This window comes from Pezoporus wallicus, unplaced genomic scaffold (assembly GCF_028554395.1).
Source record: "Pezoporus wallicus isolate ANWC-B61680 ecotype Strahan unplaced genomic scaffold, APGP_CSIRO_Pwel_v1 contig_6966, whole genome shotgun sequence".
Classification (NCBI taxonomy): Eukaryota; Metazoa; Chordata; class Aves; order Psittaciformes; family Psittacidae; genus Pezoporus; species Pezoporus wallicus.
The window spans coordinates 4,991,380-5,107,983 of NW_026639746.1; the positions used below are offsets into that span (position 1 = coordinate 4,991,380).

At 39.1% G+C, this 116,604-nt stretch overlaps 2 protein-coding genes across 3 annotated transcripts; one reads left to right on the forward strand and one right to left on the reverse strand.

Annotated features, from left to right (window-relative positions):
• Positions 1-3,217: 3,217 nt before the first annotated feature.
• AASS (aminoadipate-semialdehyde synthase) lies at positions 3,218-31,195 on the forward strand. Of its 2 annotated transcripts, none has more exons than XM_057415812.1 (24): positions 3,218-3,373; positions 5,624-5,844; positions 6,976-7,152; positions 7,792-7,876; positions 8,623-8,690; positions 8,799-8,945; positions 9,932-10,010; positions 10,116-10,243; positions 10,407-10,555; positions 11,730-11,852; positions 12,005-12,143; positions 12,667-12,726; positions 12,833-12,900; positions 15,371-15,492; positions 17,963-18,092; positions 18,960-19,070; positions 20,396-20,504; positions 20,902-21,042; positions 22,871-23,038; positions 25,267-25,362; positions 27,003-27,118; positions 27,277-27,365; positions 27,686-27,862; positions 29,369-31,195. In XM_057415812.1, the coding sequence occupies exons 2-24, from the start codon at positions 5,632-5,634 to the stop codon at positions 29,485-29,487; spliced, it is 2,814 nt and encodes a 937-aa protein (XP_057271795.1). In that variant the 5' UTR covers positions 3,218-3,373; positions 5,624-5,631; the 3' UTR covers positions 29,488-31,195. The 2 variants fall into 2 exon arrangements, with proteins under 2 accessions (XP_057271795.1, XP_057271796.1); XM_057415813.1 differs by having other exon boundaries at positions 12,005-12,116.
• A 4,110-nt stretch (positions 31,196-35,305) lies between these two features.
• On the reverse strand, positions 35,306-101,576 carry PTPRZ1 (protein tyrosine phosphatase receptor type Z1). The gene is made up of 29 exons (XM_057415799.1): positions 101,381-101,576; positions 99,387-99,538; positions 97,813-97,908; positions 97,483-97,549; positions 92,607-92,764; positions 91,885-92,035; positions 85,360-85,544; positions 84,507-84,633; positions 77,820-77,863; positions 70,762-74,326; positions 66,913-67,057; positions 59,863-59,954; positions 56,674-56,759; positions 54,378-54,398; positions 54,102-54,198; positions 53,255-53,337; positions 52,374-52,508; positions 50,952-51,086; positions 49,779-49,942; positions 48,988-49,071; positions 47,254-47,389; positions 46,117-46,263; positions 43,931-44,024; positions 43,540-43,613; positions 42,384-42,512; positions 39,231-39,377; positions 38,797-38,939; positions 38,024-38,159; positions 35,306-36,326 (listed from the first exon to the last, which is right to left on the reverse strand). Exons 1-29 carry the CDS (start codon positions 101,574-101,576, stop codon positions 36,186-36,188), a joined length of 6,930 nt encoding a protein of 2,309 aa, XP_057271782.1. The 3' UTR covers positions 35,306-36,185.
• Positions 101,577-116,604: the final 15,028 nt, after the last annotated feature.

The following is a 116,604-nucleotide window of genomic DNA, read 5'->3' on the forward strand; positions in this document are numbered from 1 at the left end:
TGACAGATCTTGGCAAAAGAAGTCAGCTCTTTCTGAACAGCATTAGGTTAAGGCACAGTGACTTCTCCTGGCACGCTCTGCTGAGTTGCCAGGATGGTTCCCACTCAGTTTCTGTAAATACCTTTCTCCATGCATTTCCTTGTAGCGCAAAGGTTGAGCTCAGGCCTGTGAACTGCAAGACAGAGCACGTTGTGGGTTTCATCCTTCATTTTTCTGAGCTCAGACTCCTATCTGCAAAAGTTAGAAGAGTATGGAGACATAATTCGGCACTAAACCTGTAAGAAACTACTATATGCAGTCTTGAGATCCTACTCAAAGAAAGAACTTCCCCAAAAGCTGAAAACCTAGAAAATAATAATAAACCCCCTCCCCTTCAAGTAGATTTGGGGAGGTCTACTTACTGCAATAAATTCATCATAGTTTGGTTCCCAATTCATTCAACAAACAAAGCAGCTCCTAAAACACTTCAATTAATTCAGTCAAAGGCTATGCAGATGCATACTGATGGATTCAGCCACACGCTTTCTACTACTTTAAAATATGAAGTAATCAATATGAGGAAGCAACAAAATTATGAAGGATCTTTTCCAATGTCATGGTTGAATTAAATTCTACAAACACCACATAATTACATGCTTTTGCAAGAAGGTCATATTTCAGATGAATTTTGTGAATGAGTGAAGACAAGAACAATCTACTTTGCATATACCAATAACTCAGTTCTTGACAAAGCCCATATTTGAATTTAATCATAAAATGGAAAAAAACTCCAAACCTCTAAAAAATCAGTAAATCAGTTCTTATGAATAGTTTAGAATCATTGAGTGCAAGGACTGAGGAATGGCATAATTCTTATAATTTTCTATTTAGTTTACACTTTCTCCAGTTTAACTGAATTTGCCCTTATGAAGCAGTTCTGGTAAATTTTATCAATAAAACAAAAAGAAATAAACAATTTCTGAATGGCATGGATGTATTTATACTCTACACACGTAACTTACACAAGTATGTGTACTTTATTAATTCCACAAAGTGTAAATTAGACACTGGGGCATATACGCACATATGTTTCCTGAAGTAAGTGTTTGGGGCCAAGCAAAAAGCTCGTTGTGTGTCACTGTTTCTTGGACCCAACGGGAATGTAAGGCTCTCCATGTTTCGTATTGCCTGACAGACAAATCTATCCCAGTCCTCTTGGGTTCTTAATATTCAGATGAAACTGAATCATACATTTTAATAATGTTCTATGTAGGAGCTATGTAGAAAGCCTTAGCTTCCTGCCCAAGCTGATCTCTGTTGGCTGGGTGAGAGGTATGGCTTCCACCTCTGATCCCAAGCAAAGGGCAGTTTGCAATCCATGGTATGTTCACAGACTGCATATTGACAACCTGTCTTCTGATCTAGAAAATCTTTTTTTTGTTGTTATTACAGCTTTTAGATTTACTTGACTGGCTAGAAACCAAGAGCAGTGACTGTCCTTGTTCTCATGGCAGAAGGGCTCCCAAACCCAGTGCTCTCCCCATCCTTCTAGCCAGCTCTTCCCCCCCACCTCGTTCCCATCTGTGGACCCATCACATACCTGCTACAATGGACATATTCCCAAGAAGAGCGGAAAGACGGACAGGAGCTTCTGCAAGGTGTGCTGTAGACCTTATACCTGAGAGAGATAAAAGAAGGGTCCAGGAGTTAACTAGAGGTAACTCTCTTCTCCATCAGGGAAAGGAAAAGGGTGAAGATCCTGCAGGAAGATGAGGCAGACTGTGGAAGGTCCTGGACACTGAGGGTGAGCAGGAAAGAGTGGGAGTTAGTGAGTGGAAAGACTCTGTACTTGTACAGTATCCCCAAACTCCACCTATTCTGTCCATTCTGCTGAGGATTTAAACCCTCAGAGTCTCTGCTGATCCATTTCAGGTCCTACTCCCTAATATTCACCTCCAAGAGGCTAAGACGATACAACCTAGATGTTCCCCTTAAGTCCTTACATCCTTTCACCCCCCAAATCTGTGCTGATCCATTCTGCATCTCATTCCATAATGCTCACATCCCCGTATAATTTGTATTACAGCAGCAAATCTGAAGTGCAGGTCAAGCCCCAGTTTTCTGAGGTTTTCCAGCATTCCTGTCCTGGTGAGTTAGGAAAATACTTGGGTCTAAATCAGGAAACCGAAGTTACAGTTATTATTGCCAGTTGAATTCTGCCTGCAAAACCAGCAGGAGAAGAAGAGGGAAAAGTTCAGGGTCATATCATGAAAAAAGAGCATGTTTTAAAGAAAAGTAAGAAAACTATAAGGAGAAAGTAGTCTAAGAAGAAGTACCTCTAAAGCTATGTAGTGACAACAGTCAAAATTTAACTGCCTCTTAACAAGAGGTCAAGTGCTAGTGCCTAGTACTGGCGCAGGCTGTGCCACGGCTCCAACTTCTCCCTCATCACAGCAAGATCTCGCTGTGGCAAAGTGGAACATGGATGAATTCTCCTCAGACCCTTTAGTCTTTGTGGCTTCTGTTGAGTGCAGCCACGATGTCCCATGTTCTCATGCTCTGTAGCAATGTCTTTATGCCTGCTAACAGAGACTGGCAACAGCAGCTACATCGCCCCCGTGGAGACTCCCCAGGGTATATTCTCCACAGTGCACAGCCTGCCTTTCTCTGACAGGAAAGCCCTTCTTCACCCTGCACACCCAGCACAGGACTCTGCATTTGTTTTTGTTTCTTACACCTCACAATTTGCATGATTTATACTACAACATCTTGTTATTATTTGTCATGATCCAACTTAGCAGTTGAGGCCCATCACAAAGGACCTAATTCAAAGACCGAGTTCCAGCTGAAAACTGGCAACAGCACATGTAACAAATCACAAACTATTTCTATTTGGCAGACAGAACAACTTTTACCATTTCCCGTACCGTGTTCAAGCCACCGGAAAGGCACAGCGTGCCTGAACGCAATGTACAAAAACAATCTGAGACGTTGCGTAGTAGGAAAAAGATGAGCACGCGGCCGTGGGGACACAGGGCTGTGACCGGTCAGCCGCCCACTGTGCTCGGCGTCGGCGGGGAGAGCCCGAGCGGGCTCAGCCGGAGGCAGCTGTACCCGCAGGGGCGTTGAGGGATCGCTGTGCTGGTGAGCGGACCCTGCCCCGGGCAGAAGCAAGGGGCGCCGCGCCTGAGGGAATGGGGGCGTTGAAGGGGCGTGACGACGTCCGCCGTGACGCAACCGGCAGGACCCCTCTTCATTGGTGGGCAGTGAAAGGTGTAGCCGCAGGGAGGCTCGCGGTTGGCTGCCGCCCTGGGCGTTGGCGGCGCGCCGGACGCTGGCCGACCTAGGGAGCTGTGCCTAGCGGCTGTGCCGGGGCTGCCCGGAACACCCTGAGGTAAGTACGGAGCTGCCCCGTCCCCCGGCGCACACGGCGGCTCCTGCGGCGCTCCCCGGCGCTCCCCGTGGCAGTGGTCGCAGCCTCGGCCCTCCGTGCGGGCAGCGCCGCTGGCAGAGCGGCCGCTCCTCCGCGGCCTCTCGCGGCCGGTGCCGCCCCCTTACCGCGGTTCTACCCCCGCCAGTCCGCCTGCCCTCTTGCTTGCCCGCTTGCCTGCCCGCGCCTCCCTGCCTCTCTTAACGGGGATTTTGTTCCCTTCTGCGCGTCGCTCTCCTGTCGGGAGGCTGGAGGGGCCCCGTGAGACCCCCGGCCGGAGGTTCAGGGGGCGAAACACACTGGCAGGGGCCCGCGCTGTAGTTTAGCTGTCGCTCAAGTAGTAAGTGGAGGCACAAGTTGCCCGTATAAGTACGTTCAGCTCACTCTAGAAATAGGATCATATTCAGATTATGTGCTGTAATCAAGCTTGTTGTTATTCTTTCATTTTACTTTTCCTTTGCTATATTCCTCAGCACTATTGAGTCTCAAAACTAAGCTCAAAGCAGAGTGGAGCAGCCCCCATATCATGGGTGATGAGGAACCAGTGCCACTCGGCTCCCTTGGTCAGCTGGGTTGTTGAGGAGGCCAGAGATCACCATCTCTGCAGGATTTGTATTCTAAACTTACTTTCACTTTTACAACGGGATATCAGTATCTTATCCAATGGGATATCTGTGGTTAAGCCTGAGCACACACAAAGAGTCATGTGTACACACTTCTGGCCTGCCAGAGGTCACACTGAGTGTTTGTTTACTGCCCTGGTTCCCCCTCACACGCTGTAAGTGCAGGGCAGCTTGTGCCCCTTTGAAAGCAGCATTGTTCTTGTAGGACTCTTCTGTGTGAGGGAAATTTTCTTTTCCTGCAGGTTTGGGTATGAGGTACAGTGCAGTGGTAGGAACTGCGCTAATCATTATTTTCTAGAGTGCAGTAATAGTGATGTGTGACAAGCCTTCCTCTGTTTTTGAGAGGTACCAACAGAGTCTCTGAGAACCCTCTTAGCCTGCTGAAGAGCAGTGTCATAAAATATCAACTCCAACTTTTGTACAGTAAATTCTGCTGGTAGGAAAATCTCACGATGGTGGGAAGACCACATTTGGAGTGAAGGCAGAGGACTGTGTGCTTCTATTCATGCCTTCCTTTGTGTGCTATTCTGTTTAAGCAAGCCTGGAGTTAAATAGGACCTCTTGACGCTTTAGGCATATAGAGGTTTTACAAGACTGGGGCATGAGGGCAAACAGGATTTTCCAAGTGATTCAAATGCAGAGATACATGTAACTATCAGTCAAAACTACTTTGAAAGCACCGTTCACGTTTTTGGAGCCTCTATCTTTGAGATCCACATCTTCTAATCATATAAATATCTCAAGTCCTTAGGCTCCTAGGTATTTGGTGCTGGACTGGTTCATACCATTCACAGCGGAGCTGAGCAGTGGCATATATGCTTCACTGTGAGTGAAGAAGAGGAGAGAGAAAATAAAGGGGTAATCCTCTGTAGTGAGAATCTGTCCTAATGAAGCCTTTCCACAATATTTTTATTAGGAAAAAAACCTGTAAGTCCTGGCCACACATATGCTGACTGCTAAGCAGTAGTTAAGGTCTTGTCCTACTGTTCTGTTTTTGGCTTGAGTCAGAATTAGTTATATAAAAATACTTTGCATTAGTCATACGTATAGGACTTTTTTTTTAATCAACTGCTTGTATTGTTGCCTGTGTTCTACCTTCTTTCTGTGAGTTTGTTACTTCTCACTGATCTTGATGCAAACTTTTGTAAGTGCTTCGTCTTTGGATGTTCATGCTGGCAAATGAATTTAATTGGCATTTTTAAGTTTCCAGCATTCTTTTTAAGCTGTGTAAGTAAAAACTTGGTACACTGAACATGTTAAAAGCCTTCCCTTACAATAGCACAAATAATTTGTTTCTGTAAGGACACCCCATCAAGCTGAGGTGCAACGAAGTACACTGAAAGTAAATTCTCAGAATCAGAGAATCACAGAATGAGTGGAGGTTGCAAGGGAACACTGGAGGTCAGCTAGAACAACCTCCCTGCTCAAGAAGGGAAATTTATGTCTCACAAAAGTAGGGTGCACCTAGAGTATAAAGTATCTGGTTTGTGTTTTACAGCAGATGTTAAAGGAGACCAGACCTTTTGAACAGTGTTTGAAACATACGTGTATATATATGCATATTTTACTATGTTGTCTTTGCTGCCATCAGGCTTTACCATGCTGCGAGCCTTTAGTCACACAAATGGTAGGTGTGCGTTCCATAATGCTAAGTGTTGGCATCGTCATAAGTCTGTGCTGGCAATCAGGAGGGAAGATGTTAATGCCTGGGAAAGAAGAGCACCTCTAGCACCAAAGCATGTTAAGGAATTAACACAGATGGGTTACAAGGTCTTAGTGCAGCCATCAAACCGGAGAGCCATCCATGAAAAGGTAAGGTCCCATTTTGATTTATGTAAGCAAACCCTTAGTTCAGTTATTAACCATAGCACAGGAAAAAATATATTCAAGGGATATACATGAGAAAACATATTAATTTTGGTGTTGCATGGGGAGTCATTGTGGAGAGAAAAAGGAGTAGTTTGTTTAGCCTTTTAATGTAATGTTGGCATACTGGTGGGCTTCTGGAGTTGTTTTTATTGATTTCTTTTCATCTGTCTCTGAAACTTGATAATCCATTTAACATTGGTGTTTATTTCTTCTATTTGTATGGAGGCAACATTCAAAAAAATTAATCATATTTAAAATAAGGTGGAAGGATGAATCTGATGAATACCATTCCCACTTCAGTCCTATTCCTCATGTAAAATGAGGAGAGAGTTTTGTTTTGGGTTGTTTTTTTCTTTTATGCTGTGAGCTTTGGGACTGAGAGCTTTTACAGTTCCAGTAAGCAACAGTAGTACTCTGCTGTAAGGTATCTGAACCAACAGATAAAAATGGACACATAAGTAGGGAATTAGTGAGCACTTGCATGTATCACCTTTTAATTAAGTCACAGGGCTGTTTTTCACCAAAGCATATATCACTCTGGGTACACAAGTATGATATTGAAAGATGGAATTTTAATATGTTTCTGAAACAAGGGATAACAAGACTAGATTTTGATATGGAAAAACACTCTTTTGGATGTTGCTCTTCAGCTTGGACTTAATCTTATACAATTTTATAAAATCACATGCCATCAGTCTTCAGATTAATATGTCAGATTTATCTAAACTTATTTCCATATATTTCAACATGTTACAAAGGGTTGTTCATTATCACAGCACTTTATAAAATACTTTAAATGTAGTGAAATACCCTTTTTTTAGTCTGTGAATTTATGATGAAGGATTTTACTAAAACATAATTATGTTTTTGCCTTGTATAATAGGATATTAGCATGCAAGTTCAGTTTGATATTCAATATCCCTTTGATAAAGAGGTTTCTGAAGTATCACATGTAGTAACTTGTTTCTGCTTTGGAGAATTATCTGTTTTTCTTCTGTTCTAGTTGCTTATATGCTGAGATCTGAATATGGAAAAACCCAGAAAAAATTACTTTGATTTTTTTCTCTTTCATAGGATTACATCAAAGCAGGTGGCATTATTCAAGAAGATATTTCTGAGGCTTCTCTGATAGTAGGTGTGAAAAGACCTCCAGAGGACAAATTAATCCCTAAAAAGAACTATGCCTTCTTCTCTCACACTATTAAAGCCCAAGAGGCAAACATGCCCCTTTTGGATGAGATTCTAAGACAGGTAAATTGTGTCATAGAGAAGACAATTGACTGTTAGCATGGGTTGGAAACTGAACTTAATGCTGAAGTATGATCAAAAGCTTGCTGCCTAGCGTGGTTACTTTCAGTGTGCATATTTGTAGTTAGCTAACAAGGACAGTTTTCAGTATCTTTTCCTGAAGTTGAGTATTTCTTCCTCAGAGGATCTTGTGCTTGTGGTGCTACTCTGTTGATGTGCGAGGCAGATGTGCTGCAAGCATGGTGTATTCATGAGAGGTTTGTGCTGTGTGAGCATGAAGGCTTATTGGAAAGTTATTAATCAAGAGCATGTGTTGGCTGTTACAGAGGGAGGCAACCAGTTCGCTCAGAAATGAGCAGCCTCTTGGCAGAGTCTCCAGCGGCTGGAATGGCACATTGGGAAACTGTGCCAAGAGTGCGCAGGCAGTGCAGAGGCTCTTTAAAACAAGAATTCAGTGTAACCTTTAGGTTTTTATTTTTTTACCTAAATCTTGTTATGAATCATTTGCCTGCTCATATATGCCCATCAGCCTCTATCACAAAGGATGACAAAGGCATATCAAAAGGTAATTCCTAGGAGAGTAACATGCCACTGACTGCATTCACTGAAAATTTTAATACTCAGTTTGCTGTATATTTTCAGGAAATTCGACTGTTTGACTATGAAAAAATGGTGGATCGTAAAGGAATGCGAATTGTGGCCTTTGGAAAGTGGGCTGGTGTAGCAGGTATAGTGCATAAAGTAAAGGCAGGCTTGCAACAAGTAACTTCTTGTAATACTTCTGGTTGTCTGTGTTTCCTGAAAGTTGAGGCTTGCAATGCATTTTTAACTGCATTTTTAACTCTTGCTTTTAAGAGCTTTCTTCCATTCTGTTTTGTGCTCCCTACTTTTGATTAGACTACATGTCAAACAGTCTGTGGATTCCTGGCAAATCTACTATTTTATGTTGTCTTGAATTCCTATTTGTCTGTTCAACTAATCTGAGGCTGACTAAAAATCTAGAGATGAGCTGAATAGGCTTTTGAGAGAAAGGGCTGCTGTCAGTCCTGCGAGTTTGAACAACATCTGTTTGTCCCTCTCTCATTCATTTATACTGATTTTTGTGAGGCATGGTTCTCATTCCTTTCACTGAACTTCAACGCTGTTTCTTCAGGAGACTCTCTTTATTATCTCCTTCTTTGGAATCTGGTGTTGTGGATACATCTCATGAAAGGATATCCGAATATTAAATGGTGCTGAAATGCCTAATGTGGGCCAAGAGCAGGTTTAAGGTCATAGCCTGCTATTGAATTTCTCCTTCCCTGGTTTTATGTAGACTTTCTTTAGAAGTGAAATATTAATAATAAAATATGGGAAAAAATATCCAGGGTGAGTTTAGACTTCAGTCAGTCTCTGCAGTTTCTAACTGTGTATATTCATAATTAACACTGATAGTCTGATTTTCTGATTTTTTTTTTTTTTTTTAAACAATAGGAATGATCAACATTCTTCATGGATTGGGATTACGATTTTTAGCCTTGGGACATCACACTCCCTTCATGGTAAGACTGTATGTGTATGTATTTTTCTCTAGCAAAATGACACTAGGGCATCTGCACCTGTATTTGAATATAGCAAATATCTTGATTGTTCTATGCATTTGGTTTCAGCACATTGGGATGGCACATAACTACAGGAATAGCAGTCAGGCTGTGCAGGCAGTACGGGATGCCGGGTATGAAATTTCACTCGGATTGATGCCAAAGTCAGTTGGACCCTTAACATTTGTGTTTACAGGCACTGGTAATGTTTCTAAGGTAAGAATTCTGTCTTCAAGATTAAATACTTTATTATTTTTAATATAAATTCTTGGCATTTGATACATACCAGGATAAATGAGTTGATAGGTTCATTTTGTTTGCTTGGACTTCAGGTTTTCCTTTGCCAGTAAGAAGTTTCAAGTACCCTAAACTAATGCCTTTAAGATGAGATCATGCCCGACAAGGGTGACCACACTAATTTTTTACCATGAAAAATGGGTTAAGTCTTACTGCTTCTCTGTCTCACCTGCATGATTTTTATCTCCCTCTCTGCACTTGATTCACTCTGGGCTCAGAAGGTATGTTGAATCACCCCGTTAAAGTATAGGGGGAAGAATTATTTTTTCTAATACTTGCTGGGTTTTATCTGTTTTTGTACCACTGACTTGGCTTACAGGTCCTGGACTTTAGACATATATTCTATAACATAGGGAAAACGCCTTACTCCTGGTTTTGGCAACAAAGATCAGTTAACTAGCTCAGGCTATAAGGTCACTGCCAGTGTAACTGTGTTTATTGAGCAAAAGGCTGGCATGTCTGAAGAGCCCGTGTTCTATAATCACAGCTATTGGGAAAGTCATCTCAAAGTTCTTTGCCTTTAGAACAGCCTGGTCGGTGAGGAGGGGCTTCAGGGGCCTTCCTTAAAGAGAAACTGCTCCTCAGAGTGGCAGCAAAACCACCTGTTGTGGCTGAGCTGGGGCCTCCCAGCTCCACCGTCAAAAATATAAACCAGGCTTTGGACTGTGGGCCACACAAACTGCAGTAATGGGGAATGATGTAAATTCCTTGTACACAGAGCCCAGGCAGCTTTGTTTTGGATAAGCAGGGCTATGTGTGAAACAGTCTGTACATCTCTGAAGGCCTTGTCTGGCAGGACTCTGTTGTGCGTGGCATTTTTGTATCTGTTTTCCCACACAAAATGAGCAGTGTTACACTATATTTGTATGCTCTGATCTTTCTGAATCCTACTTCTTGGTTTACAGGGTGCTCAGGAAATGTTCAGTGCCCTCCCATGTGAGTTTGTGGAACCACATGAGTTAAAGGAAGTTTCCAGATCTGGAGGTATGCTGCAACAATAAAGTTTTTGAAAACACTGCAACCCTTTTTGTCCAAATATAACAACAATTTTATTTCTTCCTTTTTTTTTTTTTTTTTTTTTAACCTCAGACCTCAGAAAAGTCTATGGGACAGTGTTAAGTCGTCACCATCATCTTGTGAGGAAACAGGATGGACTGTATGATCCTGTAGACTACGAAAAACATCCAGAACTTTACACTTCTCGCTTTAACAGTGATGTAAGCATCTCTTCTTTTATGAAATGTTTTCCACAGATTGTTGGTAGTTACTACACCTTTGCATATCCATTGATGAGAAAGTGTTCATTTAAATCACTAGACCAGGTGCTTTCAACTTAAAATACTAGATAAGAACATCTGGCATCTGTAACTCTCTTTGCAGATTGCACCCTACACAACTTGTTTAATTAATGGCATATACTGGGAGCAACATACTCCTCGCTTGTTAAGTCGACAGGATGCTCAGAAGCTGCTGGTGCCAGTTAAATCTACTTCTGCTGCCATCGAGGGCTGTCCTGAGTTACCACACAAGTAAGACACCTCAGTTCATTTGTAACAATTCTGCAGCATCCTAATTAAGTCAGAATGCCAGGCAGTTTCACCACAGTATCTACCAAGTGATTCTATTTCTTATGTTCCTCTTGCATGTTGCAGAGTACCGCATTGAACCTACTTTTGTTCTTCTGTGCTTTGCAGTCTTGTTTTCACAGATTGAAGGTTTTGGAAACATCACAGTATAAATGGTTGACAGGTATTGTCTGTCTTTCTGCAAAGGTAGTTCTGCCAATGATCGTTGTGCCAAATCCAGAGCAAACTGTGATATCTGGGAAATGTACCTAACGCACCATTACTGCTAGAAGTTTCTGTGCCTGAGCAGAGTTCATTGTTTAAGTTCTTCCTACCCTGTCATTTGGCTTATACAGCTTCAATAACTGTTCCTTCACATCTCTGATTTCTGCAGCTGGTGGTGGAAATGCTTCACAACCTTGAATAGCTTTAAGGATGGAATGTGGGATGCAAATCCAGGGTTAGTCTCCTTTCAGCGGGGGTGGGAGCCACCCTTTCCCTAGTAGTCCTGTGTAATAGTTCTTTGGGACACTGGCCTGGTGATGGATTTGGGGAGGATATAGCAAAGGATATGCTGGTGAGGAAGAGGTCTTTGTCTTTTCTCTGTCCACTCTTGACACCTTTCTTTCTCTCCTATGAAAAAGACTTTTAACTGTTAACCTTGAGTGGAGCCAGAGGTTGTGCCTTAGGCTAATGAATACTCCACCTGTGCCAGCTCTCTGTGAACTGAAAGGAGGTAGCCACTTTAGGTTTCCCTTTGTGATGGTGAAGTTGTTCTAGTGCAGGACTGCACAGTGATAGCTTGGGGGAATTGGTAGTTGTGTAACAAACGGGAGGTGTTGACAGCACATGGATAATGAGAAAAAATGATGGATGAGTGGATTGTCCTGGTCTTTGACAAGTTACGCATGAAATATGGAACCTTTTGTTGTGAATGGAAATCTCATGACCTGTCTGGATGTCATTGTTCATATTACACTGACTTCTAAATTGGTTAAGATGAATGAAACTACAAGTATAATATATTTTCTCACATTTCTTTTAAATTTCTTTTTCACTTGTGATCTTTTAAACCTATATTTCTTAGTAATTTGGATAATACTCTATTCCTTTGTCTTTTTTTGTTTAATTGCTTTAGGCTTCTGGCAATATGTGACATTTCAGCAGACACTGGAGGATCTATAGAATTTATGACTGAATGTACAACAATTGACAGTCCATTTTGTATGTATGATGCTGACCAGCATATTATTCATGACAGGTGGGAGAGCCTTTAGTTTTTATTGCTTTCCTCTGTAATTTCTACGATGAAACATTATATTGAAAAATCATGTGTTTAAAGCACTTGTGAAAGGTGATGCCTTTCAGGTACCAAGGCGAAGTAGTTTAGGAGAGCCATGTTCTCTCTTTCAGTGTGGAAGGCTCTGGGATTCTGATGTGTTCCATTGACAATCTGCCAGCTCAGCTTCCTGTAGAAGCAACAGAGTACTTTGGCGATATGCTTTTCCCATATATTGAAGAGATGGTAAGGTCTAATGTATCCATCGAGAAAGTAAAAGGCTCAGACTTTGGTCTGCTTGTTTGTTGCTTTTCTGGTCTCCTGTATACATTCAAAATAAATCTGCTGTAGAACATAACTGACTTTGTACTTTTAAAAAAAAAAAGAAAAGAAAAACAAAAAAAAAAAGGCTTCCTAAGTCTTGAGCAATACTTTGAAAAAGCAACTTGTGAATGAGACATTAGTGATCTGGATGTCTTAGGGATTTGTCAAGAACACTTTGTGTAGGCAGGAAACAAGCTCTGTCAGGTAGTTCATTGTTCCTGGACTATGCAGTAGATGTCTAAATCTGATTTTCTTGAGGCAAATAACAGTTGCTCACAATCAGACTGCTGTTTGAATTTCTGTATTTTCATAGAAGTTAAATGACACTGATCAGGGCCACAAGAGTTTCAGATCTACAAAATACTGGTATTGCTGACTGCATTTAAATGTTGCTTAAAATCTTGATGTTTTACTCTGAAAAAAGATTTATGGCAAATGAAATGACCAGATTTGAAATAACTTATCTCCATAGCTGTTATCGGAAGGCTCAGAACCTCTTGAGAGACAGAATTACTCAACTGTTGTTCGAGATGTAAGTTTTGTGATTTGTCACTCTGCTTGTCTTCCTCTGCTATAAATCATACAGGTACAAAAAGCCTCAGGTTTTGTTTTTGTTTTTTTTTTTCATGTATTTCTAGGCAGTGATTGCATCCAATGGCTCACTGACAGCTAAATATGAATATATCCAGAAACTGAGGGAGAGCAGGTAATGTACAGCTTCTTAAAGATTATTTGGTTCAGGATGTTAAAAAAATGTTGTCTGCATTCCACCTCCCCTTTTAAATTTATTTACTCCTGTGTTTTTATGGAATACTGCTATATTGCACTGTCTAGTGCTTATGTCTAAATGTCTCCTAGCTTGGTATTTCCTTCTTTCTTCATGTGCATTGCTTAAATCATTAACATATGCTGTTAGTAACATATTGAAGTTGAGGAAGTGGTCATTTTTCTTATGTTATGAAGACTGGCAGAAAACAGACACATGCCAGTATTATTCTGTTACTCCTTGCCCTTTTAAAATGGGTATAACGTGCAGTCCTTTGAAAGGAAAAGGCTCCGTACTATACCTTGAATCCTAGTATGACTCAAGTGCTGTGCTGTATAGCATTGTTCTGTGACTGGATGTATCCAGGAACCTCTGTGAGACTTTCAGGCTTCGTTATATTCCTGTAGGTAAAGCTTTAGTCAGTGGCATGGTCAGTGCCAGCTGCACTGTACATCACGTAAAAGTTGAGATTGGTCAGACCACAAGCACTGCATACACTATACACTAAAAGCATAGTGTGTTGACTTTTGCATGCCAAATGTCTCCAGTTTCCTTTGGGAACTTTGGGAGTTGTGGTTATGAACTTGTGCACAACGAGTATTCACCCAAAGTAACATGCTCTTTGCCTCTCAAAGACTTCAGCTCACAGTAATTTTTGTCATGTGCTGTTTGACAGACCACTTCAAGAGGCTGTCTCAGTAACAGCAGTAACAAATTTTCTGAGGAATACCTCACACAGCACAATGATCTGGGTTGTGGGTTTTTTTTGGTTGGTTGTTTTCCTTTTTTTTTTTTTCTTTCTCCATAAGTGCCTGTATGACCTACCCTGAGAATCTGGAGATGTCATTCCCAAGGGGGTTTTGTGGGTAAATGTTTGATACTTCTGCGGACCTGTGTGTTGCATGTGATGTTCAGTGGTGTTGCTCAGTTACCTGTCAGAAAAGCAAAACCTGCTAATGATACCCTCCTTTACTGCAGACTTTGGAGATAATGCAAATGAAAGCAAGGATTTTACTGCCTAAGATGTGATGGTTTAGCTAGAGATAGGCTTTTGTTTAGAGCCTGTAGGAATCATGCTTTTGTTATTGCTATAACAAAGTATTATCCTGTGTCTAATTTAGATTCTGAGGGCTCTATTTAACCTAATTGCTTATACCCTTTGGAAGTCTTGGGATATTTTAGAGATAGGATAGCCAGACTGGAGGAACTGAACTGTCCTGAATGCCATTAGAATACAGGAGCAGTTTGTTTTACTAAACTTATCTCTGTCTTTTCACCTTTACTTGCTTCATACCTTCTACGGGTTCCTCATCCACAGCTGCAATGACATATCCCATTAACAGTGTGGACCTCTAGGTATTACTGTTATTTGTTCATAGATTAACATAACTGAATTATTGAGACTTGTATGTAGAGGGTAGGCGTAATATGAAATGTTCTTTTCTGGGACTGTGCAGATTCTGTTCCCACTCTTGATGGGTCATTTGGCAGCCTGTCCTAGAGCAGACATGCTATGTTTGTTTCAAGTCTGACCTCATTTTAGACACTGGGAAAGTTTTTAATAAATATGATAAGAGGTTTGATTGCAAAATAATAGATTTCTTTCATATAGAAAGTATCCTCTTTGTCAATACTGTTGCTCCAAGCTCCTGCATACCATTTCTGCTCCCTATAGTAAAGGGCAGACAGGAATTATTTCTTTTTCTTTGCCCATGAGGATTTAGCTCTGGAAGAAGATGTTCTGTTAAACCCAATAGCAGGAGGAGGAAGGTCCTTAGATTTGTCATATGAAAGGATATAATGGGTTTAGGAGGCTTTCTGTGAATGGATTAAATCATGATTTAACTTCTTAAAAAAAAAAATCAAACAAGGTCTTGTCTGCAAACAGGATTTCTTAATTAGGTATTAACTTGTATTGACTATCATGTTTCTGTGGTGGACTAATATGAGATTAGTATAACTTACCTAAAATATACTTTCACCAGCATGGTTTTGTGTGCTTTAACAAATACTGGTTGTGTAAAGGGAGCAAGGCAGAGCCTGAATCCCTTTCTGACAGCCCAGGATGACATAGACAGCTTGTGGGTCCTCAAGTGATCAAGTTATGGTAATTTGGCCATTCAGAAAAATATAGTGGCAACTGAGGAAAAACCTATTGAACAGCTAGTATCAATTGAAGAAGCAGTAGAGATGTTGATGGATTTGATCATGTTTATATTGGAAGAAAGAACCTAGAAGTTCTGCCATAGAAGAATGGGAGCAGTACTTGGGTTAGATAGCCAGGAACTTGACTCTTGGTCTGAGTAGAGCTCTTGGTTTGTAGACTTACTGAAACATACTTTGTTAGTTTTAGCAGTTTACAGTTTCCTTCTTCTCTGTGGTTTTTAATTTTGCCTGTAACACCTTCTAGAGAATACACTCAGATGCTGAAGATGGATAATAAGAAGAGGGTTTTATTGCTTGGATCTGGCTATGTTTCTGGCCCTGTAATTGAATATCTTAGTCGAGATTCCAATGTTGACATCACAGTTGGTATGTAAGACTTTGCTTGTTTTTCATTGAAAAATTAAATCTTATTTAAACCTGCTGGCGTGGCAGAACCTTTCTCAAAAGCAGTAAAGGGATCTGGTTTTGAGAACAGATAAAGAAAATCTTTGTTGTTATACACAGCAGAAAAAGATTTTGTAACTGTGAGCATTTTGAGTTTATATAATTGATTTGAAAATGACATGGCCACATTGAAATTTTACTGTTTGTATGTGTAACTTATGTAGGGAAATCAGAAGTACTTTTCCTTCTAGCCTGATTTGGTCTTGGGATTGATTTTGTAGGTAGTCAGTCCCTTTTGTTGGTGCTTGGCTTGTGTTTTTAACCTTCACACAACAAGAAAATGAAATTGTTTTTATGGACATCTGTATGGGTGAAGCCCCTGTTCTAGTTATAACCAATACTGTAGTGGTAAACCTTCAGACCCTGACCTTCTCATCAGTACCCTTGACGATGACTTTACCCTGATTCTGTTTAAAGGTTTGAATCCCAGGCTGTATTGCCTGAAAGTGACTTTGCTGGGAAGTGATTTCCTTTAAAACTTACTTTTGTATTTCTGTTGATCTGTGGTGTTGCTGTTGTTGCTTTGGTTTGTTATTTTCTCATGTTATTTTTGTGCTTGCCTGCTTTTGCTACCCGTTGCAGTAATAACCATTTAACCCCTGGGAAAAGGTATACTAGGAAGAAGAGGAGTACTCCAAGGAAGCTGCACCATTAGCACAGTTCACTGCCTGACACTGTGAACAAGGAAGGATTACAGCAATGTGCAGTGTCCATCCCCTCATTGGTACAGAGGCAGCATTAGTCTCTGCAATATAGGAGCAGTGAGGGAAACCAAGTGAATTGGAAAATGTGTTTTGCCAAGCACTGAGCAAACAGCAGGTGCCTGTTACCTGGGTATCTTAAAACCATGCAATTTGTATAGCACACACACACAAAAAACTCAGAAGAAAAGAGACACAAAGGTGTTACTTGTCAAATACTTGACAGTAGGTAGGTGGATGAGGAAAGCTTAAAAGGCACACTGTGGTGCCACATTTGGTTCTCAACTGTTAGGCTACACCATTTTAAATCCAAATGACAAAAGTTTTAATTGGGAAGCATTCATGTAATCAATTTCTTTTTAGGTTGATTTTGCCTTTCTCTTTTCTCTCAGCACAAGTTGATTAGTACAGTATGGAGAATCACACTCTGGCAATGTTTATTTCCATTGACTTTGGAAAGGCCATAAGGAAATAAGGCCCTAAGTTAGAGGCACAGATGCTTTTAATACTCTGTAAGCCTGTTCCCCACCTGCCGCCTTCATTGCCTACTTCTTTCTCCTGGCCATGTTCCCATTGTCATCGTTGTATTGGCAGCATGGTGAGCCAGGACAGGAGATGGTGTGAGATATGTCAAATACTGGTTGCTTTAACCTGGATCTCTCTTTCAGTTCTGCTTTCATTTTAATTGTAAGTGCTGATGGCAGTAAGAGCAAGATAATTGTAAGGGACAAATGGAAGCAGGCAGAGACTGGATTTCTTCCTTTTAGGGATAATATTTTCACATGCAGGTTTGGTAGAACTAACCCATAGGCAAATATTGAAACTAGTCAGATTGAATCTGGGCCTCTTAATGTTTGAGCTAAACAAAAGCTTAATGTTTTTATCTTTGTTATGTTAAAAATAGTGAATGATGTGAATTGGTTTTGTTTTAAACTATTAAGCTGTTCTTGGTAAAAAATAGGAATTCCTTTTAAAATGTCTGAAAACAGTTTTGAAAGATTTTTTTTTTAACCAGATTTGTCTATAAATGTATGGCTATGTGGAATGAGGGATGGGGTAAGTTTTCTGGGCACGTTTGTTTACTAAGTCTGTTAGTTGTGTTGAACCTGCATGTTCATCAAGACCTTAAAATTAGTTAAGGTTTTCCTGTCTCACTTAAAGCAAGCACAGGCTGAAAAAGAAAAAGGCATTTTCCTCTTTGGACCTTTTTCCCATCCTGGACTTTAGTCAGCTTTTTGCATGTCAGTGAAGTAGTCAGTGCTTTTGCAGAAATAACTACTACAATCAACTGATTGAATACTCCACCTCAGCATTTATTTGGCCAGGTTAAAGTTACCATTTTTAAAACCAGGAGAAAATATGTACTGCATAGTGATCTAAAATACTTTCAGTCTCAAGATTAATTGTCACACTACTTGAAAATGGTTGTTTTTCAGCAGGTTCTTCACTTCTGAGAGAAAGTATTCTTTGTAGATTCTAGTTGAGTTATAGCTGTTATGGCTTGGCAGTGGCAATTTATAATGAAGTTGACTACTTTAAGGGAAGTAAGGTGCTTTATGCCTGATTTCTCTTCAACTGTTAGTGAAGGAAAACATCCATGCAACTGTTTTTCTTAGGGAAGTACAGTTGTACCTGGGAGTGCTTTGTAATTATGTTTATGTAACCGTTGATGTGTTTTACTTTTAAAACAGCATCTGTCATGAAGGAACAACTTGAACAACTGACAGAAAAATATGACAATATTACTTCAGTTCATATGGATATCATTAAGCATGAGGAAAAGCTGACCTCTTTGGTGAAGAAACACAACCTTGTGATCAGGTCAGAATTATGTGTAAAACATGACAGGCTCAAACCTCAGTCATGCTGCTTCTTTCTCCTAGTTCAGTGACCTAAAGCAGCATACTAACTTTTTTTAATGCCCAAGAACTGGGATCATAGTTGTGTATGTAAATAGTTGTATCTGGCCACTGCCTTCTCGTGTAGTAGGGCATCAGGACTTTCAAAGGGTTTTGACTGCAGCATCCCTTTAGAAGTGTTCACCAATTATGTGGAGAGCCTTCCTAGTGTGAGGGACCAGTTGTGTCCACCAGTGGAAGTGTTCCTGGGATCAAATTGGCATGTTTGCAAGAGGAAGCAAAATTCTGACATCTTGGTCATTTCTCCACTAAGAGAGATCTGTTTTCAGGTATTGAAAGAAGGGAGCAAATGACTTCACAGTCCTTGTAATTTTGTCCCTTTTGCCACAGATGTCATGTATGCTGCTTCTTTTCCATGTAGAGCATGCTTTTCACAAAGTACTTCAGCAAGATCTTTGTAATGCAAGCTTTCTCAAGGATGGATTTACAGCTTGGCATCTTCTGAATCTTCATCATGCCTGTTTAGAAAGTAGCCTTGAGAATAGATCAGTGGTTTGTTTTTTACAAAGACAAATGTGACAGAAGATGCTGTCTAAACAATGACTCCCATATTGTCCTGTGCTCTGTTCCAAGTACATACAACAATGCACTTCTGTAGGGTAGCATTTCACTTATGTAGATACGAAACTGCTCAGGGCAAGGCAGGTAGGGGCTGTTGCATTTACTTGAGCTCTTTTGTAGGCATACAAAAAACATTTGCAAGTGTCTTTCCAGTGATAGCCTAAGTAACTGGTTGGATTTTGATGTTGCATATTTGTTTCGTTTGTAGTTTGCTGCCTTATTCAGCACATCCTTTGGTTGCTAAGAAATGTATTGACAACAAAGTGAACTTGGTAACAGCCAGCTACTTAACACCAGCTATGAAAGAGCTCAGGGAGAGGTAAGTATGACAGTAGCATCTCCCTGGTGTTACTGCCTCCTTTAGTGCATTATCTGAATATTTTGCAGTCTGTTACACCTGCAATGTTCATTGTGAATTACTGTTTTCTGCATTCTTTGTCCTTCTCTTTCTATGGTAGAGGACTAAGTTTTTTTTCCCAAAGTTGCATATGGAGGCTGTGTCAGAGTGGGGAAATGAGTGCACACCCCACTAGGGCTAGTGCTCTAAACAGTAGAATGTGCTTTTCTGCATACCCCATCTTATTCCATGTTAGTGTGCTTTCCCCTCTCCCCTCAGACCTGTTAGGATATTTGAGCTGGGCTGATATTCAAATCAGCAGATGGGCTGTCCTGTTCTACCAGTGACAGCAAGCTTGCTTGTCATCCTTCACATTCTCCTAAGCCACATTCCCCTAATCTACACTAATATTCTATTACCTACTCTAACATCCTCCTTCATGACTCCTTCTTTTGGATAGGAGTCATTTCTCCTTTCTATTAGTCTCAAGTTGGTGACGGTTCTAACTATTCTATTGTTTCTGTTGTCCTACTTATTATATAATTAGAAGTTGTTTTGGGCATGGACTTTCACCTAGGTACTCCTCTCAGTCTCAGTACTGGATACTCTGAAATTAATTCAAGTGAGTGAGATGAGACTTGTGCATGCTGTGTCTCTACAAAAGATAAAACAGAGAAAGGTAGACAGGTAGAGAACCAGTGTTGCAGACAGTGAGGGAGATTCTTCTAGCTGTGATGCCAAGAGGTCATATCACACTCTCAAAAAAAAAAGAAAGAAAAAAAAACAATTCTTATTTGTAAAAATACAAAGTGATTTTGAAACTAAAATAAATTGCCTCAGTTTGTGGTGATAAGTGAATTTCTCTGGGAATGTGGACAACTGCTAAACCCCAAATGCTTGTAATTTGGGAAAGTAGGTCTTTCATCTCTCTTCTCCACAGGAGCTGTTTAGGGCAATTATGACTAGTTCTGTGCCATACTCTTCAGTACTACCTTCATGCACTGTAGGGCTGTCCAGGGGAATGTGAGATATGGAGTTTAGTGTGAATAATAGAATAATAGAATGTGAGATAGGAATTTATTTTTCCACCAGCCCCTAGATGTTGCAGCAAAGTCAGAGAAACCAAGGCTAGAATGACTCTTTAACAGTTGTTACTGCTCAGGTTTTAATATCTTTTTTTTTTACCCACAAGCTGCAGATAGAGCCTAGAATTTGCTGTGTTGGGGAAAGTTCGCTGGGCCTTTATTGGACAGATTTCCTAAATAAAAGTGAATATTCTGACAGCTCTGCATTTCTGTTATTTTTAGTGTAGAAGCTGCTGGTATTACAGTTATCAGTGAAATGGGTTTGGATCCGGGTCTTGACCATATGTTGGCAATGGAATGTATTGACAAGGCAAAAGAAGTTGGTGCCACGGTAAGGTTGGCAGGTAGCACATAGTAACCCTGTCCCTTTACCACCTCCTAGTTTTTGGGCATGTCACTGATGTGTAATGGATTCTGGACACCTTTCTCTCATGCTTGGGATTTGTTGCCAACTAATCCAGTTGGTGAAAACACCAACAATATGGCCTTGCCCCACTATCTGTTTTGGTCTCCTCTCCTTTACAGACAGTGGCTGCAGTGTGACAGCTTGATGCCCTTGCACAGTAAACTTTTGGTTCCACTGTAGATCTTCTGATTTGGCCTATGTAGGGTACAGCGTCAACAGAAAATTTAAGAACTGAAAGGGATTCTGCAGGGCAGCTCTGTACTGTCCTCATCCTGGTCTGTTTTCTCTTCATTGTTTCTTTCATTGTGAATAAATCTGACAGGTTGTGTCCTACACTTCTTTCTGCGGCGGCCTACCAGCTCCAGAGTACTCTGACAATCCTCTGAGATACAAGTTCAGCTGGAGCCCACAAGGAGTTTTGCTGAATACAGTTCAGTCTGCTACATATTTAAAAAATGGAGAGGTGAAGTAATCCTAAAATTTCCATTTAAAGCCAGACAAAGAAAGTGGTATTTTTAAGGGGAGAATTGGGGTTTGTAAGTTGCTGTGTTTACTTTCAAGCCAGTGATAGTCAGTTGCCAAACTCAGTTGCATGCATAACAAAATCCTATGTTTGGAGTGTGATGGTGCCTGGCACCTGCCAGCATTGTTCTTACTTACTGTATGGAAGCTGATTGCAAAGATGGAGTGTGTGCTAATGACTAAAGCACTGAAGCTGGGTTTCTGCATCCAGCTTCCGTTCCCGTTGTGTACTGCTTTTGCCACTTAATTTACCTGTCTTTGGCTCTGTGGAACGAAGGTGAAAGTGCATCCTTCTACTTGCTTTTCTGTCTAGCCATGTTTGTAATCCAGGCAGCCTCATTCTATACTTACACATGTATGCCAGGACTCTTGATTTCTTTGAGTGCAGTCGTGCAGTCTGTAATACCAGTAGCGCAATGAGTATTTTTTGTGAAAGTGTACAGTACTTTCTGATGTGTTTATATAAGCTCTGTTTTGCTGTTTGTTCAGGAGACATTAGAGTAGACTTAACCTAGCAAATGTCACTGCGTCTGTTTTATGGAAAGATAAAACTGATTCGTGCAAAGCTATTGCAAGCCACTGTTACATTTCTGGTTTCCTGTCCTATCTGTTTGATCACTTCCACTTGCTCAAAGTAGTTAACTTGAGCAGGGGCTCTTCAAATGTCAAGGAGACTGCCTTTTATAACCAGTGTAAGGTTCAGCTAATTATCTAAACTTTTTGATCTGCAAAACCGAGAAATCTTTTGAGATGTTTTGTCATGACTTTTTGGTGCTCCAGTGTTCTTATTGCAGTGAGAAAGTAAAAAATCAGGGATTGTGTATTGGATCATTAATTAGAAAGCAACAACACATAAGTTTCAGATAAAAGGGTCATTTGGAGAATGTAAAAATGTTTATTTAATTCTGACCTGGTTCACCTATGGCTAGGAAAAATTAGATCATGCATATGAATGATTCATTATGAAAGCAGTATGTGAGCTTGTCAGTAAATTGTGCACTAAATCCTTAGCTATCTTTGACTGTTGTACAGGATTCTTCCCCACTAGTGTCTTGCCTGGCAAACACAATAAGATCTTTTGGCTTTTGATTTAGTCTTTCTTCTAGGAGGAAACCTTGCCCCTTTGCTCAGAAGTCACAAAATGAGTTTGTATTGATGCTGCATAGCAGACATGTGCATCAGCTGCTTGAAGGAAACAGGGTTCAAGGCTTTGGTTTGGAGTGATAATAGAACTAGTCAATCTTATTTTGTTTTCCTTCAGTGGTGCATTTTCCCTGTGCTTTGTAGCTGCAAGTAAAGATACACATGGACAGCAATTTTGTATCAGTGTTCTACCACTGAATTTATTTTAATCTTTAAAAGAAAGAGAAGCAAGATCCCTCTTTCTTTTTACATTTGCCTTCTCCTCCCCCATAAAAGAATTAAAAATGACTAAAAAACAGGAAGACTATGGGCAGAATCTCCCTTCACATTGGTGTAGTTTGGGAAAGGAACTTGTCACTTTAGTATAAGAGCAGCAGGAATTAACAGCATGTGTGAGAAAGATGTGTCTTGTTTTAGCCCTTTGATTAGCAATGGCTGACATAGTGCATGCTCCTCCATCACATGATATATTTCAATGGCTTGTGCAACTGCTTTATTTAGATTGGGCCTTTGTTTGCACATGAAATTCTAAGCATATAGTTGCTATTTTGAACATACTTAATATCTTCTGTTGTAAAATAAATAACACAACACTGAAATAATATTGCTGTTTTTCACAAAATTAGGTTGTAAATATTCCAGCTGGAGGAGCAGTACTTGATTCTGTTACTCCGATGGATTTCTTCCCAGGATTAAATCTGGAAGGTTTTCCAAACAGAGACAGCACAAAATATGCTGAGCCGTATGGTATTCAGACAGCTCACACTTTGTTGAGAGGCACCTTAAGGTACAAAGTAAGTTGTTATTATTATTCATTATTATTTTCCTCAAGAGGTGAATGTTATAATTTAAAGAAAACTGTATTTAAAAATTAGCCTTTTATAGCTCTGTACTTTCTATTTATGAGCTCTCCACTGTCCCAGCTGAGATAACTGAAAGGACTACTCTAGTTTTTTTGAAAGCAGCTTTACCTGATTTACTTAACAGCTGTTTGTTGCAAACCAGAAAAATAGTTTTACTTGTTTTGGGCAGCTGGTCAGTTGGTTTGCATAGTCTGTAACTGTATTTTTTTTTCTCTCTGGCTCTATATGTGGTGTCAGATCAATAGAAGATTTAAAACCAAATAAATCTGAAGGGGTTGTGTGATGGGCGTTGCTGTTACATGTTTTTAAGAATTGATCCATTCTTTTAAAGATGATAAAAAATTGAACTTACAATTTGTTGCCTATGTTCCTGTGAAAAACATAATGAAAAATCTTACAGGAAATGATGTTTTTTTCATCAAACTGCAGATGTTTTTCATTAAGTAACTGGAAATCTTGAATTTGAGCAGCTTTAACTTTTCAGTCAGTTAAATAAAATGTTTAATGTGTTTTCCTTCTAACTGATAGACTCTATTCCTTTTGTTTGTTAAACTGACTTCTTTTTAATTTTTTTTGCTGGTCAGTATAACTTAAGAAGGAATAAACCTAAAACCATACTGAAGATTTAAAAAAAGCTTTTATGAATGTCATGATATGCCTATTGCGTTAAGGTTTATGTCAAGTATAAGTTGTTATTTTGTCCATGGCTTGAGACGTGTATATGTCTTTTCACTCTTAATTCCTCTATTGCAATACAGCAGGATTTTTCTTCATTTCTGGGAGTGAGGGAGGTTGGGATGCATGCTTAGCAAAGGAAGATGGAAGGCCATTGTGGGGCAATAAGGGTTACAAACTGCATCAGCTCTCCTTTTATCAGTCTAGTTATGATATCTTGTTCAGAAGCTAAAAATATGTGGAAGGCATCTATCTAGTTACGGAGTCTTACTGTGACAGTAAGTCTGTCATTTGGGGGGCTGGTAAAACCTTCTTCTTTTGTGTAAGAGCACAAGGAAAAGCAAAATGTCGGGGTAGCACAAAGAGTTGTTACCAGTGTGCTATAAGAATGATGATTTTGTGGCTAGTGTTGGTTTCTTGTGTTGTTTTCTTTATCCCCAGAGCAGGCTTATCACTTTGGGATGGTGTGATATTGGTAGGGTTGTGTGGAAGAACTTGCCATACCTCTACCTGCCTGGTATCTGCATACCAGAACATAGTGCTGGGCAGGGCAGCAGTTAATGTTGACCCTTTCTTTGCACATGCGGCTGTGCTGCTGAGCAGAAAGCAGTCAATTCAGTGCGGAGGCTAGCATCTCCTCAGAGTGTCTTTCATAGATTAATTTCAGCTAGCTAATTGAGTCAGTTTAAAAAGAGATATCACAGAAGGATATCTAAAAGCCATCTAAACTGATAACCTAGTGCTGGTGGAGGTGGCTCCTAATTATAATTAGCTCTCTTTCAGACTGCTTTATTTCCAGCAGTCTGCTTTTTTACAGTGTTTCGCTTTCGTGGAAGTGTTTTCAGGTATCCAGCAGCTGTGTGGGAGTGTTAATGGAATGCAAACGAAAAGAAGCAGAAACCAGTTGAGACTTCTTTTATCGTGCACATTAAAATTCTTTTTTGGCTGCCTGTTGCAGCCATTACAGCTCCTCTTAAATACCATTCCTCCGGTGTCCTGTGTCTCTGATGTTCCTGAAGGAAAGATACAAACACAGAGGATTCTTATCTTTAAAATCAGTCTACCTGATGTCCATATAATCACACTGGTATAAAGCCAGGGTGACCAGAGTTCAGCTCTGGAGTCTGTATTCCGTGGTTTGTTTGTGGGCCAGCTGGCTGATATAACTCTGTGTTTAATGATGTGCTGGAGTTTGAACTAGCCCTTTGATCTCTTGTACCAATGCTACTTGCCATGGAGGTATTGATGGCAGAAGTCATTAAAGAGGGTATTGAAAAAGTAGGGAGAAGGGTAGAGAGGGCCTGGGGAAGGTACCACTCTGGAGCAGTAACCCCACTGGCATCCTGTTAATTGTGGCTATCTTCCCGTGGGAATAATGTTAACACTAACATGGTTGTGTCCGCTGCTGCATTCAAAACAAGTAGAAATACTTGCCTCACTTTCAAGTGAATATTAGTTTTAACCATATTATTCTTTTATTTCAGGGATACTCCAAAACTATGGGAGGCTTTGTAAAACTAGGATTAATTAGCCCAGATCCATATCCTTTGCTAAGCTCAACCTCTCCACCTCTAACCTGGGTGAGTTACTCTGATTGCTCTGCCTTCTTTCCTCTGTTTTACTAATGATTTTGCTATTTCTAGGCTTGCGTGTGCTTAGAATTGGGAATCATGTATTGCATCCTGGTCATCTCTGGTTTTTGTTTCTGGAAATCAGGAAGATTTTCTTCAGCAGGAATGTAATACAGTGCTGGAACAAGTTTCCCAGGGAGACTCTGATGTCTGTGACACTGGAGATTTTCAGGACTTGGCTAGGCAAAGCCCTGGCTGACTTGAGTGCTGATGGTATTGCTTTTTCTGTCTTGCTTGTTGATACTTCACTCACATCTTAAAAATCTCAGCTAAAGTATGGCTTGTGTGATGTACTGCTGTTATATTTGACAATCAACATTTTGTCTTTGTGGGCAAAGCAGAGAATTCCATATTTCAGTATGGTATAAAGAGGACTGAACCGACAGCTTATTACTTGTCAGGTCTGCTTGCCTATCTTGTAAGAAATTTCTCTTCCCTTTTGCAAACCTCTGAGAGAATAACTATTATTCAGACGAACAAAATACAGCTGTTTCCTTTTTCCTTCCTTGTGATTTTATCAGCATTAACCTGGAAAAAGACACCAGGCTTGTGCTGTGTGATGGTCTGAGGAGAGCACAGAATTTTTCTGATGATGTCATTAGTTCAAGTTAAGAGTGTCTTGAGTGTTCTCAAAACTGAGAAAGCACAAGGTGAAGAGGCCTAGCCTGGCTTGTCTCTGACTAGCTTACAGCACTGCTCATCTACCCATATGGGAATTGCTTCTTTTTTTATATTATTTTATTTTTTTTTTCCATTTTCGATTTTAGGGTTGATATCTTCAAGTTTTCTTTGTAGAGATGGCTAGAATTTCCAGTCCTTGTAACCTCAAGGAATAAGTATGCAGTGGCATGTTTGAAAATAACGATGAACTCATCAGTCTCACTGCAAACCTCGTCTCAGCAATATTGTTATATATCAGTGCTTTCCTTCTGCCAACTCTGTGTGGGAAGCAGAGGAGATAGGCTAGCCTGAGCTTCTAAACGGACTCTGCAGTTCTTTCTTGCTTCATATATTGTTCATAGCTTCATTTATTATTCATGTTGCTGTGAATGAAGCAAGTAATAATTAGCATCTAGATAGCACAAAATGGCCTTCAGATATGCACAAAAGTCTTCAGAAAACTTTTGGTAATATTCCCAGGACTGACAGAGCCTTGTTAATCTCATCAGTTTGTTTCCTTCCTTTTGAAAGGGATATTCTCCATTTCTAGACCAGCTGAAAGATATCCTTGAGTCCCCTACGCTCTGGCTGTCTCCAGGTGGCTTCCCTTTCACCCTAACATCCTCCCAGTGTTCCTTGTTTATGCAGATTTCTGTGTTCTTCACTGCCAGAGGAAGGGATAAGACTAAAAAGTAGGGGGAAGCAGCTGAGTGTTGGGGAACAAAGTGTTTTAGGGAAAGATGAGCCTTATTCTCATTTGTTGTGGTTAAAAAAATCTCAAGCTATCACACTTTCTCTGTACCCATAACTTGTCTCAGAAGTCCTAGATATTAGGTGAGCTTAATGGAGCAGTGTTCTTGAAACCTTGACTGAAAAAGAGTGGAGATGGATGTCAGGCCTTCAGGAACTTTTTTTTTTTTTTAATACAGAAAGAGCTCATGTGCAAACTGGTTGGAATTAAGCAGCCTGTTGAGTACGATGTTCTTAAAGAAGCTGTATTTAGCAAACTGGAAAAGGATCAAAGTCAGCTGGAGGCAGTGGAATGGTAAATGTTCCAGTGATTTTTAAAGTTTGTTGGGCCTTGCAATTCTAGCCATTTTGTTCCATGTTGAGGCTGTTAAACTGATATAAGCTGGAAATTACAAAACTGAGACTAAGCTGTTGGTAAGCAATGATATAAGCCTGTCTCATTTCTTCTGCCAGGCTAGGTTTATTGGGAGATGAACCGGTTCCGGCAGCAGATTCCATTGTGGGAGCTCTTGCAAAGCACATGGAGATAAAGCTGCCCTTTGGTATGTGAAGAATTTTTTTTTCAAGGCTTTTAGTAGAACAAGCCAGTCTCTCTTATCAGCCTTAACTGGAGTAGTTTGTTCACCTTCATTAATAAACCTTCATGTTAGGTTTTGGATGTTTTGTGATATTCTCTAGTCCCCCAATTTATCTTTTTCTTTCCCTGATGTATTTTTAATTTCATCTTAACATTCTGTTCTCCTTAATAGTCTGTTTCGTAAGTCACCTTCGATACACATGCCGTGTATGCATAGTGCCTTGCACATCAGTCGTGATGTGACTGAAATACAAGTAATTAATAGTTTGTGTGCTTTTCTCTTAGGCACTGGAGAGAGAGATATGATTGTTATGAGAAATGAAATAGGTCTCAAGCATCCTTCTGGTCATTTGGAGAAAAAGTTTATTGATCTGGTTGTCTATGGTGACAGCAAGGGGTATTCTGCAATGGCTAAATCAGTAGGATACCCCACGGCTATTGCAGCTAAGATGGTTCTAGATGGTAAGTGGCTGTTCAGACTTCAGTAACAGTATTTCAATCCCCTGTATCTTTCTGCCTGTAGAAAGCAAATGCATGGTGTTTTGCAAATGTGTATATATGTATATTTTTAAAATTTATGAAAATTTTCTTGTCTTCTTTACAGGAATTTTTAATCTGCGTGTTTGTTTCAGTGACAACTCTTAATTTACTGCTTAATATATAGATGATGTAGTCTTAAATGTTTCACTGGTGTAGAGGAGACCTTTGGCATAGCAAATTACAATTGATTGTGCCACAGTGAAGCAGGCTAACATATACCTGTGCTGAACAAACTAGTGACTTCCACTACTGCTTTCTGGATTGATGAAATTTGAGGCTTGGGGAATATTACCTGATCATGTTGTGTATAGATAAACAGACAAACTCTGCCTAGTCATCACCCTGTGTAAGGAAATACTGATTTCCCCTTGTTTGCTCTCAATCTTTATAACTTCATTCTTCTGGCTAACTGAAATGAGCAAAAACTTTGTTGTGTAATTTTTGGTTTTTTGTTATTTAAAAAAACTGAAACCCCAAACTTTTGAAGTTTAGATACTTTTCACCTAACTGCAGTTTCACAGCTCTGTGAATTAGATTCAAGCTGTGTATGCTTCTATGTTTCAAACACTTTTTTTCCTATTCTTTGATACAGTACTGATACTGTGTGAGAGCATAGTACTAGGGTTGATATATCTGCATATATACATACGAAAAAAATACAAAAATGAAAATTTATTTAGCTGCAAATTGATATTTGCATTTGTGGTGTGTCAACCAGGGCTGGCTGCCAGTTGCCCACCCAGCGGCTGTCTCACTCCTCCTCCTCAACAGGACAAGGGGAGGAAACAAGGTGAAAAACCTTATGGGTTGAGATAAAGACAGGGAGATCACTTTCCAGTTACTGTCACAGGCAAAACAGACTCAACTTGGAGAAAAAAAGCTTAATTTGTTGCCTGTTAAAATAGGTATGAAAAAAAGACATAATAGACAAAATACCACCTTCTTCTCCACCTGGTTTTCCCAGGCTGCAGTTCACTTCTCCTTTCCTGACTCCTTAGCCTTTTCCCTCTACCCCAGGTAGCACAGGGGGATTGGAATGGGGCCTGTGGTCAGTCCATAGCAGCTCCTGTCTGCTGCTGCTGCTTCCACCTCATGCTTTTCCCTTGCTTCCAGTATCGTCTTCTCTGCAGGCTGCAGGGGAATCTTTGATCTGGCACCTGGAGCACCTCCTTCCCATCCTCCTTCTCCAGCCTTTCTGTCTGCAGGGCATTCTCACACTTTTTTCGCTCTACTTACACCTTTGTGGCAGTTCTTCTGGCCTTTTTTAAACACATTTTCACCACCACCTTGGCCAAGGGTCTCAGCTGTGCCCTGCAGTGGATTGGTTGGAGCTGTCTGGAATGGCCTCAGAGGCTGCCCCACAGCCTCCCCGTTACCGAATAATCACAGTAGAGTACTTAACACTTTCTTTCCCTACCTTTATTTCAGGTGAAATAGATGCCAAAGGCATGGTTATACCATTGACGAAGAATGTCTATGGACCGATACTTGAACGTGTTCAGGCAGAAGGCATTGTGTACAGTACTCACAGCACTGTCAAACATTAACAAGGGAAGCAGTGGATCAGATCGGGTTTTGGCTTTGTTTGGTTTCTCTCCCACCTTTTAACAATCTCAATTTGAACCAGCAAAGGCAGTCCCTGCCGTTGCACACAGATGACACCTTCCATAAATCCAGCTGCCTGACTCTGACTGCAGATAACCAGATGCATGAATTTCCTCTTAAAACTGCTGTGTTTTCATGTACATGTTTTAACATCAATCAGATCTTTCCTTATATCTTTCCTGAAATATCTCAGGCAAAAGAGATGAAAGCAATACTTAAATTTTAAGTCTTGTCCCTTTAACAGTATTTGTGAATATTTTCACGATAACAATATGCAAGAAATAGTTTAGGAATTCTGCAGTAGTAGCAAACAAGATCCTGTTAGATCTCAAAAATGTTCAGTCGTTAAATATTTGAAATCTAGGTCATAATATTCTTTAAATCCTGTTCTTATGAATGTAAACTTAAATTACGTGGAGGAGGAAGTTTAAAGCAAGCCTCCCTCTATACCCTTTCCCATTACAGAGTTGAATCTGGTTGCAATATGTTGAAATACCTGCTGTTATGTGTTGCCTTGTGCCATGCAGACAGCTCATTAACATTTAGTTCTGCAGCTTGGAAGGGCATTCTGAAATACACACAGTTAATGTGCTTAGAAGCTGCTCTAAATGACGTTTACTCTTTCTGCTTACACTGTGTGCTCTGTTCAGGTTAATTATGGTTACAAAGAGAATACTTGTGTAGTTATAAGCAGCTTTGAAATACAGTAGACTTAGGGGTTGAAATCACTACTTTTTGAATTAGCTTCTGTTGTTTTGCCATCAGACTATTGAAGTGTTTATTTGGGAGCCTATCCGTACTGCTCAGTACAGTGCCACTTTAGTCTGATGAGAGTTTGCCAGTGTGTCAGCTTGTGTGGTGCTGCCCAGAGGTGCCAACGGGGTTCTAGGGGCAGTTTAGCTGCGTCAGCCCAGAACTGAACTTCAACCTGAGTGCAGTTTTTCCCCAACAAAACAGCCTCCAGCCAGTTCAGGGATGCTTCTGTGGGTTTTGCTCAGGGATTTCTACACTGCTTGGCAATGCAAGAATGGCGTAGACTTCACTGTCTGTGAGGTGTCATGCTATGGGCAGATACCATTTGCACTGGTACCTGTGCAACTGCCAGGAGCTCCCCTTTTCTAAAGCTGAACACTGATACTGGAATCTGTCTGCTTTCAGGTTTGTTCACAAGTGCACTTTGCTGATAAAACGCACAGACTTTTATCTCCTGAGAAGCATAGTGCTGTTACCATGGTTCTGAGGGGCTGGAACTCCAGGTGATGTTCTGCCCGTTAGGAAAAGCATCCATAAAAATAGCTGAAGTTTCGGTCTCTATGTCTTGTTACTCAGGGTTGGATTTTCTTTGTGTAGATGTAATGAAGTAGCAACTGCAACAGAGGAGAGTGAAAGGAGCCAAAGGGAGAAGGAAGAATGAAGAGGAGGGCTTTTTATGCTTAACAAGTGGATGCTTTTATACTGTCAAATTTGGATTCTGTTACAGTGCCAAGCATGTTCTGATGAAATCCTGGGTCCACTAAGTTGCTTTTCTCCAAACTGACCTTAGAGGCTGGGGTCTGTTTTACAGCTGATGCCTGCAGCTGGGGTAAGGATGGAGCTGGCAGCAAATACTCCACTCCCTGCCGCCTCCTCCTGCCCCTGGTAGATTAAAGGCCTACAGCTAAGGGTTAAAAAGCCTACAACTAAGGGTTAAAAATAGACTTGTATCTGTTGGTACCTTCCAGTTCAGTGCTTGGTGAGACGAGGAATTCACTGAAGACTTTTCTGTTCCCTCCTTTGTCGCCAAAATGCACAACCATGGTGTTGTGACTCTATATATGCATCTACCTTGCTTGCTTTTCTGCCTGGGAAATGCAGTATGCAAAGAAAATTAGAATGCTTTACAAGTATGTAATGTCTTTGGAGCACTAAAAGGAGAACCACTACAGAGTGCTTTCTTCAAAAAGACACTGCTATTTTTGAAACGTTTTATACTGGAATGTGTTCTTGTTTCCCAGTGCAGTGCTGCTTTTGTTTTCTAAGTTTAGATTTAAATGAATTTATTGCTCAGCTTCTTGTATGAAATTTCTCAGCTATCTTTGCATATTATTGAAAGAAAATTGTATCTTACAGATTGCTTGAAAAATAAATCCGAAATCCTCTGTTTTATTGTCATGTCATCTTTACAGTCTAATGAGATGTATATGAATGGGGTTTGGAATTTTACGTAGATGGTTATATTGAAAAAGGTGTCTACAAATGGACTTCTCTGTGTGCATGAAATGCCTTTCATACTTCTCACTAGAATCACCAGAGAAGACCCTTCAAGGCTTGTTTTAAGCACCCACATTGACTACTCATCTATATGTTTATATACATGTATCTCTATCTAGACATCCTCTTCAGCTATAATCTTGAGATGTGGGCTTTTTAGCACATGTTCTGTGCTTGGGCACAAGGATAGCTACAGAATCAGAAAGCTACAGAACAGTAGATGGGGTCCCCAACATAAGAAGGTCATAGACCTGTTAGAATCCAAAGTCCAGAGGCCACGGGGCTGCTTAGGGAGCTGGAGCACCTCTCTTATGAAGACAGGATGAGAGACTTGGGCTTGTTCAGCCTGCAGAAGAGAAGTTAGCCTTCCAGTATGTAAAGGAGCTTACAAGAAAGCTGGAGAGGGACTTTTTACAAGGGCATGTAGTGACAGGACAAGGGGGAATGGCTTTAAACTCACGGGAGATTTACATTAGGTGTTAAGAAAAAATTCTTCACTGTGGGACACTGGCACAGGTTGCCCAGAGAAGCTGTGGCTGCCCCATCCCTCGAATTGTTCAAGGCCAAGCTGGATGGGCTTTGAGCAACCTGGTCTGGTGGAAGGTATCCCTGCCTGTGGCAGGAGGGCTGGAACTAGGTGATCTTTAAGGTCCCTCCCAACCCAAGCCATTCTATGATTTTATAATCATATCTCCCTGTGCCCCTGGAAGAGATGAAATCTTGGTGTCTCACTTGCCCATTTCAGCCCGAATTATCTCAGGATATCATGACAAACTGTGCAGGTAAAACATTGTGATGGAATGTTGCTAACTAGTTTGGTCAATGGATTTCCAAAGTCTGTACTAAGATCTTTAAGTAGTATCCTGTTGTACTGATTGCTGTGAGTTCATATGACTGTTGTTCATCATTTATTGATGACTTTTGTAAAGCTTTCCATAGGTGTTAAACCTCAACACCACAATCACTGACAAGTTGGTGATGTTAGTAGATTACTTTTCTTTTTTTAACTCTACTCACCTATGATTTCTTAGCAGGAATCTCACCAAGTTTTTCTTGGCACACATGATTTGTAAAAATACATAGTAATCTTAAACTGATGTTGTTTATTAATATCCCACTTCTTGCAGGAGATACATAACATCTTTTCCACACTTGACCCAGTTTGAAAAGGCAGGCTATGTGTCCTCTGAGTCTGTAGTTTGGATTACAAGAAAAAAAATTAATTAGAATATGGCTTTTGTCTGCGACAGGAACTGACACGCATTTATTAAAATCTGTAATCCATCATGGTTGAAGATTATAGAAGATTTTTTTTATGATTCTTATTTTTTTCTAGATCAGAACCAATATGTGTGAGTAAAGAGATTATCCTAAGCACTTATGTTTTAAATAACTTAGCATGCTGACAAGATGATGACTGTGATTACAAACATCTCTGGAAGAAACCTTGAATGACAGCTGATTCCTTGGATTATCATTTTAAAATGTCTGCAAAACATTTAGGTTGAAAGGAACAGTTATATCAAGATGGGATTTTAGGAAGGAGGATCTTTTTGCTTTTGGTCCACAGAGGCTTGGAAAACATCATAGAATTAACTGGCCTAAAAAAGACTTTGTGTATAGAACTCTATGAAACTCCAAATACATTAATAAAAGATATCAATAAAAAAAGCATGAAATTATCTGAGGCTAAAAGCCAGTTTTCTTAAAGAAAAGGCAGAAGTAGCACATGAGCATGAGTTTCTCTTGCTATGTACTGAAGAGCAGAAGTCTATACTAAGAAGATTATGGGATATGGTTTGAAATGGCCATAAGATCACAATTAACCTGTTGCATAAGGCACCCCTAGAGATTAGGAAAGGAAAAATTGTTTCTGTGGTTTTGGAAGGAGAAGGGGGAATTACATATTGTCGCTTTGTTTGCTAGCCTCAGTGTGCAAATGGAGGGTGTTGGCCAACCCAAGTGCTTACAGGAGGGGGTGAAGAAGCCCCAGGCCACCTAGAAAAAGAAGATATACCCTTCCTCAAAGACAAACTATTACACACCTTTGTACACACCAGCTTGGTGCCTGAAAGCTGTGAAGAATATGTATGTGTGATTCAACAGTCCTACAGAAACGTGTCATTCGGGAAAATGAGCCTGTTCTGTACATTTGTAACTCCTGCTGCCCCCAAACCAACACAAATACATTACAAAAAAAACTCTAGGTCCTATTCTTCAAAGGCATTTAACTTAGCTAGGGATACAATGTAAGTTCACTTGCACTTAGCTGTACCTCAGTCCCCTTCTGGAAGTGGGCTGAGACAGGAGAATTGCCCTGCATTCGGCACTGGTGAACAGGGAAGGGGAAGCCCCAGGGCCTCAAGTCCAATGGATTCAACCACTTCATAACCTCTGGGACTGCACTGCTGGGGTTATGAAGGGGAGTGGTCAAGTGGAAAAGAGAATTCAAGCACATTTACATGTTAATAAGCTTTACAAAACTAACTATACATTACATTGTTTTAATTGTTTTGTCCATATGATTATTTTTGCTTAAAGAATAATAGAGCAGGAAAAGTTCTGCTGAACTTTCTAGCTATTCTGTCATTCCTGCCATTCATAATGTATCAACATTATGAGGACTTTTTGAAGTTTCTACTGTTTAGATTCCTCTAACCCCAAATTTGTTTTGGCTTTGTCTCAGTTCCACTTATCCTCAGTTCTACACTGCTGAAGGGTTCTAGATCTATCTGCTGACATGATTTTTCATACACCCTTGCCTTAGGAATCAGTTGATTAAAATCTCCAAGCCTGCTTCAGGTCTTCTCTTCCCCTACCCTTAGTTTTTATCTAAGATATTGTCCATTAGTTTCTGTGGTGTTCTCGTCCAGAGCAGTATAATCTCTTCTATCAGTATTTCTACATAGCAACTGAAAAGTGAGAAAACAGTTACTCCAGGGCTGTGTTAAAACAAAGCTCTATTCTGCACCAGGCTCCTACCCTCCTCAGTGATGCAACATTCAGTACAATCAGCATCTTTTCTCTCCAGTTCAGAAGGTTAAAGAAAACAATTGAGCAACCAAGTTGAAACATTCTGCTTTTGCTCTTGCAGAGATTACCTGCTTAATTGCTTCCCAAAGTTTGTCTTTTGCTTTGCCGAAGGAGGCAGCAAAGAGCTCAGCACCTAAATGGAGGATCTGAAGCAAAGGCAGCATGGAGAAGTCTCGTGAGGGGACAATTAAAGCAATTTGGAGGCCTGGGACATCCCATTAACCTTGTGGGACCAGACAGGAGATGTGCAAGGAAAAGCTAAAATAAGAGCTAACGTGAACACCATGGCTAGGGGTGGAAGCAGAGGAGAGATTAAATAACAAAAGAGTTTTCCAAAAGCATCTTCTGAACTCACAGAGTCCATGGGAACAGCAGGTGTCTGCAGGTCAGCCTTGAGTCCTTGCTCTTGTAAGTAAAATCTCTCCTAGGTGACAGTGACGACTCCTTACTGTGTATGGAAGACTGCTAAGCACAGACTGGAATATTTATATTTATTTTTGTAATGCCATAGGTAAAAACAATTTAACAATGCCAAGTACAGGTGTTATTCTCATAAAAACTTCTCGTTTCAAAACGAATGATTTCTATTTCCCACAAAAAGTTAAAATCACATGCAGCTTTATGAAGATTAGTTGCTTAAGATGCACAATTATATATCAGAAGACTTTGTTAAAATAAAAACATACTGGACTACAGCATTTTAACAAGGCAATTACACAGAACTAGAAAACTGACTCTGTAGTAAAATATAAAAATCTACAATTATAAATATAAATTTGGTCCGTGGATCACTACAGAAGTAGCAGTATTTACAGTAAGTATCAGATTACTATTCTAAATCTCTAATTGAAGTCTTAAAATGTTGAATGTTATGGAGAACAGTATTTTATTTACATTCTACTATATTAAAAGTTATATTTCTAGCAAATGTAAATTGTTATAAATACAGCAAATCAATCAAATACTAAACCCATGACATGTTTGTAGTTGGGAATCCCTAACATCTATAAATATGATAATTTTAAGTTCAAAGTAAAGCCAGATAAATCAAAAACTAATACTGAAAAAACATACCACAATTCAATTCTTAGAAACACTGTAAAAGTCAATTAAGTTAGTCCAGACGTAACAACATATTACAAGAAATCTTCCAAGAAAAGGCACACATTGTTAATGATAAAAGTTCCACAGTAAAGTCATAGGTAACAGAAATGACTGAGCAACGGTTGGGATCTGGTTATAGATATAGTGACTGGACAGAGCCCTCCCCCCCCAGGTATAAAACTGAAAATAACAATGGTAAACTCCAGTTGCACCTGGTGTGACACAGGTATGTGTGTTTAATTTGATGTGTTAATTAAACTAAAGATTCTAAACTTTCAGCTGCATTTCCGTCAGGTAAAGCTGAGCCATTACTGTCCATAGATGCTGAAGGGTTTTCTTCTTGCCTTGTGCTGACAAGGCTGAGAATAGCTTTGTACAGAAACTGGTACTGTTCCTGGGGAAGAGAAGAGGATATAGTCAGTGTCTTGTCAGAGATAATGACACTAGATTATCTCCTAACACTGTTCCTCAAAATTAATTAACAGCTGATGTGTCAAGCTGTTAATGGACTGTGCTTCACAATTCACTGTGTTACTTAGCAGCTTTATTAATTTTCTGACTAATGTCTCCCCCTGTACATAATGCAAAGCACATTAAGGAACACAGTACAGGTAAGGGAGGAAACCAAGCTTTAAAAGGAATATTCTGCATTGAATCTGATCCTTGTTAAAGTCAACTGCAAAGTTCCCTTTAACTGAACAGGGTCAGGATTAGGGCTACTGCATGTCTGTGGGCTTTCCCCCCACCTTGAATATGATCTCATTTTTGCCCTCTGAATTCTATCCAGGCAGAATTTTTCTCTTTTTTATTTTTGGTACTTGCAGTTAGTGTTTATGTTTTTGAAGATCCTGCCAGGAAAAGGAGGTAGAAGAGAGATGAGACTTTGTGGGAAGATTCACTGAAGCCATTGCCTAGCTGGGTTCAGTGGGAAATGGGGAGCACCAAAGGTTAGCTGGCCTGCAGTGCGTGCTGGGAAGGGGGAAAGAGCAGTAGGCTCTGTGCAGGGAGAGCAAAGGCTGTGCTGCACCAGGTAACAGGGGATGCTCTGAAAGGGCAGGGGAGTATTTTCTGTTCATTGATGGACACATGAGGATAAAGAATTTCCATGATGGAAGGAGTGAGAAACAGTACAGCAGACTAACTAGAATGGGTTTTGGACTATAAAGCTGGACTAAGAGATATAGGGTAGGAAGAACAACAAATCTAAAATCTGCAGTAGCAGATGGGAAACTGGAAACCTGAGATACAGTGCCTAGGTAATTGCTGGGGCAAGAGCAGTGAAGGTCCTGATCGAGCTGCTGGGGTGGGAAGGGTTTCCATTTTCACTCCATTGTCCACCAGGCTCCTCAGTCTGGTCTAGCAGGGCAGGGAAAGGGGCGGACACATCTGTCAATCCCTGTCATGTCCTGCTTTTGCTGTCATTGCCTTTTTTTTTTTGTCAGAAATGTGATAACTCTAACCCTAGTTTCACTCTTAAAATGTCATGCTCACTCTTGAAATGTCATGCTCACTGTAGCTCTACAGCCATCAGATTTGTAGTGGGATGACAAAAGGGGCAGGGTTTGTAGTTTTTCATTTCTGTGAAGAAATTTTCATTTGTAGGACACTGACTTAGTGAGAAAGTCTCATTCATTGCACTTTTCAGGTTGTTTGCTTTGGCTGGTTTATTTTTTCTTTCTGTAAGCACAGTGACAACGGTGTCAAGTGACTGTTCACTGGATCATGAAATATCAAAGTCCACCCTGAAATGCAAAACTAGGGTAACTATGTCAGGGTCTATTTGGAGTAGGGATTTATTCCTGCTGAATAAAACCTTTATTTATATGACATAGTGCAGATCTTATGATGTCGGTGGCAGCTCTGCACATTTTGTATATGACCACTTGATAACCACTTGATGACCACTTCACAGGAAACACTTTGGTTGGGAATGAGCAGCAAGTTCAATACAGCACCTCTGGAAGACAGTTTTGATTAGTTCATGAAGAAATGAAGATGCCAGTGTTTCAGTAATGTTTCCTGAAGATTTAAGCATGCTAATAATACCGCATATAGGAAAAAGAGTATGCACTCATTTTACTTATTACTTACAATGTCTGTAAAGACTCCAGGCCTCATCAAATTGATCATCTTCGCTACCTGGTAAACATCCACTGAATTTTCATTTTCCAGTTGATGCATCAGCGTTGTTAATGCACAGAAAGTGCCTGCTGTCACCCCTCCGTGCCTTTGTAAAGTTAGAAACACAAACAAAACGCACACAAAAAATGAGTCTCTGGAAACTGGATCAAGTTTGTGCAGCTGGAGATCACACAAAATCCAGGGTAAACTGGTAAGATTAATTTCTGTCATTTGATCATTACACTTTCTGAAAGAGGCCTGCTAAGCAGTGCCTGAACACAACCTTTGCAGCACCTGGCTACAACTTCTGAAGAGTCTTTAAAAGCCAGTCTTAGAGTTATTTCCGTACAATCCTCTACTAAACAAATCCTGAAGGCCTCAGGTCCTTCAGTATTTCATTACTTTTGGCCATTATTAAACAGCTGGAGAAGAGTGAGGTACCTCATCTGAGTAGTCTAGCTTCTTTCAGTAAGAAACAATGAAGATCTGATTGATCTTCTTCCTCTCCAGTGCCCTACTTGACAATCACCCAGAGTATCAAAATGATAGAATTGAAAAGGGAACACTGAAGTGTGATAAAATAAAAATGCTTCTCTTACTAAAGCTGCTGAAACAGAAGCAGCAGCACTGCTGTTAGGAGCAGACTTTGTGCCTTGTTTCAGTGGCCTTCACTCTAAATGAGATGAAAGGATAGCTCTACAGGCAAAAAAGCATCAGAAGAAACTGAAAGCTGCAGTTCTTACTCATCATGTACAATCATGGGTCCATCACGGTTGGAAGTTTCCTCTTTGATGATGCTGATCAGTTCAAATGTTTTACTAATAGGACTATCAGGATTTGGCCATTTTGGACACTGAAAATGCCTCACTTCAAGTACATAGTCATCCTAAAAGGGTGAAAAAAGCATAAATCAATTTGGTAAAAGATTGACTGTCTTTATTCTTATCTTTCATCCCATTTCAGTCCAGATCCAGCTTACACATACAGAATTCCACTGCTGTGGAGGTCAGACTACCTAGTCCCCTTGTCACCACACCCACATTACCTATAGAGGTTTCTCCCTGGGTGTTTCAAAGGTATGGAATTTTATCACTCACATACATTGAAAAATGTAACAAAATGTAGGCATTACCTTTAACAAATCAAGTCCTGAGTTACGTGTTTATGACTGTGTTACCTGTGTAGCTTCTAAAATAAAGTCTTGGATTATGAGCTTCTCCTCATTAGACAAACACTTGTGTTCTTCAGCAATCATCGTAACTTTGAAGGTCTCACAGTTTATAGGTTCATCTTTGTTTGGCCAGTATACAAATTCATCTTCAGCCTCCAGGAAAAGAAAAAAGAAACAAACAAGAAAAAAGTAAGTAATGTTGAGCTCTTAAAATCAAACTTCATCCAACAGAACAAATAATAAGTAATCAGTGCAGTCAGCTAGATTTAAATTGACAAGAATTTGAGTGGGATTACAGGCATCACAGGTTTTCAGACACCTCTGTAGTGATGCTGACCAGGAGACCATTGTATTGTATGGAGATAGCGACTCACATAACCTACATGTGCTGTGCCGTGCCGCATGTCCAGCCTGGCCTTCAGGCTGTGTTGTGCTGCCCACAGCCCACAGTCACAGGATAAACCCAGCTTGTGGTTTGTAATGTGGGAGCCCGTCGGCAGCTCCCACTGTACTGATGAGTACACCACTTGCATGGCCTTGAGATTATCTAAAAGTGCAGTAAGAAGCACTCAAGAGAACAACCTGCCTGTTTGACAGCAGAAATGATAAACAGAGTCATTTTCTTTTATGAAAATCCTCTAATAGCTTGAATGACCAAAATGGGGGTAACCCTTCCATGGATGACAGCTGCATGGTACGATGTACCCTGCTAAGAGACCTATTCAATTCACAGCTTGGAGTTCCCCTCATCTATCTGATGTGATGTAAGTTTACCTCTCCTTTATAGTGTTAGCTCTAATAAGTAGCATTTTAAATGATTCTTTACATGGTCTGAGTGCCTTTCTTATTTGCCTCCTGGCAAAACAACCTCCCTTATCACAAGGGCTAACTTAAAAATATGTCTTAGTTGTACATGTTTTTCCAATCATGAAAGATTCTCCAACACATGGCTTTCCTCCAAACTCATTACCAAACATGTCCTTTCACACCTCAAGATTGCTCTAAGTACCAATCTAAAAGCTCTCAAGATATTCCTGCATTTCTAGTAACTGCAAAACATACTAATTTGTATTTAAATTACACATGCAGGATGAAAATGTGTTTCCTTTGCTGTTTAGAGTCAGATAAAACCCAGTTAAATATTTGTTTGCAACTTTAGGAGGTGAGCAAGAGAATCATAGAATCATTTAGGTTGGAAAAGACCTTTAAGATCATCAAGTCCAACCATTAACCTAGCACTGGCAAATTCACCGGTAAATCATGTTCCTAAGTGCCATATCTACATGTCTTTAAACACCTCCAGAAATGGTGACTCAATCACTTCCCTGGGCAGCCTGACAACCCTTTTGGTGAATACATTTTTCTAATATCCAATCTAAACCTCTCCTGGCACAGCTTGAGGCTGTTTCCTCTTGTCTTCGCTTGTTATTCTGGAGAAGAGACTGACACTCATCTCGCTACAACCTCCTTTTAGGCAGTTGTGGAGAGTGATAGGGTCTTCCCTGAGCATCTTTTTCTCCAGGCTAAACATCCCCAGTTCCCTCAGACACTTCTCACAGTATCACAGTATGCTAGAGATTGGAAGGGACCTCAAAAGATCATCTAGTCCAATCCCCCTGCCGGAGCAGGAACACCTAGATAAGGTTACACAGGAATGTGTCCAGGTGAGTTTTGAATGTCTCCAGAGAAGGAGACTCCACAACCTCCCTGGGCAGCCTGTTCCAGTGTTCCGTCACCCTCACTGAGAAGAAGTTTCTTCTCAAGTTTAAGTGGAACCTCTTGTGTTCCAGTTTGTACCCATTACCCCTTGTCCTATCATTGTTTGCCACTGAGTAGAGCCTGGCTCCATCCTTGTGACACTCCCCGTTTATATATTTATAGACACTTATAAGGTCACCCCTCAGTCTCCTCTTCTCCAAACTATAGAGACCCAGCTCCCTCAGTCTTTCCTCATAAGGGAGATGCTCCACTCCCTTAATCATCTCCGTTGCCCTGCGCTGGACTATCTCCAGCAGGTCCCTGTCCTTCTTGAACTGAGGGGCCCAGAACTGGACACAGTATTCCAGATGCGGTCTCACCAGGGCAGAGTAGAGGGGAAGGACTCACAGGACTTGTGCTCCAGACACTTCACCAGCTTCACTGATCATCTCTGAACATGCTCCAGCACCTCAGTATCCTTCTTGTAGTGAGGGGCCCAGAACTGAACACAGGATTCAAGGTGCAGCCTCACCAGTGCTGAGTACAGGGGGATGATCACTGCCCTGGCCCTGCTGGCCACACTACACCTGATACAAGCCAAGATGCTGTTGGCTTTTTGGCTTCCTGGGCACAAGCTGGCTCATGTTCAGCTGCTGTCGGCCAACACGTCTAGGTTCTTCTCCACCAAGCACCTTTCCAGCTGCTCTTCCCCAAGCCTGTAGCATTGCATGGGGTTGTTGTGACCCAGGTGCGGGACCTAGCACTTTGCCTTGTTGAATCTCATACAACTAGCCTTGGCCCACTGATCCAGCCTGTCCAGATCCCCCTGCAGAGCCTTCCTACCCTCCAGCAGATCAACACTTCTACCAGCTTGGTGTCGTCTGCAAACTCACTAGTGTGCACTCAATCCACCTGTCCAGATCATTGATAAAGATATTAAAGAATTGGCCCCAGTACTGAGCCCTGGGGAACACCTCTTGTGACTGGCACCAACTGGATTTAACTCCATTCACCACCTCTCCTTGGGCTCTGCCATCCAGACAGTTTTTTGACATTGCTCCCGGCCCTGCCCAGGTCCCATCAGCCACTGTTGTGTAAGAAACAACCTCATATTTCTCCCCTTACCTAGTAAAGGCTGAAGAAGACATATTACAACTGAAGTAAAAGTAGAACTCAGTGAAAACCAAACTTGCACAACAGACACTTCTGCTGTTTGACTCTTTTTATAAATTATACAGGAATGATTCAATACTTTCTTGTGCCAGATCTGCCCAGACAAGGATCACCAGATTTCCAGTAGATGATTTGGAGATTTTATACTCAGTGCAATATAATTAATGTATAATTTTTTCTTTCTTTTTTAAATCCAAGGTATTGCCTCTTGTTCTGCGCATTTCAAAATGGCAACACTAATAACATTCATACGTAAAATGATAACAATCAATCAGCCACAAAACTTACCATATTCTGGCTGTCAGGAAGCATGACTATTAGCTGGGCATTATGGTCCCATATCATTCTCCAGAAATCCTTGATAGTGTGTAGTAAGGGATGCTGGGTAATAATGAATTCATTACTTTGATAATAACCCTGCAAAACGAACATCAACAGACTCAGAACTGATGCCCAACTATTAACATTGAAAGGAGATTTCTAGTGGACAGAGCCAGAAGCCTATAAAATAAATTACAGCATCATGCCTCCTTTGACTTCCTGCAAATATCAGAAGAATATAAAACTTCCAATGCAGTGTTTTCCAGATGAAAAGAATAAATTAAATCACACCAAAATATTTTTTAAAACTCAAAGAAAGTTGATTTAAAAAAAAAAGACAAATCAGTGGAGATTTGAGCAGCAAACTCGGAATGAGAACACAGCTCATACACACATGATAATTGTTCTACATGAGCCACAGCTCCAGAGAAGTTGGAAACCTGAAACAAATTAAAAAATACTTGAAAGATCTGCAAAGCTCCCAGGGGGGTCTCTTAATTTGTGCAGATGTCCCAGATCAACTTCTTACCAGGAAAGAAGTTGATAGAGAATTCCTTTGCACTAATGCACCTGATGAAAGATCATGCATGCAAAGCACAGCAGGGAGTTTTCCCATTTCTTTCCTGAATGTCCAGGAAGCACTTATTCCTCCCTCTCAGCTAATGAAGGGGAAAAGTGTTGAAGAAAACCCAGGGAACAAAAAGATAATGGAAAGCTGATGAGCTATGCTGCCTTGGGCTGTGCCAGTTGCAAAAACTCTGTGAGATGATCAGGTCCGAAGGCAAGCCACAGCATAGCCATTAAGAACTAATTTGTTAATTAACACTTTCATTTCACCTCTGAAGATTCTTCCAGAGTTGGCATTCAGCTTTATCTGCTTTTAAAACTATGACAGGATTTCTGGTTCTACAGATCATTGAAGTGTAATGCATTTAACCAAGCTTAAAACCAGTAAAAACAGTAATAATAATTCCTGGGGGAGTAACTCATTCAGGCAGAGCGAATAATGAAAGAAAGGAGCTTTCAAAATCAGGACTGTGCTACCCAAACTTAGACATGTGGCAGCTCTGAAAACAGCTATACAATGGGACAATGTTTTCACCAATACAGTTAACTGACTTACCATAATATAAGAAGCATTGATGTAGTCTGTCCCTTCACCAGACAGTGATGAGATACCCACTCTAGATCTTTCCACTGTAAGAAACAAAAGTCATGATCTAGTATGGATGTTGTTATGACTCAGATATTACAACAATTATCTCACCTGTCTCATAATAATGATAACACTAAGCTCCATCAATCAGGATAAAGTGTTATTCAGCCATGTATTTTGTTTTCCTATGTGCAGTAATTAAATAACTTATTCATTAAAAGTACTTTACAGAACACTGCTGTGCACCAATGCAGTTGTTTTCAGTTCTTGCTGAGGAAAGATTAAAGTCTTGACACATACACATCATGGTTCATAAATATTTTGCCATGCAAAGAGAAGCTGATTTGAACAAGCTTACCAGGAATGATGGATGAAGTTCGGTTCTTTTCTCGGTTGCACTGTTTGAGTGCAGTTGAATAATCACACTGCTGTGTGTTAGACTGGCTCAGTAACTGAAACAATGAAGTTAAACAAAAAAAACCCCATCAGGTAACTGTACAAAAACCCACTCCTTCATTAGCTGGATTTAAAGGGTGCATGTATTGCAGGTTGGCTGTCTCTAAGCTTTACGTATGTAGCTATCTGGCTAAACTACTTAGCAAATCATAAGAATATTTTTTTCTTCACTGTTTTATCAGTTCAAATGATTTTTGAGCCCTAGATTGATATGTATGTCTTTGAAGGAAATCCTGCTTTATGTTTTCCATAACCAGCCCCTCAGTGCTTGTTGCCACCCTGGTGTCATTTCCATTTTGCCTGCATAGCTATTTGTGTAACTTCAGATTGTCTTGGAGAACGGTAAATGTCTGTGCAGAAAAATCTGCATTGCTGTGAATGTAGTATTAACTCGTTGTGTGAGGCACCTCTAGATATCTCAAATCTCAGTTATGAGCTTCCCAATTTTCTCTCCAAACCTGTAAGAGGAAAATAGGATGTGGGGAATGTCTTACTGACTTACATGTTTCAACTAATACAATTCAAATAGACAAGAGTATGAGAATGAATACATATATACACCAAAATGCTATATACATACTGCTTAGGCATGAAGTAGGCTTGGAAAGCATGCTTTTCCTAGGCTTTTTTTTTTTTTTATTTTGCTTGCTAGTAAAATAAACTGAATTAATCAGAATGCTCAAAATAATTTGAGAGACTTCTCTGTGATGTTTTGGGCTGGGCATGTGTAGCTTTCAGAAGCTGCCTGCGCTGGAAAAACAGACAGCAAAACAGGGAAGTTCCATAAAAATGAGTGAGACCAGAATTTTGTTTCATCTAAACCAGTTCTTCAGTAAAACAAGACTCCACATTTTTTTATTATTCTAATAATTTTAGCTTGCAAAGGAAAATGAGATTAAATGAGACATATTCCTTTCTGATAACATTTAAGCTCTTGAAATTGGAGCTAAATGGCTCCTGCAATTTGCACTGCACACTTTATGCTTACATATATTTACAAACTCTATTTGTGTCTGTGTTTTATTCTTTCATCTGTATAGGAAGGGTGGGATGCTTATTTCCCAAAGCACATCACAGCTGACATAAGAGGCTCTCCTTTTCCCTAGGAAAAAGTACTGCAACACGATTGGATCATTCAAGCCACAATGGCAGGAAAGTATGAAATCCTTCAGTCTGTTGTTCCTCTTCTGTTACTCTGTACTGTTCATTATCTTGAAGAAATACGAGTTATTATGTGTGCGTGGCCAAAATACATCAGAAAATAGTAATATTGTTCGTAGCCTCATTATGTACTGATATTATCTACAGACTTATCTGCTTAAGTTCTTTACTAATGATCAAATAGATTATTGTAGAAAGGGTACACGTTGTCCCACGCTATCCTCCTTAGAACCGAAATCCTTAGAGAGAAAGGTTCTAATAATTAATTTCCTGTAAAATTACGGAGACTAAAGTTTGTTTTACCATATAATCTGGAAAACATTTAAGTGTGTTTTGCTTCTCTGGATTCAAATTCATCTGAAAAGGTAGGATTTTCTGTGTTTCCTCTATAAAGGACCCAGGGAGCGAGCCAGACTTCTCATTCTCCCCACAAGTCTCTCATAGACTCTGGGCTGTTCCCGAGTCTGCTCTTTTTCTGGGTTGCCAGAGTGTTCACGTATTGTCTGCTGAGGTGAAGTCTCTCTTCAAACCAGAGCTGTATGCTGAGGGGAATATATTGATTGATCAATATAGTTCATGACATTTTTTGCCAGAATGACAACTTTCCAGACTTTTGTTTCTGACAACTTTCCAGACTTTTGTTTCACCTTTGGGATCTTTGCGCAAAGATGTAGCTAGGTTTTTCAAAATCTACATACAGGCCTATTTTTCATGCTTTTTTTTTTTTAATTCCTTCTTTAAGAATATGCAAATAATTACTTTGTCCCAACTGACTGCATGCATTTGTTAAATTGCTCTGAATTTAGGCTCAGCAGTTGAATTTTAGATAAAGAAAGGTCATAAAAGTTGTGTTGAGGGACCTACATTTCTAAGTCATTCAAGCTTGAAAGCCTAAAGCTTTTCACATTGCTATCTGGGAGAGCTCACCTTGAATTGTTTCTCCAGCCTGGTCTTTCCTGTTGGTCCAGGTATTAAGAGGGCATTAACATAGGCATGAATGTGAGTCTCAAGGACTTCAGTTTCTTTACTGAGTATCGCTTCAACCAATGCATCGTGAATGAAGATGTACTGCTCCTAGGAAAATTATAACAAACATCTGAGCTCTAATTATTTTCGGGTTCCTCTGGACACCTCTGGCTGAGCTGCCACTTCTGATGCTGTCAGTACCTCTTCGCAGCGTGATGTTCTGAGTTTTCTCAGAAGTGATCCTCTACAGTGAAGGCTGCCCCTCTGCAGTGGCAGTACACATTTACAAGCACATTTGAACTACACATGCAATGTATATATGATATGATACTAAATCCCCACCACCTGTGGTATCTCATATTCAGAGAAGAGAGTTAAAAACGCGAGCATAGCCTTGAGTCAAGTTTCAAGCCAGCTTGTTACGTGATTCTCCTGCCTTTCTTGCAATAGTGACCACTCCCACTTCCTACTGCTATCCTCCATTTTCTCTCTCATATCCTTTGGAGCAAGTGCCCATGCTGCTGTTGATTACCTTTTTATCTACTGAAAGGCACTGGGGAATTTAACCATCTGTCTTTGAAACCTGAAATAGATTTTCAAATTCCCGGCTGTTGCCCTTATTGTTTTCTTATGGTCTTTCACTATTCTCTATACAATCTTCAGTTTAAAGCAGCTATAATCTTCTGTCTGAAACAGTTTTTTTTCTCTACTTTTTATTGCCTAATATCAACTGTTTGATCAGGTTCAGTGAAGATCTGAACACCTAATGATGGTGCTTCCTTAAAAGAGTCTATGACAAAAAGGTACTCCCTGCCAAGAAAGTGCTGCTGTGGGAAGCATAACTTAAACAGACTTTTTCTTTACCAAGTTCTCCTAAATAAACAGAGAAGAGTCCATAGACTGGTAATTTCTAGTGCACTGCTCTAAGCGAGCCTAGAAGAATGCCTCTATAAACACGAGGGAAGCAAAAGGGAAAGTCCAGTCTGCTGACTGGTTGCCAGTCTGTCTGGTGATGCCAAAAAGAGGACTGTATCATCTCTCCCCCTGCAAACAGAAATCGTCTGTAATAGTCTCTTGCTATATGTATTTCATTCTTACCTCAGTCTGCACCAAGTAGTTCCTTTGGGTACGTATGTGTTTTAAGAATCCAAATATGTTGACTGTCCCTTCCTGCTGAATTTGCTGCAGCATGCTGTCTAACACTATGTATGTGCCTGTCCTTCCAACACCAGCACTACAAAACAAAAAAACAGTCTTGAGCCTGAAGTAAAACAATCATGAATATAACTGTTTCATTTACACAGCTTTTTCAACAAACTGGTGCGTAAGCAAGATTTTCCTCTACAAATCATTTTATTGTGTGATATACTGTGCTAAAACTTCAAGAATGGTAATGAAGAAAAATCTTGAAAACTCAACTTTTTCTGTGCAAGAACAGATCTAAGATAATTTTCTCAAATGATTTTTAAAGTACCAATTGAAATAATCAAAATCAATTGAATAATTGAAACTAAGGGGTTTCCTGCAGGTCTGCAATTTCCAGGCTTCTGATATTCTTTAGGATACTTTGTCAAATATATCTAGAAAGGGTGGCATATGCCAGCAGCATCTGGGCACAGTTAATATGCTCATGCTGCTCTATGCTGGAACACACATCACTTTAAAGGGAAAGTTGCATTATGACTCCCACTACAGATGTAGGAGATTTCAAAGACTCCAGACTGAGGAAAAGCTCAGGAAGTGGCAGAGCTGCTGAAGGTGCACCCATGAAAGAAAAAGCTTAGTGCTCTTTAGACACAGCTGGCATGGCAAGGTATGGTTGAAACCCTTCTTAAAATGATGCATAAGCAAGGGTTAATCAGCTCACTCCTGTTATGAACTCTGACTCATTTAGCATTAAAATGGTTGTACTGTAAAATTAAAATGCAACTTTTTCTTTCATAAAATATCTGGGTAGGGACTGCAAGGTCAAGAAGTCATTTCTTATCTAGATATATATAGGAATTAGTCAGTTGTAATTTCCCTCTAAGTTATGACGAAACATATGTGTATTGGTACATGTAACTTGACAGCAACACAGTGCTGGGTCTGTATGGTCCCTTACAGGCAGATCCAAGCTCAGGCTGTACATGCTAAATAGGTCATCTAATTTCTTCCACAGAGAAGACCCATACCACAGAGGTGGCAAAAAGCATGGGTAATGTGAGCTCAGATTGCAGTAATAAACTGTCTAAATAAATGTGATATAAAACTGAAAGGTCCATGTTATTAACACTCTATTAGATGCAAAAAAGGATGAAGATTACCAGATACCATCTGTACTTGTTATGAAAGACTGAATGTGAAAAGTACCAAAGCATAAAAATAGCTAAAAAATGTTTCATGAAGTTTATCATCTGTGTCCTCCATATAGCCTGTAAAGACAAGTGAAAGTTGCACTTCTAACATGAGATAACTCCTTTGAGATTCCATAGTACATGGGGACAGGTGAACTAAAAGCTGGATAAAACTGCCTACATAGACAGAGATGAGCTGTATCTATATATAGGTCTGACTGAAGCCACACAACTTACCACTGTTCACTTTTTAAGAACTGAATTGAATTGACTTATAATGTATTGCTGATCTGTCAACTCACTGACATAGATCTCAGACTTGGCATTTTGGGGAAACTCTTAGTTTGAACTTCCCAAGAACAGGCAGGATGTAGATAGCAGCAGAACAACCAAAATGTGGAATTTTCACTTTCCAAGCTAAAACCAGATTTCAATCAGATTAGATCATCCCAGAAATAAAATATCTTCATTTGCAGCATTTGTGAGACGACTTTACCTGTTGGCTTCCTCAGAGTCAGCTCCAGAAGGACAGAATTCATGAGGAGGTTCTCTTTCCAAATGTTCCATCAAAGGTGAGGTACTACAGTGGAAAACCAGAACCTGCTTATATATTTTAGAATAACCCGGTCCTTCACGGGCATTGTGGAGTCATTCCAGGCCCTACAAGCCCTTTTTAACCAATTTTCCCTGAGCTGCCCAGTTTTAGTGAGCACTGACAGAACACCTGCCTGCACACTGCGGCACATGCAGACCTCAAACCGTTCCCCAGAATGCTCCTCCATTGCAAATCACTGCTAGAGCGTAGAGTAATGTTAAAAACAGCAGAGTTGAAGTTCAGCCAGGAATAGAGTAAGTCTTCTTTTGTGGACAGAGCTCCTCTTAGGATTACAGAGTATCCCTGCACCAAAGAAAGCATGAGCCAAAAACATCCTAACTCACTTACAGAAATTAAACAATTACTGCTATATCTGCATCTGGTAAGCTCACAGCAGTCAAGAGGGTAGTATAGAAATGTGCAAAAAGGTAAAAACAAAAGCATTTAAAAAAAAAAAAAGAAAAAAGAACATAGTGCAGAGCAGCAGCATCTTGTTTATGGAGATATATAGAAATAGCACAGACAGTTGATTAGTTGGCCTTACCAAGGATAGAAATATCAGCTAAGGAATTAATCTTATTCCGTCAGGAACTGTTAAATGTGAGAGTGAAATTTTGCTTAACCCACCATGGAAAAATTCTTTTTTCTGCAAAACAAAAGCAGAGTGAACCTTATAGCAGTAAAAACCACACCTGCAATGAACCACAACAGGCCCGACAGCGTGGCGCTTGGCATGCGATGCCTTCCGCACGAAGGTGAGAACGGGCAGCGTGTATTCTGGGACACCCATGTCAGGCCACTGAGTATAATGGTATTGAGTTACTATACGTCCACTAGACCTCCCTTTCTGGGAACCCTGCAGGAGGAAAATAATTCCATATGTAAGCAGACCACATCTCCTCATAACTTGGCAATATTTCCATACCCATTAGTTCCTGAATTAGTCATGTCCTAATTTAGTTAGTATCATGCCACCTAGCTGAAAATTCCACCTTTCAAAGAGAAGAGGAAGGACCAGTGCCTTCTGTCACATCAGCTTGCCCACAGAATGGAAAAATGACCTGGCACTGTCCCTTAGAAAGCCATAGAGAAAGGTTAAGAACACTAGAGGGCCTACAAATTACAGCTGCTCTTGAGAGTCTCCTGCTATTTCTGCCAATCTGCTCCTGTGCTAGGTGGACAGAAATCATCTCACCCAGCTTCAGTGACCTACAAGGGAAGCAGGCTTGTGCAGACTGCTTTTCTAAGTTCCCTCCCTCAGTGACAGCTCAGATGCAGGGATACCTTCAGAGAGCAGGTCATCTTGTTCAAAGACTGGTTTCTAAAATAGGCAGAATGAACTACTTGACAGTAAGTGCTGTACATTATGCAATAATTGTACAGGGAGGCTGAGAGACTACATGTCTTACGTTTAGGAGGCTGAAATAAATGAAACTTTCAGTATTCCCCTCAAAGCAGCCAGTGTCACACTGCTGAGCTGAAAGCATGCTGGTTCTGATTATAATAAAACAAGGTGTGGATCCACCTGTCCTTGAAAAGGAAAATGGATATGAGATGGATAATTTAATTCACACTACATTTTCTGCTAGTTGCTCTCTTTCTGAAAATGTACCCTTCTGCTCACCAGGCAGGCAAAGGCCACATCAGCTCTCCAATGTGATCACTGATTTACCCTGATGGTCCTACACTGCACCAGTATCACAGGCCAGAGACTTCTCAGTTTGTTGATCTGGTCAAATTGACAAGCATCTTGGCTGGTTGAGACCTACAGAATTCAGCTTTACGTATACAACATAAAAGAGCTGCCAACTGCCTTAAAAAGTATTCCGAGTGACACTCCCTTTTGCCTACAGGATGCTACAAACCTTTTTGATCTTCGTGTTTCTGAGAGTAAAATTCCTCACAGTGTAATAGGCAAGTACATGAACACTCTTTTGAGTTACCAAGAAGTTCCCATATTCTTCACTACCTTCAGCAGGCCAGTACTGGTCACATTTTCTCTGTTAGAAAGCAAATGAAAAACAGAGAAAAAGACAAAGGAAATAAAATGTCAAACTAGCAAGCTGAAATGTTCAAATTTCAAAGCACAGTCAAACACACAAACATATAGGGACTCTCAATATACTCAGTTTGTAAGCCATGATCTTCAGTACAAGGGAACAAATAACGTGCATTTATGTTGTGCTTTAAGGATCGATGGCTGTGCAAAGATGTTCTTTATTTGGAATACACTAAAAAAGAGAGGCTTAAATCATACTATCAGAGTTAAAGGGCTCTAGTATAGTGGAACTTGCCATTCTACAGGCACCCTGAAATCTAAACAAAACCCTCAGATAATCTATAGGAAAAATCAGAATATATTCAAATCAGCGGGGTTGTATGTGGGGTTTGGTTGGCTCATAGCATGGGCAGAGGATACTTTTATCTTCTCAGCAAGGGTAAGAGTGAGTTTGTGTGTGCCAGCATACAGAGAGTTTGATGTCTAGTCTTTTGGTTGTGTAGAAGTATAACCTTCTCTCAGAATACTACAAGAGTATGTTTCTATAGCATGGTATTATAAATGAAGTGGTACTCCCAGTGTGGCCCTTGTCTGCATTTGCTGTCTCTGTATCACCAATAGATGCTGAGTAGGTCATATGACAAAACTTACATGCATTTTAGGCATTGCTGCCAATGTGTGGCAAATGTGATGCAATGTATCCTTATGTGACTCGAAGGTACATGTATACTCCCATCACATAACTGGAGAAACACACATCCTGTGACGGGGTTTGACCTCATTTTGTCTCACTGCACAAAGGTGTATCTAGTCATCTAGTCATGTAGTAGGAAAAGAACTGTGGGTCCTATGGGATGTTAACAGGGAGCAGCCAGTGAATATCCAGAAAATATCACCTAAACTACAGCCTTCTCCTTTCCAAGCTCTAAGGCACCTCTGAGAAAAAGAATGATACAAGAGCAGATTGTTAGCAGAATGTGGCACAAGGTCCACAGTCTGGCCACTCCTAAATACATACAAGAAGTCTTTTTTCAGCATAAGACTTTTTTTTTTTTTAGCTAGAATATGGTATTTTCAAGACTTGTTGACAGTTGAGTTTAAATATTTTCTTTAGTTCATACTACAAATCCTCACCTTTATACTTTTATATTGTAGCACAAGGAACTACTAGAGAGTGTGGTTTTTGCTCAGTAAATGCCTAAACTGGATTTTTAAAAGAGAGAAAGGAGTCAGCTAGAGGTAGATCTATCAATATCAGAGAAATAGTAATAGACAAAGGTACTCATACCCTTCCTTTCTCAACAAGATTAGTTATCATCACAATAACTTCTATGTTATGTTCCCATATCATTCTCCAGAAATCTTCTGCTGTCGATTTTAGTGGCCCTTGAGCTGCAATGTAGGCTTTTGGCTTGTTGTAACCCTGAATGGAAATACAACAAATGACACTTGTCAAATCACAGTCCATGAGCAAAGGGAGGTTGGGAGAAGTATGTGACTTTTTATGTATCTATTTTTAAACAATCTCAAAAGCTTTTAAGTACTTTTGAACTTATAACTATCCAAATTGCAGAAACCCATATGACATATGAATGCAACTGTTATGTCAATGTTTATCATTCCAACAAATAGGATATATATTCAACTGCCTGTGTTTTGCCAGAATGTTGACATGATAGTGATTAAGAGACATCTGTTATGATAGGGGGTTAAAAAAATGAAACAAAATCATTCACATGTAATTTGCTTGGTAATGAAAACTGAATAAATGTTAGGACAGTGAGGCTTGCAGCCAAATAGCATCTTCTTCTCATGAGATTATCTCAGGCAGAAGAATTAACCATTTACCAAGTATATATAAAAGAACATTCAGATGCAAAATGCTTCTGAAATGACTCACATCTTACAGAACAGTTTTTTTTCACAAAACTTTTCACTAAGCTGCAGCTGCTACAAGATCAAGATACATTCAAGAAAGAATGGGACTTTTACCTGTGCTTTAACACTGTAGGCTTAACATAGATCATTAAAGCTTTGTGGTTTTTTTTTTTAATAAAATCTGTAAAATTGTGATACTTCTTTTTTTATTAAGTTTGTTCACGGCCATGCATCAGTTTTTACAGAAAAGTCTACAGATGAATAAGCTGGCAGACAGAAAAAGGCACTTACATCAACATAGTTGGCATTAATGTAATCAGTCAGTTTTCCATCCTTTTCTGCAAGCTGTGTTAATTTAACCCTAGTGTGATCATCTGGAGTAAAACAAGAGAGAAAATGAGCATAGTTTTCTGCAAGAGTTATATTCTTTCTATAACATATCTTTTTAAAAATACTGGAATGGATTTTTACAATACATAAGACTCAGACATTGAGGATTACATGCACAAACATCCTGTGCATAGGTATGAATCAGATTCAACAGTCAAGTTTGCAGAAAGACAAACTAATGAATCCAAGGATTCAAAAGATTCACCAAAATGATCAAGTGCCCAGAGACAATATCTTCAAAGAGAGAACAACAAAACTGAATAGATGTGCTTCAGAGAAGAAATATCTGGGATAGCAAAGAAGCGTGATGCTATGGGAAAATATGATCTGGTTAATGAAGCTGAACTTTTACATTACGGCAAGGCACAACACTACATAAAATCAGTACATTTATAGTTACATTTACAGTTATATTTGACAGTAAATATATCCAGGAATTGTGAAAGCTCCTAGACAAGATAAGCCATCATTATTCCAGCTCAAAGATGTATTAATTTTGGCAACAAAACCCACAGCTTCTTTGGCTTTATAATGGCATTATAACGAAATCTGTTTGGGTCATCACAGAAAACACCAATACGTCTTGCTAACACATGCTCATCAAAGCAGCAGAACAGCAGAGGCACTAACTTGGAGAGATGTGAAATCTCATGCTAATTCTCCCCAGGCTTTTTTTTCTGAACAGTAGCTAGAGCTTTCAGTGTATACTGTTTATTTCTTTAAAATACCAAGTGAACCATTTACTTACAAGCAACAATGTTTATGTATCGATTCTTATTCTTGTTGTCTGGGTGATTAGAGCTGTCTGATGTAATACCTAGATCTACAGTACAGCTCTGGATTTCCTGAAATAAAAAGAATAAAATGTATGTCATGCTTTAATGAGCATTAAGATACATAAACTGTCTTAAAATACAGTAAGTCAGCACAAAAAGAACCACAACCTTATACCCAATTATCTATGAAATTTTACAACTATTTCATTGCTAAAAAAAAAAAAAAATGCAGTGAAATAATTCCTTACCTGATAAAACTCTTTCAGTGTCTAATGAGGGAATGAATGCAAGAAAAGTAAAAAAAAAATCAAATTCCACAGCACAGAACAGATGGATAAAAGTGTTTATATAAATTACAACTACTATATGGAAAACAGTTATGGTCATGCAATATATATCTCCATAATAACAACAAAGCTTAACATTCTGATGTAACTCTTAAAGGGAACAAGAGACAATTTTCCTGTTAAAATAGTGGCATCTGGTTTCCTATCTTTAGCTTTAATGTTAGACCTTAGGCTGGTGAAAGCTTAGACATCTGAGCAACATCACTGACTTTTAGCCAGATTATCTATCTATCTATTTTATTGTTCATTGGATTTGTTACTGGTCCTTATAACTGCATTAGTTTCTCCGGAGAGTGCTGTTGCTCTCTTCGCATTCAACTGTAAAACCATCTCTGGAACAGGACAGCTGCTGCTCAGCCAGCCCTATGGTACTCTAGTGAAGGACAGCATTACAACCCTCAGTCTGACAGCAGTTTCTCAGTGAACCCAGTGCTTTTATAAAGAGAGAGATAGGCTTGAAAAGACAGGCACAAAGTCTGTGAGACTCACAAAATAATTGATTTTCTGTTATTGGTTTATTTAACTGACAGGAAACTCAAGGCCCACATTGTTAAGTAGGAAATACGTTGTCATTGTTAAAAGTACTGTAATAATGTTTCCCAACACTTTTTAAAGATTTATTTTAACATTAATCACCTTCAGCTATTTAAATATACATATATATGAGAAAAGTGGATTCCAGTCTGAAAATTAGCTTTAAAATATGAGTTATTTTATAATAATACAAATAAGAAACCTGAAACACCCCTGTACTCTCCAAATGTATGCTGACTCTGTAAAGACAGTGACTCTATTTCAATTTTTCTGTATCTTCTAAGAAGTTCTTTATCAGTAGAGAAAAGACCAGGACACTAATTCTGGGACAGTCTGTAAAGCTGAAAAGGATCTCCAAGAAATGATGAGGACACTGAGATTTCTGAAACAGCTAAGCTTGAAATATTTCAGTTGGTGTAAGCGTAGGTCAGTGAGAGGCAGTATATTTGGTCTTTGGATCACTGCTGTAATTTAGGAAAGGAACAATTTCAGTTAAAAAAAAAAAACAATTTAGGATGAACAATTTGATTTTTGTACTGCTGTTCTCACTTATGATGAAAGAAGCTCGTTACCATTGTATTTACACACAGTCTTTTAACATCTGCTCTTGTGAAGAGCCAGTCTAGCTGGAGCCCAGTCCTGCCAGTGTGTATGCACATGCACAACATGTCCTGGACATTCACAAGTATTTACAAGTTTGGTCCCACAATCAAGTGGATATTCTTAATGTTAAATGAATTGGATAAGAAACGCTGATGAAGAAGGCTGGGCAAATGACACGGAATTTTTGGTCCATTAGATGGTAATACATTGGCTGAGGAAGCAAAAGCAAAACCAGCAGATAGGAATTTTTTTGTTTTCAGTATTGTTTTTGCAGCAGGAATGTTACAATCATAGTTTAATAGAGATGACTTAAAAACTTGTTTCCATCCCAAATGACTGATCTTGTTAGAAATCACTTGTCACAAATTCTAATAATACATTTTCAATTACAGTTTATAATGTTTATTACAGGGAGTTATAATGTTTATTTTATGTGACCTTTAGTTACAACATACCTAGCTTTAAATTGCTTGCAATGCATATGAATGTGAAAAACAATGAAGCTCATTAGTTACATACAGTGATAGTAATATTAAATGATGAGAGCACGCTTCAGAATTTTGAAATACCTCTTATGAACCATATACTTTAGAAAGGAACCGTAAACTGCTATATATGAAGACTACATTTGCTCCCCTGTTAATCAGAAGTCTTGCCATAAGAACTTATTATTATTCCTTTTTTTTTTCCCTCTGTAAATAGAACAAGCAAATGTGGGTAGCTTCTGCAAAATTCAATTGGCATTAGTGTTGGAAAACCTTTAGATCTATGACTGTATCTGATAAACCATACAGATTGCATTATCTTTTCACAGGTTATTCATACAGTACTTTACTATTTTATCACAGGGATAAACATTCCCATTTGCATCCCAGTCCTGTCAGCTTTTATAAATCTCCCTAGTCATTATAAAAAACAAGTCCTCACTGGGCTCACAGTACTCATATTTATGAAATTAGTCCCCAGGTCAGAATGTAACACCCAGTTCTCTGTATCCAGCCATTTAAATTTAACATTATCTGTATGTGCTAAGAAGAAAGATGACATCATAGAACCATACCTCAAATTCTTCAGAAAAACCATTACTTGCATGTAAATCTGCAACATGTTTTGGAAAATGCTTTATTGGAATTGCTCCAACATCATCTTAGGGGTGGGAAAAGACAAAAAATATATTTATGAAAAAATAAAAAGCCAGTGACATGAAGAAGTTTATATGTAGGCAATCCACACAACATCCTGAAATAAAAATTTTGGCATGAACTTTGGATATACAATTCCCACAAAAATAAAACCACTCTTTAACACCATTGACATTCCTAAAATCATTGTCTAACACTTACACATTTCTTAATGACTATTCAAAGAGAAGATAAAGAAAATGCCTTGCTCTGTCTCTAAGACTCCAAAAGTAAGGCCCTGATTCTGCAAGATGCTGAGCTTGCTGAGCATTCATAACTCCCTCTGAAGTCAAGGGAAATCGGAGCATTAATAGTTTGCTGCAAGGTATTCAAAGGGAGAGGGTAGGACCAGGGCTCTAAATAAATACTGGTAAAGAAAGAATGATCAGGCAGAGTTGTCTCGGTGCTTTCGGCTGGTTAGTGTTGCCCCAGGACTCTGATACAGTACATGGACTAGCTGCATAGTCTCAAGCCTATTAAAATAATGCAGCATTATGCCAGTAGTATAATTTTAACTGATGTGTTGCATGTTTGCATTGGGATCCAAAGCAAACCACAACTAATTTTCATCTTCTACTGTGTTAGTGAGGACTTCCAGTAGGAATTTTTCTCCCATTCTCCCAATAATTCTATGATTATCTATTAATAAATGCTATGTTTGATCCTGGGAGTACTGACTGCAAATTTTCACATCAGGCTTTATAATTCAAGTTTTGAGTTAAAAAGTTAAGTTTTAGACTTTCTGGATTTCCATAAAGACAATATCTACATTCTTAACCAATGAATGTGATTCAAGCCACTTCTGAGTTGTGTTACCGCATCCAAATCTTCCATCTGATGCTTATATTTCAGGACGTCTCCTTTTTACTTTATACAAACACAGAAAAACACTCTTGTGTAGAACATTCATTAGGGATCACATCAAAAACCTTTGGGACTTTCAATCTTCCCTTTCCTGCAAATATGCTATGTAAACAGAGTCATCTGTTCTGTTAATTACCTGTTAAAAGATGACATTATTTCAGCTAGTTTTGGTTATGAAGAATAATTTTGGTGTTTTTTTTTTTTTTTTAAAGTCTTTCATGGATTAAAAATATGTTTATTTCATAATTTGTAATTTCATTGCTGTTTCATATGAGAAAGAAACATCAAAAAAATTGAATAAGGACCTGTTATTTACATCAACAGATGTTCAGCATTTAGGCCACCTAATAATTTTAGCTTTCAGTTACAAAGAATTTGTTGATTTGTATTGAGATCCATCTGGTCATCCACTTACATGAATGGATCTGAATACAAAAAGTGAATTTATCTAGTGAAGCCTAAGAGAAGCTGAACAAATGTGTAACACTATCTTCACACTTCAGAAATGAAACCTGGCATAAAGTGTTTATTCTAATAATATGCAAACACAAAACCAGAAGGGAAGGTAAATGACCCTAAGAGCAAGGACTGTACCTTGGTTTGGTGTAATTGCTGTTTTTTTTTTCCCTTGCTAGTGATAATCTCCCAATTCAATCACTTCTGACTCCAGGAATATAGTTTATATCTATCTGGATGACAGGTATCACTTCAAACTACTTAATGGATGATAGTGGGTCCTAATATTACCCCGCAATTCATTATTTGTTCTAAAGGCATCTGTGAATTATACTCTGAAGTGCCAGGGCATTTTCTGTGAATAACTTCAATTCTCCTATCTCTGCCAATGAAACCCCAGAAAAGGAAAACTTAACAGATCTGTGGAGTGTGCTTTTAGTCACAGTCCTAACAAAAAATTAAACTCAACAGTTACAAAATGCTCTTCCTGCTCCATGTTCTTTGCCAGTATTGCATTGCAGTTAGTCTCAATTGTTGTAAAATCATGCTGCTGAAACACTTGTGTAGTAGAAAACACAAAAACTGCTCACTTGGTGCCTGTTGCAGGCAAAATAAACCACAACTATTTCCTCAGTGTTTGCAGCTTTTTCTATAAAATATTTTATGTATTTCAGTCACTTAGAAACACTTTTCTCTCTAAGATGATATTTATCAGTATTTCAGAAGGAAAACCTCCAGCATCAGACCACATATTTTAAGCACTCAGAATAGCTGTCAATGCAATTCTGTCTTATGACAATGGAAAACACTATCTCCCTGAGGTGAGCTGGTCAGGAAAAATATGCAGGAAAATTATACAGTTGCATTGCAATATAGTTAATGATAGTGAGTAAGAGCAGAGATATCCTATAATGATTGCCACTTGCCATTCATACATCATCACGTTTTCTGATATCAAGATATATCCCTGCCTATTAACCAAAGGCAATCAGTATGAGAGGCATTTAAAGATGCCTACAATTCAGTTAAAGCAGCAGCCTAATGTTTAGGATTTATTTAATGAAATTTGTTTACTAGTTATCTACACAAGAGCTGATTTTGCTTCTGTTAGTCATTCCAAGGGAACTCACCCCCTGCGCAAAAGCACACTTTGCAAAAGCATTACTTGTAGAACAAGATATCCTTTTCTTATGGGTGAAATGTGTCTCGGGATCTGCTGCATAATTAATCTATTTAAGGTGGTTTTCATTCTACTGAAAAAGTTGAGGGCTGCACATGCTCTTCCAATACTCTTTGTGGAGGAAACGAAACAGTTTCTCCAAATATGGGTCCTAGCAAAATGAATGGTCACGTTCTATGAATAGGTGACAAAATCAAGCAAAGGCAGAAAACCAGCAGAATATGTTGCTGGTGTAATCCTCTACTTTGTGACAGTGAACTGCAGCTATTTAGTGTAGCTCAGATGGCTACGCTAGCAGCCATTCCTAGTGAGTCTATGGCTAGAAGGCACAGCGTTAGTTTTGAGACAACTCAAAGGTGAGGCTGTTTCTCTTCTGTGTTACTTACAGGATAGAACTAGTAACACTATTCTCTGCCTGTGCCAAATGCTCCTGTGCTTATTAGTACAATAGGGTACAAAGCTCTGGTTTACAGATGTTCCAGTAGGTGAAGAATTAACCTATGGACACATACAAAACTGCATCTTCGAATAGCTAGCACCAATCCACAGAACAGTTGACAAAAAATACCTGAGACTGGGAAGATTGGAGCAGGGGGAGCAGAAATCACTCGAGGTGATGTATTATCTTCTAAATAAAAGTGAGCAGTCTGGAAACATTTCCTAGAGAGGAAAAAAACATAAATAAATATTGAAAAAAATAAAAATCATTTCCTGAGACCTTTTGGAATTCTGGCATTATTGAGTAAGAAAGAAAATCATGGTTTCAAAAACCAATTTTCACAGAGTGTCAAATACTACTGCTATAATGTAAATATTCCCCCAGCGCGCCACCAAATTATGCATACCACTTGAAGATACTACATTAACTCAGCATAATACATAGTTCATGCATCTTTACCCATACCAGAGGCAGAAGACAGAGCACACATCAGACATAGTGAAAGCTGAAAGAGGAACTCTGCATCAGGAGCTACTGTAGATGCTTCATAACAACTCCAAGTACAAAAAATGCCATAGTCTTCCTTGCTTATCCAAACTCACACACATAATTACTGTTCCTTTTTATATGATTGTGCTAGCCTGAAGATGGAGCAGTGTACAAGATCAGTTCTGGTAATTCATAGATAGATCCTACTGCAGACACGGAAATGAAGTAAAAGACAACGTGTCCTGTAACAGACAAAACGGCAGCTCTGGAACTGCTACAACTGGGGCTAAACAAGTCTTTTCACAATTTAATCACAACACTGAGGCACACCTTAACCAAGGAGGACTTCTCAGATCTGACAGACAGAAAGAGGGGAATTTATAACTCCAGGAGATGTTAGCTTTGTTGCAAAAACATTGGAGTATGAATACAAATGGAATCAACCTTAACTATGACCCACAACACTATTTGTATCTGTGAGGTAATCCAGATGTGAAGATAATAAGAATAGCATCTGTTAAGAGTCCAAGCTGTTCAAGGGACTCAATAACCAACTGCTGCTGAAGAACTGCAAAGCCTCTTTAATTGAAAAAATCTCCATATTGATTAGACACGCTAATAACAATCCTTACTCTGGATCACTTAATCTATTTGAACTATTATTCACTAACAACTACATTTAAAAAAAATATGCATCAGGAAAATATTAAACTCATTTTATATTTACAAGATTCTGCTTCTTCAAAGCTGTTGGCTGAAGCTATTGTATGACTGTTTGCTATTCTGTGTGATCGCTTTTATTTTCAGTTCTTGTGCACTGTTTCTGTATCACTCCAGTGATAAAGTCCCTCATATAATTGTTAGAATAAAATTTTGAAGCTACTTTGAGAAATAAACAGGGAGCATGTAGATGTTGACATTTTTTCCAGAACCACTACTGTAGATCATAAAGACTTTGGTAAGCTTATTGAATTAAGCCTCTGGGAAACATGCCCATACTCTCGAAATGTGTTGGGAATTTTCTGTCTGTGTACAATGCAGATTCTCCTAAAACACAAGTGGATAACTGCATCAAAGGGAAAACTGTGGCATGCAAAACAGTTCTGATGATTCATATGACAAATCTGGAGTCCAGCTAGAATCCTCTAAAAGCATACTTGTGATGCTCATAGAGGTGCTTTGCCTTTGCATGACATGTTTGCAGTAAGACTATCCATTATGTACTTAGTTTTACTTATGACAATTTCGGATGCAGATACATGTGCCTGGGGACATATTTCTAATTTTTAAAGAGGCTCTAACATTAGCACCCCAAAGAGTTAGCAGCTGATGAGGCGAGAGAAGTTGTCTCAATGCTAGCACAGTACATAAGAGTCAGTCTCAGGACTGTGTGTGAAATGTCTGTGTGAGGTAGGTAAGTAACAAAGTACTTCAAATCACCGAACACTGTTTGAAAGTGTGGCCCTGCCTCTTTGACACAGAGAAGGCTGATGTACTGTGCTCATTAAAATCAGCACCAGCCAACCAACCATACATGCCAACCAGCCTGACACTTGAGCTCTAAAACCAAAAAATGTCCTCCCCCTAATGCCTACCACTTATGAAATATGATCATAGATAAAGTTTCTGGACTAACATTACAGAGTTTTGCCACCTCCTTGCTTGAGAAAAGATTGAGCTAAAAAGAATTTAATTAGCATAATGGCTTTCACATCTAAGCAGTACTTAAAATGTCTTCATAATGTGCCATACATTCACTATCCCTCACTGAGCCACTGTATCTTTAATCTTTAACAAGTTAATTGTGGCTGAAAATAAATTACCCCCTTAGCACATTTGGGAGACAAATTCATAGCAGTTGACTTAACCTGTAATAAGACTCATAAATAGGCACTCCATCTGCTTCTGCATCAGCAGTGAAAGCCTTCATGACTAAATGCTAATTATCACTTGTTGTTAATGAAAAAAGTGATGACTATTTCAAACTTCAAGACAAAGGTCCCATCACTCAATGTTAACCTGATTATTTAATTTACACCTTTCATCACAGCATTTAGATCTTCAACCTAAAACTGTAATTTGTAATTTAGACACTGCACTTATTCCAACACACTTTATATATGAAGATAGTGCTAAGCCACTGAATTAATTACAGTGCCTGTATCTGTACAGGAAGGCATGCAGCAGCAGCTCCGTGGTTTAACAGGAGAGATACTAGATCTGAATGAATACTTAAATGTGAACTACTTGGAACAAGATTACACCTCAGACTGCAGAGGACATTGTTTTTCTGGTGTGCAGGCTCTTGGACCTTGAATGAGGATATGTGCTGCACATTTCTCCTCTGGGGCAGGGACTGCTAAGAGCTGGACTGGAATTGTCATGGAGGAGAGCAGCACAGCATGGTGCAGGGTGTTCACCACTCACATCTGTTGAAGAAGGGAGCTGAACCTCAGAAGTCAGAGGCTTCTCTGACAGGATGGGTTTGTGCATTCACTGCTTGCCCAGAATGGTCTTAGATGCATGATTATTTCTGCCTGGTTTCAGAAGATTTCAGGATCTTTTCTGCTCACAGGAGGCCAATAGGTAGTTCCAAACACTTACTAGAATTTATTTTTAAAAGGCTCTGATCATTTAGAGATCCAGTGGATGCAAAAGTTCTTTAAATCAACCCTCAATGGATCCAGTGATTCCAATTACTCATTTTATAAATTATTCCAATTAATTTTAGAATGCTTCTTAACTGAAATTTAAATTTCCAAATATTGTTAACACTTTTATTTATAATTCGATGTCACATAGTTAAGAAGTATTTCCTTCATGGAGGGATGAGTGTAGCCTTTGTAAATTTAAATCTGGTTTTAGTGTGTTTTAGCACGTGCAATCCTTAGAGAGGGTTCTCAGCTCTGTTCCCATAAACCTAACAGAGGACTCAAGGCATCAGTTCAAATCATGGACAAAAATATGAACATTCTCTGACAGCTCTGTTTCAAAGATATAGAGGAAAGTTAAAATTTAAATGACTACTCAGGGTGTTGTCTGTCCCTGAGTTGGTCATTTCTGAAGCACTGCTGTCACATAACTTCTAGGAGGCTTCATGACAGCCAGCTGATGTTCAGTATGTCTCTAGATACAAATGGAGCTGGAACTCCATTAGCAGTTTGCTATTCACATTATTAGAGCTAGTCTTTTACTGACATTCACATATCCTTGTGGAAAAAGATTCCTGAATGGCACAAATCTCACTGACAGCTGTTACTATTTTACTATTTTCCAAGCTTTTCTCACAATAGCCATTGTAACAAGTGATCTACACAAACAGCCTGACATTCCTTCCTATACATCATTTAATCAGGTTTATTTTCATTGACGACTTCTATAAACTGTTCCAAAAAAAAAAAGTTATAAAATGTGTAAGTGATTTTCAGTGTATTCTATGTCAGCAGAGAGAAACTTCAGTTTCAGTCACCTTAACAAATACCATTAATTGAAGCCATCCAGAAATGAAAAGAGCAGGGGAAGGAGATTCAAATATCTCTCCTGCATCTATGTTGCAAGGAATCATTCAAGCATATAGATACTGAGAGAGATGGACAGATACGAGATTTGGACAGAAGATTCTCTCTAAAGCTGTAATAAAAAAAATACCTATTGGGACAACAAGGCCATTAAACAGGCAAAAGAATCTCCTTACTTATTCCACTGTAATCTTAATCATGCTGAAGAAATGAAAGGAAAATGACATGGCTTGAAAATTGAATTATAAACACAGAACTACAGTAGTTCAAAACTGTGTATTTTCCTACTGGCAATATTGCCATTAAAAGTTTTCAACCCTGTCAGAGAAATGAATATTTTATCACAGAAAGATTGAAATTGTGCCTAATGAGATAGCAAAGAGATTGGGGAATTTCCTCAAGTGCTGATTAACAATTTCATGTACAAAAAAAAACCACCAAAACCCAAACAACAGATGGTACAGAATTATTTTTCTGATATAAGTCATTTAAGTGAAGAACAAAATAATTTTGTCTTTTTTTTTAACCTTGAGAGGCTGGAACTTGTCACTCTTGGTAGTTACGTGGGTTTTAAACCAAATAACACACCTTTTGCATATCCAAATTAGGAGCTAATAGTACAAACAACTCAAAGCACTATCCACTCAAATATCTGGCTGGGAAACACCAATATAATTTTTTGAGAACTCTTGCCAAAGGAATGCAGAGTTACTTCTTGCAAACCTAAACTTTCTATGACCTTTAATAACCGAAACTAATTGGCTCACATTAAAAAAAACACAAACAAACAAACAAAGCACCCAACCCATTGACAGCTTACATCACGTACTTCAAAATAAAGTAAATCTAACCATAAACATTCTTACAGACTTTATGCTAATGTTTTCCAGACTCAATAAAAAACTGCTTAGTGGTGAACTTAATGTTCTGATTTTTCCCAGGCTCTAAAAAAAAGGTGAGGGTCTTGGCACCTTTGAAAGAGGGCCATGAAGTTCTACCCAGAATACACACTGTTTATGTATGATTCCTCTGAAACAAAAAACATGTTACTGGTGTTATAATGCCAAGAGAATTTCCTTGAGGATTAACAATAAAAGAGCTCCATTTTTTATTTTGTAGTACACCAGAAATACAGAAAAGATTAAATTCAAGTCAAGAAGATATTACTGCTAACGGGATTTCTGTTTTATTTTGAAAAGACCTGTGTTAAAGAATTGTTCATTCCCAGAGAAAGAATACAAAATGAACACAATGTTATTCGGCAAAGAAACAAGCTTGTAACTTGTAGGATTACTAGAACTGAGCTGTACAATCTGGGTCTTAAAATGGATGCTGTTCTTTAGTAAATAGAAGAGATTTCAAATACTATTTATCATCAGGGATGAAACACTGTGGGAAGATGAATATGAATGTTCATGTTGCATAACAAGAAAGACAGGAAAAGGTTCTCAATATGAAAGTGGTTAGCTGGAAATCCTGTGATGGACAGTGTAATTATCCAGCTAGACATATACTAAGAAATTAGTTGTGCAATACTTACAGCTATTAACTACCTATTTAGAAAGAAGAAATTGTGATGAAAATTCATTGCTCAAAAGTGTCTTTAATCATGCTGGGGGCTGTCTGACTCACAAGCACACTTGCCTGGAACAAAGGAAGCTCAAAGTCAATTTCTTAAGTCTAGTCTGTTCAGGGACAGGACGTATTCTGTCCCCATGTGGGGCACTTCCTGCTGGGCCGGTAGGAAACTGGTGTCAGGAGATCGGGGAAAAAGAAAAAAAAAAGGGAAAAAGAAAAAAAAAAGGGAGAAAGAAACTGGGGAAGCATCTGTGAGACATTTGGGACTGCCTCCCCTCTTGTTCATACAGCTCCTGGAAGAACAAGGTCCTGTTCCTTGGTACTAGTTTACATGTGAGCACTGCAGAAGCAGTAACAGGATTAGGTTCCTGGCAATCACAACACAGCAAGAATCAATATGGCAGAATTTTTTGCAACGTATTGCCCCATTCTGATCCACTACTGTGTTTCCTCCCTTGCAGCCTGCACACCCGAGAAAGGGATAGGGTTGTGCATGGATTTTTAAAGTGCTATGAGAAATTAGGCAAACATGTTCCTAGGAAGCTTTTCTGGCTTTACCTAGAACCAATGAAAAACAGCCAAAGGCTTGAGCACTGCCACATACTAACTAGATTCCAGGTATGCTTTTAACTCAGGCCAACTTGCGTTAGATCACGTTAACACTTGAGACAGTTTAGGGTTAGCACAGCATAGAGACCATCTCCAGCTAGTGATGTGAATTCAGACACTGTTTTTCCCCACTGTAAGGGAAAAGACTTCAGCTCTAGAGATCTGTGCCATGCCAGCTGGTCTGTTTTATTTCACAGTATAGATATTTTCTTTTGCCCTCACTAGTTATTTATCATGACTTCTTACACCTATCACTATTTTTTTCTGTCTTATATATTTATTGAGTCACAGAGAAACACACCCATGAGGGAGCCTCAGCATGTACATGCACATGAAATGCATATTTAGTTACCTGCTGAATGGTTTGAAAGGCGAATTTTGGAGCGGCAGAATCACAAAGTAGAACAACTTTGCAGTCACAGAACATCGTGACTACTGTAAGAGCTACTCAGTAGCATTTACACTATTACAGTATCATTAAACTACGCAATTTCTGTCTTGCATACAATGTCAGGTACAGCACACTCCTACTACATGAATGACTTAGTCACACAGTCCCGTTGAGGACTATAGATGATCATTCAAAATTGTCAACTACCTTTTTTTTCACTGTTAAAGTATTGGAAAGACAGGAAACTAATCTGTGCCATGCTATTATTTTTCTTCTCCCTCCTGTTCTTCCCAGTGTTCTGTTACGTCACTTGGCTTTTAAGCATTAATAATCACAGCTAATTGTTTAGTAAAACCTCTCAACTGGAAATAAGCTATTTGCAATGTTTCAATCCTCTGAAACAAACAAACAAACAAACAAACTTGTAGTTGAGCATTTTGGACACAAACCACCTTATTCTGTCAGCTTTGTATCATGCTAAGAGACAAGATCCAGGCTCCCTCCTGTAAACCAGGAGCGGCAGTGTCAATCACATTTTTCAAATCAGAGCTCTTTAGAACTGAAAAAAAAACAAACAACCAAAAAACCACTTACCTCCAGTATATGAGAATACCCACAAGAATCACTAGACAGATAAAAGTCAGGGCTGATACGACCACAAGTGGTATAACTGTCTTCTTCTCTGATTCCAGACTCTCAGCTAGACCAATACGAGACTCATGGCTAATATTACTTGCCTCTGTAGTCAGAGAAAATTGAAACAGTCCATGTTTAAATTCTGTGGAATGCACAACATGAGTGAATGTGTCTTATAAGAAGCCTACTTAATACCACTTACCTCTATGTTTTACTATGTACTGCAGAAAGTACATAAATTTGCAAACCAGCTTACAGAAAAAAGCAGATAGAGGGTAAAGCAAAGTGTTGAAGCTTATGTGACTCGGCCTTCCAGCAGTGGAGACTTCTCTTTTAAAGAATAGTAGATTGTTGTTAAAATATAGGAGAACAAAGTTTTTTAATTTCATCTGTTTATTAGCTGAAAGCCAACTGAGTTAAAGAATATGAATATATAATATTGGAATGTGTAAAGAACACTTTGATATTGAACTGTCACTCATATAATGCAAATCACTCTCTGGCTAATGGCTTAATAGAAAATTTTCTTACAATACTCCCTGTGTGCTTGCCACATTGCACTTAAGCCTTCTGTATTCTAGTACTCATTGCCCATCCTGTAACTTGCCTTGTAGACATATCCTGCTGCCTTTGAATTCAATTGTAGTACTTCCTCACCCAAGTATACTGGAGCCAGAATTAAATTTCCCACCTCTGTCTTTACAGGTGACCAAATTATTATTAAATAATGTCTAGATTTTACATTTCTGTCAGCCTTGTAATGCTGGGTGACAGAAATATTTGGACATAGGAATTTGTAGGAAGATTAAAACAGTATCTTTTACAATCTCATTAAATAAGGGAACACAACAGCGAATGAGACCAACCCTGCATTTCTAATTTTTGTCATACCTTAAGTAGATATTTTAGAACTGTGATTTTGACAAAAAATTACTGATTCTTTTAAATCTGTGCAGTTACTGTGACCTCTGACCATAACATTAGTAAAAGCACAGAAATAAGCACTTGCACTTGCTAGAATGGAACCCCTAGATTTTCTAAGACTGTTTTTTGCTTTTGTGAACAGCCCTAATTCAATGCATGTTCTATATGGGAACAGAATTTTGCTGTTTAGAAATCAGCTGCACTCCATCAGGATTTCAAGGGACCAATTCTAATGAACTAAGATCTTTCAGACAAAAGGGAGAGGGAATGGAGTTGGATCTGGGGTGGTGTGTGGGGGGGGAACCCAACAAATCACATGTTTTAAATAGGATGTCAAATCCCAGCTTCACACAGTACAGATTTCCAGGCAGCTCTTTGCTTGCTTCCATTTTCTTGAGTTTAGAGGTTTTCAGGGCTTTATATGCAAAACCATCTAGGCTCTGATCAGACATCAAGATCAAACATCTTCTTAGTTTTAGTTCTAAGTACTCTAATACCCAAATCAATTACTACTCCTTAAGTCATGTAGCTCAGTGGGCAAAGTGATTGCAGGCACAAGTTGCTTCTGAAAAAACTGTTGCCAAGTTTCTGGTGAGTAGGCTAAAATCAGTATTTCCTACTGATTCCAGCAGAAACCAGGTGTACACATTAGAGATCAGAATATGACCCCTTTGAAGCATTCGTACTTGCTTATCCAACTCTGGATTAATTCACAACATAAAACCCAGCCTTATCTGTGTGATGACAAGGTTCCTTCAATCTGCATGACCAAGTCCTATTAGGATTCCTTCTACAGGGAATGAAGAGCAGGCTTCACCTGTTATGGAGAGTTTCTTGTCCACTTGGCCATTACTCCAATGATGGCAGCTGAAAAGGCAGTCTCATCTATAGTAAGCATCTTTGTTCCCTAATAATTGATGTATTTGGATCCTTTGCATGTTTCTTTATATTAATTTCTCTTACAGTTTTTCAGCTGAAGTTGAAAGATTTAGGTAGCCATAGAGGTCTTATGCAGAAAGCCTTCGTTAAGAACCAGCATAAATATGCATCAGCAGCTACAAAAACTGAGAAAAGTTTCAATGACAATTTTTCTGTAATGGTCACAAGAAGAAGACATTTAATAAATTTCTGGTGAATTCACTGTAATGTATAATAAGTTCTCTGCTGAGAGGTTTTTTTTGTTTTTTGTTTTTTTTTCTCTTTTTTTTTGTATAATTTCTTTATAATTGAATTAAATGAAGATGTCTTTGATTTACAAGAGACCATGTTAGACATGCTCACATTGTATTTTCAGTTTATTAAAAGACAGTATTTGGCATCATTTATTGGAAAAAAATAATGTACATGAAATGATACTGTATAGTGTCTTTCAATAATACCTACAAGAGAAACTCTAAGTCTGTTGCACTACTACTTCAGTCTCTTATAATCCTTTTTACTGTTGATAACAATTAAAATGACACCCATATGTAAACTATAAATCTCTAATGGTAACACTCACTCACATTAGTACCATAGGTTGTGAAATATTGATGTTATTTTTTTCTGATTTTTAAAGAAATATGTATTTCACATAATGCAGTAAGTACTTACCTACTGAACTAACTCACTTATTGACTCAATTTTATAACACCTACCTTCTTAGAACTCCTACTAATTTCAGTATGTTTTTGATTTTAATTTTTGTTTTCCATTTTTCACATTCTACTAGGCCCAGCTACACAGAGTGTAAATTTGCCACTTTTTCATATTAGTATTCTAATATGAAAATATAACTCTAATGTACATGAGTAATACAACCTCATGTGATTTAACTGTGCATTTGTAGGACCGGGCCGAAAATTTCCCATGCTCTGTGGATGCCATTCTTTAGTGGGTTTAGTTGAATGATACTGCCCTCTACAGATGCTGTTAGTACCTAATTGAAGTTCAGTTAATTTTCTAAAATACCAATTTAACCTTGTTCTTTATTCTGTTTTGCTTTGTCTTTCAAACATCATAGATAATTTCTGACTTTTGGATTTTCAATACTCTAACAAGAGACAATGGAAATAACGTGTCTGAATACTCTGTGTTTTCCATAACACATTTTTCAATACACAAGCATGTTTTATATTTATATTTATCCATGTGAGGTTCAGTTTTGCTTTCTGACCTTATCCTTGGAATCACAGATAACAAATACTGTTGCTGACTTTAAGAGAACTAAATAGGAAAGCAGCACTAAATAGAAATAGGTACAGGAGAATCTGGCTCCAAGTATTTTGGAAATATTCAAATCTGGTACAAAAAATCTGCATTTCACTGAAATCTGAAGGTGGCATACAGGGTAAGAAAGAAAATGGATGTTTTTTATGAGTTAAGATGAATCAGAATCAAACTGAAGCATCTTCTTCCTTGCCCAATACATCTTAGAAAACAAAACAAAACACAAGGAGAAAATGTGCTGCTGTAAGTTAAAAACCAGAAACTCAGAGGCATGGTTTCCTCTGGTGCATTTCCATAAAGGCAGCACTTGTCTTTGTGCAGAGAACTTAGGTCCCTCTTAAACCTTTAAAACTAAAATGAAACAGTTAACATTAAAACAAATTCTGGTTTCAGACTGAGCACCACCCAACTTCTGCTGACAGTACACATCTATCCAAAAGCAGAGTATGAATCTTCTTACTGAAGAATATTTCAGGTGCAGTTTTAAGTAGCCAGAAGTAGCATTCACATGACAGACAGGTCAGCATGCACCCCCTGTTCCCCAGTGCTTCCTTAATCACACCCCCTGGCACTGTTCTCCTTCTATTATATGTAAATAAACTTCTTATTCTCTATGGCACAAAAGTATCCTCTCACAGCTTTCCATGCTATTCATTAGACTTATCCATAACTAACCTGCCTCAGAGATGTTGAATACTGATGGGTGATCACTAGTAACAGATGAAGCTGATGACTGTGATGATCCAGGAGTTAATTCTGAGTTACCTGCTTCAACTGCCCCTTCAGAGTCTCTCTCATTAAGGTCAGGAAAACTGAAATCTGTTGAAGTTTCATTATCATTAAGGCTATCTGAGGTACCTTGGCCAGAACCACTTTCTTCATCACTTGTAAAAACAGCCCAAGACTTAGACTCTGACGTGTTTTGCAAAGGGATGCTAGCAGTCTCAATGTGGTTCTCCAAAACTGTTAGGTCGTTGTGCTTCTTAGGTATCATGCTTGCTGTCAAAGTTGGTATGGATGTATAATTATGCCTGTCCATGGCACGGTTCATCTGACTGTCTGATGCAGCAGCTGAAATTTTCTCTTCTTCTTCAGGTTTCTTAGAATGTGAGCTTATAATTAGGTTACTCTGATCCTTGTTATCGTTTACCTCTGTATCTTGTTCCTCAACTACCATATCCTGAGCTTCTCTATGGGAAGTGCATGAGATACAGTTACTCACAGGGAAGCCATCGTCATATTCATCGTAGTCATCCTCAGCTACAGAAGGCCACAAATCAGTACTGGACATTACACTAGGAGACAAACCAGAGGATTCTCTGGAAGGAACTAGCAACCTACTCAAAGTTGCAGGGATCTCACTTTTGGGAGGAACGGCTGTAACGGAAATACGTACATTTGGTAAAGGAAGAGTGTGATGAATGGACATGTCAGAACCAGAAACAACTGCAGATATATTGACAGGATCAAAACCAAGTGTAGAACTTGAAGAGACACTGGCAGCCTCACTTCTTTCAAAAACACTTGAAGAGATACGGCTGTCTGCTACATGTGATAATGTAACACCTGTTAGGAATGGAGTTGTTACAGCATTCACTGCTTGTGGGGGAAAGGCATTTGTGTTTTCTAAACTGGTCAGCTGGAATGAAGCATCGCTACTGTACAATGAAGGCATAACCTTCTGAACATCTTCACTGTTAAGCACACTGGATGAAACATACTCCTTACTTGCATGAGAAACAGGTAAACCTTGAAGTGACGCTGTGGGCTTACTAAAAGTGTTGGAGAACATACTGTCAACGGAAGGTGCAGGTGTAGAATGCAGCATGGTTTCAGTTGTAGCAGAACCTGGTTCCATTTGATGCAACATATGGTCAAATGTAGAACTATCTTTATGAACCCTGGAGCTTTCAGCCAATATTGGATCACTAGGCACAACTGCAGCTGTGTTAAGCAGAGCACCATCGACAGAAGATTGTAAGGAGGATTGCAGTAATGCTTCGTTATTTAATGTAGCTGAGGTCTCATAAAAGTACGGCTGAGTTGAGGATAACATTTTGCTATAAGCAGGGGTAGAGAGAGCTTGATCTGAGCTTGCACTAAGCATAGGTTTAAGCAAAGTGTCATCAAAGGCTGGAGTTGTAACATGCAAAGGCTGAACGGAAAGGTGGTTTTCTGTAAGTTTACTAATATCATGATCAAATATCTTAGTAGTGGGAAAAGCAAGAGAGACTGGAAGGATTCCCTTTGTGCTAGAAACAGGAAGTAGGCTTTCTTGCAGAGATGGATTCTGCTTAATTACATCAATACTAGAAACAGATATAAAAAGTTCAGGTATCGCTTTACTTTCAGCATTGGAAGCCATTTCACTTAAAGAAGAGGAAATATGCAGTTCTCTCTCATCTCCATCTATAACATCACCTTTATGAAGTATCTTATTAACGTCACTAAACCCAGATGATTCATATGTAATTTCATTTACAGAATCAGAGGAAGAAACGTTAAGTACCATCAAAGTATCTGTATCGGGCAAAAGGGACTCACTACCAGAGTATGCTTCAGACCAATCCATATCACTAGATAGAGAGCGTGTAGGCTGCAGCAAAGTATCAGCTTGTGATATTACAGAAGAAGGTTTATGCACCAGTACATTGTTATAGCTGCTAAATAAAGGATCTTGACGGAATACGTCAACAGAATCGTGCACAAATTCTGCAGAGTCATACGAAACAGTAAAGCTTTGGAGGGAGCCCACATTACTAGACAAAGAATAAGGAAGTTCAGACACTGTAGATAGTACATGCATATTTAAATCACTGCTGGATGGTTCAACTTGAGAAAACATATGAGTTCTATTATGACCAAATATCAGTGTCTCTGAAGCAGCATGAGTAGTCTGATGTGACATCACATCAGCATATTGAGCAACGCTTGGCTGTATTAATGCATCACCCTCTGCCAATGTCAAAGAAGCATGCAGGGACACCTTATCACTTGCAACAGCTGGAGTAGCACTTTGTGGAAACATTTGAGAAACTGTATACAAACGGTGAAACATTTTACTACTGGAGGAAGCAGAGGAAAATGTAAGCAAAGGTACATCATCATAGGAAGACAGGGTGGGTTCAAATGACACATCAACACTGGGAAATACAGGTGTAGCATGCAAGGTCACATCACTATCTGATGTAGCAGGGGTAGTGTCGAGCATCTGAGAGTCAAACAATAAAGGGGTGACTAGAGGAAACACTTCACTACTGTAGGAAGGTTGAAGAGGTATCTCACCATTATAGACTGGTTGAGTTGTCTGAGAGAGTACCTCACTGGCAGCAGAAGCAGAACCATATTCTCCAGAGCTTGAAGGGATAGAGTGAGGTGATAATTCAGCAGAGGAGAAAGCAAAGGTAGAATAATGTGGCAATTCTAAATCCGCATGTGAAGTGTCTTGTGAAATCACTGGGCTGCTGGAATAGGGCACTGTAGCTGGCTTTAACCCCTCTACATAACCATCTGTGTAAATGGTCTGAGACAATTGCCTCCTATGCGATGTATCAACAAATTGAGCTGTCTGATCCGTAGCATCATGAAACCATACATTTCCATCAGTGGAAGAAGTATGCTTTGGAGACTCATCAGAGCTTGAGGGTGCTACACCTTCTGAAACATACTTAATGGAGCCTTGGGAAAGAACATCATGCATGCTTATATCTGGGCTTCCTGAAGGAAGCTCTTGGGAGCTCTCCTCCGTAACCAGCTGTACTGAAGAAGTGGTAACAACTGTACTCCAAAAGTCATCAGATTCCTGATTAGGTTTAAAAGGAGTCAATAAGAAATCTTCCTCGCTATGGCCAGTAGTGGTTATTCTTGTTGGTTCAGTGCCTGAAGAAAGGTATATGTATTCTTCTTCTATGCCTTTGGTGGAGTCAATGAGTTGAGGAGGAATTCCAGTAACTCTTTTGGATTCCAAAAAAGGATCTTCCTCTTCTTCAGAATTTTCACCAAGAGGTGGAGAAGTAGGGTAATAAGCTGCTTTGAAAACATCATCCTTACCATGCAATTCTTCTTCTCTTGTTAAGTATCTATTTGTTTTAGCTTCACTGGGTCTTGTCCCCATTTTTCCTTGGCTGTAGCTGGATGTAGTCACCTGGACACCTTTCCTTATTTGGTTTACCATACTGTCAGTGCTAGGAGTCACTGCAGTTTCTTCATTCACCTCTGTTTCCTTTTTCTCAACTTCATCCTTTGAAAAAATATCATAGCCGAAGACAATTAAAAATATAGACACTGTACATTAATGAAAACCCAAACTGCAAAAAAACCACATTTTTCTGGCTCCATAAAAACAAAAGGCAAAACAAGACAACACTTGAGAAGATCTCTTAGTTTTAAAGCAAAATATTTAGCTTCAAGAACAGGTATCCTCTCTTGAAAATATTACTTTGCAGTAGAAACAAAAAATCCTGTATCACAACAATTTCTTACATAGTGCTACTTTTACCCTGAGAGACAAAACCAACTCACAGTATTTATCTACTCTATTAAAAAAGCTCTACCTCTTTCCTAATAAAATGCAATTGTATATGCAGTACACACCAATGAAAAAATGGGTTTGCTATCAGAAGTTCTTAGAGATTTGCATTAATATCCTGCTCTTAATTAAACTGTCATAGTAACAGAGTTTTTAAAATATATTGATGACCTGTCCTCAAATCACAGTTTCACAGTATCACAGTATGCTCGAGATTGGAAGGGACCTTAAAAGATCATCTAGTCCAATCCCCCTGCAGGAGCAGGAACACCTAGATAAGGTTACACAGGAATGTGTCCAGGTGAGTTTTGAATGTCCCCAGGGAAGGAGACTCCACAACCTCCCTGGGCAGCCTGTTCCAGTGTTCCATCACCCTCACTGAGAAGAAGTTTCTTCTCAAGTTTAAGTGGAACCTCTTGTGTTCCAGTTTGGACCCATTACCCCTTGTCCTGTCATTGTTTGCCACTGAGTAGAGCCTGGCTCCATCCTCGTGACACTACCCCTTTATATATTTATATACACTAATAAGGTCACCCCTCAGTCTCCTCTTCTCCAAACTATAGAGACCCAGCTCCCTCAGTCTTTCCTCATAAGGGAGATGCTCCACTCCCTTAATCATCGTAGTTGCCCTGCGCTGGACTCTCTCCAGCAGGTCCCTGTGCTTCTTGAACTGAGGGGCCCAGAACTGGACACAATATTCCAGATGCGGTCTCACCAGGGCAGAGTAGAGGGGAAGAAGGACCTCTCTCGACCTACTAACCACCACCCTTCTAATACACCCCAGGATGCCATTGGCCTTCTTGGCCACAAGGGCACAGTGTTGGCTCATGGTCATCCTGTCGTCCACTAGGACCCCCAGGTCCCTCTCCCCTACACTGCTCTCTAACAGGTCGTTCCCCAACCTATACTGGAACCTGGGGTTGTTCCTGCCCAGATGCAGGAATCTGCTGAATCTTCAATTTCTGGAGAACATTTCAGGATGGTCACCATGACTGTAATAGTTTCACAAGTGTTGTGAGTGATACCACTTGCTCCCTGTTATGATCCTTTGTTTGGTTATCATGAATAATGATACTTCGTGAAAAATCTGTGTTGCGAATTTTCATTTCTAAAGACAGATCCAAAAGGGGGGGGGGGGGGGGGGGGGAAATAGGCCTAAATACAATCATGATTTGGGCTGTTCTTGAGGATCTAAGTTCAAACCTTTTTACCCCCTCTCCAACTTACCCTGCACTAAATAAAAAAACACAATGCGGAAGCATCTAACTTGCTGCACAGGCATTTTTGTTTTGACCTAGAAACAGCAGTGCTCACAGCTCTCTGTTGTGCTCCAATCTAGAACTGCACCAGAACCAAACCTGTCCAAGCAGCACTCTGCAAACTAGATTGAGGGGTGCGTTCAGTTTCTGAAGGGACTTGATTTGATAGCACACATAGCCCTAAGAGACACCAGCAGGACAGAGCCTCTTGCAAAACACAGTTGCAACTCCTTTTTCTTTTGAAGATCTGGCTTGGTGATGTGGCAGCAACACCAACCTGTCCTTATTCAAAAGCATAATGTTGAGAGAAAACACCCAGAAGATAGGAGACTGAGACATAGTTATCGGTCTAAGAAATCCTCAGTTTCCACTGTATTTTAGACTGAGTACATCTCCTACTCCAGTACCAAAGTGAACAGGGCACAGCAGAGAGGAGAATGTAAAATCAACAGCCTTTGAAAGAAATGGCCAAGATAAAGCACTGCTGAATAAATTGTTAACTAGAGCACTTGCTACTAGGAGTTGTTAGCTTTTAGTCAGTCTCACCAGAGTGAGAGCTTTAACCGCTAAGCTAGAGCTATGCTTCACACTGCTGTCCTTTTTTAATACCAGGAACCCCTTGTGCACTAATAGAATATAAGGTACCTCAGATATGACTTTCAGGTTTGGATTTCATACTGAGAACTAAATATGTAAAATGTCAGGACAGCAGCAACTAGACTCTGTGTCCTCAAACTCAGACAGCACTAGAGAGGCCCTTGTTTCTGAAAATCTACTTTCTGTAGAGCAATGCCTGCACTTGTAAACTTTCTTGGTTCAAGTAAAAATCAGTTGACATTCACTGGCACTCAGTTCCTGTCCTGATAGATACAATATAACAATCTAGCTACACAGTTTACATCACCAGAGAAACAGCTGTATTATTGTTTACTCAGTGTCCACAAATACAAGGAAGGGTAAAAATAGATAGCCAGGTAAGCACAGACTGTCTGTTTAACTAACAAGGACTTGCCACTCAGTGAGAATATTGTGGTCATAGACTGAAACTATAAAATAAAAATTCAAAGGGAATACTTGGTACAAATGTAGGTTTTACCAAAGGAACTGTCCATGTTATAATATCGATATTACAGATTCTTAAAAACATAGTTGTGGTATTTTCATCTCTCTCCTTGCTGGGACACCACAAACCTAGTTACCAAATATGAAGTCTGCAGAGGCTATCACAAAAACATCCAAAACTGTATAAAATAGAGTTATACTGTAATGTCTAACTTGAATTTTAGAAGTAAATGAACCTCCAAGAATTCTGGAGTAACTGTTAAATTCACCTGATAGCACACTCATAGGTGACACGTGAATATTACTCCTTCGGACAAACTGTCTTCTTCCTTTAGTTTACTACATGGTAAGTAAGTCCACCATAGAATAATTTGGGCTGGAAAGGACCTTAAAGATCACCCATTCCCAAACCCCTTGCCATGGGCAGGGATACCTTACACTAGATCAGGTTGCTCAAAGCCCCATCCAACTGGGCAATCATAAGCAAGCCCAAGCCAGATTTTTCATTAAACAAACTAGAAAACCTAATGCTGGGTGCCAGCTTTGACTCTGCTAAATGAACAATTTTGTCATTCATTTTCATTCAGAGGTGACAGTAACTTGATGCCCCATTTTCAAAAATATTTAGGGATACCCTCTGATATCACTTACTTCTCCATGTATCTCCGGCACCACAGGACTAAATAGAGAGATATCTCTAGTTGTCTAGAGAGAAATATAACTGAAAGAGAAGGCTGTATATGCATATATGAATATGTATATATGAATGCAGAAAATACATTCAGTTGGTGACATAGTTTTGTAATTTTTCATGGAGTATAAATTCAATTTAGTTGAAATGTATGCATTTGAAACACTCTCTTAAATATAAATGAATGCTATACCTCATATTCTTCAGTTTCATTCAGTTCAGGAATGAGGTCAGCCTCTATAAAACAAAAATACACACCATATAATCCAACATTTCAAATTCTCAGAATTACTAATTCTGCAAGGACTCAACTGATTAATTAATATATTTATTGAAACCCAGTCTAAGATGTTTTATAGGACTGTGTTTGGAGATTGTGTTGAGGACTAGCTTGAGGGGTAGCAAAGTTCATTCAGACAAGAGACGTTCAGCCACAACAGTTTTGCCTGCCTCTAGTCTGATACTTCAACACATGTTGGATCTGCACTGAGGAACCACATCCTGGTCAGGGAGAACCAAGTTTATGAAAACGTTTTCTATGAGAAAGTACAGTTTAATGCAGAAATATAGATGAGAGAAAAAAAGGTAATCTGTGCACCCAGGCTTGGAGTTAGGTACTAGCACAACAGCCATGCCACCATGTTCAGTGTGCAGTGGAGCTCCTTGCCTCCATCAGGGCAGACCAAAGAGACCCACCCTTCCTAGAGTCCAGCACTGTTAAGGCCTTTTTCAAACTCCTCCTCCACTTGATTTAATGTAAGGACATGAACCCACATGTATCACATTCTATAAGAAGTTCCCAATAAACAGGTATGAGGTGCTCTGTGAAGAGCTACTCTAAGGCTTTTGAGGCCTCCTCACTTTTCATAAATAAGTAACAGCTGAAACAATATCAGTAAATGAAACTCCTACAGCCTAGGTGAAAAATCCATCTGAGTTTAGAGTTAGTCTCTCACCTTCTTTCTGTCTGTCTTTTTAGCTAAATCCAGTATTTTACTTCTGATGGTGGTCAGGAAGGGAGGCTTCAAAGCAGGTTGCAAGAAACCTACAGATCTCTGGTAGGAACTGTCATAGATCTCCAGTGATGAAATCTAATACCCCTTACATAGCATTAACTCATCTGACTGCTGCTTTGAGCCACAGAAAGGTCCATTCCCTTTCTAAATATTTCTAAGCCTTTCTCCTAAGCAATGTTCTAGTGCTCTGCCCAGACACCAGTGCTAGCATGCATTCTGAGGGCTGATTTGCACTAAGCGAAAATGCCAGTCCCTAAGCCTGGGAAGCAATTCTAACAATAGCATCACAGAGAGCTCCATCTCTGCATTTCCTCCACAATTCCCAAATAAAGTTTCCTTGGTATACTAGTACAAAGATGTCATCTTTACACTTCTCATCTCTGCAAGTCAGATGTGGATCTATGACTTAATTTGTATTCTCTTTGGTCTGTCTGCATCTACTTTTCAAAACAAGGTGAGACATGTTATATGCACTACATAAAGTTTATCAAACTAACAAGCTCATACAACTTGTAGTTTATAGCATGTAAACAAATTTTCGCTTCACAAAATCTTCGTAAGCTGTTCTTTTGTAACAAACCTTCATAAATCACCGAATACTGAATTAGCTTTTCATTAACAAGATAGAGAAAAATGATCTTACCTCTGACTCCTGGAAGCCTAGGAGTCTCCAGGGCAGGGTGGGGAGGGGAGCAGAGGGGAGGAAGGGGTGAGGAGATAATGATATTCCCTGGCTTCTCAATGATATAAATCAAATACTGTAGTGATTAGTTTGAAAGTCTTCTCACAGTAGACCCATACCAGGTATTATGTACTCAATAGACTTCTCTGAAAAATATTTTTAACACAGAGGAATTCCGTCCATTCTTTCTGTGGTCACTATTCTTGAGTTGAGCTTTAATCAGACTCAGTCAGAAAAATAAAATATGCACATACAGTATACAGTAGGGTATGTGCTCTCATATAACACCAGGAAACTACAGCTTCTTGCTGTTTTCCCCATATATAAAATATACATTAACGGCACTAAATCTTCAGACATTTTACAAACTCTATTTAAATTTAGTTGGTCACAAAAAATGTATTTGTCAAAAGCATTAGAGACATACACTTATAGAAATTCTGTCAATCCTGTTGCTGTGGTTTTGATTTGACAGGAGATGATGCAAATTGCTAACATCCCCCAGCCAAGAAGAACCGCACCCTCCAAAAAACAACCCATTGATGTAGGTTGATGAACAAGCTTGTTTATTTTTAATGGAACCATATATTGAGTATTCTGTAGCTTACATTTTAAAAGAAAATAATTAAATAATTAGTTAGAAAGTTTTTTAGAACTTTTCATAATCCATTTTAGTGGCAGATAGAGCAGACAAAAAAAGGTAACTATTTCCCTACATTTATGTTCAATGCAAATCTTTAGAAAACTCTCTTAAAACAGCCTGATTTGTAATTGTAGAACAACGTGTACAACACAAACTGTTTTCATTTCTGTACTGTCTTAGGTAATAAACTGCATGTCAAGAACAAAAGTTAAGCCTGTTTCTTCTGATTAAATTAGTTTTCAGATTTCTACATTTATCAACACAAAATTAGGAAAAAACATCCCCTAAATGAAACATTTAATATATGCTTAGCATTTTTTAGGACAAAAATCACAAAGACAAGGTACAAAGAAATTCCATAGTTAGACCCTCACAAGGCATCGCTGACAGCATGAGCTGCCATGGAGGAGACAGCATTTGAGAGCCTTGTCCCAGCATGGGTTTTTTTTTGATAAACAGCAACTCTACGCAAAGGAAGATGAGAGGAGAGATATACTCTTATTTATCATTTCCTGTGTCGGCAAAAGCATGTAACACTAGTATTAACTGCACAATAAACTACTGCAGAACTTTTAGAGCTATACAGATGTTATCTAGAGAGTCAAAGCACACATTTAGATAGTTATTCAAAAAACAATTCTACCAGAAAAAAAAAATTAAATTGGTAAATAAAGACTGAATTTTTATCAAAGCTGACTAAAACACTATGTACATGATTCCTACCATTTTCAATGCAGGTTGTGTAGCTACATCCAGTGACATTTACTAAATGGAAATGAGCTGGAAAGCATTTTAGTGTGCACACACACTATCTTGCAAGATAAAAGCCTGCCACTCAGAACAGTTCAGGAAAAAACAAAAGAGGTCCCAAATTAGGGGTCTCAACTATGATCATTTGCCTAATGTCATATGAGAACTTCGGTGGCTTCCACATACTGAGGCAGAGCATGGCCTGAAAGAGGTCCTTCCTCTTATGAAACACTGCCGAGAACGAGAGGGTTTAAACCTGGTCTGTGGATCACCCAGAACCTGCAGAGCCCTTACGAACCACTTGCACTCAGACAGGGTGGGGAGAAAGTAAGAGAAACATCTTCTTTTGCAAGATCACAAAAGGAAAAGGTTAAAACAATGGTTGTCAGTTTTCTGAACACCAGATTTGTGTTGCACAGTATACTCAAACTTCCTTCATTAAAAGTAAACACTCCAAGGTCGGAATTCTTCCTGGAAAAGCCTCATCTAATGCTTTTCCATGACTCATGCCTCACTTTAGCTCTTAACATGAACATTAATGGGTCTGGAGGTGACTGCAGTGAATTTCATCTTAGTTAAACTGGCTTATTCAGGGTAATTCTTGAAAATGAAAGTTTTAGTTTATGCTTTATGTGAGTCAATTTTATTTCATGTCTTCATGGTGAAGGTAACTTTTCTTTCATAAATTCATAAGCAGGAGCTCCAAGAAATCCCCTTTTGCCTCAAGATCTATAAAGCAGATCACAAAACCAATTTGATGTTATAATTGTAACCAGCAAGTTGCTCTGAACAGATCTTTGTCATTAGATATCTACATTCTTGCATCTCTGTTGTATAATACTTGCAATATTAAGGTACTAAATATGAAAATATTTGCAGTATTTGCAGCAGTTAATTCAGAGGTAAATAATTAGTAAAAGTAAGTATGCGAACAAACATTAATATTAGAAATGAACGGAAGCTTTTTTTCATATTTTAAAATTATATTCGGGGTTACAACAGCATCTATAAAACTTACAGAGTAATGCACACCCATAGGAATAATACTAATTAGATGGGAGGGATTTTTCCCTGAATTTTCCTTATCTTACATTTTAAGATGTACCACTATGGAAGCATGAAAATAAAAGAACACAAAGTACATTTAATAACTTTATGTCTATTTTAGATTGGAAATATCCCAAAGAAAAAGTTTTCTGAAACACACAAAATACTAATTTTGCTATTTCATTTTTACTTTAAAAAATTTCCCTCTTTTTATTTCTTAATGTAAAACACCCTTGAAACACTTCATTTGACCTGAAATAATCTTCCTCAATTTTGAAGCTTTTGGAAAACTAAATGAAAGCATTAGACACACCTCAATCTATTACAAATTTTCAGGAGTGCCTGAAATAAAAAAAAAAACAAACAAAAAAAAGCAGGTATTTCTACAGTTGTGATAAGCAGATTATTTAACTCTCCTCTTTACAATGCTTTATTTAAAACCAAGAAAGCTCATGATTAGAATATACTTGTATGCATTAATGCAACATTAAGGAGACATATTTGAATGTTCAAATGACAGAAGACACAAAAATGCCATTCTCATAGTTATGATAACCTGCTTATAATTTATACAGATACACCTTTACATTGTTACTCCTCCTAGGTATTCTTCTACTCTATTTTCTCATTTCTTTAACAAGAACAAATTAGTAAAGTGTCTGGGTAAAAAGGCATGAGAACATCAGACCTTCACTCAGAACTGCTAAATATAACATTTACTGCACCACATTATCTTGTCTGAGAGTACACATCTCAGAGAAATTTCTGCTTATTTGCTGGAAGGTGAAATGACTTTTCCAGTATGTGTTTCCGAAGCAAGGCTCATGCTCTTCCTTCTACTGAAATGAATGCAAAGCCACTGCTTTGCCTGACTTCAACAGAATTTCAGTGGGTATGCCATGACCGGTGGTTGTACCTATGCCACTAGCCAGCTGCAGGCTAGCGAACACCACATCATCCTCTTGCCAAGTTTGTTCCCCGTCAGTAGTTGCTTGCACGACAGGTTCACTGTGCAGTTACCCAGCCCCAGTGCTCCTGTCTCCCCCCATGCCTCTGCATCCACCTTTCCTTCCAAAGGAGCTCACGGAACGAAGCAAGTGGGGTGGTATGCAACTCATCCTTAAGGTGGGATGCAACAGTACTAGCAGGTTGGTTCATTCTATAGACATTATCTATACTGGATTTTGGTTTGCAATGTCTGTTTTCAGAGATTTTCAAGCTGTGATGGCAGCATTGCACTGACTTGATTTGTTGAACTGTTGCTTAATAATGACAACATCATGCTGCTTATTTGTCTTTCCATGTAGAAATGGATGGAGGTATAGAGATTATGTATGTATGTATGTATGTATGTATGTATCTATCTATCTACCTGCCTACCTATCTATGTAGTGGGGGTTCGCAGACAAACTCTCATCTGAGAAAATTCTTCAAATACAAAACCAGTAAATTCTGGAAAGCAAGTGGAGGAATATAGTATCTAAGAGGTAGCTAAAAGATAAACAGAAAAGTGAAATGTCAGGCAGAATGTCAGAACTTTGTATGGACTTCTTAGAAAGCTGAAGAGAAATATGAAAATTCTGGCAGATATTAGTTTAAGACTCCAAAATGCATTCTTCTTAATACATTGTTTTTGAAAGGCAAGTTAGACATCTGTTAAAAATTTATACCTGAAACTGCACCTCCCTTGTTCAGACTAAATGCACTATTATAAGCCTATTACCATTATTAGTTCATAATTCATGAGATAGAGACTGTGGAGAATCGTAGTCTTTTTCACTGCAAAGGAATATGGTTGCCTTGAAATTAAAAACTGACCTATTGTCCCAAGTACATCACAACATTGCTAAGGTCTTTGCTGTAGCTAAACAGACTTAATGAAGTGTAAAACTGAACTTACAAAACCCACAAATGAGCAACAAGAATTCAGGCCCTTAGGTAAAAAATGGTTTCTTGTATGATCAGAAAGTCTTTGATTTTTCCTATGATTAATTAAAGGGTTCTTGATTAATAACACAGCTCTCACTCACTTCGATAAGAACTGGGTCTAATGCTAAAACTTCCACAGAATTTAAGGAATTATTAAGGACAAGATCAAGCTTCATGCTAGAGTTTCAAATTATTTCATATTTACCAGCAGGCAGAAGAAGTAAATCTGGCCGTGAAATCAGTCAGATTTGGTTGTTAGGCCTTTCGATTTTTTTGTGAGGCAGCATTAAGAAGCAAGGGAATTCCATCACCACAAGCCCTTTGAAATCAAACTCCAAGTAATCATAAGAAATCAAATTTCAAAATCAATTGATATAGATTTCTAAGTCATATTGATACAGACTTCTAAGTCATATACTGGGTTTGTATTGCTTGTTTGCTTAATATTTTGGCTGTGTGGATTAATTTTGGGAGGATGCTTGAACTATAGGGAAATAATACCAAACATGGTTTTATTTCCCTACATTACATTACTGAGATACACTTGTGAGATTTGAAATCAGGTAGGTGTTTTTCAGAATATTAAGAAAAATAACATGCAGTCTTTCATAGATCATGTTTACAAGGAATGGAGAATTACATCAGGTAAAATATCAGAGGCAAGGAACATGCTGAAAGTTAACTGCAGCGATTTTGAAATTTAATTTTAGCATATTTTGGTAGTTGTGAAATTTAACTGGTTTGCAAACAAATTACTTCTTCAAATACAGATTTTCATCTAAAAGTGATAACCAAACTCCAAAGACCACTTACCTGTGTCCTCTAAAGGCATATCAACAATGACTTGGTCACTGTATTTTCCATATAGACCATTAGAGCAAAGAGCAACTATCTGAAGAACATAGCTTGTATTGGGCAGCAGATTATTTAGAATAGCCCCCTAAAAGAAAAAACATGTTTAGTCATTTACTTGCAAATAAGATTCAAATATTTGAAAATGTTAATTTTTTCATAACACATTTTTATATGAACCATACAGCTACTTTCTTCTAGGACTCTTTATGTATGCTTTTTACATTTTAGTGTCACAAATGCTTTTCAGTCAAAAAAAAAAAAGTCTTGTGAATTTTTACATGGAGGATACCAAACTATATGATTATTTAATGCTGAACACTAGCTTAGGTAACATTATCTCTGGTAAGTAAGCTATGAGTCTTTAAAGGGTGTTAGAGGAACAGATCATGTTAATAAAACACCATGAAGCTGTAATCAGTAACAGCTGTATGACTGTACTGAATCTTATTGATTGTGTAGATCACTCTTTCACATCAGTAAGCTACAAAGCATAGATCACTATTAACTGACTAAGGGGTTTATGGCTAAGGAGCTCTGAGATTAATATGGTCATAAACTTCTGGGACAGTAAAAGCAAATCAGAACAGCAACCAGCAAAAGCTTTCTCTCTTGTGGGCAAGACAGGCTGTTTATTTTTCTTGGTCTTTGTAGCTTCACAGCCGAAGAATGGAGTACAGCTTCTGTGAGCTGCAGCCACAGAAGTGATTTTTCATTGATTCAGCTCCCAGCTACTGTTTAATCCCTTAAGATAATTAACAGTGAGTGTTTTGCCATCACCCCTTTGTATGAAACTTGAAGAGTTTACAGTTACCAAGTCCTGATACCCATCTGTGAGAAACTCATGCTTAGTCTGGTCTTCTCCATCCAACTGTTGATAAAAGACAGCAAATCTCTCAATAGTGGTGTCATACACAACCCGAGGTCTTTCCCATGTAACAAGAAGACTGGTATAATTCTTTGGATCAGATTGAACATTTTCAGGTTCTGAGCTGCAAACTGGAAAAAAGAGGAAAGAATACCCTATTTTTTAAATTGTACAAGTGACTTTACTGAGATCTTGAGCCACCTCCAGGGAAAATTAGTGCAAGTCTTTCAGATGCCTCATCTTTAGTTTTTGACTAAAATATCCGAGATGCCACGCACTATAAACAGAGCCAGTATTTAAACAATAGATTTTCAAAAGCAAGTTAATTTAAGGATTACATTGCCATCATCATCCATTCCCCCCCCCCCCCCATATTTTGTGAAATATTAATATGCAGTTCACAAGAAATAAAATGTAAACCACAAAACATATTCATATATATGTCCTGGGGATGAAAACTCTCCATTACTATGTCTTTATCAGAATCACAGAGTCATAAAATCACAGAATCAATTAGGTTGGAAAAGACCTTTACAGTAAGTCCAACCTTTACCCCAGGACTTCAAAGTTCACCACTAAACTGTATCCCTGAGGGCCTCACCTACACGGTTTTTGAACGTTTCCAGGGATGGTGATTCCACTACTTTCCTGGGCAGCCTGTTCCTATGCCTCACCATCCTTTCAGTGAAGACTTTTTTCCTAATATTCAGTCAAAACCTCCCCTGGTGCAGCTTGAGGCTGTTACCTCTTGTCCTGTTACTTAGAGAGGTTTTTAAAGGTTAAAGGTAAACCTACCACATTTGAATTTTCTCTCAAGGATGTTTGAATCTTTTTATAGTACCAAAAGAAGAAACAAAAGGCAAACAGGAGAAGCAGATGTGTCATAAAAGGGAAACATTTAGCAATGCTGAGCAAAGCCCATGCTTCTCTTTCTCCTGTCAACGCATTAATCAACTGTCAGACAGAAGCTATATCATTGTTATCTGGTATGTGTCTAGTTAATGCATTCTCTCCTTCAGCAAAAATGATGAAGCTAGCAGGTAGTGATTTCATGTTATTATACTATATTAAGGCACCATCTAGACATAGGCTGAAAATGTCTTAGTGGACTGCTGTAGTCCTGGGCCTGGCTCATGCACCTTCTTTGTGAGCCTGGAACTTGCACTCCTGGTCAGGCAGCTGCTCTTGCATGTGTTTCAGACTCTCCCCTCTGCCAGGCTTTTTCATCTCATTCAAGCAAGATCCACATTTCAATACTTTTCTAGACATACAGATATATTGATTACCACTGTGCTAGAAATTTACTGAGACTCTGACATTTGTTTTCTAAATCACCTGAGTACCTGTGCATGGTTTAAAAATAACATACAAGCCAAATGTAGACTAAACTGTATGAAAAAAATACATTAGCAGAAAATGTAAATGATTTCGCTGAAGCTCATTGAAAAATGACCAGTAAGTTGTGATATATGAAAAAATAAAGCAACATTATATAGAGCTGCATCATTCATGGTTTGTTTGGGTTTGGACTGAGACACTATTCTCCCTCCCCTACTCTCATCATCCTCTCTGTTGGTGGGGGCACTGTGTCCTAAGACCCAGCACTGAAGAATGGAGATGACTGTCAAAAGTGTTCCTAACTTTTGTTTCCTAATTTAAGAGTAGTGCAGCTCGATTTGTTTTGATGTCTCAGAATGAGGGCCAGGGATCCCTGACATAAATCCCTCTTTGTTTGTTGTGGCTATCTGCGCCTGCCCTGGCTTTTGGAAAGTTCCTTTCTTATGGACAGAATTTCCTTTCATACGTACTGAAAAGACATACTATTCGTCTATTGCTTCATTTACTACCTTATTTCTACTGCTTTATTTAATCTATTAGACTTCCCAAAATCACTGATCAAAGTACATGAAGTTTACTTTGAATCATTCAATAATTTAATTAAATCTTACCTATTACAATGATTAGATGAAAATATTTTTATTACAAAACTTTTAGCTTGACTTTTGCACCAGTAGTTACTTAATCATTCCCTATTTGGAATAAATGAAGAAACGTACTTTTCAAATGTCAGAATCTGTTTAAACCAAACTCTGAGTACCTAGGAAAAGAAAGCGAAAAACCCTATCTAGCTAATTAACAAAACAAGTGTAGAATCTTTGGAGTTCTTTTAAAGGAAGCAAACAACATGATACTGCAACAGTTTTGGTTGACAATACTGCATTTTGAAAGAAAGGAGAAAAAATTCTTTCCATTAACTTTGCAATCTGACACTTGAACACAGGAGGGCACTGAAACTCCTCAAGAAAATATTCTGAAAAACAACCTCATAGAATCACAGAATGATTTATCTTGGAAGGGACCTTAAGGACCATCTACTTCTAACCCTGCCTGCCATCAGCAGGGACACCTTCCACTAGACCAGGCTGCTCTAAGCCCCATCCAACCCGGCCTTGAACACTGCCAGGATGGGGCAGCCACAGCTTCTCTGGGCAACCTGTGCCAGGGCCTCACCAACCTCACAAGAAAATTCTTCTTAATATCTAAACTAAATCTGCCCTCTCTCAGTCTAAAGCCAATTTCTTCCATTCTGCACGCTGGTGGGCAGGTTTGAGCAGTGCCGGTCTGAGCCGGTCAATGGAAAATAATCAGTGTTTCTTTTTGTGTGTATGTGAGCTACTAGTAGGAGCAGTGTTACTCTATGTAACTTTGTTGAATTCTGTAGTTGCCTTGAATCTCCTGTGCTATATATCCAACATAGCATTTTATTCATTACACGGAATTCTTTGAATTGACATAAAGGAAGAGCAAATTTAAAAAACAAAAAAACCCAAAACAAAACCAAACCAAGTTGTGTACGTTCCATCGCATTACTAAAACTTGTCGTTCCACCCCACTTCCACCAGATGGCAAAAAGAAATCATTAGACCAGTAGTTCTAAATTCTGAGCCTTAAGGAAGATGACAAACTCTGGTTTGTTTATTTATTTTTTATAAAATAAATCTAAATGCTCTTCAGCTAATTTTTTTGAAGGTGTTTAAAATAACTCTCCACTTTTTCATAGTATAAGTACAAAGCTTCTCACTATTTCAAACTCTTCTCTACTGTCCTTTTTCCTCCCTTTTTAATCTGAGTGAATTTGGTTGCGAGTGTATTCAGACCAACTGAGCAGTATTATAAAGCTTTTAAGGGTAAAAGATTGGTGATTCCAGTATTATTTATTTCAGTTTTCCTGTTTTCTTTACCAGATGCTTCTTCCAACTATTTTTTTTTTTCCCCTATAAAAAGGTGTCTTCCTTTTTTTTTTTTTTTCCTTTGATGCTTGGTCCTGTTCATCTCAGCAGTGACCAACAATATTCCTACATGACAGTCATCTGCATATTCTTTCACCTCAATTCCTTCCCAGGCGTTTGGTTTTTGCCCTTCTTCTGGATGCCTCTTCATCAGTCATTCTACTTGTGCTGTTTCCTTTCTTTTCCTGCCAGTCTCAGTAACACAGAAGTATTTTGTTCTTGCCTTTTCCCATTTTTCCTCCCTAGAGACTGGTAAAAGCAAGGACATCACATAACAACTTACCTAATTAAAGACTTCTGCTCTTATACTGACTTATAGGAAATCTGGGCAATGAGACTGCAAGAAAGGTAGTTATTGAGTCTGTTACTAATCTGAAATCACAGATATTCAACTGGATTACAAGTTTCAGGCAAGAAAATACTATTCACAGGAAGACACAGACCTATCCAAGCCCCTGCTGGGCTTGATTCTGGTCTCTGCTTTCACCAGAGATGCTGGTTTTGCATATGATATCATGATGATAATGCACCTGCATTTGCTTATCCTTCTGCGGAGTAAAATGCTACCCGTGTAATTTAGAAGTTCTTAATCTAAGCCGAACTGCATCATCAGGTAGCACTCGGGTACATTAGAGGAATAATTTAAAAAAAATGCCTGGACTGTTTTTTTGACAAAAAGACTTTCATAAGCTGCCCAAATTTGCCTTATTCAGATATATATTAAAAAAAAAAAAAAAAGCCAGGATTTATGCATCTATCAGTTTGAAACAGTTGGAATAAAACTACATATAGTTTTGAGGCAGCACTGGATAACTCTGTATTTTTTCCACATTTGTTGCTTTCTTCTACTTTTAGTTGAATATGGGTTTGAGATTTTTATCTTTTAAATCCAATTTTCGTTTGTGGAAGCTGTGAAAACACTTTATTTGCATTAAGACATTCAAGGGCTTTTCAGCTCTCTGCCAGTGTGTGGTAAAAAGTAGCTTGTCAGTATTCCCATCCTATCTTTATGAGGGAGGTGGAACAGCAAAGTATGTGTGAGAGTTTGACCTTGGCTGGCCACCACGTGCCCACCTAGCCACTTTTTCAGTCTCCCTCCTCAGCATAAAAATAATGGAAATGCCCTTGGGTCAAGATTTTTCAGTTATCTACTCAAGTATAACCCACTCTAGTAATTCCTCTTGCATTGTCTAAAGGGATTTCAAAGATTGCTTTTTCTCTGTTGACTACAAGAATTTTGGAATACTAGCCATGAAATGCATAAGCCTATTTATTCTTGGGGACTTGGGCATTCATGTTACAGTTTTTACATCTCAGCATTTAAGTTTAATGATTCCCAGGACTTTTAATTTACCTTTTCTTAAAACAGAGGTAAAAATATAAATGCTCTTCAAATGTTCTATACTAAACAAATCCTATAATTGCATTCATGTGTTTATAAATACATGTGTGTACATAAATATGTATATTATGTATGTGCATGTGATCTTATTGAATTTACATAGTGCACACAAATAGCAGCAAAATGTGAAATATATACAGGTAGACTTGAAATTTTCGTGATCCTTTCTGTCCCTCCTTGCTTACGGCCAGATTTTTTAACCTACACTCCTTCAGGTATCTGCACATGGAGTGGACAGAAGGAAGCAAGGACCTGTCTTAAACAGTATTACTCAGTTTTATCTCTTGCGAATCTCTACGGAAATCTAGATTAGGATAGCACAGCTGAAAGTAGCTTCCTTCTACTGCAGCGACAAGAGCCAAGGCCAAGGTCATGGCTGTATTGCAACCACCTAGGAGGCAAGTGAATTGCAGATGGCAGAAGTCCCAGCCTCTGTCTTCAAAGGTGTTCTGCCTATGACATTTTTTTCACTGTAGATTGACTCCTAGTTACTAAGGACTGAGAAGATTCATTTCCTACTGGCACATGGACATAAGTGGTATCTCTCCCAGGGAACTTCATTAAACAGAAGGACTTGGGGAATCATGATCTTTCTCTAAGTCAGGCCAAATCAACAACGTCTTTTGTAAGTCTATTTGGAAACAGAAATGTATTTAATTGGGTCAATTTGCTCGATTGTTGCAGCTCAATTCCATACTCTTCCAAACTTCAAAATTTCAAGCCCTACTTTGTACCTGAACAAAGAAACCCTGCCAGAATAGCTATTTCTTGGCTTTGACCAATACAAAACATTCACATCCTGAGCACACATCTGAGGGGCTAATGACAAGCTGAGGCCAAAACAGAAAAGTCATGGACTGGTTATAGAAATGAGGCAGTAAAGTTATCCTGCGAAGCAGTGTGGCAAAACAGCATCATGTACTTGTGCAGTGGACCCAGCCCTCCAGCAGTTCTGAATGATGAATGTCTGCTAGCTTGTATGTAAGTCTTATACATCATATTATTCCAGTGGGGAAAAACATATACACTCAACTAAGGTGAATTAAAATGAAGTTACACTTCTTTCTCATCCAGAGACAACTACACCACATGCTTCACTCATTTGTTTATGTCTAATTAAGCACAATTCAACAAGTTTAGGAATCTACAGGTATCCCCACCCGAGTAGCAACATAATCCCCACAAATAGACATTTACTATTTATTCCTCTGTGCTTGTAAGTATAGAAATCATTGACTTCCATATTTAGTGCTAGATCTTGTTTCCCATTACAGAATGTATTGCTTTGGCCATATAAGCTTCACAAACCTCCCTGAGGTTTTAGGTAAAACAGAAAACAGAATCTGACTTCTGGGATTCTCTCCATCTATCGCTTTCTCAGCAGACTACAGGAAATTAGTTTGGTGACCTCACTTCAGCCTTTGCTGGAACATTACACAACAAAGAACCAAATGGGTTTGTAAAACAAAATCCTCTTGCAGCCCCTGAAAAGGCAGCGTTGTTTAAGTCTGAAACATTTAAAGGGCAGAGCAAGAAAGTTTGAACTGACGTGATCTTCACTGAACGTTTGGTCAAGACAAGCATTTAATTTTCCACTCCATTTAATCTGACATGTTTTATGATTGCTATTTTTTTTTTCTCTGAAGTGATAGATTTATGAGTAATATACAATGTGCTACTTTTTACACAATTTAAAATGAGTACCTTCATGCTAGGATGATTTTTTTTACTGATAATTGTCTTTCAACCTGTGGAGAGGAATGACTGTTCAGTAAATACCTGCTTCATGAATTTCTTCTTGTCCAGTGTAAGATGAAAACACTTGCCCAAAGAATTTATACTGCTGTTCTCGAAAGTTGTTTTGCAGGTAGTCCATCAGCATAACATAACCAGACTGCTGCATTGTAAGGACTTCACAAAATACAGCTAACTAGAAGAGGCAAGGGAAAAAACAGAAGTCATAAGTCATAACAAACTAAGCGGATACTGTTAACAGGGAAAAGCCCTGGGGAAACAGATGGTGGGTAAAGTCTCCCAGATGAGTTCTCCTGGGTAGCACTGAACTTTTGTTCTTCTGTATCAGCAGTATATCTAATGCTTTACTTCACCTGTATTTCTCAATCACTCTGCTGTTGGAGCTATGCTTTGCCCAGCACCACCTTTTAGCTGGGGGAATATGGGAAGAGTGTTTTGCACTCCTCTTTGTTTGGGCTACGTAAGTCCAAACAGCCTGCAGAATTAGGAAGTGTGCTCTTACTCCCTTCTAAGGCAAGAAATGATTCAGAATCTAGTCCTGAACTAAAAAAGAGAAAAGATAATACAGTGGAGTAATAGATATACTTTCTAATTTAACATCTGCATGAAAAAATTGTAAGTAGATAGAAGAAAATCTAGGTTGTTGGGCTGGCAATGAATGCCATGGGCTTTTACCATATACATAGCAACTGCTTTTCTTTGTTATTATGTACTATTGTTTGGTTGGAATACATTAAGCAGATTACCTGGTTTTCAGAAATACTTATGGTATCTTTAAACACAATCCATTCAACCGTTTCAAAGCAGGGAGGAGTTGACAAAGACCCATTGTAAGTGTAGTATTTGTCTGTTGCATTCGGCAAGAGGTTCAGCAAAATAAATGGTTCTAAGGCAGCCTGCTTTCCTGGAAAAAAAATTGAGTCATACAGTTAAGATACTGTATAAACGTTATTTTATGAATTTATGAATATGAATGTATTTTAGAATATTTTCATATACATATATGAATGTATTTTAGGAATTAATAAATAAACTCTCCAAAAGAATTACCATTACAGAAACATGCTAATTTTGAGGCCATTCAAAATTTGATACCCAGAGAGACTAGCATAAAAAGAAATTGCTGAGCCTTTTCTATGTAGTTTAAATATTATCCCAAAACAACTTTATTTACTTGGCAAGTTGTGATGAGTTACTCCAGTAATGAGTACAGTAATCAGTATGTTGGTTCATGACAATTTGTTCAAGTTTACTCGTAAATGTCAACGATGCCAAGTCGCTGTCTCACATATGGACTTCAAAGAAAAAATGTTAAATCTCTGTTCTTGATCTCATGACACAGCTTCAAACTCTTATTGAATTTGTTCAAATTGTTGAGTTTCTCACAGGATCTTAACCGCTGCAGAAAACCATTGTTGTCATATTAGATCTGAGAGTTGTGTTACTCTTGACCCCAGAAGCAGAATTTCTATGGATCAGGGGGTTTAAAAATACAGTGAAAAACTGTAACAGCTCTGACACAAAGCAGAGAAGGATGCAAAGAGCTCCTCCAGGAGAGTATGACCATTCTGTTTATCATCCTGTGAAAACAGTGTCACGTCTTTCATGTCAACAGTTTACCTGGTACCTTGTCAGTTGGGAGCATGCATGAGGATTGCTGGGAGTCCATCCGCAGAAACTTAAATTCATGCTGATATGCAGTAGGGTCCAGTAACAGAAATTAGCAGAAATGGTACCAACTGGCAGATTTTTCCAGGGTGTGACAATTATCAATTTTGTAAGAATTATCTGCCTTACTGTCTGTTGCATCCAAAATAACACTTAGCTTTTATACCTTGAAATAACATAGATCCTTATGCATCTTATTTCAGTGCAAAGTTACTGATTTTAAATTTCTATTTGAGGAGTATTCACTTATGAATACCTAATGAATTTTCAGACTGTGCGTTAACTTGTGGTTTTACAGATATTACTTCTTGAGCCCTGTACAGATTTTGAACCTATCTTTATCTTCATAATTTGTTACAAATATGGTGAGGGCAGCAAAATACATTAACAGTTTACTACAAATCAGTGATGTCTTTCTTTATACAGTGACTGTTCCACTGAGGTAAGATTTAAGAGCTGGCTCTCTCTTATCCATATGTCGCAAAAGGGGAACATTTGGCAGTGACGAGCAAAGCCTATCCTATTTCTTCTGTCAAGTTGTTAATTAACCTTAAGAAAGAAGTCATCATTGCTGTCTGGTACGTGTCAAGTTAACACATTCTTCCTTCAGTAAAATGAATGGCCAGTACATTTTACATAGATATCTTGGAGACACAAAACTTCTCATTTACAGTTAAGAATCCTGCCATTTAGATTTTAATGTGATTAACAGTCTAGATTCTAAAATCAAACACCTATGAACAATGACAAGAAACAGGACTGTTCCTCTGCAGAGCTTGAGAACTCATCAACTAGGATTCAAATAAGCACAATACAGATATGACTAAGAAGATCAGATCATGCGCATCACAGACAAGGACAGATCATGTGCTATTCATTTCTCTTCAGGAGGAACAATTTGATTTAGTAATGACCTGAATTTTCAGAGCTCATCTGCATTTTGATCAGGAAAATGATATTCTACTCATTGTTGAAGTGCCATGTAGTGGCTGTATCTTGAATCTTGCTGCTGATAGTTTTACACCTCCTTCCAAGGATGTAGAACAGTGTCTGCCTTGATGCATTACTCATTCTCCTTTGTATTTCATACAAGATGGCACACAAAGATAATGAATCTTAACTGCTTTATATTTCCCTGTCCTCTGCCTTTGTGATTTATGAAAGTTGCTTCCTTTTATATTTGAGAATGGTGTTTGTATTCTAGAGAAAATCAATCTTGATTTTAGTGCCATAATTTTGAAAGCTTTTAAAATATTGGGCTGATAACTTTTTACACTTTCAAACTATCTATATTAAGAGCCTTTAAAATCTCAGGCGTCACTGCATATAGGAAAACTGAGGCAAAGTTAGCCATTTACGTAAGGTCATGATGTTAGCTATGATGTATGAAAATACCCAACAGTGCTCATTCATGCTTATTCTTCTGTGAAGCTGCTATGAAACTGATTTAGAAATAGAGCCCAGCTCTCCTCGTGCACCACCCTGTAGCCCACGTGCTCTGACGTGAAACCACAAGGAATTCTAACACCAGATTGTCAACATTTTGTTTGAGTAATGCTAGTACAAATATAATAAAATTAGATTATTTCAGATTTACATAGAGCAACCACAAAGAAAGCATTAATCTCAGCTGAATCTACTGAATACTGATATTCAGACAGCCTTGCAGCCTTGTCTAAGACACATCTTGAATGACTACAAATAGGTTATTTGGTTTCCAATCACATATAAAAGTCCAGAAATATATGAGTAAGAAAATTCATACAGTGAATCTGACATTTCTTTTGATTTAGTATTTAAAGAGTTGCAAATTCATGATGATATTTATTCACCATAATGGACTTCTGCAAAGCGTTTGACACTGTCCTGCACAACATCCTTGTCTCTAAATTGGAGAGACATCAGTTTGATAGATGGACCGCTCGGTGGATGAAGAACTGGCTGGATGGCTGCACGCAAAGAGTTGTGGTCAATGGCTCAATGTCCAGCTGGAGACCAGTAACGAGTGGTGTCCCTCAGGGTTCGGTGTTGGGACCGGTCTTGTTCAACATCTTTGTTGCTGACATGGACAGTGGGATTGAGTGCGCCCTCAGCACGTTTGCCGATGACACCAAGCTGTGTGGTTTGGTTGATACGCCGGAGGGAAGGAATGCCATCCAGAGGGACCTTGACACGCTTGTGAGGTGGGCTGATGCCAACCTCATGAAGTTTAACCATGCCAAGTGCAAGGTCCTACACCTGGGATGGAGCAATCCCAGGCACAGCTACAGGTTGGGCAGAGAAGAGATTCAGAGCAGCCCTGCGGAGAAGGACTTGGAGGTGCTCATTGATGAGAAAATGAACATGAGCTGGCAGTGTGTGCTCCTAGCCCAGAAAGCCAACTGTATCCTGGGCTGCATCAAAAGGAGCATGACCAGCAGGTCGAAGGAGGTGATCCTGCCCCTCTACTCTGCTCTTCTGAGACCTCACCTGGAGTATTGTGTGCAGTTCTGGTGTCCTCAACATAAAAAGGAAATGGAACTGTTGGAACAAGTCCAGAGGAGGGCCACGAGGATGATCAGGAGACTGGAGCACCTCCCTTATGAAAACAGGCTGAGAAAGTTGGGGCTGTTCAGCCTGGAGAAGAGAAGGCTGCGTGGAGACCTCAAAGCAGCATTCCAGTATCTGAAGGGAGCCTATAAGGATGATGGGGAGGGACTCTTCTTCAGGGTTGCAGTGGTAGGACAAGGGCTAACGGGTTCAAGCTTAAACAGGAGAAGTTTAGACTGGATATAAGTAGAAAGTTCTTTACTGTGAGGGTGGTGAGGCACTGGAATGGGCTGCCCAGAGAAGCTGTGAATCCTGCATCCCTGGCGGTGTTCAAGGCCAGGTTGGACAGAGCCTTGGGTGATAGGGTTTAGTGTGAGGTGTCCCTGCCCATGGCAGGGGAGCTGGAACTTGATGATCTTAAGGTCCTTTCCAACCCTAACTATTCTATGATTCTACAATTTATACTTCTGTTGTTACAAATACTGAGTCTTGGGAAATAGATCATAGAATCACAGACTATCTTGTGTTGGAAGGGACCCATAAGGACCATAAGATCCTTGCAGGACTATCCTAAACTAAACCACATGACTAAGAGTGTTATCATAACTAACATGCTCCTTGAACTCTGACAGTCCTGGTACCATGACCATTTCCCTTGGAAGCCTGTTCTGACTGGCCATCCTCTCAATGAAGAATATTTTCCTAATGTCCAATCTGAACTTCCCCTAATGCAGCTTTATTACATTTCCCTGTGTCATATCCCTGGGCCTCAAAGAGAGGAGTTTGGCACCTCCCCCTCCACTGCCTCTCTTGTGGAAGCTGTAAAGTGCTATGAGGTCTTCCCTCAGCCTTGTCTTCTGCAAGCTGAACAAACCAAGTGGTTTCAACTGCTCTTCATTAAGTCTTGTCTTCAAGACCTTCCACCATCTTGGTCACCCTCCTCTGGACATACTCTGTTTGATGTCTTTCTTATATTGAGGCACCAAAACTGCACGTAGTACTCACGGTGGGGCCACATGAGTGCAGTGTAGATTGGGACACTCACCTCCCTTGATCAGCTGGTTATGGAGTGCTTGATACACCCCAGGACACAGTTGGCCCTATTGGCTGCCAGGACACATGCCTCATATTCAACTTACCATCAACTCCACGTCTCTTTCCATGGGGTTGCCCTCCAGTCTCTCATCCTCCAGTTTGCACATGTAAGGAGGATTACCCTGTGCCGGGAGCAGAATCTGGCACTCATGTTAAATTTCAAATGGTTAGTGATTGGTCTATCCAGATGACTTTTGTTGTTTCTAACAAAATAGAAATAGCTGAGCTCTAGAGAACCATGCTCCCCAACGCCTTTAGAGGTTTCATAAAATTACACTAAAATAGGATTTAGCCTATTCAGTAATCAATACAACATGGAGGCAGACTTACCGAAACGACTAACACTATCTACTCCATTAATGATTGGGTTATAATCCAGATTATCTTCTAGACCAATCTGTTAAAAAAAAAAAAAAAATCGTATTTTTTTAACAGTACAGGCTTCATGAAAAAAAAAAATTGAAAGTTGCAGTTTACCATCAAAATTATAGATGAATTAAAGCATTTGTATTTTGCCCAATTGTTTTTCTGTAAGAATACATTAGAAAGATATATGCAAATTTCTAAGTCAGTGATCATACATTGGAACTGGTTAAATTCAGTTTGAACATGTGCCGTGCTTCAAAGCTTTTTTAATGACACAAGATATACTTTGTTTACCTCAAACAAAATTGATAAAGCTCTTAACTTTCCATTTCCTTTAACAGCCTCTTCGAAATTTGTAAACTGTTCTGCATCATAGCAGTAGATTTGCATCTGCAAATACAAATATATTCAAATGTTATGTATGGAAAAGTAATAAAAAATATTCAATGTAGTTATTTGTATTCCCATTTTGAGAAGAAATGTCCAAGCAATAAATTCAATTACAAACATATGTCTATTTTATCTATCTCACATGTGTTATCTCAAGGTACAGAATGGAGTTCATCTGCTGTTAGCTTTCCAACAATAACCTCTCCTGAAAAAACACTAAGTATGCAGGAGTTAGTTATCCTGTCAAGGAGCATAATGCTCTTCATGGATAATAAAGTAAACTGAGACAACCTGCTGATAATGGACATCTAACCTAAAGAACTGAGGTGAGATGAATCTTGTGGTAAAACCTGAATCACTGGTAAAACATGAATAATAAGGCAAGATGTCCTACTAATATGCCTTGCAGTAAGTGTAGAGAAGCATTGGCCATAAACAATTATCAGGTATTTTGTACCCCCATTTGTCTGCCGTCATGGGCACTGGGTTTGTTGCACCCCTTCCTCTCTTCAGATGCAGCAGGGAAATCTCCAGTCCCAGGTGACCAACATGAATGGGGGACTGTCCTGCTCCTATTCTCCTACTAGGTTTTTGTGTGATGATGATGGAAGGGAATATTCTCTTAGATGCCTTGGCAGGACAGGTGGAGTGTGAGTGGGAATTTTTAAATGGGTAATGAGCTAAAGCAAATGACACTGCCCAGGGAAAGTTCCTGGCTCACAGCTCTCCATGGAGCCATGGAGAACCTGGGCTCTATTGCTCTGGTCTGATATAGAAGTCCAAAGGGCTCAGAGTGAGGAGCAGCACAATCGCCTAGCATAACCATATCTTTTTAACTGGAAAATGATCACAACATCAAGTTAAGGATTGAAAGTTTGGTCTGCAGAGTGCCCCCATGGATCTCAGTGAGAGCTTCTCCCCTCCTCCACTCCATTCCCATGTTGCTGCAAGCTGTTCTGCCAAACCACTCAGTGGTACAGAAGTCTGGGTGCCTGCTAATGCTCCCACATGGGGGCTCCTGGTGTGCTGCTGTCAGTTGTTTACAGCCGAGCGACACAGGTCAGGCTTTGTCCTGGTAATGCTCAGCAGCTCCCACGGGCAATCAGCAAAGCCCCAGCTTTGAAAAGTTCATTTATAATCTAAACAACTGACTGCTGTGGAATATGATGGGTCAAACTTGTAGGAGCTTAACTGTTAGTGGGAGCTTGAATGCTGTCAGATTAGAAGACCCAAATTCTAATGTAATCTTAGATGACATGTGTGAAAACACAGTTTAGACATTTTCAACATGCCATGGAATAACACCTTATGCTGCTCTTCTAAAATGCATCATTTAAATGATTTTAATTTGGATTTAAGTGAATGAGTATATTTGCAAATAGACATAATCAAGTGACAAACAAAGCTATTTCACAAACAGTGTTACTTTTAGCAGAAGGCAAATCTTCAAAATCATCAAAATCTGTTTTGTACTTTACCTCAAGAGGAAATCTTTGTCCTTCTAAACTATGTTCTGATCCATCTGATGACACGTTGCATTTTCCCCAGTGAAAAGTGATCTTGCTTGCTTTGAACACAGTGTCTAACCCACCTCCACTTACATAGTAATCATTTGTCAGGTTAATTTCCACTGAACAAAGAGAGAGAGAGAGGGAAAAAGGAGTGTCAATATAAAAGCCAGCCAAGGCATCTATGACTCATATTTCAGTGTTAGGTGCTAAAAGGTAGATAAGATAGGCTTATTTCCCTGTATTTCATAAGCAACTTGTCAGAAAATTGGTTATTTAAACTAAGTAAAAAGTGTAGTAATTCACTATTAGCATGGAGAAATACATTTCATTTAATGTTGCAATTCTCAGAATAGTCATCTAATGTAGTGCGCTATTATACTGGTCTCCGGTTGACTGAAACTAGCCACATAACTACATTAAAAAAATTCACAGAAAAGGCTTATCCACCAAGCTGTCAAAGAAAACAAATCCCTGAAATACACAGCTTCCTGAAAGCAGCTTTGTTTTTAACAAAAAAGGAAAATCCTCCTTCATTGTTATCATAATTCTAGACACAAATCATGTGGCAACACAGGAAAAGAAAATTGTAGTTATTTCCTAGAAAGACTGTCCTGTCTTTGATAACCCTTAGCTGTGGAACAGTCTCCCATGGAAGAAGGTGATGACAGGTATTCAGATGGAGATAGATGGACACATGCTGTAGCTGGGAGTGCTTGTCTTCTGGAGGGAATGAGCAGGGTAGAATAGACCAAAGCCCCACATTTGGGTTTCCAGTGATAGTGAATTGTTTGACCTCTTGCTAAAGCATCACTAATGGAGTTCAGTTTTATTACACTCCTTTCCTCAAAACCTTGAAGACAATTTTAACTGCAGAGCTTAGCAGTTCCTCTTACGATACCTGAATTGCCGAAGGTGATGAAGAGCTCGGTTCACATTTATGGACTTTAAAATCTGTTTCCTCAGGGATCTATTGAAAAGACACACTACTTACCTATCTCAGCTGGTAGGGCAAGAGGGAAGTAAGTGATTTGTGGAGTGGTATGTAGGAAGAAGGACATAATGGGGTCAAGAACAAAACCCAGCAATAATGACAGTAAAATAAGATGAAAACAAACCAATATAAAATAAACCAATACAAAATAGCTGGTCTAGTGCTCCCACTGGAACTGGTAGAAGGTCAAAGACAGTTGTTAAGGGATTCCTTCCTCCACACCTATGCCCAAAACAAGAAACAATACTTTCAACAAGCAGCTTTTAGTTACTGCTATCCTAGATTTATAAGTGGTTGCAAAAAGATTTGTCCAGTGATGTAAATGCCACCATAAGTTTGGTTTATGGCTGGGAGAAATAAGCACTTGTAGGCATAAATCACTTCTTTCTAAAATACATTTCTAAGATAGGTAAGAAAAATTGGGACCATAAAAGTACTTATTTCTCTTCTTTGACTTAAGAAGAAGTCTAAGTGAGTAATTGAGACAGAAATGTCTACATCATAGGTATTTATGTGTAGGTTAGATGAATTCCATCCTGAGTTTTTTGAAAGCACAACTCATCCATTAAGTGCTTCCAGATGAGCAAACAATTTATTCATACTTTTAAAAAATCCTTTTTGTATACTTGTCACAGATTCTAGGAGTGTAGTAACCATTATCATTATTTCGAAGCAAATGCTAGATTAATGTCTAGCTTCAATGCAGTGCCTGTGATGGGAGAATAGTAATGATGTGATTGCTTTGGCTCTATCTGTCTGCGCACATAATTATTTATGTGATTTCTCTATTATGCTTGGCTATTGTCATCACCTGTTGTGGTTTGGGTTTTTTTTAGGTTTATGGACAAATTCAGAATGCACCACGTAAGGGAATGTGAAATGAAAACATTTAATTAAAAGTTCTTGGTTGATTGTCTATCCTACGCCACTTTTCTGACCTCATTTAACTCCATGTAATCTGACATTTTACCTGTTTTGCCAGTGTTGCGAATGAAAGTATCTTCCAAAGTTTCCTTTTCCCATCCATGGAATTTAAGTTTCTTCAGATTCACATTCACTTGGGTAAGATCTTCATCTATATTAATAGGAGACTGTTTGGCACCATTACAGGCTGAATATTTCTTTCCCCAGTTCTTTTGGTTCAAAGTTCCTAAAAACCAAAACATTTGGGGTAAATACACTTAAAACCTAAACTAGTAGCCACACAATTTTTAGTGTGGGACAGTTTAAATACAGTTTGCAATCTGTAATCAGAGTACCTGCCTCTTTTGGGCCTCATCTGTAGCAATAAGCACACCTAGCATTGCATACTGCCTTCAGTAGTTAAGTCGCTTTTTGACCATTTTAGAAATCATACACGCATGCTTATGAATCTTTAGGGAAAGCAGGAAACAACAAAACCCTCCTCACACACAACATACAGAAATAATAAAAAAAATGGGGAAAGGGAAGCTTTCAGATGAAAGAAGCTGGCATTCAAGGAAACTTGGGAATTACTGCAAAACCCTCATTTCCAAATAACTCTTTCAATAATATGAATGCCATTAAGGTTAATTCTGCCCAATGAGGTCAGCCATCCAATATAATTTTTGAATAAAAGCATTAAGATGTTTTTTAAAATCCTTACACAGGGGGAAAAAGATGAAATGATTCTATCCTGAAAAAAAAAAAAAAGTCACTGATGCTCTGGTAGGAGGCCCTGGTTGTATGGTCCAGTTTTGCCCACGCTCTCCAGCCATGACCCTTTGCAGTCGCCTGGCAAGAGCGGCCAGGAAGTTCTGCATCTTCTTCAGGGCCCAGAGCCTCCATGGCCATTTCACTGTGGACAATTCATACATAGACAACATGGACACACAGACTGCATCTTCTTCACCAAAGATCGGATTATTTTCCAGAAGAAATGCTCAAGCACTCTACAGATCAGTGTGAGGAGTTAGCAGCTACTATGAGAAACTTTTGTTTATATAATATAATAATATAAATACTACAGCAATTTGTGTATTTTTATGTATTTGCATACATATAAATATTTTTTCCTGATAGGGAATTCTGATAACGCTTCAAAGGGCTAATTAAAACCAAGAGTTAATTGCACAGACCTAGGAAAATGTAATTCCTTCAGCTAGCTTCCCACTTACTGGTAGTTCAGAGCTAATAGCAGTGCATCCAATGCACACATTTTAATTCAATTAGACATGTTGAAATGAGCCAGTACTCATTTACAGGCTGCTGTGCTATATCCAAGCTTGTCAGTGGAAGATTTGCTATATTGTACCATAGGCAAGGACAGCCCTCATATTGCACTCGAGAAGAGATACAGCCAGTCCTGTAACCATGACGATAGAGAGTAATACAAGATGGTTATCTGGACAGCTACCTACCGAGAAACAAACCTGAGCTAAATTATTCAACAAGTATCAAGTCTGGCAAGTTACCAATATCAGTTTGCTGCATCAGAATTACTACATAAAAAATGCATGTATACTACATATAAGCCAATGTATAAACCAATTTACTTCTTGCAAAGAGCAACAGGAGAAACTGCTAGGGACAAGCAAACCAAAATGAATTTAAATCACAGGGTTATGAATCTGGCTGTCCTGCAGTGAGGATCAGAGGCCTGTAAAGAGCAACTGGTCCCCTGGGAATGGCACATGGGGTAAGCTTCCAGCTCCTTCTAAAGTCATGCTTGTCCTGGCCGTCAGCTGTCAGTTACAGTTTATCTCACCTGTGAATAGAATGCACTATTCTGATTTCTACTGTGCTTTTAGTAAGGAAAGAGTGGTTAATATTCCATCTTCTCCTTCCAACTTTCAGTTTCATATTTTGTGGTTTTGTCATGCAGAATGTAAATTCTTCAGTTTGCCTCAGTGTGTAATAGAACAAATTACTAGCATGAAGCTAATGATAACAACAGTAATCTTAGCTCATCCCAGAAGACAATGTCATGCCAACACTGTAATCTGTTACAACATTCGGAACCAGGGCATGTGGACTTACATAGGATGCTGGCTGTAGGCACTATGGTTATGCTGTGGCCTGAACGATAAAAAAAAAGTTTGCAGTTTCACTCTGGATGTGAAGCTTTTCCTAAGCATTGCCACAGAGAAATTAAAGAAATTAGAAGGCATGATAAGCAACATTGTTTCCTTTCCAGGGATGCCCCATCCCTGGCAGTGTTCAAGGCCAGGTTGGATGAGGCTTTGAGCAACCTGGTCTAGTGGAAGGTGCCACTTCCCATGGCAGGGGTTTAGAACTAGATGACCTTTAAGGTCCTTTCTAACCCAAACCACTGTATGAGTCTATGATTCCTACCCCCCAGAGAGGCCTCACACTTCCTAAAGATTCCTAAAGCTTCCTAAAAAGATTTGAAAATGTTCTGCCTTTTTACTGTGTAGAAACAAAGGCAATTCAGACAAGCGATTATAACAAAAAGTTTCTCCTTTCATAAATAACTTTATTGTTTACAACTTCCTAAAATCTTACAGCATTTATGAATCTTTATACCCCAAAGAAAGTTTTAGAAAGTGATTTTCATGTAATTACATATCGCTATACACACACCAGTAGTCATGGTTAAGAAGCTGATCTATGTATATTATGCATGAAAAAGATGCAAATAATGTTTCAGCTACAGTCTAGTTAACATGTCTAACCTATCTGTATGAATGTTACCTTGAAATCCACCAAGAATAAATGAAAAGCATTTCACGGTTGCAGAGGACAAGAGATAAGACTTCCAGCTATGACAGATTAACTGAATGCTCAAATCAGTGTTCCTGCTGGCAAATCTGAATATGTATTTGACAACTTTTAATCAGTTTTCTTCACTGTGGTCCAGCAGCTGGTGTAGCTGAAGAAACTACAAAAGCAAAGCAACCATTACTGCTTACAGTTGCAGAAGTACCAGTGATATCAGCACTGAGAAACACAGACAGTGTATAAGGTAAAAATGATATTAAGCATAGTAATGAGGAACAAGATGTGTGTACATTTTGTGTTTCAAGAGGAAAAATCACACTTGCATAATCACTGAGTAGTTGTAGCACTGATCCAAAGCAATGGAACGATATGTGCAGGAAATCAGTGGCAGGCTCCAGGCTGGGGCAGGAACACAGGGAATTCCAGAAGGAACTGGAGTCCAGTCATGATGATCTAAATTATATTTGAACAGCAAAATACATGCTTATGCATAAATTCTGCAAATTCTGGAGCAGATATTGGTTGTGCCTACATTAGAAAGCAGTGCAGACCAACACAAGCAGATTTACAGTGTGAGGACCAGATGTCCATGCCATATGTCTTTGAGAAGATTTTTACCTCAGCCTACCTCTGGTCCCATGGGCAGAACAACCATTGGCTTCTTAAGTGCACTAGATAAGTCCCTGACGCACATCTCCTGTTTAGTATTAGTTGCTATGAGCCTATGTCACGCTCTGTGAGACAGCTCTACCTTGCGAACCAAAGCTTGGCAAGTGGGTTACAGCCAGGATATTTGCTTCTGAAGTCCATTCCCAATCTGAACTAAACTGTTAACATAAATGCATCCAGTGTAGGCAGCAGCTGGTGAAACTGCTGCAGTTTACATGACTTGCAGAAAGCCAAAGCACAAGTGAAAGAACCAAATGTTTTTAAACAAGAGCAGATTGTTTTACTGTAGGTGTTATGATGGAAATCATAAATCAAAACCATGCCAGCCATTTTGAAAAATATTGCTGCAACTGAGCTTTGAAAATGAATTCCCCCAAACTGTGTTTTGGAAATATGAGAAGAATAAAAATGTGCATGATATATCTTCAAGAGTGCACTGAGGAAGCAATGTTTGTCAAAGCTGTCAGTGTAGAAGATATAACTGACAATTCACAATGAATGAAAATGAGCCTCAACAAAAGATTGTAAGTTAATGGAAGACTGCCTATACCATAACCTTTACCTCTCTTGCCCAGGGCAGCATATCCAAAGAAAACTCTCCTACTCTATCTAAAAAATGCTCGTACCTAAATCTGCTCCTCATCCTTAGTCCCAGTGACCATCCCTGCAACAAGTATACATTTCTCCTTTTGGCCTCCAGTTATATAGAATAAAAAAAATCATAGAATGGTTTGGGTTGGAAAGGTCCTTAACATCATCTAGTTCCAACACCTCACACTAGACAAGGTTGCTCAAGGCCCTGTCCAGCCTGGCCTTGAATACTCAGGGACGGAGCATTCACAACCTCCTTGGGCAACCCATTCCAGTGCCTCACCTCCCTCACATTACAGAATTTCTTCCTTATATCCAATCTAAACTTCCCCTGTTTAAGTCTGAACCTGTTATCCCTTGTCTTATTGCTACAGTCTGTAATGAAGAGTCCCTCTCCAACATCCTTGTAGGCTCCCTTCAGATACTGGAAGGCTGCTATGAGGTCTCCACGCAGCCTTCTCTTCTCCAGGCTGAACAGCCCCAACTTTCTCAGCCTGTCTTCATACAGGAGGTGCTCCAGCCCCCTGATCATCCTCGTGGCCCTCCTCTGCTGCTGTCTTTGGGAGACCTGTCCCACAAGGTCTTACTGTACTTCTGTATTTTGTAAAAATACTTGAAAAAAAAAGCACGTCAGACAACTCTGTGTAGCAGTATCCTTTGAAAGCAGAAAGGCTGAGCACGGATGAAGACAAGCTGTGAAACTGAGTGGGCTGCGGTCCTCCCAGCAGCTTACCAGGAGAGGGGTTTTCACCAGCTTTTGCTTTCACAATTATATATTTAGTTTTATAAATAGAGATTGGACACATATAGAGGATGGAGGATATCCCTCCTGTGTGGGCTGCTAATAATGGATTTGCCTTATCAAATATGCTACTAATTACTTTGAAGTGGTAAATGATTTGAAGGGGGTTTTTGCAGAGTGAACACAATTTATCTCAGATTTGAGAAATCAGAAGGCCATGAAAAGATGTGGGTACTTGTACTGGGACAAAGATTAAATTTAGATACCCAGTCAATATTGCTCCGAATACCAAACTGCAGAGCTATTCTTCCCCCTCTCCTTTATTTCTGCTTCACAGTTTAGACAGTGCATCCAAACTGGATGAACAGAGGAGATGGAGATCAACAAACTTCAAAATACTTCATACCATTAATAGCTATGGCATTTTGCTTATTAGCAGTAGTTGCAGTATGCAGTCTCTAATCTTCCAAGGCAGAAGAAGTATTTCAATTCATGCTCTGGATGAGTGTGCCACTGGCACAAAGAGAGAAGCCAATTAACCAATTAGCCAATGCTAATCCTGTGAATGTTACCATAGCTTATATTACAAAAAAACATAGAATCATAGAATAGTTAGGGTTGAAAAGGACCTAAAGATCATCTAGTTCCAACCCCCCTGCCATGGGCAGGGACACCTCACACTAAACCAGGTCACTCAAGGCCTTGTCCAACCTGGTCTTGAACACTGCCAGGGATGGAGCATTCACAACTTCCTTGGGCAACCCATTCCAGTGCCTCACCACTCTAACAGGAAAGAATTTCCTCCCTATATCCAATATAAACTTTCCCTGTTTAAGTTTCAACCCGTTACCCCTTGTCCTATCACTACAGTCCCTAATGAAGAGTCCTTCTCCAGCATCCCTATAGGCTCCCTTCAGATATTGGAAGGCTGCTATGAGGTCTCCATGCAGCCTCCTCTTCTCCAGGCTGAACAGCCCCAACTTTCTCAGCCTGTCTTCATAAGGGAGGTGCTCCAGTCCCCTGATCATCCTCGTGGCCCTCCTCTGGACTTGTTTCAACAGTTCCATCTCCTTTTTATGTTGAGGACACCAGAACTGCACACAATACTCCAAGTGAGGTCTCATGAGAGCAGAGTCGAGGGGCAGGATCACCTCCTTTGACCTGCTGGTCATGATCCTTTTGATGCAGCCCAGGATACGGTTGGCTTTCTGGGCTAGGAGCACACACTGCCAGCTCATGTTAATTTTCTCATCAATGAGCACCTCCAAGTCCTTCTCCGCAGGGCTTCTCTGAATCTCTTCTCTGCCCAACCTGTAGCTGTGCCTGGGATTGCTTCGACCCAGGTGTAGGACCTTGCACTTGGCATGGTTAAACTTCATGAGGTTGGCACCAGCCCACCTCACAAGCGTGTCAAGGTCCCTCTGGATGGCATTCCTTCCCTCCAGCCTATCAACCGAACCACACAGCTTGGTGTCACTGGCAGACTTGCTGAGGGCACACTCAATCCCACTGTCCATGTCGGCGACGAAGATGTTGAACAAGACCGGTCCCAACACCGATCCCTGAGGGATGCCACTCGTTACTGGTCTCCAGAACATGACATAAGACATTGAATTCTAGGGAACCATTTTGGTTATCAAAAAGAAAAAAAAAAAAGGAAGGCTTAAATTTTACATATTACTGAGTAGAAGACAATGCTTCATCTTCATCTTCATTGTGAGGATTTTTAGGGTTTGTGTTTTTTGCCTCCAAAAGCCCCAGTTATCACCACAGCCTGTTTACAACTAGTATGATAAAGTTTATAAAAATTCTTCAGATTGCAAAAATCCAGACTTTAATGGGTGAAATTACCTGTCAGGACAGAGTCACAAATACAGAGAGGGAGTTTTGCCTTCCAGGTTTGGGTTTAGCCAATTATAATGCCCGTTTCAGTGATTTAACTGTTTGTGGGTTTTCCAAGACTGGATTGCTTGCCAATGTCTACGTCAAATATGAAATTATACTGGTTATGTTAAAGAGAGACAGCCCTCTGAGTAACTGGATGACCACTCCAAAAAAAAATTAATAGCATTTAAACCCTCAGAGTTCAACACTTATAAAGTAACTTACTTTTGAATGATCAGGAGCCAAATATATTTATCCCATGGACTTTCTGTCATGCATACAGGAACAGAGAAATGAATGCAATATATTTCCCTGCTGTTGGGTGCAATATTTCAAATAAAACAAACAAAATCTAAAAAAAAAACCCCAGTTCCTTTGCAACCAGATGCATTCAGGCAAGCCAAACCTTCTAATCTATTATTTTGTTCAGTGCCTTATTTGTCATTTTTGTATGCAAGTATTAACACAACTACACTGTATTCTGCATATTGTGTGTACGTGCACACAAAAAACCTATAATATACACAGACAAATACAGACTTTTCCTGAGAAGAATATCCTAAAAGATGGCACAGCACTAACCTGCCTTCAGCTGAACTCTGCTAGGTTAATCTTCTCTATTCTGCATGTAAAACATGCTGGACCACTTATCCCTTGTTAAAATCTAACATAGAAGATAAATCAGGAAAATTCTGATGAAACATTTTGTTATCTTGAGATTATTGGATCTTTCATCTTTTGTTTATTTATTTGAACATAAACTTTATGATTGATTCACATCTACGGTAACTCAGACATTGCTCTATAAAACAATCAAACAGCAAGCAAGTCAGAAAAATATTTATTTTAATTTTTTTTCTTTATCCCCACAGAAAAACACCCTATCAGACAGAATCATAGAATCAAAGAATAGTTAGGGTTGGAAAGGACATTAAGATCATCTAGTTCCAACCCCCTGCCATGAGCAGGGACACCTCACACCACAGTTGTTGAGATACAATGGAAAACTGCAATCAGTATTATTAATACAGTGTCTGTCTGGTGATTTTTCTTCCTGGAAGTCAGTCTGATGATTCATAGTCGGAATAAGTGAATTACTGAGAAAAATGCGTAGGAGGATAAATGCCAATGGACAGCTTTCTTTCAGTATAGCAGCGGTTTGCTATTCCTCTTCTCTTTCTTTCATTCCCTGATAAATCTGGCCATTGCAGGCTAGTTAGAAAATATATAATCAAACACTTCTATGCTAGAGAAAAACAGATGATCATTGATGCTCCATTTGCAGTGCACTCAATGAGATAGCTGTTTAGACTAGGGGAAGGATTATGGGAGAGATTCAGTCAGCCTTTCAAAATACCTCTTTTCTATTATTCTCATCCCACTGCTCCTAAATTTGCATATAACTGCTGCTAGATAATCATGTAGCAATATATAATGAAAACTTGCTCTGTAATTTTTTATAATTAATGTAACATTAAGATCTGAGCTATATTTTTCAAGTAAGTATTAAGGAAGGAAATTTGGTACAGGGCCAAATCAGAAAATGTCCAATGTAAAAGAAACATATTCTTCTCCCTGCTTTTATTTCATCTTTAACAGTTTCTGAAGCCCTGAATACTTCCAAACCTTGCTCCGAGAAATTCAGGTTGAAGCAACGATTTCCTTTACCTCTAGTAATACTTAAGATAATGGAACTTAATACACCACCGCTAAGTGAAACAGATCATTCCAATATCGCAGATAAGCAGAGCTGAAAACAATGGGAATACACTTTTAGAGTAAAAACAGACAATGCCTTTTGCCCAGTGCTGAGGAGTATGGCTTATTCCTTCATTTCATATATCATAGAATCATAGAATAGTTGGGGTCAAAAAGGACCTTAAGATCATCTAGTTCCAACCCCCCTGCCATGGGCAGGGACACCTCAAACTAAATCATGCCACCCAAGGCTTTGTCCAACCTGGCCTTGAACACCACCAGGGATGAAGCATTCACAACTTCCTTGGGCAACCCATTCCAGTGCCTCACCACCCTCACAGTAAAAATTTCTTCCTTATATCCAATCTAAACTTCCCCTGTTTAAGTTTGAATCCGTTACCCTTTATCCTATCACTACAGTCCCTAATGAATATTGCATCCCCAGCATCCCTATAGCTCATCTTCAGATGACGAAGATGTTGAACAAGACCGGTCCCAACACCGATCCCTGAGGGACACCACCCGTTACTGGTCTCCAGCTGGACATTGAGCCATTGACCACAACTCAAAAAGACAAAGCCTGTCTTTTATTCGTGACATACTTATAGAATCCCTTCCTGTTATCCTTAACATCCCGAGCCAAATTTAATTCTAAGTGGGCCTTAGCTTTCCTCACCTGGTCCCTAGCTTCCCGTACAACATCCCTGTATTCTTCCCATGCCACCTGTCCTTGCTTCCACCTTTTATAAGCCTGTTTTTTCCTTCAAAGTTTCCTCAGCAGCTCCTTATCCATCCAAGGAGGTCTCCTGGCCCTCCTGCTGCACTTCCTTCTGGTTGGGATACAACACTCCTGAGCCTGTAGTAGTAGTCCTTGAATATCATCCAGCAGTCTTGGGCCCCCCTGCCCTCTAGGGCTGTATCCCATGGAACCTTACTAAGCAGGTTCCTGAAGAGGCCAAAGTCTGCTCTTTTGAAGCCCAGGGCAGTGAGCTTGCTGCACGCTCTTCTCACTGTCCTGAGGATCTCAAATTTGAGCATCCCATGATCGCTGCAACCAAGGCTGCCCTGGAGCGTCACATTTCCAATGAGCCCTTCCCTGTTGGAGAGCACGAGGTCAAGCATGGCACCTCTCCTTGTCAGCTCCTCTATTACTTGCAGAAGGAAGTTGTCTTCCACCAACTGAGGAACCTCCTGGATTGCTTGTGCCGAGCTGTACCGTCGCTCCAACAGATATCAGGGTGGTTGAAGTCCCCCATGAGAACAAGGGCCTGCGAGTGCAGCTGCAATTTTTTTCATGCTGGATATCAGAAAATTAGCTGTCAATTTTGTGTCATGGCAATGTCAAAGGCTTGTATGATCTTTCACAAGCAGAGGACTCCCAAACTGGTTTTAAGCTGTTTGGTACACTGCTAGCAAGGAAGGACAAATAAAATGAGAGTATTGCAGGCTTTGTCGTCTAAAGCCACCCCTGATTTGCAAAATAAAAGCAACAGGTTTCCAATATGGTACAGCCCCATCACAGTTGAGCTGTACTTCCTAAAAGAAAGCTTAACCCCAGACTTAGAGCTACTGCACAGTAGTGGATATATACTGTATTTTTGTTGGTGAACATGGGCATAAATGAAGCTTATGGCATAAGCTTCTGTCCTGTATCGTTCAAGTACCATTCTATTAGAAACATAAAGGCTGCCTATGGCAAATATTGTGTGGACTCAAAGCTTGTGTGAGTTTTAAACAGAAATAAAAGATGAGCTTTAAAGGACGATCAGCTTGAGCAAAGTAAGAGGAAGCAGCAACCTATTTCAAGTGTAGCATTCAGCAGAAGCAGGCACTCAGTATAGAAACAAAATGCAACAATGAATTTTAAGAGTGCATGTTATTTTCTCCTTCTCAGCTTCTCAGCAGATCAACAGACCTAACCATGTATCTCAGCTTTCACCGAGAAAACCAGTATGGTTTCCTTTTCTCTCCTGTTATATGACCTCCTCTCTTCCCCCACTCCATTTCCCTCACTTCCTTCTTCCTTCTTCCTTTCTCTCCTCTCTTTCTGCCCTTTCTTCCCTCCTCCTGGACCACTAAATGGTAATGAGCACTCTGTTCAGTTCCATGAAAAGTCCTGTGGTGGTACACCACTTGTTCCTCTTACAAAACACGTGCATTATTATGTTGTTATTATCTACAAAAACAACTTTTGTCAATACTAGCCTGTCTAGAAGAATAATATATCTCATAAAGGCCACAGCTGTAAGTTATGATCCAAAGCCTGCTGAAGTATATGAATAAATCACCAGTAGGTTCTCTGGCGCTTTGGATCAGATCAGCTGTGCGTACATAAGAAATCACTATTAAGCACCACCGGTGGAACCGTGGATGCATAAATTCCACAAATAGCCATGAAAGAGGTTGGCATTTACCCTCAAGTAGCAAAAAACCACTTATTTCCACTGTAAAGAATAACAAAAAGATCCTGAAAAGCAAGGACAAGGCAAAAAATAAACCAAAGTGAGACAAACATAAGGAAAAAAAATATAATCCAGTAAGGATTACTGGATTATATCACTGGTCAGCAACCGCTAGCAGGTAAATTACCCTGATGTCCAAAAGGACATAGAAGTAATTATGTTTTTTTTCTCCCCAGGTTTCCATTTCTACAGAGCTTCAAATTTTATAAAATTAAGATCCTACATATCTCCTAATACCATAGGAAAATGAGGATTTCTTTTTAGCATCTTTTAGTAGAATCTGACATCACACTTCTGTGGAAATTTCAATACATATAATGTTTGCATAATGGCAAAGATAAGAGGAGGTGATGGGCAAAAATTTATTACACAGTATTATATTGAGCCATATAGATTTCATATACATGTGTGCTCATTAAGCAATTTCTTATCAGATTTTATTTCTACTTTAGCAAGCCAATTCTAGTTCATAAAACAGCTCTTTAGAAAAGACTTTGACTGAAATAACAAAAACTTAAATTCTCTTTCCCTTTCCTCCCAAAATTAAAAGAAAATCCTTTGAAAAATGCAGAAAACCCACCCCCTTCCCAACATTCCACAAACCTGCCGGCACTAATGGTATTTGTTATTTGGACTAAGTATAATTTCAGTGCTATCATTACACTTCCATTTTGTCCACAGACTTTATAACAGATACCTTCAGAACTGCCACAGACATGTCAGTGGATGTACATGACCCTTCCTCTGATAATATTCCATGTTAAATTTAAATAATACTATTATGGGATTAGACGATTACATCATCAAAACCACTCTTAGCCATTTCTTCCATTGAGTGAGGTTTTTACCCAGCCTTGACTTGATAACAGCATTATGTAAACTACACAGTAGATATTCCTTCCAAGTATTTTTTGCACAAATACGTTGTGTGAATCTCTGTTTTTCCCTTGCAGATCTATAAAAGGCCGAACCAGTAAATCTTTCAGTCACTTTCTGTGCTGACTAGTTATTCTTTAGAGGGCATAGCTGAAACCTATTGAGCAGCAGGAGTATCTTACCTCAGATGGGGAACTCTGTCCATTAATAGCTTCACAGTTCCTCCATTATACTCTACGGTGGAAACTTTTTGAAATGAGAATGGAAGCTGCATTAACTGCTACAGAGGCACACATGTAACTCATGCACCTCTGGGCAACTGTGGCCTAGCATCTACCTCAGTCAGGCAGTAAATTCTTGGCCCTCTCTTGAGTCTTGTGATGCTAAAACTGGCCTAAAATGTCATGCGGCTGTTAGGAGCACTGCTTTTTACCTCACATTTTCTGAATCTAAGATTTAATTCATTGCACTACTCATACTGAAAAAAAAATAAACTGTCACCTCACCTACTCCCCCTGAGCCAAAAGTTCATAGTGGGGATTCCAGTTTCCATCTCAGTATTGCTTTATATTTACTAAACACTTTCATGGCTTAGTACTTCTTTTTTGTTTGTTTGTTCCTTTTTATCTAAGGCTAATACACAGAATAATAAAATTCCATTGAGATTTATGCCATTCTTTTTCTTTTTTTCTCTGAGGAGTAAAAGATATTTTCCTTTAATTTCTACACACAGGAAAGTAAAGAGGATCAGAGAAGCATGTTACTTTCTTTACATTATTACCCAGGAATCAAATATGTAGAGTATTTTTTACCCCCTGCAGATAAATGTTTTACTAAGTGAACCATTCAAGGAGGAAGATATATATATATATATAGCATACTTTATCACAGCTGGATAAATTAAAGGCATGTTTCTTGATTCATTTATGTATTTTAAGCAGGAAGTTAGTAGGCAGAAACAAGAGGAACATATGGTACTCCTGACATATTAATGTTGTCTAACCATTATATCTCTCCCCAGTGCAGAGGAGCTGCACAGAGTTACGCTATCATTCACAAAAAGGAAATTAGCCAGACCTAAGAGGGGGCTGGATGCACACAAGTGACTTTAGTACCAAGTGATCCCAAGTATTCAGGAATTCAAACATTTCTAGATTTGTGGGGGGCTTCTATACAACCAGATTAAGTTTTATTGGAATTTTAACTACTGCTTCTTCTCCTTTCCTTTTCTCCCTTAGTGAAAAGTACAAATTTTATGCTCAGCAAATAGTTTATGCTACCATAAACATGTTATTTTGAATGTAAATGTTATTTTGGTATGTTATCTTGAAAAATGCACTTACAATTTCTGAATTATTCCAGAAGAAAAAGTTTCTGACAAGAATCTTCTTGTTCAGCCTGAGAGGAACTGGACAGCCATAATGAAAAGAAACCCAGATCTGTAAGCTGTTAGGACAAAATCTCTTCAATACATGTTTATTGTGCTGCTAACTGAAATGTAGCTGATCAAGCTCAAGAGACCAAGCTACATTATAGTTCATAGGTACCCAAATTTTCACCAAAAGGTCCCTAAATACTCTGTCACTGCCTGTGCCCTGAGGCACTGTCAGTTTGACTAAGCTGAGCAGCCAAAATGAAAGCGCAGTTTGGATTCACAAACAAATCACCGCTTGCCACAACCTCCCAAGGCACTAGCCAGCATGCACCTAGCGACTCTCAGACTGTGCAGCCAACAGCACCAAGATGAAAACAAAGCTCTGCAGCTGCACCTCCTGCCATTCAACAGCATTCAAGTGGATGCCCATTTTAATACAATATCCCAGCAGATAGCAGATACAGCCAGGCAGTGTATTCAGAAGAACATGAGTTAAATACCCTTTTCAGCCAAAAAAAAAGATTATTCGTGATCCATATTTTGCATTTCCCATGACAAGGCCTGAGAATATTAAAAAGAGGGAGAACAAATCACTGCCAGTATTGTGATACAGTGAGGCTAAAAATTCAAGATGCAAGATGAGGAAAGAGAAGGGTGACTTTGTGGACCAGCAGATGGAGCATACAGCTGTGAAACAGTAGGGATGACACAACTGAGCTGTCACAGGCACCTTTCTGTTAATTGTGGATTCCAAGGCAAGTAACTCCCCCTTGTGTTGTTTAGGTGCTTAATGTAGACGCCCAACCTTGAATTTTGAACTTAACAAAGATATTCATTCCCTATGATCCCTAGTCATCAATACTTTTACAATGGGACATGCTAAATCTTTGTGCACTTGTGAAGGCTACACAGGAAATTACTGCAAAATAATTACCACATTTCAAATTTGCATCTTAGATTATTCCACATATAGCTTACACTGGCACAATAAACACTAAATCATAGTCTAATTCTTTATTATTTCTCTGGTGTTTTGGTTCTCATTTGAACAAGGCCTTAGTCCCACAACCAGACCCATGCGGACAGCCAGCTATTCTTGTCACAGAAATGATAGCCGTAAAACACCTTGTATAACATTAGTCTGTTCATATAAATAGGTACTATTTTTGTGGCAAAACAAACCCCACTATTATTAACGCAATCAGAGAAAGTAATTGTTAAAAATAATTAAATATAATAAATTTCTAATTGTATATTTGCTATTCCAACACAATGGCTAGTGCAAACAATATGGCGTTTAACATCAAATAGCAGTGCCTGAATTCAGAGATTTCTGACACAGTTCCATTACTGTTCAATCACAGAATCATAGAATACAGGGTTGGAAGGGACCTCAAGCATCAACTGGTCCAATCTTTCTTGGCAAATCATGACCTAGACTAGGTGTCCCAGCACCCTGTCCAGCTGAATATTAAAAGTGGCCAGTGTTGAAGAATTTACCACTTTCCTGGGAAGATTATTCTCCAGTGTCTGATTGTTCTCATTGTGATAAATTTTCCTCTGGTGACCAAAGTCACAAGACCTCTGCTGATCAAAGTCTGTATCAAATGATGCTTAATTCTCATATTCTCAAACAAGAAACTCAGACTGCATATAAAAATCATAATCAAGAAAATCAGAGATGAAAACCTCACCTAATTATCTAAAGCATAAATGAACCACTTACTTTTTTACAACACATATAAGGCCAGAATTTCTAGCTAAGGCATATCTAAAGCATACTAAAACCCAAGTACTGAATCTATATCTCTTGGTAGTTTTGAAGATATGAAAACATTAGTCTCACTTGTGAAAGACTTGTATGATATTTACACAAAGAAGTCAATTTGAAGGGGCTGATCAAAAACCCACTGTAGGTTAATTATATGATTCTTCCACATCAATTCTACGATAGGGAATAACAGGTTAGATTAGAAAAATGTGGGAGCTTGGGGGTGGGAAAGTAAGGCAAAAGCACTATGTAAATGAAAGTTTCTGAGAAAATGCAGAGACAGCTCCTTGCATATGTAATTGTGAACTCTTTCTTTAATAACTTCTTTCTGCTGTAGGCAGCAACAACCTTTCCCTGCATAAGAATCAGCTTTATCTTGGAATAATACCCAAAATCTCTTTTTCCAGTACAGCCTATCTCGCTG

Excerpts from the sequence above, each read along its gene's own strand:
- PTPRZ1 (XM_057415799.1), bottom strand. The coding sequence starts at position 101,576 with ATGTTTTGGTTTTTAGGAACTTTGAACCAAAAGAACTGGGGAAAGAAA. Across the intron at positions 67,058-70,761 it reads ATTCAACATCTCTGAGGCAG|AGGCAAGTAATATTAGCCAT; the intron begins GTTAGTTATGGA and ends CTCTGACTACAG. Across the intron at positions 46,264-47,253 it reads ACTACTTGGTGCAGACTGAG|GAGCAGTACATCTTCATTCA; the intron begins GTAAGAATGAAA and ends TAATTTTCCTAG.
- AASS (XM_057415812.1), top strand. The coding sequence starts at position 5,632 with ATGCTGCGAGCCTTTAGTCACACAAATGGTAGGTGTGCGTTCCATAAT. Across the intron at positions 12,144-12,666 it reads CTAATGTATCCATCGAGAAA|CTGTTATCGGAAGGCTCAGA; the intron begins GTAAAAGGCTCA and ends TTATCTCCATAG. Across the intron at positions 12,727-12,832 it reads ACTCAACTGTTGTTCGAGAT|GCAGTGATTGCATCCAATGG; the intron begins GTAAGTTTTGTG and ends ATGTATTTCTAG.